The sequence below is a fragment of the Pinus tabuliformis genome, chromosome 7, assembly GCF_031772625.1.
Source record: "Pinus tabuliformis cultivar Carrire ecotype Pingquan chromosome 7, CPIR1, whole genome shotgun sequence".
Classification (NCBI taxonomy): Eukaryota; Viridiplantae; Streptophyta; class Pinopsida; order Pinales; family Pinaceae; genus Pinus; species Pinus tabuliformis.
Window position 1 is genome coordinate 690,732,909 of NC_142293.1, and position 144,179 is coordinate 690,877,087.

The window sequence follows — 144,179 nt, forward strand, 5'->3', positions numbered from 1 at the left end:
AAGAGAAGAAAAGAGGGAAAGCGAAAAATAAGACGGAGCAACCTAGGTAGGAAACCCCGAAACCTCAACCTGAGGACGGCGCTAAACGCAAACCCAAATATCCTTGTCTTATTTGCGATGAAAATCACTTTACCAAGGATTTCCCGAGGCGGTCTGAAATTAGTCGTTTATTAAAAGGCACCTTTGGGACTCCTGCGGTGCTCAAGGAGCCCTTTCCCACCCAACACACTCAAAAAACTCAAATGGTGGCTGACCCTACTCAGCCTCCCTCTTCCTTTGGTTCTCAAGTGTTTATGGCTGGTACAATACCCATTAATATCAGTACTCGAACGAAGGATTATTCGTCATCTGCCGGGAAGGAGCCTGAGGTTCCCCCAAGTGCTCCCCCGTTCAGTTCAGGTCCGCTCCACATTGAGAGACCTACCACTGAAACGCCTCTTTGACCCCCTCCAAAAGGAGTACTCCGGAAATCCTCGTATAATCCGAATGCTCGTGCTGCACAGCACTACAACATCATTGAGGACTTAGCACAGACTCTGTTAGCTATGTCTGCTTTAGAGGTTCTCCAGAGTTGCCCTTCGCAGAGGAAGTCCATGCTATCTGCCATTGGGGGCATAGACCCGGCCGATTCGGATTTAATAACTTTTGATTTAGAACACCACACTCAAAGACTGCCTCCCCAAATCGCCTTCCTCATACAGGTAATTATTGATTCCAAGACGATTCATCGTACGGTTATTGATGAAGGTGCCTCAACTTGCATCATGTCTGTTGCCTGTTGGAAAGCTATTGGATCTCCGACGTTGAGCCAATCTCCCACTACCTTGGAAGCTTTTGATGGAAGAGCGTCTCGTCCTTACGGTATACTCCAACGTTTACCAATCTCTTTGGAAGGGAAAACGGTCGAGATGGAAGTTGAAGTCGTTGATGCTACTCTAACCTACAACCTCCTTCTCGGACGTAGCTGGATATATGCAATGCAAGCTGTTGCTTCATCTTTCTTCCGAATCATCCATTTTCCTCATCAAGGGAAGATCGTTACCGTTGACCAGCTCTCCTTTTTTTCTTCTTCTTCCGAAGGCACCATCCCGTTCGTGGACCATACTTCCAAATTACCTAAGACTCTGGGAGCTGGACTTTTCAAAGATCCTGATCTTATGGGTGTTTTTCCACTCCCTCCTATAAATGTCGCCTCTGTCAATATGATCGCTACTGGCTCTGATTCGTGGCTCGTGCCCCCTACAGACCAAGTAGATTCCTGGGGCGACCAGATGTCGTTGAGTCCCACCGAGTTTAATTATGTTGAATTCATTGCTGCCTCGGCTCCCTCCTCTACGCTTACTCCATCCTTAGGACTTCTAGATAAGGCTTCTTCGGATTCTCTAGGAGAAATATTCCTCTCCGACGAAGCTATTATTGAGACTATGTCTCTGGAGGAACCTCCCTGGTATAGTTCTCACCATCGTTCCCCATTTCTCCCTGCCTCGCAGCATTTCCTGACATGCCTCGAACGGTTTGCTCCTTGTCTATCATCACAAATCCTTCAAACGCCTATTCAAATTGATCAGGTTTTTTCTGAAGGAAATATGGCAAACATTACACGAACCCAACCCCTCGACATCTCTGTTAAACCCGGGATAGTCGAGCATCTTCATATCGGAGTCACTTGTACTCCAGAGGAGATTCAACTTTATTCCGAACTTTTTCGCGAATTTCGTGATGTTTTCGCATGGTCCTATGAAGAAATGCCTGGCATTGATTCTAGCATAGTGATGCATGAAATAATCACGTACCCAGATGCTAAGCCTGTGCGTCAACGTCTACGCCCTGTACATCCTAGGAAGGCTGAGGCGATTAAGGCCGAAGTAGAAAAGCTTCTTAACGCCGGTTTTATTTACCCTATTCCTCTTACAGATTGGGTCTCTAACATTGTCCCTGTAACTAAAAAACAAGGTACAATCCGGGTTTGTGTTGATTACCGTGATATAAACAAAGCCTATCCTAAAGATAATTTTCCCACACCATTCATTGATCAGATCATTGACGAGTGTGCCGGCAGTGAAATGTATTCTTTTATGGACGGTTTCTCCGGTTATAACCAGATCAATATTGCTCCTGTTGATCAACACAAAACGACCTTTATTTGCCCATGGGGGACTTTTGCCTATAAGAAGCTCCCTTTCGTTCTTAAAAATGCCGGTGCTACCTTGCAACGCGCAATGTCTTATGCATTTCATGACATTCGGCATATTGTGCAACCTTATCTGGATGATCTTCCTCCTCATTCAGCTAAACGTGAGGACCACCCTAAACACCTTCGCGAAATCTTTCTTCGCTATCGGTACTACCGCATCCGGCTAAATCCCCACAAATGTGTCTTCTGCGTTGAATCTGGCAGACTTCTTGGTTTTATCGTTTCCAGAGAAGGCATCCGTTTGGATCCCCTTAAAGTTGAAGCTATCGTCAATCTCCCTCCCCCAAATTCTTTGCATCAGTTACAAAGTTTGCAGGGGAAAGCCAATTTTTTACGCCGTTTTGTTCCCAACTATGCCGAAGTAGCTAAAGGTTTTACGCGATTACTGAAGCGTGATATCCCTTTCCATTGGGATGCCACAGCTCAGGAATCTTTTGAACGTCTCAAGAGTTTACTTGTTTCTGCTCCATTGCTTCGTCCTCCGGATTATTATCGCGACTACACCTTGTATCTAGCTGCCGCCGATACCACTATCGGCATGGTTCTTGTCCAAACTGATGATGATAACACTGAACATGTTATTTACTATCTCAGCCGCAACCTGTTAGACACGGAAACTCGATATGCTTATATCGAAAAGTTGGCACTAGCCGCAGTTTGTGCTGTACAACGTTTCCGTCATTATATTCTTTTGCGTACTACTACTGTGATTTCTGATTGCAACCCCATGACGTATATATTGTCACGCCAGTTACTAGGGGGCAAATACTCAAAGTGGATTGTTATCCTCCAAGAGTTTGACTTGGAATTTACCACTGCCAAGTCTAAGAAATCCCTTGTGTTCGCTGAGTTAATTTGCTCTTTGCCATCTTCTTCCTCAACCTCGCCTGCAGAAGACCAAATACCAGATGAAACCCTGTTCCTCATTAGCACCCTCGATCCATGGTACGGAGATATAATCACATATCTGCAAACGTCCTCCTTCCGTCCGGGTGTGTCTAAAGACGCTCGGCGGAGGATTTGTCATCAATCTCAACCCTACCGTATCATTGGAGATACATTATATCGTCTTGGTGCAGACTCCATTCTCCACCGTTGTCTTACTCTAGATGAAGCTGAACGCGTTCTAAATGACTGCCACTCTGGCGCTTGTGGTGGACATATGTCCGGATATGCTACAGCCCAAAAAATCCTTCGTGCTGGCTATTTTTGGCCCTCTATTTTCAAGGATTCCATCCTTGCCGTACGTTCTTGTCATGAGTGCCAGATATACCAATGGAAAATGTGAGCGCCTTCTGCTCCGCTGCACCCTGTGGTTTCTGTCGGTCCCTTTGAAAAATGGGGAATTGATTATATGACCTGTAACCCTCGCTCGGCCAGGGGGCATGGGTTTGTCATCGTTGCCGTCGACTACTTTACTAAATGGGCCGAGGCGATGCCTACATTAACTGAAGACAGTCACACTGCGGCGCAATTTTTATTCAATCATGTTATTTCACGATTCGGCGTCCCTCAAGCCATTGTCACTGATCACGAAAAGCATTTCCGTAATCATATGATGTCGGAATTAACAACCCAGCTAGGCTTGCAACATGATAGTTCAAATCCATACTACCCTCAGTCCAATGGTCAAGTTGAAGCTGTCAATAAAATCTTGGTCAGAATGCTTCAACGTATCGTTGGTGTGCATAAATCTAACTGGCATTTGATGTTATTCCCTGCCTTATGGGCTTACCGAACCTCCGTGAAGGATGCCACTGGTTTCACTCCATTTCAACTAGTTTATGGACTAGAGGCTACCCTTCCAATTGAATGTGAAATCCCTTCATTGAAATTAGCCATCGAACTGCTTCCCAACACTACCCTGTTAGAAGAACGCCTTCTTTACCTAGAACGGTTAGATGAGACTCGTCGCTTGGCCTCTTTGGCCATCGAAACACAAAAGAAGCGAGTCAAGACTCATTTCGATTAGACCGTCCATCCGCGTTCTTTCGTTGAGGGAGACTTGGTCCTACTCTATGATCAAGCGAAAGATAAGCTAGGCGCAGGAAAACTCGAGTCTATGTGGCTAGGCCCTTATATTGTCAAGAGAGTCCTGCAGAAAGGGGCCTACGAGCTGATTGATTATGAAGGAAACCCTCTTGGGAAGCCCCGAAATGGGCTTTACTTGAAAAAGTACTATGCGTGATGCTGGTACATTTTATTATGTACATACATGTACTTTGGTGTGTTGTGTGTCGGTTTTCGAGACATAGCTGCCACTTATTGTGTTTTTCGCTTCTTATGTAGATGCCGGATGCACCTTATGTTGGTTTCGCTGATAGTGCCTACCGCAGTACCCGCAGTTTGTCTTCTGCGGCATGGGTAATCTACAATCCTCATAACGAGCTAATAGATTGCCAAGGTGTGTGTTTAGGCCATACTACTAACAATGTTGCCGAATACTGTGCTGTAATCGAGTTACTTGCTAGAGCAATTAATTTCGATATTCACGCATTGATAGTAAACCTGGACTCTCAACTTGTTGTTCACCAACTCAACGGGCAATATTCTGTCAGAAACCATCGTATACTAAGGTTGTATTTACGTGTAAGGTTGTTAGAAAGGCATTTTGATTTTATTACATATCAACATGTTCCGAGACAATTAAACACATTATCTGATGCATTGGCCAATCATGTATTAGATAGACATCTGCATAATTTGTAATTAAAACATTATGTAAGCAAGCACATGAAAACACAATAATGAACCATGAACATATGTATATATATATACGTGAGTGTCAAAATGTTTGCGCCCCGCGCATTACATAATCCAAAAAATAATACATGTCCAAAACTCATACAGCCGTCGACAACATGTCTCTCAAAAACGTGCAAAAAATGAAACCTAGGCGTCTAATCACGGTGATGCTCATGATAGCATGTCACCGCCCGCACCACACGTCTCAACAGACGATGGACGCGAGTAGACACTCCCACCGTATGCCTCTGGTACACTCTAGGCACGTCCGCCAGTCTGCCATAATCTGGGATCCCTCGAGTAAGCGCCTCAAGGTTCTGCACCAGGTCATCATCGTCACCCTCTGCCTGAGGGTCCGCTGCAGGTTGTACTCTCCGTACGTTGTGAGGCAAGTCAGTTGGTCGTTCTGCACCAACGTCTGCATACATATATAGGTGCTGTAAGAAACAGACATGAATTATAAAAACTTGAATATGTTAAAATATTGAAAACATAAAAGGTCTTTACCTAGCTCCTCGTCCCAGTCCTCTCCCTCAGGCAACGGGAGGTCTGGATCTCCAGTAAAATCAGTGCCCGCATAGGGCCAGTCCTCCACGACGATCAACTGGTGTTGGAGCCAAATGAAGAACTCGGGCCTCCAGGACATCTGCTGGCCCCCACCTCCTCTGGGCATAAGTGGTGCCCATTGAGCCAATCTCGGCTCCCGTGGCACTGGATCTGCCACTATACCTCCTGGGATCCGGAATATCGGTAGCCGCTCCAGAAAAAATGATACTATGATGGATCCATATCCGAACTGTTTATTGCCATCACGCTTACATTTGGTAAGTTGCCTCTTTATATTTGTTGTTACTGTTGTGGCCCAATCAAATAATGTAGGGTGTAGGCACTCAGTTGCCAGCAGCAAGTGATTCTTGCTGGCCTCGTGGGGTGCCTGTACCCCAACCGTCCGAGTGATAGTGAATAGTACCACTCGTAGCACCAAATCTAGGATAGTGACAATGTCCACCTTGGCACTATTGGATCCAAAATGGGCCCCAGGACAAACTCTGGCCATTACCTCCCCCATATTTTCCCCAGAAGGTCTACTACCGGTCAAGATGGGCCGTGCACCCCGCCGAGATAGTCCAGTAATGAAATAAACATCAGAGACATCCAACTCCAATGTCTGGTCTTTCAGGTGGAATACCTGATCCTCAATATCCCAGGCATCCACAATAAACCTTAGTAACTCGGGCTGTGCACGTAGATATGAGGTAAGGAAGAATTTTTTCAAACCACAATCTCGCAAAGCATCCATGCATGCGTCATCTTCCAATGCCAAAGCATCTATGGCCTCATGTTCCCTTTCTCTCCATTCTATAGCCATTTTGACCAATTCCTGCAACCAAAACACCAAAATGTCATCATAAGATCAATGATGAAACCAAAAATCAAAGAAAATTGCAGTTTCAACGGTCAAAATTATGTGAAAATTGGTTCGCGCAATTGGCGCAACTGTTTTACAAACAGTCGCGAAAATGGCGCGACCGCTTTTAGAAAAACAGCCCATTGGCGCGAACCCGCGTGGGAAACTCGCGCCAATGGGCACAACCCTATTTTTTGCAATACCCCTTGCAGAGGATCATTCTGTGGATGGAAAACTGAAAGAATGGAATAAAAATGAAGCTAAGGATGAGGCTTCTTACCTGTTTCAAACGGCGGCTCGAATGGTCTCCTGGATTGGTCGCAATCAGCAGTTGAAATTTGCACCCAAAACCCTCCAACGGTAAACTCACAAGGTAAAAAGTGAAAAGTAATTTTATTTTTTACTATTTCACTATTTATAACTTCTTTTGACTTAAAAAACACATTAAAATCATATTTTTGTGAATATCTTTATGTCAAAGTAGGATTTTACGCTGCTTTTGTGTGTTGACAGGGATTAGTGCCACTCGAGCAACATAATGAACTTTTTTTTCGGTTTTTCGAGCTCGGTAAAACACGAGAAAAGGTTACTTCAAGGTCTGCTTTCAGCTCTTTCCTGACCATTTAAAGAGGAAAAGATTGCCGAGTCGCTCCTCTTGACTCGTTAAATGGTGATAAGGGGCGGTCGTTTTAAGTTCTTTTTGTCGACCGTTAAAACATAAAAAGATTACCGGGTTTTTGTCGTTTCAAACTCGTTAGTGGTTACAAAACGACGTGGTTTTGACCGCTTTTTCAGGTCGAAGTCACTAATCATGAAAAGTACTCCTCGATTGTAATGATCGAGCGGTTCTTTCGAGTATTATTTTATACTTTTTCGGGCCCGAGAGACACAACTTTACGAAAAAGGACATCCCTGGAGTTTACTTTTCTGCTGTCTTTTCAAACTCTCTAAACATGAAAAGACGTCAAGTTCTTCCTTTGTCAGACTCGTTAAAACTTAATGACATTAGATTTTATCACAATACAAGCATATGCTATCCCCATCAAGCTTGTTAAAAATAACTGGGGTACTCGCCAGAAATGGCGGGGGGGAAAAGAAAATTTTGAACCATAATTATTACTGTAAAGGCAGTATGTCGCTCTTGAACATGGCACGTTTTGTTTTCGTGTCCGGGGTGGGGATATTTCATCTCATATCTTTCACTTGCTTCCATGGATTTGGGTACCCTATTTGACCTCTCATTCATTCATTGCCTCGTCATCATGACCTTTGATACATTGATGTCAAATACTGCCAATTCCGTTAATGTGCCGCCGATATGTTCAAGAGAAGTTGACCTCTGAAAAAACAACCTCCTTCTGATAGTTCGCACAATCTTGATTCACAACTTCATCTCTCTGTCTCGTGTCGATGATGTGGGAAACATTATGGCCCACCTTCGATCAAGGTCACTCCCTGTCGACTTCAACTCATTATCCAGGGAATTGATCTAGAGACTCCTTTCCGATGCCTTGGAGCCTGCATGCCTCAATGGCAGGTTCTTCGTGTTCGACGTGAGGTTTTCATCATTGGCCTCTGATCGAATGATTCTACGGGTGTTCGACTTCAGATCATTGATTCACACGCCGTAGATTGTACCTATAGTACCTTGAGGGCCATTGTCATTATTGGTGGTACCTCTCGCGTCTGTTAACAGTTTCCATTATTGACTGGTAATCAGGCGATGTTCATGCATGTTCGACTTCAGCTCATATATTCACATGCTTGGACTTGTACTCTTGTTCAGGTCGAGATGGAGAGCAAGACCCTAGATTGTGTCTGTTGTAATCCAGGCGTGATTCTTGATACTTGACTCATTCACTGGATGGCTGCGACCATACCTGAGTCAAATCATTGATCCTAACCAGATGGCTGCGTCCATACTATGGATCCAGATTATTTATGTACTCTCTTATGTATGGCTGCGACCATACCATGTACATCATGTAATTGAACTATCAGTCATGTCTCTTAATACAGCTCCTCGGCGGCAGTAACTATATGTGCTCTTGTGTGCTCTTACGTGTGTTCTTGTAAAGAATTTCACCCCTCTCCACCTCTCGGACTTCATGCTTTAGGGGGCATCTGTTACACAGTAATTTGTCACCATCCCTGTTACTCCTCTTGTCGTACCTTAGAGGACTCATTCCGGGAGTTATAAGAAGTGACAAAGGCTAAAAACACTTGCATTATGTTCCCCTGAGTATGTACTCCATGTTCCCTGAAGACACCTTCTGCAGATCATCCCTAAAAAGTGCTCTTTTTCCATTGGCGCAAGTCCACAATATCTTACCCACGCCAATGATGGAAATCCTCAAAAGGGGGCGCGACCATTGGCGCTCTGTCTTAGAGCAACAGTCGCGCCAACCAAATTTAGTCGTGCTTTTTGCCTTAATGGACGTCCGACTGTTGTTTCCTTCATTACATGGAGCTTTTCTGAGGATAGAAAATCAGTCTTTTGTCGAGCTTTATCCATCTTTATGGCTTTTGCTAATCCGCGAAAGGTGTCCAGGTTCATTGCATCCTCCTCCCTTCTCCATCTATATAAGCTTGTCATTATGCATTGGACAAGCTAGAGTGTTGGTGTTAGTGTTATGCTAGTGATTTGGTGATTGAGTTATAGTAGTGATGATTATTGGTCATGGAGTGTTAGATGTTGAGTTCTTGGAGGAATGCTAGTGAGTGCTAGAGAGGTTATGTTGCCGAGAGGAGATGCATGTCAAGACACATATAGTTATTCGCCCAGCCAGGAGAAGGGTCGACGTCAGAACAATGGTTGTAACTTTTCCTGTTTATTAATTGATGAGCGACTGCTATTATAGTTCCAATCTCATTATCTGTCATGGTGATATGTTGATTTATTTCCTTTCTGACTGAAATATAGTTGTGCCTTGGTAGTTTATATGTTGGTATCTGTCTCTTCCTTTGCATGTGCAGGTGTTCGTTTATGATCTGTTGGAGCAAGGGACCGAGGATATCAACTCTACTTCAATCATAGCATTGGACTCCAGGTTAGTCTTCTTGATTCACCTTTGATGCATAACTAGGAACTTGCGTAGCAGCGTGGTTTGTTTGTGGCTAGTTCTGTGATAGGCTAGTGGGATCGCCTCTGTCCGCAGAGGGAATTTACCTTACCAACACCATGGGTGAATGAATACCATGGGTGGATGTCACTTACAATAACATGAGTAAATTTCATGGGTGGATAAATACCATGGGTGGATGAATACCATTTTTGGATGCCACTTATAATACCATGGGTAAATTCCATGGGTGGATGCCATTTTCCATCTAGATCATTCCTCCCTCCTTAAGAAGAAATGCTCCCAATTGCGTGAAGTTACCTCCTCATAAGACTTTGTTGAATATGAAGAAGTACTAAAGAGAAGGTTTTTGTGTGGTTAACCCATAACTGTGATGAATGAAGATCTGAGGATAGAGATACCCTGAAATTCTTGTGACCAAATGTGATATTGACAGTGTGTGGCCTAGAAAATGGACTTCAATAAAGTGTGGGTTTGTGGATGACCCATAACCATGACAAAAAAATATCTAAGGATAGAGATACCCTATAATGCTTGTGACCAACTGTGATACTAATAGTGTGCGGCCTAGGAAATGGACTTTGATGATAAGGATGTTGTGCGGTTGACCCATAACCATGATGTTGACTATTGATGAAGTAGTAGGTGCCTACATAACTTGGGTTGGGAGGGCACATCTCCAAAGAACCCAAGTCGGATGCTGCTATGCTGAAAATGATGAATGTGAAGCAGGTTCTTATTAAAGCGGGGTGGGAGGGCATGTTTCCAAATGGAAACTGCTCTGAATGTTGCTCCAGATTTAAAATGGAAATAACTCAATCAATATAAATTAGAATAGTTATTATAACCTATTTTTGGAAATAGAATGACCATTCTGCATCTACCCATGTGATTGAAATCCCTACCTGGACACTCTAGAAACTCATATCCACGCTTCAACTATCTTGTCATCACAAAAGTTCTGAAAAAAAATAGTTGATTTTAAATCAATGATATCTCCCTCATCCGAAATCTTATTCGACCAATTTTTTCGTTTGAAATTGGGTAATTTTTCAAGAGGAGCTCAGATATACAATCCTGTTTCTAAAATTCTACACAAAAACAACAAAAGTAATAGGAGAGCCTCTATCCATGAATTGCAGTAAGAAAAATTTATGCAACATATCTTATTTTAAATCAACAATATCTTGCTCATTCAGATTTTGATTCAGCAATTTTTTTTATTTTTTTTTTTAATTTGTGTATTTTTTTGCAAGGAATCCAGATATGTTATTTAGTTTTATAAAATTTTCACCAAACATTCAATATATGATCATCAAACTCGCTGCCTAAAATAATTCATGCAAAAAAATGAAAAAAGTAAAATTATTCCCACTTTGCCCAAGAAAGTGCTCTATGGAAGTCATAACATGTGCCTGAAGTTTGTTGAATATAGATGCAAAAATTTGAAACTGAAATATGCATCAAACCCTCATTCCCATGGAATCATAACCTGGCTCTGATACCATTGATCTGGATCTTGAGGGGAGGCCCCCAAGATCTAAAAATTTGAAATACCAGAAGAAAAGAGGAGAACATAGTAAGAAAAACCACAAAGAAACTTTTTTTTATTAAAATAGAGAATAAATGTAAAATCTACATTGTGATGGACAATCTGTCATTTTAGAAAATGGGGTTTGTTACTTATAGCCCTTTTTTTGTTACAATACCATAGGTAAATTCCATGGGTGGGTAAATACCATAGGTGAATGAATACCATGGGTTGATGTCACTTACAATACCATGGGTGAATGAATACCATGGGTGGATGCCACTTACAATACCATGGGTAAATTCCATGGGTGGATAAAAACCATGGGTGGATGAATACCATTGTTGGATGCCACTTACAATACCATGGGTAAATTCCATGGGTAGATGAATACCATGGGTGGATGCCATTTTCCATCTAGATCAAGAGGATATTATTTGTTGAAGGTATATTGATGTACTTTCATTTATATGATTAATACAAGTCAATGTTCCTTCCCCTTATATCAGATTTGTAATAATTTATATGTGTGATTTCTAGATGTTTTTAGATGATGATCTTCTGCAGAATATCACTTGTCATCTTTGTTTGGTTGTTCTTGCATGTAGGCTTTGGATCAGGAGTGGATGAAAGATATCACTTGATTGGAGTGCAAGGGTTCTCCATCAAACTCAAAACCCTTCACCAACCTGCGAGGAGGCAAGGTACTTGCTCATACTTTGTAGAATTAGAATTTGCATTGAAGTTGCATGCATGGCCTTCTGGATTTGGGATTGATATTAGATTGTCTTAGCCATTCTCTTTTACTGTCTAGTGATCTCAATCAATAATGATGTACCGAAGCAATAGCTCTTTGTATAATTAAATGTAACAACATTCCCTAGCTTGTTATGAGAGTGATATTCTCTGACTTGTAAATTGTAGGGTAAGGCATGCCATCTTGTCTGGCAAGATTGCAGACTCTCTATTCCCACTGTTCTAAAGGTGTCTTCAACGTGAAGAATGGCTTTCTCCTGGGTAGAAATGTATTTGGGTGCTAAATTGGCATCATTGGAGATGAGAGTATGATTTCTAATGATAGCCTTAGGGCTCACTAGCTCTGCTGTGATATACAAGGGTTCCTTCTCCTCATTTGTCACTACCTTTTTCACCTCCTTAGCCCTTGCCTCCTCATGAGTCAACCAAGATGCTAAAGCCACTAGCTTCATGTATCCTAATAGTGAATTGGGATACCAAAAATTCAGATCTATGAAAGTGAAATTATGCATATAGAATTCAACTAACTTTTCCCTGTCTTCCATACTATTTTGGCTACAAAACACAATAAACTACATGTAGTCCTGAAAAGGTAGAGACCGATATTGTGCTAGAGTTTTTATTTGGAACTGCAACCACTATTATTTGAGGAAGAGAGCATAATATTTTAACGTTTTCCTATATTGCAGGGCTTTCATAGAGAGACTTTCCATGGTGGAAAGTTGTGTTTCTTTCTCCTGCAGCCTCTCTCTCAACCTTGTGTTTTCTTCCTGTAGCTTCTCCTTCATAATAGACTCCCTCAATCTCAAATCACTTAATTCCTTACCCATTTCAATGAATTTCTCCTCCATGAGGCCCACATCTTCCACATTCTTGGATTTGGAAATTTTCATCCACTTGTGGGTTCTGCCTCTCTCTCTCTAACTCATAGAGGAGTGGGATTGCAAAATTTTCAGGGATAATCTTCCTCCAATAAATGTGTAGTAGGACCTCAATATAGGTTGGGGGTCAGGCTCTTAGATCTCTTTTAGGTGTTCTCCAATTGAAATTGAGGTGGTTTCTTCCTTTTGTAGATCTTTTTTGTGCTCCTGTAGTTTACCATGTTCTTCCTATGGCAGACTCTGCCCCCCCCTGTAGCAAACCCTGTCTCTCCTGTAGCAAACCATGTATCTCCTATAGCTTCTCTTCTTCTACTTTCTCAAAGGAATATTGTGACCTTGGGTTTTTTAAGGTCACTGACCTAGTGGTGGGTCTACCCACAGATGCTACAAGTGACTTGGTTTTGGTTTTAGGAGTGACCTCCTCAATATTTCCTTCACTCAGTCCTATTTCTTCCTTTTTACTTGGTGATTCATCAATAATGATAGGGATCTTTGTAGGAGCTTGTGTTTTCCCTTGTCTAATTTTGGTGCTCTTCCTAGTTCTAAAATATATGGGACCTTGTCTTGAATTCTTCCTCTTGGGCTTGATAGGAGTTTCTAATGAAGCCAATGTTGCAACTACTTCTTGTTTAGTATTCCCTAGAAATAGAATTGTTTGATGTGGTTGTTCGTCTACTTCTTGGCATTTAGAAGTCTCCTCTACTTTCTTCTCCTCCTCTTCTCCTTTAATTTTTTCTTCTCCTTCCTTTATCTTTGCTGCCTCTTTTTCCTCTGTTTTTCTCTCCTCTTCTTCTATTTTTGTTGCCTCTTCCTCCTCTGTTTTTTCTCCTTCTTCTTCTTCTATGTTACCCTCTTTACCTCCAATACTAGAGGTTGTTGTCTCTCCAGGTGTGATGGCTTGGGTTTCTATGGAAGTCTCCCTATCCATGTCTACAAATTTAGTCCATAGGATAGAGATCATCAAGTGGCTCAAAGCATCTATCACTGTTAACTTGATGAGACCATGGTGAGATAAGTGTTGATGATTTCCTTCCCTCATCTTTTGAATCATATCTGTGATTTACTGTAGGAAGAAATGGGGAACACTAAGCCTTTGAGGGAGAGGTAATTTTTCCTTGAATCTCAGCTCATAGAGCAATCTGAAGTGGTAGGCATAAACCACACTCAATCTCCCTTCAAAATATATATACTTGAGGATATGGTAAGATATCTCACCCCAACGGTAAGGTATACTTTCTCTTTTTACTCCATTCTTATGTTCTACAAGCTTCTCCTTTAAAACAAAGAATTTTTTCCTAGCTGTGACACTCACTGCCTTTTCTTCTTTTCTCCACCTAATTCCTAGGGGTAAGGTGCTCACTCTTCTTATGGTTTCATGACCAGGCCAATCCTATGAAAATAGTAGTGGCAATGGGGAACACTAAGCCTTTGAGGGAGAGGTAATTTTTCCTTGAATCTTAGCTCATAGAGCAATCTAAAGTGGTAGGCATAAACCACACTCAATCTCCCATCCAAATATATATACTTGAGGATATGGTAAGATATCTCATCCCAATGGTAAGGTATACTTTCTCTTTTTACTCCATTATTATGTTCTACAGGCTTCTCCTTTAAAATCAAGAAGTTTTTCCTAGTTGTGACACTCACTGCCTTTTCTTCTTTTCTCCACCTAATTCCTAGGGGTAAGGTGCTCACTCTTCTTATGGTTTCATGACCGAGAGAGATGGCCAACCCTCTGAAAATAGTAGTGGCAATTTCTTCCTCTCGGGAATGTAATTCCATGGAAAATTCATGAGAAAGATCATCATCATACCCCTTTAACAACTCAAAGAAACCCAACCATTGGTGTCTTCTAAAGATTTCCACTACAAGAGGGTGTTGGTGAATCCTCTTGGTGTCTAAGGGTTCTCTTCTGTTAAATCCTCCCCCCATTTCTTCTACTATTCCTCCTTGGTGCTATTTAGGTGTCAAATTCAAAACAATTTTAAACAATCTTAGTGGTGAAACAATGTTAAGTTTCTTGCTAGTAGAGAGGGAGAAGGGTGCTCAAATTGATATCAACCAAATGAATTTTCTCTTATTTTAACCACATCAATTTTTGAAAAGACCTCCTACTGCTCGACTGGTTGTTACAGGATTTTAATTTCAAGCAAATTTCTCATGCAAATGGATGTAGAAACAGGGAAGGAGGGTGTCACTTACTTCTTGTCAAAACAATTATGTGTGTAAATGATTGTTTTGAGATGATTTCGAGCCACTGTGGCTCCTTTTTCACATTCCAAATCCTCTTTTCACTCTTCGCATCCCTCTTGTAGCACTTGCAGGCCTTCTTATAGCTTCCTCCTGTAGGACTTGTAGACATGATTTGAAACTTCTCAGTGGCACCGTAGGTGGTCTGATATAATAGCTTGTCCTTCCTCTACCTATTTTTGGAATGAGTGATGGTGCAAATGAAGTCGAGCCTAGTACATAATATCCTCTTTGGGTTAAAATATTAGAGCGCTCTAGTGACATGGAATTAACACAAGTTTCCTCTTTTGGATTGTTGTCCCCACTCCTTGTAATCATTTCTCTCTCCTCGTGATTATCACCCCACTCTTCAAGGACACCACCTCATTTTGAGTTGACATCTCCACGTTGCATGGGTGACTTAACTCAAACTTAATTTTACTAGCTGAGGGTGGCCAAGTTCACTGGCCACCTCTAGCCTATTAAAACACCTCTCTCGACCATTACACATTTTAGTCATTTTATGCATAGGGAAGAGGTGAGGGTTTCCATACCTGAGCCTACTTGTGGATCAAATTGCTGCAAATGGTTGCATGTTGGAGCTAGGCCATATAACATTATGATCAAGGGAGTTGACTCTTTGACTTGTTTCATGTGCATGTCTTCATACTTGATGATACCTTGACTGTTGACTTTGTTGTGTGTGTGTAGGTGCCTCTCTAATGTCCAAGCTGTTGTTTTTGGTGGAAAGCCTTCCTGAGGATGATGTGTCCCTTCTTGGTTGCAAAAAAGGCTCCATCATGCCTTCTGGTGGTGGAAAACAAATATCAGTGACTTCTGTTGTGACTGCACAGGCTGCTATAGGAGGAGTTTTCTTCCTGTAGCAGTCTTTTGATCCTCCCTTGAAGTATTCAGTTTGCATGATGGTGTTGAGGGAGATGATGACAAGCCATGAGGATAGGGTTAGAGTCGTGAGGAAGTGATTCAAACATTTGAGGAATAGAAAATGGTGGCTTTTGTGTTTTTTTAGAGGTGGGACTCAGTGGAAACTTTGAGAAAGTTTTGGTGAAATGGAGTGGATGAGTGATGAATGGATGATGAGTAAATCATTGGAGGAACATTTTTATCATTTCCTAGAGGAATCATGGTATTTTGTATTGTTATCCTCATTGGATCCCCCTCCTGTATGTAGGTTTTAACCCCGTACAGAAATTACCTGCATAAGAATTCTAAAACATAGAAAATAAACAATGCGAGAGCATAACACATCAAACACATATACACAAAGATTTTCCCATGGATCCCAAAATCGGGACTACCAAAATGATTTTTAATTATGTTCCTTTCAATGTTACAATACATATTTACACATGCTGAAGCATCCAATACCATGGACTAAAAACCATCGTGTCCAAAACCATGGACTCAAAAACATCGCATCCAAAACCATGTGTGAAAAACATGCACAAAACCATAGGTAGGTCCTCCCAACCTAATATAGGTTCAGGGTTACCTTCACCCCTCAAACCCCTTATGACTCCCCCCACTACATAATCGGTGCAATGAAGGGGGGCCTCCGCCCCCCTTCTAACCCCCTGATTAACTACATGGGCTAGTCGTGCAAAGAATATAACACAACCCAACATTCTCCCACTTGTTGTTTTCTTTCCACAGGGGGCCACAAGAGAGCTTAGTCATTTATCTAACCCTGCAATGCCCATTATTTCTCTACACCAAGAGAACTTCTTAGAGCTCACAGATTTTGTCAATGCATCTGCAGTATTCTTCAAAGTGTCCACTTTTACCAGCAACACCTTTTTTTCTTCTATCATATCCCTCACAAAGTGATACTGAACATCATTGTGCTTTGTGCAAAGATTCCATTTCATCAACCATGGCCTCTTTCTATAGTTTTCCATCCTCTGAATCTATTGCTTCCTTCACAATTCTAGGATCATCATCAGTTACAACATATAAAGCAAAATTTGAACAGAAAGTAGATGGACTATACCTTTCTGGCTACCTTCTTTCTTGAACTGATCTTCTCACAGCCAGAGTTTATGGCTCTTCATCTTCTGATTCCTCCTCTACTGTAGAGTTTGATTCTTCCTCCTTTATCTCAAACTCTATCTTATCAGGTTCCTTTGGTTTGACTTCATGTTTAATAACATCTTTTACCTCTCTGAACACCACATCTTGGTTGTACACAACCTTCCTTGTTACTGGGTTCCAAAGATTATAACCATTTAAACCATCCTTATACCCAATAAAGATGCACTTTTCAGATTTACTATCCAACTTGATTCGTTTCTCCTTTGGAACATGTACATATGCATCACATCCAAATAACCTCAGATGTGAAAGAGAGGGTATCTTACCAGCCCATACCTCATGTGGAGTCTTATCCTCCAACACTGATGAAGGTGATCTGTTGGCCAGGTAACATGTTGTCTCCATCGCCTCTTCCCAGAATTCCTATCCTAACCTGGCACCACTGAGCATGTTTCTTGCCCTTTCCATCAAAGTGTTGTTCATTCTTTCTGCAACTCCATTTTGCTCAGGTGTGTATGGAGTAGTCTTATGCCATTCTATACCACACTTCTTACAGAATTCTTCAAATTCCTTACTACAAAACTCTCCACCATTATCTGTCCTCAGCACCTTTATCTTCTTCTCTGTCTAGTTTTCCACCAGAGCCTTAAATTCTTTAAACCTATCAAAGACTTCATATTTCTTAAGGAAATATATCCATGTATTCCTTGAGAATTCATCTATAAATGATACATAGTACACAGACTTACCCAGTGATGGAACCTTCACGGGTCCAAACACATCACTGTGCACAAGCAATATTCTTCAAACTGTCCACCTTTACCAGCAAAACCTTTTTGTCTTCTATCATATCCCTCACAAAGTGATATTGAACATCAATGTGCTTTGTCTTTGAATGATATACAGGGTTCTTTGCCAAGAAAATTGCACTTTGGCTGTCACAGTCTATCCTTATAGCTCCCTGTACTAACCCCATACTTCAACACAATCTCTGCAACCAATCTGCTTCCTTGCTTGCATGAGTGGCTTCCATGTATTCTACCTCTTTAGTTGATAGTGCCACTATAGATTGTTTCTTACTCATCCAACTGACTGCACCTCAGAATAGGTTAAACACATACCCACTTGTAGATCTTCTCTGATCCAAATCTCTAGCCCAGTTTGCATCAAAAAATCCATGAATATCCAACACTCTATCCAATCTTGGTCTTCCTTGGTAGCACAAACCATAATCACTAGTTGCCATGCAAATACCTGAAAACCTGCTTCACTGCTATCCAGTGCTCCTTCCTTGGTTTTGACATAAACCTGCTCAATACTCCCACTGCATGTGCAATGCCTGGTCTAGTACAGACCATTGCATACATCAAGCTACTGACTGCACTTGCATACAAAACATGAGAAATGTCCTCTTCCTCTTCTTGTGTCGGGACATTATTCAGCAGATAACCTCACACCTACAAGAATAGGAACCTTCACCGGTTTACTATCCTGCATATTAAACCTCTGCAGTATTGTCTCGGCATACTTCCTCTGGTTTAACCAGAGCTTCCTCTTTGCCCCATCTCTTTTAATTTCCATGCCCAAAATAGAGTTTGCAGCACCAAGATCTTTCATGTCGAATTTGGAGCACAATTGGGTCTTCAAATCCCGGATAATTTCTTTGTCATTTCCAACCAACAACATATCGTCCACATACAAGACTAGATAAATAACACGGTCACCAATTAATTTACACAATGGTCTGCTTTGCTTCTGGTGAAGCCAAGTCCCCGTATAAATGTATCAAAGCTCTGATACCAAATGTAGGTTTTAACCCTGTATAGAAATTACCTACATACGAATTCTAAAACACAGAAAATAAACAATGAGAGAACATAACACATAAAACACATATACATGGACATTTTCACCTTAATCCCAAAACTGGGACTACCAGCTTTATTTTTCATTATGTTCCTTTCAATGTTACAATACATATTTATACATGTCGAAGCATCCAATACCATGGACTGAAAACCATCGTGTCCAAAAACATGGACCGAAAAACATCACATCCAAAACCATGTGCGAAAAACATGCACAAAACCATAGTTAGGTCTGCCCAACCTAATATAGGGTCCAAAACCAAATTTTCTGGGGCGCTTCCCCGGACCCGATAAAGTGAGGTTACCTGCACCCCTCAAACCCCCTGTGACTCCCCCCACTATGCAATCAATGCAACGAAGGGAGGGCTCTGCCCCCCTTCTAACCCCTTGGTTAACTACGTGGGCTAGTCATGGAAAGAATATAATACAACCCAACACTGTAGCTTCACAAGCCCCTCTTGTAGCATTACAGGACCTCCTGTAACATTACAGGACCTCTTGTAGCAATACAGGTACTTCCTGTAGCACCCTAGTGAGGAGGTGAAATTCAAATTTCTTGCTGATTGGATGGTGGATATGAGTGGAGAGTATGGAGATGAGGTGTATGGATGGAAGGATGGATGAGAGCCTATAGGTTTTTTCCTATAGCCATGAAATCTTCCATTGTGTGCAATCCTAAAAAATAAGAGAAAGGAATGGTGTGAGCTTTTTCCTTATGTTACCTTTTTTTTTTCTTTTTTCTTTTTGAGACAAACAAGTTGCCTTTGTGGAGGTTTTCAACCTGCATGCCTACCCTAGGTGCCTCAAAGGATTTGTTTCATGTAGATATCTTTATTTTTTTCTCCTCCTTTTTTCTCCTGGGCTTCCTCAAATAATTTTTCAACGCTAGAGTTGGACTTAGATGCCTCATATAGGTTCTCATCTAGGCCTTTTTATTATTTCATTATTTTTATTTTTCAAATTTCTAAGAATGTTGTGGACTGAAAGCTACGAAACTCCCAATCACATTTAATTCTATGCTGACAGAACTGATAAATTCTTCCTTGAATAGAGGTATTCTATATATCTTCAACCTATAACTATTTACAAGTAATGGAAGTCTTCCTCATCAATGGTTCTGATATGGACATATCCATTTTCATGACACTTTTCTACTAGGTATGGACCCAACCATATTGTCATTAGCTTCCCTTTGAATATTTAAACCTAGAATCATATAATAGGGACCAATCTCCTTCTTGAAAATTATTTTCCCTGATATGATTTTCATGCCAGACCTTTATTTGTAGTTGTATGACTTCAGTGTGTAGGAGATCTTGCATCCTGAACTCATCTAAGCCATTAAGTTGGAGCAACCTTTCTTGTTGTGTTGTAGTGAAGTCTAAGTCCAACTGAGTTTCCATCCTCAAAGTGTTATATTCAAACTCAATAGAAATAAAATCCTTCTTCCCATAAACCAAGTCATATGGAGTGAACCCAGTGGTGGTTTTCCAAGTGGTGTTGTAGGCCCAAGTGGCCTCTACTAGTCTTTCTGCCCAATATTTCCTATTGCTGCTAACAACCTTGGTGAGGATGCTCTCCAATTCTCTATTTGTGACCTCTACTTGCCCATTTTATTGAGGGTGATAGGCAATGGATGTCTTGTTCTTGATATGGTGTTTCCTCGTGAGATATTCAATCATATTTGATGTGAATTATGCTCCATGATCGACGATTACCTCCATTGGATAACCAAAATTGTATAAGATTTTTTCTCTAAAACCTCAACCGCTTTCTGCTCAATTTTTGTTTTGACTACCTTTGTCTCAGCCCACTTTGTCAAGTAATTAGTTCTCACAATGATGTACCTCTTCTATACTAAAGGTGGATCAATTGGCCCAATGAAATCCATTTCCCACTTGTCAAATGGCTCTAGGGCCACTTGAGTTTGTAGGGGCATTTCATCCCTGGGTGTAGGTTTTCCCATCCTTTGTCACTGATCACACCTAGTGGTGTATCACCTTACATCTTGATGTAAAGTTGGCCAATAGTAACCAACCTGTAAAACTTTAAAGGTTGTCCTTTTGGTAGAAAAATGATCCCCACAAGATCCATTCTGAGATTCTGAGAGGATGTCAAAGACCTCTTATTCTCTTACAAATATCCTCAAGATATGATCTAGTCCAAATATGAAAATATTTCCCCCAATCCAAGTGAAAGGAGAGTTTTTCCTTACAATATTGATTTTCTCTCTTTATGATAGATTAGGAGGGAACCTCCTAGCAACTAAGTAGTTGACTATGTAAGCAATCGAAGGAGAAAGCACCGATATGGAAAATAAGTGTTCATCTGTAAGTTGATTATCCACCATATCCTCATTACCTGTAGGCAAGGTTAGCTAGGAAAAAAATAGCAAACACATTTTCTTTCTCTAGATTTTCAATAATATTAAAATCCAACAATTGTAACAATAGCAACCATCTAATTATCTTGGAATCGACATCAGGCTTATTCATAAAATATTTAATGGTTGCATGATCAGTATGAACAAATTTTTGATACCCAGTGATATAGTGCTTGAATTTGTTTAAAGAATGTACTACAACTAAGATTCGTTTTTTCAGTGGTTGTTGTGAAGGAAAATCCCCTTTGTGGACAGAGGCAATCTCTCTAGCTCAATGAGTGGGTCTAGCAACAAACTAAACAAACTAACATACATTTTCCTAGATTATGTTTAACAAATGCATAAAGAGAGTAACCTAGCTCGCTCTGATTCTAATCACTCAATCCTTTGGGGATGAATTTCATTCCTTCTCTTCCAAGCTTGATCCTTACTTGTTCTTCACGCTTGAGTACCCACAAGAAAGATCAAAGAGCAATACAAGGTACAAGAGAATATATCACATACATCAAATATAAATTACTTAATAGATCAAGGAGTATTAAGCTAAAAGCATAAACATTTACACAATTTTGGAAAGTGAACATAAGATGTATATATTAATAAGTTGAAAAGGGAAGCATACAACCTATGCCTTGATGTTGGAGACCTACTTTTGGTGTGTTGAAGAATCTAGGGCTAACGAAGATTAATGAGATTCTTCTAGTCATGATAACTATTTGTGAGGTTCTTTTGACTTTGCCTTATTAGTACAATATTTCCTTACTATTAGAGTGTATTTTATTAGTTCATCAAATATATATCAAAAACAAAAGAGACGAGAACACACAATGTTGGCTTTCTGCCAGGGCCAAAACCTCTCACTCTTTGCGAGGAAAACCCGCACAAAATTCTTCTTATAGAGATTCCATGTGACGAATACCAAGATCATGACCCTTGATCTATTACGCCACCCCAATAACAAGACACCAATCCTCTCCTTTTTCACTCCAAAAATCATCATCATTGTTACACCACTGAGGCCGTCATTCGTGCATCATAGAAATCTTCATTACTGTTGCACCGTCATTGCTGCAACTTCATTGTGGTATTCATGAACGAGATCTTCGTATTAAGACATGTGTATGAGGGTTGCAATACCATATTTGTACCTTCAACAAGATCATAATATTGTGACTATATTTCCATCAAGGTTGATGAGCCACAATATTGAAGCAAGGATGCTGCAACTCCTAGGATGCCAAACTTTACTTTATCAACCCCAGATTTGTACAAACTTGGAGGTGACAGTGTTATATGCACAACAGATGCAACGGTCAACTATTTTCACTTCTCAACTGGGGCGATAGACCACTAGAAGGAGGTTAACTACTCATAGTGAATGTAAATTTATCTTTGATGCAGAAAGTAAATGCTTGCCTATTTTAAGGAAATGAAAGTGTTGAATAGAAAGTTCTATGAAATGACATGAAATTACCTAGCTAAGAATTAACACACATTACTTTGCAGAAGAGACCTAATTTAACCATGCATTCTATCATCTACCTATCTGGACAAAGTAGACATGGAAATTATCCCAACATTGTTATGACTGATGTATGCATGCACTAGCTAAATATTGCAGAAAATAGTCTTTTGGTTTTCAATTTAAATATGTAAGTTCTAAGCTAAACAAGTTGATATTTTGCAGGGGAGGAGGAAAACTGGTCCAAAAAGGAATTGAGGGTTATGGAGGTCAAGTTGAAGGTGTACACTAGGCTTTGATCATCATTTATGCCAAAAATGGTCTAAAACAGGCTACTACAAGGTTTCCTATAGTTGTTATAGGATTTCCTGTAATTACGACAGGATGTCCCGATTTACTACAAGAAACTTAGCTAAAAGTTGTAGGAAGGTACGAAAGGTGAAAGGAAGTGTTGGGAATATGTTTGATGGTGGAATAAGGTATGGGGAAGGTTCACACTTCCCAAGGATCAGCTCAACCCTTCAAGGTGGTTGGATTTGCTCAATGTGCATGTCCACAGTGGTTACAAAACAAAAATCTAAATTAGTGGTTGGTAGGATTGGAAGAGGGGTGGAGAAGACTTAGATGAGGCTGGTAGAATGAGTTCCTCCCTACTGATTGACAAATCCTGCAACAACGCATATTCTTTTCTTCATTCATACACCACTTTATGTAAATGTGGAAATGATGAGTTGAATTTGAGAAACTGATTTATTGATAACTAATGGCTTAAATCTATGGAATGGAATGCCTTCTAATCTACAACAAACTCAAGAAACAAAAATGAAAATTGTAAATGCTTCTAAGAAATCATAATCTATGTAATAACCAAAAGATAAATATATTTTTGGGTCTATGAGACTGGGGCCCTCAAACCATGATCCCGTTAGGGATATGAGGATGAGGCCACTGTCACCATATTTTTTGAAGTATTTTATTTCACTACTATAACACTGACCTACTTCTCCAACTAATGGAAGAAAAGCTAACCAATCATTCAAAGAATTGTAAATTAAACAAAGCAGAGATAACTTCAACAACTAGTCTATGACTCTAATCTTAGAACACATGTACAGAAATAAGAACCTATGTTGCTAGGGTTGGGCCCTAACCAAAGAGTGTTATAGATCCATTTGGGCACATCACTTCCATCATTCAGATCAATACTTTTAGGGCTCATAAAACCCTAATTCAGTTGCCCTAGACAACTCAACACTTTGAATGCCTCCTTCCCTGAGAGTTTCTTGGCCTAAAGCCCTCCATAAATGCCTTATTGAGGGACCAGCGCAGCCTTGGTCAGAGGTAAGTGTGATTCAGTGTAGGTACGCCCATGTCAAGGTTCTTTCCAAATCACTTAGGCCCACTTTGACCTGCGCAAGGCGAGATTGAGTGAAATCGACATAGGGTTCTGGGAATATTCTTATCTTCTAGAGCCTTCTAGAATATTCCCACACTTATCATCTCCTATGAGCTTGAAATTGGATAAGGAATAAGTTAAGTAACCTCCTATACTCTCATCCCTTCCTCCATGGAAACTAACTCTAAGTTTGGAAGGCCATTCAATACCCTCATTTATGACCGAACCTCCTCCATTTTCCTATAAATTGAGCGCTCATCTAAGTGATCTGGGGCTGCACGTTGAGAATTTGTAAGGAGATACTGTGGGTGTGAGGTTTGAGATTGTAAGAAAGTATTGTTATGATGCAGAGTGTTGTGCTATTGAAGTGATGTTGTTTGGAACCCAAGATGGAAGAGTGACAATGGATCGGACTTCATGGTTGTAATTCTTCCTTCTACTTAATAAAGTTGTTTACACATTTTCCCATATTCTTGTCTTTGATTGTGATGATTATATGTGTAAATTATTTCGATTCCACTTGTTTATAGTAGATAGATCTCTTTCTTTCATTGGTTTTTGTCCTCTATTTATGATTGTAGGTACTTGTCGAGTGGATTAAGTTCAAGAAGGAGCGACAAGAGCCATCCAAAGGAGATAAAGGGAAAGCAAAAGATAACAAGTAGGTCCCTTGTCTTATTTATCTTCTATAGAAAAAGTTTAAGCACTTTCAATCTGTTGTTCCAGGTGTAGTTACCAACCTAGGGAAATTGTGTTTATCCGTAGACGCAAAATTTCACATAACAAATTGGCAACTCCGCTGGGGAGTGATCATCATTCTGGGTAGTTTAACTTCATCCTAGTACACCCTAGTAGACTTTACTTGCTTCCATTGATCTTGTTTCAGCCTTTTTGAAGTGTTTTCTAGTAAAAATTATGCTTGCAAGCCCCTAGGATGGCCTCTCTGGCACCGGCTCAGGTATGGTCAAGAGACAGAGCATTGTAGAGCATCCTTGGCTTGAGGATAGTGCTCTGAAGCAGAATATCTCTCATTCAAGGTTGTGTTGATCCTCCTTAGGTCAAAAAATCCCTTCCTTGACTTGATTTTTCCCAAATTTCCTTCTGTTTCTGCTTGTTGAATGATCAATGATTGTTGTACTTCTGAAATCAATTTTTGATTCCTCTCTTAATGATAATTTGGCCTTGATTGTTTAGTGTTTCTTAAATTATTTCTTTATCATTATCAATTCATTGTCAAAGTTAGTTTATAATCGATTAATCTTTGTTTAAAAGAAAGTGTCATAAAAGTTTTCATTTCTTTTGAAATGGAACTGTCGTAAAGTCTTCATTCTTGAAAAAATATTGATTTATTGTATGTGCATTAGTTTCCTTTTGTTCATCACAACATTAAGGGAATTGAAAAGAAACATTTGCATTGTTCACTGAAAAATTTTGTGTGTGCTCATAGGAATAGTTTAGGGAAATTTCATTAGATGTGTTATTTGTTCTTTGATTAAAAGAATCTGATTGCTCTATCCCTACTAGATAAGGTTTTCATTGTTCAAATTGAATGAAAATGATGCTTATCATATTAGTTGCATTCTAGGAATTTCAAATACATCACGTGGTGAAACTTGAAAGGCAAATTCTTAATCAAGATCAACTTAAAATTAACGTCAATTAACCTAATGGAGCATTTTCACCTAACGCAAAACATTTAGAGGTTCTACGCTAGAGACGTGTTCCAGTGTTGTAAAACATAGTAGTTGTTGTCGCTAACTTGTTTGCGATACATTCCAAGTGTGATACCTCATTCTCTGTACGTGAGTATATCGTAGCTTGTCCATGTACCTTCGGGTATATAGGGTGGTGTTACAGTACGTAGAGTATATAGGAATGCTCTCACTGTGCGGTTTCATATTAGACAACGCTAATACAGATTGGGCCTCCACGTACTTTCAGGTATATATGGGACGACAACACTAAGTTGTTATCCATCCTTAGGTAAACGAGTCAGCCGCCTTGTACACTATGATACACTGAACATAGCATTCAGTGAGATTGTCGTACTTCTAAGTGTGCTGGGAGGTATTTTGCAGTTCACAGTTGCTTGGTAAACCTTTTTCCTAGCTTACCCCTTTTTGTTTATTCCTTTTTTTGTAATAAAATCAGTTAGCAATCGTGGAGTAAAATCAACCCTTACACCATCGTTCATGGAGAGAAGCGAGTAAACCACCTTTACCACCCAAATCTACACCTATCCAGTCGAAGCGGTCTCATTTGAATGGATCCAGTACTTCACAATCTTATGGTTCTTCATCTGATTTACCAGAAACACCTATACCGGTAAGTACTATGACCCCAGTTACTCATATGGTTACTGGTACATCTTTTACTGAAGTGGAATCTCCACAATTACCTGAGGAAACTAGAACTGAATCTAGTGAAACAATAACCCAAGTTGTTCAACAACAAGTTGATTCTCAACTTGAAGTTATTCAGCAAGAAATTCTTCTGAACCTAAATCTGTTCAACCAGAAGTTGATCCTAAACTTATCATCGTTCAACCAGAAGTTGTTCAAGAAGCCCAACCTGAACTTGTTCTTTTACCAGAACACTTGGATCTAGAGATTGAACAATCAAAAGTTGTTAGCATACTAGAATAAGATCGACCGATACATCCTTAGACATCTATTACTATCAAGCCTTCCTCTTTACCTCAGGAACAAATACTGAAAACCTATTACGGACCTGACGGTGAAATTCTTCCACCTGGTTTGATTTTGTAGAAGAGGAACTTGAGGTAGAATCACCCAAAACTCCATTCCATTTTGGAACTGGACTATATTTGTATCCTTATACTCCTCATTTTATTGCTCCTTTTGATCTTGATTACTTTCAGACACCCATTGATTCATTAGGAAATTTATTTGGCCATTTGACTATGGCAAAGTCAAAATCCCAAAATATACCATCTATTATGGCTACGGTAGAATATTCTGTCACAACCTCTTTGATGTTTACTACGACACCTGAGTCACACTTGTATGATGTTCCGTCCATCCCATCGGGTTACCAATCTTTATCGGGAACCCACTTAGGTGTTGCTTCTAGCCCTTGGTCTTCACCAATGTCCTCTACTGGAATTTTATCTGGTTCTTCATTAACGGATACTGAACAACTAGACCCATCAAGTCAATATCAAGCTGGTTCATCTGGTTACCATCCTATGTATCTGCTTTACAATGGACTACCCCCATATAGAGAGCAATATGCACATTCTCCTTATCCTCCATTTTCTGGGGGGAAACCATATGTCAGTATGCCATCGTCTTTAGGTCAGCCTGGAATGATTGTCTGTCAATGGCAGCCAACAATGCATGTTCAACCTAGGCTTGTGTATCCATCACAACCTATGCAATCTGTCTCATCCATACATACAATGCCTGTTGTTACAGCTTTACCACAATCACAAGCTCAGATTGTTGTATCTCAACCTATGCAAGCTGGTCCTTCAACCTCAGACCCCTAAGTTTCAGGTTTACAGATTCAACCTTCTCAGGCAGTTTTACAACAACCACTTGTGCTTGGAGTCCAACAACCTCAGGCCAGTTTACCTTTTACTGGAATGACTCAGACTTACACTGGTTTAGTGTATTCACAACCTCTTCAAGCTTATTTTGGAGGGCAACAATCGTTAAATCAACAACCATTGTATCAACAACAACAACAATTGCTTCAACAACCTTTGCAGCCCTAATATCAACATCAGTAATTCTAGCAATACCAACCTCAACCTGGACTTGGTCAACAAGCCTATGCTAGGTTTGGTTAGCAACAAGTTTACCCAGGTCTTGGTCAACAAGCTTATGCTGGGTTTGGACAAAAAAAAATGTATCATGGTGCTCAACAACAGCCTCCCACCAGATTCGCTCAGCAAACTTACCCTTATCAAGGTTTCCAGTAGCAAATGCCTTATGCTGGTATGCAAAGGCCTATTGCCTAGGAAATTCCATCTTACTTTGGATATGCTCAACCTAACCTCAATAGACAGTTGCCTTTCATTGCAACACTTGAATTACTAGATCTAAATCAGCTCGCCAATGACCCAATTCTTTATGCACCTTGGTGGTCGATGATTCCTCATAAATTACCTTCCGATATTTCGAAATTCAATGGAAGCCCTGGAGAAGACTCGTCCAACCATGTCATGACTTTTCATTTATGGTGTTCATCAAACTCCTTGAATGATGATTCAGTTAGACTACGTCTTTTCCATACAACGCTTACTCGTCCAGCTGCGAAGTGGTACATCAAGTTACCACAAGCTTCTTTTGATAACTTCATTACCTCAGCTACCATGATTTTAACACATTCCCAGTTACCCATATGATATGAATCTAGAATGGAACTATTAACCAACTTTAAAAAGACTACTGCTACTCATATCTCTAATCGTATTGATGAGTGTCGTCGTCGTCATCGAATGGTTAAAACTTATGTTCCTGATCAACTTTTAGCTAAGTGGTTTATAAAATCCTTGTTGCCATCTATTATCGAGGATGTGGCAAAAGGTGGAGTTGTCACTAAAGAGCAAGTAATTGCTTTCGCTCAATATTTGGAATTGATTTATACATAGTCTGACATGCTCTATGACAAGATCCTGAATGCACCCCGACCAATTTTCATTGCTCCTCCACCACCATCGAGAAAGGACTCTCATGTCGGTGATGGTCTGATTACTCCTTTGAGCACACAAATGGTAGGTAGACCATCTAGTCAAACACTTTCCATTTCCAATCAAACTACAAATGCACTTGATACCACTCTTGCTTCCGAAATCAATGTCGTGTCATATGACAAGGGAAAGAAAGAAAAGCAACCAGGAGGCAAGAAGAAGGGGAAAAACAAGAAGAAACAAAATAATTCCCCTCAAGAGAAATCATCTAATTCCTCTCCTTCAACTAGGAAACCTCATTATGCATGTTTGATCTGTAATGATGAGAATTTTACGCAAGATTTTCCTCACTGCTAATAAGTCTCAAAGCTTCTTAAGACTTTTGGTACATCCGCGATATTGACTGATTATTTTCCAAAACCAAAGACAAATATGGTTGCTACAGACCATGCTTCCACTTCCCAAGTGCTTATGCTATCCGCCTCTAAGCCTAAATTGAAGTTTTGGTGTCAACAGGAAGTAAAGATTATGGAAACCAACCGTCGTTGTCGAATAACCAGGCTGATCAACCTAATCCTTTGACTTCAACTTCGTCTAAACCTATTCCACTGCCTATTGCACTAGAGTTAACAATACAAATACCTAAGGGAGTTGTACATAAATCAACATTTAACCCTCGAGCTCGAGCTGCATAGAACTATAACATAGTAGAAGATTTGGCTCAGTCACCTTATGTTATGCCGATGCTCGAGGTGCTTCAAAATTATCCCTCCCAAAAGCAAGATTTGTTGTCAACAATTGGTGGAATTGATCCAACTGATTCCAATCTTGTGGTTTTCAACCATGCGAGTTATATGCCACAGTTACCAATGCAATTAGCATTCCTGATTCAAGTAAATTCCTTGAATAAAATTATTCACCAAACCAATATTGACGAGGGGGAATCTACCTGTATTATGTTTATGAATTGCTGGAAAACACTTGGCTCACCGCTTTTGTCACATTCACCAACAACATTAAAATATTTTGACGGTCGTACATATACGCCTTGTGGAATATTGAGTAATCTGCAAATCAAACTAGGAGGCAAAATAGTAACTGTTGAAGTTGATGTTGTTGACAAACCCCTTGACTACAACATTTTGCTAGGAAGATTATGAGTTTATGGTATGGTTGTTGTGGTTTCTACAGACTTTCGTACGATTGCATTCCCTCATAAGAGTGGAATCACAGTTATCGACCAACTCGCCTTCTTCGCCTCTAGTTCACAGGCTACTGGAAGCATTCTATTAGTATATGGACCCCCGCTATCTCTTCAAAACATTGGTGTAGGTCTCTTCAAGGATCCTTCTCTAATGGGTAATTTTTCACTACCGTCACCATCAAACTTGGCAGAAGTGGCAAAAGTTGAGACTTGCAACATGATATATTCCACTTCATCTGACTTAAGGAAGATTACCAATAGTTTTGAAGTTGATAGTAATAATGAAATCATGTCGCTAAGCCCCATTGAGCTTTCATAGCAATCAATCTTTCTGGCTTGCGTGACAAACCCAAATCCATATTCACCAATTGTATGGGTAGATCGTTCATTAGAATATGGTACTTCCTTTGATCCTTTTTCATGTATATTTTCTACTGATGAAGGAATCATCCAATCAATGATGATGGAAGAAAAACCATTGGAATATTATCATCATCGTTCCCATCTTCTAGATCACATATAATATTTTTCAAATGAACTTAATCACCCTTCACTTGTTGATTTCTTTTCGAATTCTGTTTTCATAGATATAGTAGATTCCGAGCGAAACCTGTCAAATATAGAAGAAACAATTTCTATCAATATTTCAACCAAACCTATAGTTTTAGAAAACATTCATATTGGAAAATCTTGTTCTCCATTAGAACTTGATATTTACCATGCTCTCTTTCGTGAATTATAAAATATATTTTCATGGTCATATGAGGAGATGCCAAGAATTGACTCTAGTATAGTTGAACATGAAATCAAAATGTATCCTGATGTCAAACTAGTGCAACAATGCCTCTATCCTATTCATCCAAAGAAGTTTGTTGCCATTAAAATATAAGTTGAAAAACTTTTTCATGTTGGTTTCATATACCCTGTTCCTCTTACTGATTAGGTTTCCCATATTTTTCTTGTCATGAAGAAACAAGGGACAATACGAGTGTCCGTCAATTACAGGGATGTTAATCAGGCTTGTCCAAAAGACAATTATCCCACTCCCTTTATCAACCAGATTATTGATGAATGTGCCGGATGTGAAATATTCTAATTCATGGATGGTTTTTCTGGACATAATCAGATCAATATCTGCCAAGAGGACCAATCTAAAACAACTTTTATTTGTCCATGGGGCACATTCGCTTATAGGAAACTCCCTTTTGGTTTGAAGAACGTAGGGGAAACTTTTAAGAGGGTGATGAATTATGCCTTCCATGACATAAAACATATTGTTCAACCATACCTTGACGATTTACCTGCTCATTCACGAAAGCAGATTGATCACCCGCAGCATTTAAGAGCTATATTTTTACGGTGCCGACACTACAAAATACAACTCAATCCACAAAAATGTGTGTTTTGTGTTGGTTTTGGTCATTTTCTTGGATTCATAGTGTCTAAGGAAGGAATTCAACTCGGCCCAATTAAGGTTCAAGAAATTCTTGATTTTCCTCCATCTTCAAATCTACTTCAGTTACGGAGACTCCAAGGGAAGGCTAACTTTTTGAGGAGGTTCATTCCCAATTATGTTGAAATGGCTAAAGGATTTACTCATCTATTGAAAAATGGGATACCCTTCCATTGGGATCAGGTAATGCAAGCGTCCTTTGATGCTCTTGAAGATACCTTGACTAGAGCCTCATTAATGTATTCCCTGAATTATCAAAAAGGCTACTTCCCGTATCTCGCCACTACAGATACAACTATTGGAATGGTTTTGATCCAAGAGGAAGATGGGATTGAACATACAATATATTATTTGAGCCACAATCTAAATGATATAGAAGTTAAGTACTCTTATGTCAAAAATATAGCTTTGGCTGTTGTTCAAGCGATGCAAAGATTTCGCCACTATATCTTGCTCTGAAAGACCACTGTCATTTCAGATTGCGACCCTATGACATATTTTATCACGTCAATTGTTGGGGGGCAAATACTCAAAATGGATCATCATTTTGTAGGAATTTTATTTGGAATTCATCAAATCCAAATCAAAGAAATATCTAGTCTTCGTCGAGCTTCTTTGTGACCTTCCCTCGAATACAATTGATGCAAAATCTGAACCATCAATTCTAGATGAGTCTCTGTTCCTGATTTCGTCATCTAACCCTTCATATGCAGATATACTGATTTATCTCTGGACCAAAAATTTCTAGCCCGATACCTCTCGCTCGCAACAACGACATATCTGATATTAAGCCAAATATTATCTTATCGTTCGCGACACTCTTTACCATCGTGGTATTGATACGATTTTACGAAGGTGCCTCGCTTATGAGGAAGCTGAGAAAGTTTTGAATGATTGCCATTCAGGTGCTTCTGGTGGACACTTATCTGGTTATGCTACCACGCAGAGAATTCTCTGTGATGATTACTTCTGGCCTACCATATTCAAAGATTACATTATTGTTGTCAGAAGCTATCATGCATGCTAGATCTATGACCGTAAAGCTAGATTACCACCTACACCACCGCATCTTGTCGTCGCTATTGGACCATTCGTAAAATGGGGCATTGCCTTCATGAAATGTAACCCGACCTCGGCTAGGGTGCATGGGTACATTATAGTCATCATTGACTATTTCACAAAATGGGCCAAGGCGATGCCTACATTAAACAACAATGGCAAGATGACTGCACTTTTCTTTTTCAACCACGTGGTTGCCCAGTTTGGTGTACCACAAGCTATAGTTACAGATCATGGGTCACATTTTCGAAATCACATGATGACTGAGTTAATTGCCAAGTTAGGAATTTCACATGACAATTCTACTCCTTATTATCTACAAGCTAATGGACAAGTTGAGGCCATCAACAAAGTCCTTAAGAAAATTATTCAAAGAATGATAGGGGTTCATAAACAAAATTGGCATTTAATCATGTACTCTGCTTTGTAGGCATATCAAACCTTTGTTAGGAATGCAACTAGATTCACACCCTTCCAATTGGTGTATGGTTTGGAGGCAATCTTGTCGATACAATGTGAAATGTAATCTCTTAAACTTGCAATTGACCTGTTACCCGATACTTCTAATGAAGAAGCGCATTTCTTAGAACTCATCCATATGGATGAAACCCGTAGTGAAGCTGCATTGGCTAACGAAGCACATAAGAAACGAATCAAGTCACGATATGACAAAAATGTCAAGCCTCGCATTTTCTCGGAAGGAAACCTTGTCTTGCTTTATGATCAGGAAGTTGATAAACTAGGAGCAGGCAAATTTGAACCACTATGGATGGGTCCTTACATTTTCAAGCATGTTTTGGCAAAAGGTGCCTACGAGTTGGTGGATTATGATGGAATTCCATTATCGCAGCCCCAAAATAGGTTGTACCTCAAACGTTACTATGCTTAATTAAATGTAGTAAAATCACTGTATATATGCTTTAATTGCATGTTGTGTGTCAGTGTGTCTTTTATATTTTTATGTGGTTAAGTAATCCACTTTGCATTTGTTGCAGATGTCATAATCTTTGAAACCATTTGTTGGTTATGTCGATGGTGCTAGTAGTAGTAAGCAGAACCTATCTTCTGTAGTATGGGCCATTTTCACTCCAAGTGGTGATTTAGTGAGTTTGCAAGGGATTTGTATCGGTCGTTCTACGAACAATATTGTTGAGTATAGAACGTTGATCAAACTTTTCTCTTATGCCATTTCACTTGGCATTCATCGAATCATTGTTAGGCTAGACTCACAACTCATTGTACTACAACTAACAAACGTTTATACCATTCAAAACCCAAAAATTCTTCATATGTTCCTTAGAGTTTGTATTTTGGAAAGACATTTTGAGTACATTCAATATCAACATACTTCCAGACACTTTAACACATTAACTAATTCATTAGTGAACTATTTGTTAAACAAACAATTGCGACACATGTAAAAGTAAATTTTCAATTCACATCATTAGTTGAATAGGATTGAACATAACCATATATAAAGCTCTAAAAGTAAAAATAGATAGATGTTTTAAAAGTTTCTAAAAAATTTGTGTCCAAGACATGTTTGATCATCTGACCTAAAAACTCAAAATGCATGCAAAAATCATCCTAAGCAGACCTAGTGATTCTCATGATAACATGTCATAGCCTGAGCTATCATGCGCAAGAGCCGCATCCAATGGCCAGGAACACCAGTAGTATGGCACTACAACCTCATAGGTAACTCCTTCATCCGGATATCCAGAATACCGAGAGTTAACCCCTCTACATGATCCTACAACTCTGCCAGTGTCTCGGTCAAATCCAAATCCTGGAGAACTGCCCTCCCGACATTTCTCTGCGCTGGTCCACCTACCTCCTGTTGGTGTCTCATAGGTTGAACAGTACCAACATATGTATGAATGAGAACGATTTTAGTTTAGTCTTGGAAACATCAAAACAAAAAAACATGTAGAAACTTAAAAATCAAAAAACATTTGGTCAAAAACAATTTACCTATAGCACCCCATTGAGCGCCCACTGTGTTAGCGCTCGAATCTACCTTAGGCTGAGGAAGGCAAAACTCAAGGCAACATCAAACCAAGCTCAGCCTCGTAGCTAGCCCTACGAGGATAGGAGAGGGCTCTCTCCAGGTCTATCTCGGCAAAAGGTCTTCAAAAGGGCTGAGATGACTCAAAATTAATACGGATTTTAGGCTAGTAAAGAGATTGGAAAGTTTGATTTAGATTTTTTGGGTTTTTTGTTGGAGAAACAGGAAGAAACAATTTTGGGTCTGGGGTAAGGCCAGATCTTTGTAGAATTCGAGTTGGGGCGAGGAAGGCAGTAGTCTTGATGCCTTTGATCAGGTGTATGGATGGATCAGAACGACAAGGAGCTGAAGAGGGCAAGGGAGAACATGGATCCTCTCCAAACTAGTGAAAACATGTAAAACTAAACAAATTTAAAGGCAGAGCACTGTAAACAATGGATTCAACCTCATTTACTCATTCATTTAGTTTCAGAAGCATAAGAAGGGAATGTCATACATTAAACATGAATAAAATTACAATAAACTGAGAGATAACACCATCAAGAACTGAAAGCCACAAGAATCCCAACAGGTGCTGCAAAACCTCTGATCTTTCCTTAGCCAAAATATGAAAAATATGTACAATAGTGTGCCAAAATCTTCCCAAGAGTCCAACCCTTGCTACTGACTGAAAATTTGCATATATAGATCAAGCCAACCCATTCCCTAACCTCTAGGGGTTGAGCTCCTCCTTGTAGGAGCAGTTTGAACAAATTCTAAACATGGAGCAAGAATCTAGGTGACCAAAACAACCTGCCTCTAAAAAGAAGGAAACTGATTCATTACGTTAAATTTTTGCTATTTTGTGAATGAATCATCTAGAATATGGTAAATAAGTGCCAAGTTTACATCATGTACATCAAATTATATCAATCTGGATCAAAAATCACATCAAGAAGTGAAACTGGTGAAAACTGGCCGAATTCCTGAGCTGGAAAGTGAAAAATTGACCAAAATCTGTATGCGTAGTGCCCTTGAGCCATAGGCGTAGCACGACTTTCAACCTATTTTTGGGGCAATTCCTGGCATCCAAATTGGGCTCATGATAGCTCGTTGGAAAGCCCTGGATGTTGGCTATCTAACCCAAGTGGAATTTTTCAATTTGGAGCTCATTTGCCCCTCCAAAACTTCATTCTCCCAAAAGTACTTCCTGCTAGTGCAAAAGGTGGCAGAAAGGTGGTTTTCATGGTGTTTTTGGCCCTTTTGATCATCCAGAACTTGATGAAATGCTTCGGAAATACTTGAGCATGCATAAATTACCATGAAAAACCCAAAAATATAAAGTTTTCCTCCAGCAAGTGTCCCAATCATAAGCGAGCGCGTCGACGCGCTACTCGTATAGCTGAAAAATCTGTTTTTAGGCCAAAATATTTCAAAATGACAAAAATTTCTCTGAATTTGCTTAAATTCAAAGCGAAGACCCTCCATCATGTATCATGCCTAGCCAATGAAGCCTTGGCCAAAATCCAGAGTGGATCAGGTGTTTCACGGCGCTTCAGTGTCCTCCTGGTGTATGCAGTTCAGTGGTGCAATCTCTGTCTTGGTTGTATGATGTGTTGTTGTCAGTCATGGTGTTGCAATGTGTATGTTCAGCTTGTTGAAAATGAGAAATGAGACCTTGGTGTCTTTGTCTCCAATCACCAAATGCGTGCCAAAGGGGAATGAGGGATTGAGAACACCTATAAGTGAGATAGGAATGGGATATGGTGATGAGAGGTAGTTTTTAAGGATAGGAGTGAAATGAAATGGCAACATATCAATGAGAAGGAAACATGATAGTGACAGTAGTGATGGAATACAAAGAAAATTTTGACAAATGGCAAGAATTTAGCACCAACACAATCTTCAAACTTTATGCATAACCCTAGGAGCAGATTTGGTATAAGGTAGGGTTTGATGTTCACCATATCAAACACTTGTTTTCTTCACATTCAAAACACCATAAAAAATCCACGAATCACTGAGCAGGCATAAATAACTTGTAGACAAATGAAGTGGTTTGATGAGAATTTGGGTGATGAACTATTGTTTTCCAACCTTGGGGCTATATGCGTAGCGCGCCACATAGTGAATTTTGTAGGAGGCTTTTGGAGGCCTTCCCAGTGTCAAAATTAGGCGTGTGATAGCTCATTGGAAAGGGATTTGAGTATACTTTCCAACCCAAGTGGAATTTTTCAATTTGGAGTTCATTTAAGTTGTCAGAAATCAAATCTCCCAACACTACTTCCAGCAGGTGCATCAATTCTCCTGAGGCAACGGTATTCTTGACATTTCTCAAAAAAAATTATACCTATGTAAAAAGTGAAGGATTTGTTTCTTCCTTGGTATGTTTTGAACAATAACCTCTCTCCATTTTCCAAAATTCATCTTCTATTGCTCTGAAACATCATTTGAGTGAAACCTATCCCGATGTGTGAAATAAGGGATTTTGTCAAAATGAAGCGAAATGAAGGGGATAAGGGGCTTCTAAATTCTTGGGGAAATTTTTGGGAGTAGGGAGGGATGTTAGGAAGCACGGGAAAGTGGAATCCTAGAGATCGAGTGAGGGGAAGGGGTCCAAAAGGGCGAAACACATGCCTAGCCTAGAAAATTGCCAAGTTGTGGCAAGAAACTAGGGTTTGTGGAAAAATGAGGAATTTGGGGAATCTTAGTGATGGGAAGTGTTTAATAAGGTACATTAATGATAGGGGGAGGTGTATGAACATCATGATACAAATTTTTTTGATGATTTGACAATCCAAGAGAAATTACCTCCAAAACCCTAGGAGAGGGAAATGGACCTTACCAAGGCACAACTGAAGCATGAATAAGTTGTAAAAAGACGCAATGGAACTTGACATGATGATGACAACCCTCTGAATGATGATACACTCAGCTGAATGATGACATGGACTGCCATTTGGACAACTTTGAAAAGAGTGAAAACAAACCCTAGACCTAATGCCTAGTGACCAAATTTTGCTTGAAGACTCTTTGAAATGACAAAATTGACCTTGACACCTTAAAATCACTTTGTAAGAGCATGTTTGATCACTAGAGGATGGCTGCAAAGACTGAAACTAACACACTGGTAAACTCAACTCTAGATCTCCACTAAAATCCACCCTTGCGTATGGATGTTCCTCGATGACAATGTGTTTTCGATCAAGCCAACTAAAGAATGCAGTACAAAATGCAATCGATGACTAACTAGCATGTCGAGCCATCAATTCGACCCACCTTTGCATCCGTGGATCTTTAGGACCAGCTATACGGAGTGTTACATGCTGAGGTTGCATCCATGGAATTCTCTCTAAGATAAAAGCAATTAAGAGCGATCCATAGCTAAAATTCTTGGTCTTACTGCTCTTTACCTTTTCTAGTTGTTCTTTCAGTGAAGAAAGTACTGCCTCACACCAGTTGAATAAAGTTGGCTCAAGACACTCAAGTGCATACTGCATGTATGATTTGTTCGCCAGATGAAGTGTCACATTGCCTGCCAACTTTGTGATAGTGAATAGGATTGTTCTCAAAGGAAAACCACGAATATCTTTGATGATTATCTTTCTGCCTTTTCTAGGCTAAGTACCCGGTTGATAGAATTGTCGAACATAGTCCCTCACTGATTCCCCTCCATGGGAAAAACCTGAAAGAGAAATGGGGGCACCACGTCTCAACAACCATGTAAGAAATTAAACATCATCGATCATAATAGGGACCACGTTTTCCCTTCTATGAAAAGCCTGATCTGTTAGATCCCATGCATGAACTAGGAACTGCAATAGTTCTGATTGTTGCCTCATCTAGGACAACCAAAATTATTTGAGCAACCCACAAATTTTTAGGGCCTCAACTATAACCAGATCATTTAGGGAAACCATGTCTTGTTCTTCATCTTCTCTTTCTCTCCAAGTAATAGATGCTCTGATATGATAAAATCCTGAAATCAAACCATAAGCTTAGTTAGGATCCATTTCATGCAAAAAAATAGAGAAATTTTAGGCCAAATAGGTGAAACAAGTTTGTGAAACTCGCCCAGCGCAGCCCAAGCAATGAAATAGTGTGTTGCAGTGTAGCTACCCTTCTGTCTGGGTGCTCCCCAGTGCATCTTTTGACATGGAAGGTTCCATTGATCCCAGGGCGAAATATCCTAACCACAGGGGCCCTAAAAACCATAAAAACTTGCATGAAACTGTAAAAGAATGACATGAAAAGAAAGAGGAGAGGTAGATCTCCTACCTGGTCTATACGGCATGAGAAATGATCCACAAAATATCTCACAATCAGCTGTTGAAGATCAAGGTAAAAAACAGGGTCAGAGCACAAACAAAATGGTGAAAATAACATGGTAAATTCTTTTTTTTTTGTTTATTTCATGATCATTTAATGAGTAAAATTTAGTATTTACCTATTTTTACCAATGAAACAGGTATGTTTAATCCATTTAGTGTTTCTTTGGACAAATTTACAGCTGACTTACAAAATTTGATGTGCACGATTGTGAATTGTACTTTGACCACAGAGCATACTTTTATCTCTTTTTCGAGCTTTGTTAAACATCGAAAAGGGAACCCCCTTGGAGTCCTCTTTAAGCTCTTTTTAGACTCTCGAAATATGAAAAGATCGCTAAGTGCTTGTCCTTTTCAGCTCGTTAACGGACTGGAAACGACATCTACTCAGTATAACTTTAACCCTTTTCTGGACTGATATAGATTATTTACGAAAAAAGAATACATTGATCGAACATGGTCAATAGGTTCTCTCTCATATTGTTTTATGCATTTTTGGACTTGAGAGAAAAATTTACGAAAAATAACTTGTGGAGTTTTCTTTTGATCCCTTTTCAAACTCTCTAAACATGAAAAGGACCAAGTTATCATTGTTGTTAAACTCGTTAAAACCATCAAATAGCGACAAACTTGTCCATAATGACAAGACCGAGTTTCACCTTCGCTAGACTCATTAAAACATCACATAGCGATGGATTCACCTGAAGGGTGGAATTATACAACACACATATGTTATCCTCCTCAATATTGATAAAAATAAAGAGGTATTGGTCATAAATGACTGGGGAAAATGGGAAAAGGGGTAAACCACTTTATGGAAGCAGCTCGCTCTTGAATATGACACTTTCACTTCATCACTGTGACTACATGTGTTGGGTTATCTACTTAATGGTCATCATACCTTGGTCTATCATCCCATCCATTACTTTGATTTTGGTTCAATGTTGCCAATTCATTTAGTGTCGCCGACATGTTTAAGAGAAGTCACTCAGTTAAATTCATCCTTTGCAATGCTCGTAAACCTTCATTTTCATGACCGCCATTCCTGAACCTTGTGTCGTCAGTCACATTCCATCTCCAAAAATCATTGCACTCGTTTCATGTCACTGATGTGGGATACATCAAGGCCCTCCTTCGACGAGTCACTTCTTGTCGACATCAACACATTATCCAAGAGGTTGACTTAGAAACACCCTTCCAGTACCTTGAGGCTTTCATGCATCAATGGCAAGTTTCTCACTTCCAGCGATAGGTTGACATCACTGGCCTTCAACTGAGATACTTTGTATGGTGTTCGACATCAAAATATATATTCACACCATACAGAATGTACTGCAATACCTTGAGGATCATTATCATTATTGATGATTTCTCTTGTGTATGTTAACGGCTTACATCATTGGCTAGTAATCAGACGGTGTATTCCCATGTTTGACTTCATATCACATATTCACATGGTTGGACTCGTACTTGAGTGAACAATTGAACAAGATAGAAGACCTTGAATCTAGTTTCATCCATCCGAGCTACGATTTCAGGAAAGTACCAAATCATCCATACAATGGCTTTACACTAATAGTCATCCCGTCATGGGTCTATATTTATAGACGACTATCTATGTACATGTTATGAAAGTTTATATGTTGATCATGGGTATTTCTTCCCTCAACAATTCATGAGAAAAGATCAAAATATCATGATATTATATATTGTAACTGATGCAGATCACCATCCACTTCGGAACCTCCTCATCACATCGTAAAGCATATCACTCGACATTAACATTTTTTACTTCATGCTTTAGGGGGAAGCTATTACAGATCCATTTGGGCACATCTATCCCATCATTTAGATCAATACTTTTAGGGTTCATCAAACCCTAATTAAGTTGCTACATGCCCTAGACAATTCAACACTTCGAATGCCTCCTTCCCTATGAGTTTCTTGGCCTGAAGCCCTCCAGAAATTCCTTCTTAAGGGACCAATGCAGCCTTGGTTAGGGGTAAGTGTGCTTCAGTGTAGGTAGGCCCATGTCAAGGTGCTTTCCAAAGCACTTAGGCCCACTTTGACCTGCGCTGGGCGAGATTGAGTGAAATCCACATAGGGCTCTGGGAATATTCTTATCTTCTGGAGCCTTCTAGAAGATTCCCACACTTATCATCTCCTATGAGCTCAAAATTGGATAAGGAATGAGTTAAGTAACCTCCTATCATCTCATCCCTTCCTCCATGGAAACTAACTCTAAGTTTGGAACGCCATTCAATACCCTCATTTATGACCAAACCTCCTTAATTTTCCTATAAATTGAGCACTCATCTAAGTGGTCAAGGGCTGGACTTTGAGAATTTGTAAGGAGATACTGTTGGTGTGAGGTTTGAGATTGTAAGCAATTATTGTTATGCTTTTAGAGTGTTGTGCTTTTGATGTGATGTTGGTTGGAACCTAAGCTGGAAGAGTGACAATGGGTCAGACTTCATGGTTGTAATTATTCCTTCTACTTAATAAAGTTGTTTGCACCTTTTCCCATATTCTTGTCTTTATGTGTGATGATTATATGTGTAAATGCTTTCAATTCCATTTTCTTATAGTAGATATATCTCTTGCTTTGATTTCCTTTTGTCCTCTTTTTATGATTACAGGTACTTGCCAAGTGGATTAAGTTCGAGAAGGAGCGACAGGAGACATCCGAAGGAGACAAAGAGAAAGTGAAAGATAACAAGTAGGTCCCTTGTCTTATTTATCTTCTATAGAAAAAGGTTAAGCACTTTAAATATGTCGTTCTAGGTGTAGCTACCCACCTAGGCAAATTGTGTTTATCCATAGATGCAAAATTCCACATAACAAAGAGCTTCAACCCTCTAAGTCAACTCAGTGTTGGATCAAATAAACCCTTTTGATTATCATCAAAATGTCAAAAACAACATGAGAATAACAATCACAATATCTTAGCTTGAAATTTCCTCTCGGAAAAAATAAAAAGTCGAATCCTAATGAGGCCCCGGGACTTCTTATTTATACAATGAAAGCTACAACAAATTCCTTAAAATTAGGGAGGCTTGGCTCCCAAACTTGAGATTGACGTGTCTTCAACTATCACTGGCTTGGCTACCAATGAACTTTGTGGGCTTGGTTGCTTCTAAATCCGAGCTGATGATATCTGGTGTGTGAATATTTGATCGATTGAGGAGTTAAAGAGGGAGACCCAATCTCCTAAAATTCTTGTTGCTTGTCTACTTCGAGTTCTTGCACTTAAATTAGCCCAAAAATGCTCCAAATCCTACAATTAATGCATATTAGGCCACATAACATAACACCTCACCTTTACCCTTCTCACTAAGAAACATATAATAAAATATGTAAAGAAATGTGAGAAAAGTTGATTTTAATAAGCTAGACAGTGGCATTAAAGCCCATATAATTTACCTATTTATGAGCCTCATCATCGCCCCCTACTGAAATTGTTGCTCATCCTTTGAGAAACTTAGTCTATTTCCATATCTTCCATAGCTCTTATGGCCTCTCTAACATCCCAAGCCTCTGTTAATGGAGTTTCCTCTTGTTGATAAAATCCTGCATGTTTCTCTATTTCCTCCCACTGCTTTCTTTCCTCTTCCTTCTCTCTACCTTCTATCATACCCAATAGCAAGGGTGGACTGAGTTTCAAACCAATCCAATTGATTTTGAGTCTCTACAATGCATTCTTATATAGTGGGGTCCTTTCTAGTGCATCTCTCATCCTCTCAGGGGAATGATACTCCTTGATCCTTAGGTTGTATGGTAGGGTGATCCATCTCCTTTGGCATGCTTGTTGGATTTCATTCCCTAGCAATCTCAAGGTGCTCTCAAAATGTGTGATTTCTTGCTCTTTTGTAGCTAGGAATATTGGTGCAAGTTGGGGACCATTGGTGATGTTGTTGTGGGTGCTAATGACAACCATTGAATTTATCTGATCTGCTCTAATGTAAAGGGGCTCCCTCTCTTCTCTTTCCAGCACCCTCTTCACCTCCTTAGCCCTGGATTCCTCATGACTCATCCATGATGCAAAGGCCATTAGTTGTAGGTCCCCCAACTTTGCATTGGGGTCCCACACATTCAAGTTTGTTAAGGGCAAGTTGTGCAAGTAGAATTCATATATTGTTATGGCTCTGGTTCCACTTGTTATAGCTCTGATCTTAAAGTATATGAAGATAATACCAATATATCCAATAACTGTAAACAAACACAAAATATAGAAATTCTTCGCATTATTCATATCAAACCCTTAAGGTAGGGAAACACCATACATTCACTCCTTAAGGAAGGAGAACACTCCACAAGCCATATGCCTATTCATACAATAATCCTTGACATCTCTCAATGTGGAGTCTCTAGCCTCTATATAGGCCTCATACATACGATACCATGGGTCATTACCATGGTTCCCTCAATACCATCTATCTAATACCATGGGCCCATTACATTATTACTAACTACTCATGGTCCCTTACCTAATACGGGTTAACCACCTTATTTATTACCATCGCCCATCCCATTATTACATTATTCCCTTGGGTACCTCCCTTTGTACCCCATATTATCGCCCTAAGTATATTACATATATCTTGGCATTATCCTCTAGGGTGCTCTTGTCACATAGTTTAATGAACTGCCTATAGTCTTGGAAAGTCATAGTCCCTTGTTGTGCTAGTGTCTTGATCTAAAATTTCAAACATTGATCTTTGAGGTACACAACATATGATTTTGGTGGCATCCTATATTGGAGTGCCTCCATGGAGAGGCTTTCCATGGTGGAAAATTGGCCCTCATTTTCCTATAATTTTGATCCAGGTGGATGTTGGTCGCCACCCACCTATCCCACTTGGACCCCCACAACTGTCTCTTTTAGTTTTTCAGTTCCTTAATTGTAGCACAACTTACTATTTTTAGTAGTTTTTTCAGGTTTCTGAACTTCGGAAGTCGTTTTGAGGCCCTAAATGACGTCTTTTGGGAAATCTGGGAGCAACATGGGTCATGGACCGATGTTTCTCTTCCCAAAGTTATATTCCTTGGATATATCATTCTAACGAGCTATTGTGCGCATCAAACAGAGATCGTATGCCAAAGTTACGACCCCGGAAGTTGATGTACCAATTTACCCAAACGGGGCCCATGGTTTGGCATTTCATCTTCTAGGGTTAGGTTTTTGGATGTTTAGGGTTTTCTATTGTTTCTCAACAATAAATAGGCCTTCGAGCCTCATTGTAACACATTTCAGAGGTATGTAGCCGCCACATCTCTTCTCAAAGATAAGCTACCATCGCCCTAGTTGGTTTCTTTCCATTGTTGTTTGTAAGCATATTTCAATATTTTACATTAATGAAATGAAGTATTATTTCCACTGCATCTTTGTGTTTATGGTTATCTCTGTAATTTGTTGCTTTCCTATTTAAGTCCAGATCAAACTTCTTCCTTAGCCATGTGTTTTCTGCCTCTAGTTGAGATCTCATAATTTGTTCCATGTCTCTTATCTTACTCAACTCTATGCCTATCTCTTATAGTTTCTCTTCCATATGGCCCACATCCTCTACCTTCTTTGATTTGGAAATTTTCATCCAACGATGTGTCCTCCCTCTCTCTTTCTCAAGCTCAAAGAAGAGAGGGATGGAAAATTTATGTGGTATTACTCTGCCTCCCTCAATGAATTTGTAATAAGAGCTTAGATTGGGTTGTGGGTTAGGATCCTACAGCTCTTGAAAATCTCCCTCAGATGTCTTTGGAGAAGTTTCCCCCTCCTGCACTTTTGTTTCTTCTTCCTTGCCTTCTCTTTCTCCCTATTGTCCTCCCTGTAGCTTTTTCTATGTTTCCTGTAGTGCTAACAAAGTTTCCTGTAGGACTATCTGAGGATCTTGTATAAGGATTTTTCCTTTCTAAAATGGGGTCAAAGGTGCCTTATCTTTCTTTCTTGATTCTAACCTGGTGACAAACCTCTTAACATAGGTGATGGGAGACTTTGGAGAAGCTTGTTTTGATGTGCCCTCTTCACCTTTTATTTCCAAGGAAAACACACTACAAAAAATAGAGCAAACTCTATCAAAAGCCACCTCCCAAACTCCAGTGCCCCAAGAGAAGTAGAAATAAAGACAAAGGGAAGAAATATCTTCACTAGTTACAGAAATTAGTGCCAAGGAATTCATTATTTAACAGAAAATGTAGAACATTGACCCTAAAATAGTAACCATTTAGCTTGAAAAAGAGCAGGAAACCATTGTCATGATTGGTACACAGGTCTCAACAGGGTCAGAGGATATTTTCTCTACAACTCCATCCTCCTCGACCTCATAGGATCCTTCAGAATTAGTATAGTCAACAGAATTGGGAGATAATCAAGATGAACCAAACATCTTCAATAAATTTATGAAAATCAAGAATAAGAATGAATCACTCAAGGCCGACCATATGCTCGGTCTTGGAAACAAATATCTACTTCCCAGCATAGAATATTAACAAGATTTGACAATGAGCAAGGAATAATGCAGATGGAATTTTTACAAGCTCAAGTGCCATTCCCAAAGTCCCCTTCGGATTACAAGAAAACTATTTTTTCATTTGATGCAAGGAAGATACATCCTGTAGATCAAATGGATATGCATAGAATGTATGGAGAAATGATTTTCTCCACCATGACTAACACTACTATGAAAACTTCAAATTTAAGGACATCACTCAACAATGTCCAATCACAGTTAAAGCTGCAGAAAATGTTCTCATTAGCAAAAGACAAAAAAGTCAAATCATTGGAGGACTTAGTCATCAAACTGGGTTATGATCCTAGTGATGTCAAAGCAGTGGAAGAAATTTTAAAGAAAAAGAATTTTGATATAGCATCACTTAGAAAGCAGTTGAAATTACCATCTATAGACAATCCACAAGCAAAAGAGATAGAAGAAAATGAGCAGGATAAAGAAGACATGCTCAAACTCATCATTAAGAAAAATGTACAGATTAAGGAGATGCTAGAGCAAATAGAAGAGTTACTGAAATAAAAAGAAGATGTTGCAAAATTAGCTATGAATATAGTAACATCTATACCGATTTCTATTGCAGAGACAATCGATGATTCTACATCAGATAAAGTGACCTGAATAAACTCATGCAGGACCTGTCTCTTCAGAGACAAGATAATGATAAGCTAAAGAATAAATTGAAGAATCTGGAAGAACAGAAGTTGAAAATTGACAACTTCTATGTAGCTAAGTTGCAAAAATCTCACCAGCTTGCCCAGAAGATTGAAAGATTGGAAAATGAGTCATTGATGGCTTAGACTTTGGCACAGGCCAGGGAAAATGTTTGGCTGGAAATTAGTCAAGCCATGACTGATATTTGGCCATCCATTCAGATCATTTTTGAACAAGAAGAGTTGATAGAAAGATATAAGACAACAATAGAACATGTTAGAGATGCCCTAGGACACAAACCAGGTGAGGCCATAGCCATGATTAAAGTATTGAATTCAAAGACCAGATCAGAATTAGAACAGATTCATATCACATACAGAATGGAGACTGTTATGAAACCATCTAAGAAAAACATAGAAAATATAGATCAACGCCTTAGAATTCAGCCTCTTCGAGGGGGAAACCTCCTTTACATTACACAAATGAACAATTCTTGGAAGATACAAATGACAAGACCTCCTTTCTATATATAGGAGTTTAAGGGGACATAATATAATTAGAGCCGACATAAAAATAATAATGTAAGGGCACAATAATAACAATAGTGGGCTTCTATGGGGCACAATAATAACAATATGGGGACTATATGGGTACAACAATATAATAAGGGGTTACACTAGTAGTATAGGGGCCTAACATGCCCCTCTCCTTCAAAAAGTGTTGTCCTCAATGCTTGAGTAGTTCTTGATGCTTCTATATAAAATTCTTATCCTCCCATGTGGAATATTCAGCAGGTAAGTTCTTCCACTTGATGAGATACTCTGAAATTGATCAATTTTGTAACTGTCGGGTTCTTGTTTCTGTGACTGCTCCGGGTTCCAATATAATTTTTCATTCCTCTTCAAGTTTTGGCAATATTATTTGAATTGGGATATTCTGCAACTTTTGAATGAGTATCCACACTTCTTTGTCCTTCTTCCATTCATCCCTTGCTTCGTTTATCCAATCTAGTTGGATAATAGAAATAGCACAAAACAATGCTTCCACATCCTCATCCTTTCTTGAGAGTGCATCTGCAACAAAAATTTTCTTCCCTTTTTCTGTAGATGATGTCAAAGTCACAATCCAACATATTTGTGACCCATTTTTTCTGTTCTTCTAAAGATAATATTTGTTCTAAAAAATATTTAAGACCATCATGATTCGATTTTACCTTGAAGTGTCTTCCCATTGGGTAAGGTTGTCATTTCTTAAGTGCATGTAGTATTGCCAACATTTCCTTCTCATAAATAGCTTGCTTGAGATGTATCTGTAAAAATACCAAATCACCTACATTAAAACGTTTTTCACTGCGATGTTGCTCTACTTGTTGTTACATTCAATTCTGCACCAAAGTGGCATTATCCTTTAAAAGTTGGACAACTTGTTGTTTATGCTCGATGTGATCTTTCACTACTTGAACCTTTTTCTTCTTGATATGTCCTTCTATCTTGATAGTTTGAGGAGTGGTAATTTCTTCCAATGCTTTACAAGATATGGTCGGATTCATTTCTTGATGCTCAATGTGATCTTTCACTTCTTGAACATTTTTCTTCTTGATATGTCCTTCTATCTTGATAGTTTGAGGAGTGGTAATTCTAATCAATGCATTACAAGACATGGTTGGATTCATTTCTTCTTTCTCAATGTGATCTTTCACTTCATGAACCTTTTTCTTCTTGATATGTCCTTCTATCTTGAGAGTTTAAGGAGTGGTAATTCTTGCCAATGCTTTACAAGATATGGTCGGATTCATTTCTTCTTTCTCTGGGGTTCGTTCCTGGTGTATATCCTCTTCTTTTGATGTTTCTTGATCCTTTTCTTCCTCCTCTTCATAATCTATGTAAAATAATTTCTTCTCAACACACTTATGACCTTTTGTGCATTTTCTATCACAATTGTAACAAAGCCCTTTTTCTCTTTTTTCTTCCAATTGTTGTGGTGTAACCCTTGTAGGTTGTGGAAGGCTAGGAGAAACAACACTTCCATCTTTATAGTTGTGAGGGGTAGACTTCCTTGTTGCCATAATTTTGCTTTCCACTTTGTAACAAATCCCTTTTGCTCTTTATTCTTCCAATTCCAATTGTTGTGGTGTTGCTCTAAAGATGGTGTTGCTCTAAAGAAGGTGTTGCTCTTTGTATCCTCATAATGTGCTATAATTTCCTCCGTGAAAATTGACGATGTAACAAGTGGTTTACGAGAACAAAGCCCTTCATACCATAAAAATTGATCTTATTCTAAATATGAAGATGAAATACATACCTTTTGTAACAGTGGTACACCATGTAGATCAAAATATTTCTCCATATGTAGTATCCAATTTACCGGATCCTTGCCATCAAACTTCCTCATCTTGCTTTTTCTTGATTTTAGGAGCTCGATCTTGAAATGACTATAAATCTGTCCTTTCAGATCTTTAAGTTCTAAAATTTTGGTCTGTAATTTCTCTTTGTGTCCTCCTTCTAACACTGCAAGTCTGGTCAAGATTTGATTCTCCAATGAAGGGTTATTCCAAATCTCCCACGATCACCTAAGTATAGACTAGTTCAGTAGAGCGAACTTGTACGACGTTCTGCAGGTCACTGTTTCCACCTTAGGTTCTGAAAATCATACCAAAAAAACTACAATCTGTCCTCTTTCTGTAACTTCTTACGAAATTCAATCTGATGCTCAGAGCCAAAGTTATGACGATTTTCCCAAGGTGACCTATTTGAAATGCAATTCGGGGGTCTGTAAAAACCCTAACTTCTTCAGAATCCAGATTATATCTCCAACGATATTGCGCGACAGGATCTAAAATTTGGATTCGAGGTTCAAATAGATGCCTTCTCAAATGGGTTTTTTTATTAGCTTCTAAAACTTCATAGTGAAAGCGTTATAGCGAAAATTCCATGATGACCTATTTTAGATGAAATTATGGAGCTTGAAAAAACTCTAACTTCCTTAGATCATATATCCTAAAATAAGGCGAGAGAAGAACTGAAATTTGGACCTAAGGTTCAGTGAGATTTTTTCTCAAATTGGTTTATTTTTTAGCTTTTGAAACGTCACCGAAAAAATGTTATAGCGAAAATTCCATAATCACCTGTTTGGAGCAACGAAACCCTAGAATCCAAAGCTCTGATACAAAATGTTAAGAAACCAGCTCACAAAAATATAGAATAGATAGATCAACAACTTATAATTCAACCTCTTCAAGGGGGAAACTTCCTTTAGATTACACAAATGAATAATTCTTGGATGATACAAATGACAAGAACTCCTTTTTATATATAGAAGCCTAAGGGGTCATAATATAATCAGAGCCGACATAACAATAATAATGTAAGGGCACAATAATAACAATATGGGAACTACATGGGTACAACAATATAATAAGTGGGTTGTACTAATAATAATAAGGGGTTACACTAGTAGTATAGGGGCCTAACAGAGACTATATTGCAGATTAAGAAAGTATGGAAGAAAAGAAACTTGATGACCCAATTGGAAACCAAAACTCTGACTCTTGAAAATGTTGTCCAGATATTTCACACCAAGTTCAATTTATTGAACCAGAGAGGACTATTAGAATTAGTACCACCAGATGATAGATTGATCAAATTAGAGGATTATTGTCAGAAACTTTATATTATCGCTTGTTATAGACATTTTTGTGCCTTACAGCTCTAAGCATGAAATGTCCATAAACCAAGGGATCCTAAGTCCCTAAAAGTGTTGTTCCAGCCCCTAAAGGAACAAGGTCAACAAATTACAGCTTCTCCCAGAATTTCTCCACCAGAAACTGCTCAGAATCAGTCAAATCAGGATCATTTCAGCTGCTCCACTAGCTAGCTGTGTTGTATAGCACCCAAGTACACTAGCTAGGTGCATTGCAATGCACCTAAATGCACTACCAGGGTGCGTTGAGCGGGAAATGACAAATGGCAGTGTCATTCCGCAAGGTGGACAAACAATGGAAGCTTCCAGAATCTTCCCCAATGACACTTGCCTCACTGAGTTCGACCAAGGATGAGTAAGAGGCTCTCAGTCTCCAAATGGAAGCAAGAACTGACAGAGAGAAGACACTAGTCAGATCATAAGCTGACTCATCCTCTTTGCATACATCTATATATGGATCCCTCATCCTAGAGATCCAGAGGCTGGAATTTTGTACATTGCAGAGAATTGTTGTTGGTTTTAAGATAGATATCAGAGTATTGGGTGATTTATGCTTTGTTGGAGGTGAAGAGGGGACTTCTATGCTGGGAGGTTAATGCTGGATCAGGAATCATCGGTTGTAACTCCTCTTGGACCTTCTTGTTATATCAATAAAACTATTTTAGTTTCTCCTACATGCTCGTGTATCATTGATGTTCGTTACATTTGTATGTTTAGCTTAAATCTGATCCTAAGCTATTTATGAATATAAATCCATGTCTTTGTGTAGTTTTCTTCTTCTGTGATCTTACAGGAACTTGGTGAAGCTGGGCAAGTAAGGGAGCAGGTAGCTGGAAGCTGTCAAAGAGAAGAGAGATTGGATCAAAGGACTAGCACAAGACACAAGTTGGTTCATCCTATTCCTCTTCGTTTATAGTTCATAAAGAAGAATACGAAAGTAGTTTTCCCTGTTTGTTTCTAAGGTCACTGTCACACCTTAGTGGGATAGGGTTGTTCTGAATAGACACTTTTCCCGTTAACAAAATGGTGACTCCGCTGGGGATCGTGTCTAGTTAGTTTGTTTGTGTTTCTCTTGTTGTTTGTTTCATAAACTTAGAAGTAGCAATGGAACTGCATTTGCCATTAACAAATGCAAAGTAGACATCTGCTACTTCAATCCATTCACTGGATCTGTTTATGATCTGAACAGCTGATTCACAAATGATCTGATTGCCCTTTGTGATAGCTCTTAGGCCTTCTTTAAATCTACCCTCTGATTGTGCATTACTGATTGCTTTTACTCGGCCAAAAACCATAGATTATACTGCAAACCGTGACCCAGAACCCGGATAGAATTCTCGTTTCTGCCCCAGCGCAGGCTCTGTGAAGAGATTCTGCATTTCAACGCAGTTCCCGAGAGGGCTACCTGCGCTGCAATCCAATTTCTCTGTGTAACAGGTGCGCTGATCAGCCTAGCCTTGTGCAGCTGAGGTTCTCTGCTTCATTTTTTCAGTTTTGTCTCTGATTTTTGCAGCTTGTGATCAGTGTATGTGTCTGTTTAAAAACCCCTTTTCTTTGCCTTAATTCTGCCTCCTTTGTACAAAAATACTATAGATGTTTTTGTGTTTTTGTTACATCATTTACAATTTTCCATTGAAAAAGTAGAATAGTCATACTATCGTCCTTTGATTTAGATCTGTCGTAAGTGTCGATTTTGATCATAGGAGAAAGTTTATTTGCTGTTGACAGTCAATTATGCTTTTACTTTTTCCTTTGGTTTGAATTTGTGACTTTCTAGTGTCGAAACGAGTATCTATTTCAAAATCATAAAGTGTCGTAATCATCTCTACCTTTTGATTTCAAAAAGAAGCTTGTTTGTGTTTCTCACTTGAAAGCAAATTCAAATTTGTACATCAACTTTCTTTTTAGGCATCAATATTAAGAAATTGAAAAACAAATACATGCACATGTGCATTTGCATTTTGACAGTCTGTTTGGCTTGATGTAGGAAAAGTGCATTTACAGTGTGCTCTTTGCTCTTTGAGAAAATATTGTGTCTTTCTTTTCCCCTTGTAGCTAGGATTTTCATTGCTGAAAAGAGATAAAAGTTTGCTTATCATCTTTAGATTGCATTTTAGGAATTACATCTACATCTCGTGGTGAACCCAAAAGGCAAACTTCATAAGAAAGATCAACTTAAAATAAATTGAATGAATCTAACAACGCTTTGGAACTTAACGCACAACATTTAGAGGTCTAGGCTAGAGACGTATTCCAGCATCGTAAATCCTGGTAACTTTTGTCCTCACTGATGGTTGGGTGATTCCTCCACTTTGAGACGATAAGTGCCAGTACGGACTTGTGCTCCCACGTACCGTCGAGTATATATTGGGAGACCCCTATAGGCTTAAATCCTTTTATCCATAGGAAGCCGTGTCATCCGCCCTACTGATCGCAATGCACCGAACACAGCATTCGGGAAGATTGACTGCCGTACCGTAAAAAGTATTCTGCAGTTTTGCGATCGGTTTGGTACTCCATCTACCTAGATCTCCATAGCAGTCCCTTTTGTTCCTTTTAAGACTCCTTAACGGAAAAGGTCCATCTGAGCACTTGTCACTTCAGGCTCATTAAAAATCGAAGGAGACTAGAGTCATATTTTGTTTTTTCTCGACTCTTAAAAATTGAAAAAACAAGTTGTGTCAAAGCATCTAAAAATTTATTTTAAACGGAATATTCATACCCTTTTCCTACGTTGATCTTAGGTTGAGAAAATGGATTCTACCAACAAAGGAATTCCCCTTGGTGGAAATCCTAGTCCCTTCTCCTCTTGGGGAGATGTTGGTGCACCCCATATGGCCACATTGTCGCTTCCAGGACTGACAATTGGCTTGCCAGTATGGCTCTTCTCAACCAATGTCGTTCAGAACACCACTATTCCTGAACAATTGAATCAGCAATTAGACGAGTCCAGAGTTTCCCACCAACCTTCTACTTTCTCTAATTCTTCCTCTCCTCCTTCCTCTTCGCTTGATGGGGCTGGAAAAGCCAAAAGTCAAGTTCCTAAGGAGAAGAAGGGGAAGAAGAAGAAAGAGAAGAATAAGAAGGAGCCAAAGGCGAATGGGGGAAAACGAGTGTCGTCTAACGAAAATCCACACACTGCACCGACCATGCCTAAATCACCATGTATCATTTGCAAAGGAGACCACTTTCACAGAGATTGTCCTTGCATCCCTCGGATACTAAGGGACTGGTCTCCTCGTTTGCACAATCCGTTGTCATCAATGTTGGAAATAATACTGAGAGGGGGGGGGTGAATCAGTATTATCATATCAATAAAACTTTTTCAATTTCATACTAAGAAACATATACGCTACTTCAGTTAAGTGAACCCGCGTGTACACGCTGCTGTGTCTAAAGAAACTAATGTATATTCAGAAATCTTATGATTCAGTTAGCTTATCTTCAGTAAATGCATCAGAACATTATTAACCATATTAACAGTAAACAGGTGCAGTATAACAGAACAGATCATCACACAAAAGCCACACACATGAACACCAAGATATAAGGTGGAAACCCAATGTGGGTGAAAACCACCTGCTGTAAGTCGTCTCTACCTTTTTTTTTAATCAGAAACTTCAGTTTACAATATTTTGTATTGGTGCAGCCTTATACCAGTACGCAGGCTACAACCTGCAGAAGGCTACAACCTTCTCTCGTTTTCCAGACTCTCCTGGAAGGGAGCTCCAACCCCCTTTGCTCTTGTACTAGCTAAGATACTAGTACGTAGGTGCTGGCCTACAATCTTCTTTCCTTCAGGTACCATTTTTCATCAATTTTTCAGACTGGATACTCCTGAAGCACAACATTACTATCTGAAGACCACGATTCATTCACTTTTCATAACAGATCATTGAAGCACAAAACAACCAATACTAGCATCATCAATCTTTGAATCACTGAACCACTGAAACCCTGTCAACACCCAGTCACCAGAACACAGAGCAGACTACAGAACTCTGCAATAACAGTCAGACCCAACTGCAACCCAAAAATTAAGCTTCAAAAGATATACGCTACTTCAATGAAACAAACCCGTGTATACACGCGCTTTTACCAAAGCCAACATGCGTACAGATCTAAAAGTATTTTCTTAAAACTTCGCAGCTGTACCAGACATCAGTCATACCCAGAACATAACATTGTGTCAGTATGCAGATCTAAAAATACGCATAATCAACCATATAAATATAGTTCATTTCAAACAATTTGATCCCGATATATCCTTAGATCTAGTCTTCCATCAACCGGTGTGTTCTCTCCTTAGCTCAGATCAAGCAATGTATCATCAACCCAGAACCTGCATACTAGATCTCTTTCTTCATTAGATATTCAAGACTTTTTCGATACAATTGCCTAATGATCTTCTTCTCCTTATATAGCCTTAGGCCCTCCTCAATACCACGGTCCAAAACCATAGTAATAGAATACCATCAACTTCAAAACTCGGGATCAACATGACTGTCGAGATACCTTGGTCCAAAAACATAGGCTCAAGTACCGAGGACTAACTACCACGGACCAAAAGAAAGCTTCTCGACATGTACGCTCTTTTCTGTTCATGAAACTGCATGTATACGCGCCTTCGTATATAGCGAGACTACGTATCCGCGACTTAGTATATATCGTACCAGCGTGTATACGCAACTTGGGCTTGATGAACCTGCGTATATGAAATTTCTCTTCATTCTTGTAGTCTGGACTGAGATCTGTCTTCAAAGAGAGTTGCCATCAAGGACAACACCTGTACCGTAGCGCTACACCTGTGCCAACATTCCAACAATCTCCCCCTTTGGACTTGAAGGCAACCCCAAGATCCTTAGAATCATTCTCCCCCTTTGTCATCAAGGGCAAAGGGCTGTGCTCCCCCTGAGTACATGATGATATCTCTGCTCTGCTGTGCTGAACATGCTCCCCCTGACTGTAGGCAAGATTTGTAAAAGATGTTCTTCAAAAAGGAACCCAGACTTATACATCATAAAGGACCTTCCTATCACCAAAAGACTCAATATATACATCCATACTCCAAACCAAGAGGGGATACATCAGAAATTTACATATAACAACCAATTACATTACATCATTCATCCCAGGCATAGTGGGGAAACCAACATAGGCCGTTACATGACCTTGACACCATAGAAGAGATATCACAAAAGAGATACATGACATAGAGACGAAAAATCTGGACCAAGACTTATTAAAGTCACCAGCAGCATCTGATAATCATCTTTTAGATTAGCAACCAAGATTTCCTTCTGTGCTCCTTCTCCTGAAACCAACAATAGTTGTGAACTAGAACCAAAAGCATCTAAATGCCAACAATGCTTTATTAGACTTTAAGCTACTCCCCCTGAAACTGTGCCTGCTGCTCCCCCTGAAACTGTGCCTGAAGGACTCTGGCATACCCATCTCAGACCTTCTTCAACCAGAATCTGCCCTTGTTGTTCAGAACTCCATATACGTGACTTCACCTGCATAAATCTGCGTATGTACACGGATATCCCTTACACAACTCGCGTATACCAACTTTTTTTTAGAACAGACAAGCTTCAACAGCAGGATGAAGCATCAACTACTCCCATCTTTTGTCTGAGATATTCAAAAGTATCCCTGGGCAGTGGTTTTGTGAGAATATCAGCAACTTGTTCTTTAGAAGAAACATACTCCAACTTGACCTTTTGTTCAAGCACTTGTTCCCGGAGGAAGTGATACTTGATTGGTATGTGCTTGGTCTTTGAATGCATGACTGGATTCTTTGAAATGTTGATTGCACTTGTATTATCACATAAGATAGAGACTGGTGGAGTGCAAGTGATTTGAAAATCCTGCAAGGTCTGCATCATCCAAAGAAGTTGTGTGCAACAAGATGCCGCGGCCACATATTCTGCTTCAGCTGTGGATAAACCAATCGAACTCTGTTTCTTGCTGAACCAAGATACTAATCTAGAACCCATGAAGAAAGCACCACCACTTGTGCTTTTCCTGTCATCCACACTTCCGGCCCAATCTGCATCTGTGTAAGCATGAAGAGTGAGATCTGTATCTCTAGGATACCATAAGCCATAGTTTTGAGTCCCTTGAAGATACTTGAAGATTCTTTTGACTGCCTGAAGATGAGTTTCCTTTGGGTTGGTTTGAAATCTTCCAACAATTCCTACTGCATGCATAATATCTAGTCGGGTACCTGTCAAATAAAGCAAACTCCCAATCATGGATCTATAAGTTGGTTGATGAACTGCTACTGATTCATCATTTGCACTGAGGCTGCATCCTGTAACCATGGGGGTACAAAATGGATTTGAATCTTCCATGCCATACTTCTTCAAGATCTGCTTGAGGTACTTGGTTTGAGACAAGAAAATACCTCCTTCATTTTGTTGGATTTGCAATCCAAGAAAGTATGTCAATTCTCCAAGTAATGACATTTCAAATTCTTTCTGCATAACCAAGGCAAAGTTTTGACTCATAGCCTCTTCATTGCTGCCAAAGATAATATCATCTACATACACAACAAGTATTAGCAATTTGTTATTTTCAACTTTTATATAGAGATTGCTATCTGCTGATCCTTTTGAAAAACCTTGTTGGTGAAGATATTTGTCCAACCGATAGTACCAAGCCCTTGGAGCTTGTTTGAGACCATAGAGAGCCTTTTTCAATCTGCATACAAGGTTTGGATCATTCCCAAGAATGAAACCATCTGGCTGCTCAATATATACTTCTTCTTCTAAGTCTCCATTCAGAAAGGCTGATTTCACGTCCATTTGAAATACTTTGAAGTTTTGAAAGCTTGAGAGAGCAAGGAACATTCGGATTGCCTCAAGTCTTGCAACAGGAGCAAAGGTCTCTTCAAAATCTATTCCTTCTTGCTGCGCATACCCTTTACAAACAAGTCTGGCCTTGTTTCTAATTACTTCTCCATTTTCATTCAATTTATTTTTGAAGACCCATTTTGTCCCTATGACATTCTTATCTTTTGGTCTAGGAACCAATTCCCAAGTGTTGTTCTTTTTTATCTGCTCAAGTTCTTCATCCATTGCTTTGATCCAACATTCATCTTTGCATGCCTCTTTCACATTTTGTGGTTCAGTGGAAGAAATTAATGCCAAGTAGCTTGAAGCTTCTGCAATTGTTCTTCTTGTTTGTACTCCTGCTTCTTTCTGCCCCACAATCTGAGATTCTGGATGATTCTTCTGAACATATCTGGATGGAGTCTTCTCTTCTATTCTTGTCTGCTCCTCTGGTTCTTCTTGAGGTTCTTCTTCTTCTTCATCATTCTGTCTTTGAGGGTAGCATTCATCTTCTTCGATGTCTTCATGATGAACTTGCCTAGGAATGTATCCCTTCTCATCAACCACAACATCAATGCTGTCAACAATTCTGCCAAGTCTTTTATTGTAGCACTTGTATGCTTTGCTATGTGGAGAATAACCAAGAAGAATGCTTTCATCTGCTCTAGGTTCAAGTTTGCCAAGTTGCTCATCAGTATTCTTAATATAACATTTGCTCCCAAAGATTTTGAAGTGTATCACCGAAGGAGTCTCACCACACCAGAGCTCATGAGGGGTTTGAGTGTTGTTTACTCAGACATTTGTTTTGTTGAGAATAATAATCGCAGCATGTGCAGCTTCACCCCAGAAATTTGTGGGAGTCCTTGATTCATCAAGCATAGCACGAGCCATTGGTTGGACTGTTTTGTTCATTCTTTCCACAACTCCATTTTGTTGAGGAGTTCTAGATGTAGAGAATTCTCTTCTTATCCCATGTTCTTCATAGAAATCGAAAAATTCATTCGAGGTAAACTCCCCACCTCTGTCAGATCTGAGGCACTTAATTTTGTGTCCTGATTCATTTTCAACCAAGGCTTTGAAGGATTTGAATTTTTCGAATGCTTCATCTTTGTGCTTCATAAGTCCTAACCAGACAAACCTGGAGAAATCGTCAATGAATAATATCAAATATTCTTCTCCTCGAGGTGTTCTTTTTCTAAATGGACCACATGTATCTGTATGTACTAGCTCAAGAGGCATGCTAGTTGATCCTTCCTTCTCAGGAAAATTAGTTCTGGTTTGCTTTCCAAACTGACATGATTTGCATATGGTGTTGTCTGGAATTTTGATATCTGGAAGATCACGAACAGCCTGATATCTGCATGCTTTCCTTATTTGTGAAAAACTTAGATGCCCCAGCCTCCAATGCCATAGCTAGTGTTCATCATCCTTGCTCAAATAGCATTGTTGTTGTCTTTCTTCAAATATGTATAGATTATTTGGAGTCCTTCTTCCTTTGATCACTATTTCACCTGTATCAAGATCACGAACACAACATCCATTTGATCTAAATATTACCTTTGTTCCTTGATCGCACATCTGACTGACACTCAGAAGATTATGCTTCAATCCATCAACATACAAAACATTTCCAGCTTTGACCTTCTCTTTCAACAGAGCAACGCCTTTTCCTTTTATGGCTGCAGAGATATCGTTTCCAAAAGAAACTTTCTTTCCCTTTTCTAATGCGGTATACGATTCAAGTTTTTCTGTGTCCCCTGTCATATGCTTCGAACATCCGCTGTCAATGTACCATAGACTTTCTTGACCTTCTGCATAAAAGGCTATCCCACATCTTTCTGGTTGCGGTTCCTTTATTTTCCATGTTCTGACATTTGAGGATTGTTCCTTCTGAGTTGTTTTCCTGAACCTGCTCCTGCATTCAGAGTCTTCATGACCAAAGTTATTACAAATAGAGCATTCAACTTCATTTTCAAGAACCGAAAAGTTGTTATAAGTCCTTTTCATGGTTCCAGTCATAATTCTTTGCTTTTGAGCTTCTCTAGTCATGATTGTCTTGTAGGCAACACATTGAGCTGCTTTGTGACCGAAGTTATGGCAAGAAAAACATTGGCCATTAAAGAAACTTCTGCGATAATCAGATCTATCATCCAACCGATTTTACCTTCTATTGACATCCATTCTTGGGAAAGATTTTACCTATGGCTGATTGTAGCTTCTGTTTGTCCTTAAGGCAGCTTGTCCCGAATTTCTTGATAGTCTTTATTTGTTCTTGAGGTAAACTGTCCTTGATTCACCTGATGACTTTTATTTGGCCTTTGCTCGCTCCTCCTTGCTGCATCAAGATAACTTTTAGAGGTAGAAGCTTGAGATGTTTCTCCATTATATCCCAGACCTGTCTTGATCAGAGGAGAACGCTGCACATTGATAATCTCATCCAAGGTTTCAGATCCTTTAACAAATTTAAGATTAATCGCTTTTGTTTTCTCAATCTCCTTTCTAAGACAAACAATCTCACATTCCAATTTTTCAAGATGTTTTTCCTTTTTAGCCAGTTGACATTGTAGAGAATCAATAATAGCACTTTTCTCTTCTAAGCAAACTTTGAGATTATTCATTTCTTCACAAAAGCCTTCTACATCTATAGCATCCATGTAGTCATCATCTTCAAAAGCCATTAAAAGTTTATATCTATTACCTTGTTCATATTCATCACTATTTGAAAGACCATCACTATCTTCATGAGTGTAATAGCTTTTCTTCTTTTCATTATGTTTCTTGTTCCATTTAACAGGTTCCTTTCCCTTGTCATTCTTATCTTTGTGAGGACATTTGGCAGCATAATGACCTACTCTTCCACAAGAAAAGCATTTAAAAGGTAACTTACCTCTGAACCTTCCAGAACCCCTTTGAAGATTTCTGACAAAATTCGATTCTTCTTCTTCATCTTCTGGCACGTGACTTGCTTCATAATAATCTTCTTTGCCTGAAGCCTTGAAAGCAGCTTCTCTTCTGTCTGATGGACCTCCCTTTCTCATTTCATAAGCAGTTAGAATTCCGTGAAGCTGAGACATAGTAAGAGTTCGTAGATTTTCCTTTTCTTCTATTGCAGACACTTTAGATTCAAATTTGGGGGACAATGATCTTAGAACCTTTTCAACCACAATAGCCTCTTTTATTTCTTCACCCAAGTTTTTCATGCAATTAACAATCTCATCCACCCTAAGGAAATAGTTAGCCACACTTTCATCATTATACATTTTGAGAGTCACATACTTAATCATGAGAGTTTGAAGTTTAGCACGCTTTACCTGTTCGTCTCCTTCATAGCTCGTGACAATTTTGTCCCATATTTCTTTTGCGGATTTATAGTGCATTACCTTCATGAATTCCGATTGGGATATACATCCCAATAGAGTATTGACTGCTTTTGCATTTGTTTCATATTTCTTTTTCTCGGCCGAATCTGTAGGAGTAACTGAAGGAAAAGTGTAGCCTTTCTCTACTATGTCCCAAACTTTTGTACCAAGAGATTGAAGATAGGTAGTAACTCTTACCTTCCAATAATTGAAGTTTGTCCCATCAAAAACCGTTGGCCTGATTGATGCTTATTTCTCGTAGTTGCTCATGATGAACGATCTACCTTCAAGCGATCAAGTTTCTCTGAAGGACCTGCTCTGATACCAATTGTTGGAAATAATACTGAGAGGGGGGGGTGAATCAGTATTATCAGATCAATAAAACTTTTTCAATTTCATACTCAGAAACATATATGATACTTCAGTTAAGTGAACCCGCGTGTACACGCTGCTGTGTCTAAAGAAACTAGCGTATATTCAGAAATCTTATGATTCAGTTAGCTTATCTTCAGTAAATGCATCAGAACATTATTAACCATATTAACAGTAAACAGGTGCAGTATAACAGAACAGATCATCACACAAAAGCCACACACATGAACACCAAGATATAAGGTGGAAACCCAATGTGGGTGAAAACCACCTGCTGCAAGTCATCTCTATCTTTTTTTTTAATCAGAAACTTCAGTTTACAATCTTTTGTACTGGTGCAGCCTTATACCAGTACGCAGGCTACAACCTGCAGAAGGCTACAACCTTCTCTCGTTTTCCAGACTCTCCTGGAAGGGAGCTCCAACCCCCTTTGCTCTTGTACTAGCTAAGATACTAGTACGTAGGTGCTGGCCTACAATCTTCTTTCCTTCAGGTACCACTTTTCATCAATTTTCAGACTGGATACTCCTGAAGCACAACATTACAATCTGAAGACCACGATTCATTCACTTTTCATAACAAATCATTGAAGCACAAAACAACCAATACTAGCATCATCAATCTTTGAATCACTGAACCACTGAAACCCTGTCAACACCCAGTCACCAGAACACAGAGCAGACTACAGAACTCTGCAATAACAGTCAGACCCAACTGCAACCCAAAAATTAAGCTTCAAAAGATATACGCTACTTCAATGAAACAAACCCGCGTATACACGCGCTTTTACCGAAGCCAACATGCGTACAGATCTAAAAGTATTTTCTTAAAACTTCGCAGCTGTACCAGACATCAGTCATACCCAGAACATAACATTGCGTCAGTATGCAGATCTCAAAAATACGCATAATCAACCATATAAAGATAGTTCATTTCAAACAATTTGATCCCGATCTATCCTTAGATCTAGTCTTCCATCAACCGGTGTGTTCTCTCCTTAGCTCAGATCAAGCAATGTATCATCAACCTAGAACCTGCATACTAGATCTCTTTCTTCATTAGATATTCAATACTTTTTCGATACAATTGCCTAATGATCTTCTTCTCCTTATATAGCCTTAGGCCCTTCTAGAATAAGATTCTCTTGTCAAAGTTATGTGAGTTGGCGGACGTCGTCTCTCACCTTTGTTTATCTCGGTAGACATCGCCGAAGAAGTGTTTTGTTTACGCCGTAAATAGAACAATCTTTGGGTAACCTGTAAGAGGTAGTACCCTTCCTGATAAAACGAATGTTTTGTCAGCTCGAATAAAGGGTGACCCTTCCTGATAAAACGAATGTTTTGTCAGCTCGAATAGAGGGATACCTCGAAACTCTGTTTTATACCTGGGGGCATGCAAAACTTTTGGAGTGCAAGCAAAGGGTGGCTATTTTTTTTATTTTTAATTTTTAGGACCTCTAACCCTTTAAACTCGTAGGATTAGTCGTCACCTAACTTGCATAAAGAAAGGATGTGGGGCAAAAATATAAAAATTGCCATTTTTATATGAGACATTCTTATCATATGACTGGATTAATTGAGCAGTTTTAGCACATAGTTCAAGCTCGTTAAAAAATAAACATAAGGCATGAGCAAATGTTTCCACCCGTGTTTAAGCTCGTTAAAAAATGAACTATTCCCTGGTAAATAACCACCGTGAATGTAGCATTTCAGCCACTAAAGCCTTGGTCGTGTTTGCACCGTCACCTCCACTTTTCCATTGGCCGATCATTCACCTCCATTTGATTGTTTACCCATTCTGAGGAACAGCTTCGAAGAGTGATTTCACTAGCCATCCTTGTGACACTGCCGTGATTGGAAAATTCCAAGCCTTACTTGGAATCAGTTGCTACCCATTTTATCACTCGTTCCTCAAAAGACGAGTCTTCTTTAAGCTCTTTTCAACTGACTCGTAAAATATGAAAAGATTGCCGAGTTTTGGCCTTCCAGCTCGTTAAAGCAACCGGAAGTGCTATCCCTCCTCTAGATTTTAATCTTTTTGGACATGAGGGATTATTGCACAAAAAGATCGAGCGCTTATTTTGTTCGGCTCGTTAAAACTATCGAAAATTCATCCCTTCTATATTGTTTTATACTTTTTCGGACTTAAGGGATTAGATGACGAAAAAGGAATTTTGGAGTTACCTTTACGTACCTTTTCAGACTCTCTAAAAATGAAAAGGACCGAGTTATCTTTGTCGTTAAACTCGTTAAAAAGATTAATAGCGACAAACTTGTCTTTAGACGAGAACGAGTTTCACTATCGCTAGGCTCGTTAAAACATAGCGATGGGTTTTCCCGAAGGGAAAATTATAGAACAAGCATATGTTATCCTCCTCAAGCTTGACAAAAATAAAGAGGTACTAGTCAGCAATGACTGGGGAAAAATTGGGAAGAAAACTCAAAGAATCTTTATTGGTAGCAAGTCGCTCTTGAACATGACACTTCCACTTCGTGCCTGAGTCGGGTTGGGTTGTTTCATTCACCGGTCACATCACCATGGTCTCGCCATACCATCCACTTTTAGGGTAAATGCTACCAATCCATCACATAAGTGTCGCCGACATGTTCAAGAGAAGTCATCCAGAGAAGTCACCTGTGTCCCATCCACTACCATACATTATACTTCATTCTTTCATGACCGCCATCCTGAACCGTATATCATCATATTGTTTTCACCTCCATCAAAATCATTTTCTCCGTTCCGTGTCATTGATGTGGGATTCATTAAGGTCCTCCTTTGACGGATCACTTCTTGTCGACACCAGCTCATTATCCAAGAAGTTGATCTAGGAACACCCCATTCAGTACTTTGAAGCTTGCATGCCTCAATGGCAAGTTTCTCACTTCCGGTGACAGGTATACATCAATGACCTTCGACCGAAAGATTTTGCGTGGTGTTCGACGCCAAGTCCTTTATTCACACCATGTGAATTGTACTGCAGTACCTTGAGGGTCATCATCATTATCGGTGATTCCTCTCGCGCTTGTAAACAGTTTACATCATTGACTGGTAATCAAGCGATGTCTTTCCATGTTCGACTTCAAAACATTTCTCACATGGATCGACTTGTACTTCGAGTGAAGAACGGACGAGATTGAAGACCCCGGATCTAGTTTCATCCATCTGGGTTGCGATATATATTCAGGAAAATAAAGAGATTGAAATGTACAGCATTGCAGCACAGATAATCATCCTACCAAAAGGATGATGGCTCTATCAGAATCATCAGTCTACCATCAGACGATTGTCTGTCCTATGTACATGAAAATGAATTTATAAGGCTAAGCATGGGAATGCCCGCCTCAGCTAGATCATGAAAAATAGTATGAAGATAATGTATTGTATTGTATCTTATTACAGGTCTCCTCCCAGCATTGAAAGAACTTCGGATCCTCCTAATAAAGCATTTCACCCGATAAACGGCCTCATACTTTAGGGGGCAACTGTTATAGACATTTTTGTGCCTTACAGCTCTAAGCATGAAATGTCCATAAACCAAGGGATCCTAAGTCCCTAAAAGTGTTGTTCCAGCCCCTAAAGGAACAAGGTCAACAAATTACAGCTTCTCCCAGAAGTTCTCCACTAGAAACTGCTCAGAATCAGTCAAATCGGGATCATTTCAGCTGCTCCACTAGCTAGCTGCGTTGCATAGCACCCAAGACACTAGCTAGGTGTGTTGCAATGCACCTAAATGCACTACCATGGTGCGTTGAGCGGGAAATGACAAATGGCAGTGTCATTCCGCGAGGTGGACAGACAATGGAAGCTTCCAGAATCTTCCCCAATGACACTTGCCTCACTGAGTTTGACCAAGGATGAGTAAGAGGCTCTTAGTCTCCAAGTGGAAGCAAGAACTGACAGAGAGAAGACACTAGTCAGATCATAAGCTGACTCATCCTCTTTGCATACATCTATATATGGATCCCTCATCCCAGAGATCCAGAGGCTGGAATTTTGTACATTGCAGAGAATTGCTGTTGGTTTTAAGATAGATATCAGAGTATTGGGTGATTTATGCTTTGTTGGAGGTGAAGAGGGGACTTCTATGCTGGGAGGTTGGTGCTAGATCAGGAATCATCGGTTGTAACTCCTCCTGGACCTTCTTGTTATATCAATAAAACTATTTGAGTTTCTCCTACATGCTCGTGTATCATTGATGTTCGTTACATTTGTATGTTTAGCTTAAATCTGATCCTAAGCTATTTATGAATATAAATCCATGTCTTTGTGTAGTTTTCTTCTTCTGGGATCTTACAGGAACTTGGTGAAGCTGGGCAAGTAAGGGAGCAGGTAGCTGGAAGCTGTCAAAGAGAAGAGAGATTGGATCAAAGGACTAGCGCAAGACACAGGTTGGTTCATCCTATTCCTCTTCGTTTATAGTTCATAAAGAAGAATACGAAAGTAGTTTTCCCTGTTTGTTTCTAAGGTCACTATCACACCTTAGTTGGATAGGGTCGTTCTGAATAGACACTTTTCCCGTTAACAAAATGGCGACTCCGCTGGGGATCGTGTCTAGTTAGTTTTTTTGCGTTTCTCTTGTTGTTTGTTTCATAAACTTAGAAGTAGGAATCGAACTGCATTTGCCATTAACAAATGCAAAGTAGACATCTGCTACTTCAATCCATTCACTGGATCTGTTTATGATCTGAATAGCTGATTCACAAATGATCTGATTGCCCTTTGCGATAGCTCTTAGGCCTTCTTTAAATCTACCCTCTGATTATGCATTACTGATTGCTTTTACTCGGCCAAAAACCATAGATTAAACTGCAAACCGTGACCCAGAAGCCGGATAGAATTCTAGTTTCTGCCCCAGCGCAGGCTCTGTGAAGAGATTCTGCATTTCAACGCAATTCCCGAGAGGGCTACCTGCTGCAATTCAGTTTCTCTGTGTAACAGGTGCGCTGATCAGCCTAGCCTTGTGCATCTGAGGTTCTTTGCTTCATTTTTTCAGTTTTGTCTCTGATTTTTGCAGCCTGTGATCAGTGTATGTGTCTGTTTAAAAACCCCTTTTCTTTGCCTTAATTCCGCCTCCTTTGTACAAAAATACTGTAGATGTTTTTGTGTGTTTGTTACATCATTTACAGTTTTCCATTGAAAAAGTAGAATAGTCATACTATCGTCCTTTGATTTAGATCTGTTGTAAGTGTCGATTTTGATCATAGGAGAAAGTTTATTTGCTGTTGACAGTCGATTATGCTTTTACTTTTGCCTTTGGTTTGAATTTGTGACTTTCTAGTGTCGAAACGAGTATTTATTTCAAAATCATAAAGTGTCGTAATCATCTCTACCTTTTGATTTCGAAAAGAAGCTTGTTTGTGTTTCTCACTTGAAAGCAAATTCAAATTTGTACATCAACTTTCTTTTTAGGCATCAATATTAAGAAAGTGAAAAACAAATACATGCACATGTGCATTTGCATATTGACAGTCTGTTTGGCTTGATTTAGGAAAAGTGCATTTACAGTGTGCTCTTTGCTCTTTGAGAAAAGATTGTGTCTTTCTTTTCCCCTTGTAGCTAGGATTTTCATTTCTGAAAAGAGATAAAAGTTTGCTTATCATATTTAGATTGCATTTTAGGAATTACATCTACATCTCGTGGTGAACCCAAAAGGCAAACTTCATAAGAAAGATCAACTTAAAATAAATTGAATGAATGTAACAACGCTTTGGAACTTAACGCACAACATTTAGAGGTCTAGGCTAGAGAAGTATTCCGGTGTCGTAAAGCCTGGTAATTGTTGTCCTCACTGATGGTTGGGTGATTCCTCCACTTTGACATGGTAAGTGCCAGTACGGACTTGTGCTCCCACGTACTGTCGAGTATATATTGGGAGACCCCTATAGGCTTAAATCCTTTTATCCATAGGAAGCCGTGTCGGCCGCCCTACTGATCGCAATGCACCGAACACAACATTCGGGAAGATTGACTGCCGTACTGTAAAAAGTATTCTGCAGTTTTGCGATCGGTTTGGTACTCCCTCTACCTAGATCTCCAGAGCAGTCCCTTTCATTCCTTTTCAGACTCCTTAACGTAAAAGGTCCATCTGAGCACTTGTCACTTTAGGCTCATTAAAAATCGAAGGAGACTGGAGCCATATTTTGTTTTTTCTCGACTCTTAAAAATTGAAAAAACAAGTTGTGTCAAAGCGTCTAAAAATTTATTTTAAACGGAATATTCATACCCTTTTCCTACGTTGATCTTAGGTTGAGAAAATGGAGTCTACCAACCAAGGAATTCCCCTTGGTGGAAATCCTAGTCCCTTCTCCTCTTGGGGAGATGTTGGTGCACCCCATATGGCCACATTGTCGCTTCCAGGACTGACAATTGGCTTGCCGGTATGGCTCTTCTCAACCAATGTCGTTCAGAACACCACTATTCCTGAACAATCGAATCAGCAATTAGACGAGTCCAGAGTTTCCCACCAACCTTCTACTTCCTCTAATTCTTCCTCTCCTCCTTCCTCTTCGCTTGATGGGGCTGGCAAAGCCAAAAGTCAAGTTCCTAAGGAGAAGAAGGAGAAGAAGAAGAAAGAGAAGAAGAAGAAGGAGCCAAAGGCGAATGGGGGAAAACGAGTGTCGTCTAATGAAAATCCACACACTGCACCGACCAGGCCTAAATCGCCATGTATCATTTGCAAAGGAGACCACTTTCACAGAGATTGTCCTTGCATCCCTCGGATACTAAGGGACTGGTCTCCTCGTTTGCACAATCCGGTGTCATCAACCTCTGATGATCATGTTGAAATCACACCGTCAACTAGCGAAAGTGAAGCCCCAGGACAAAAAGGAAAGCTATATTTCCTTGTAAACTGTGCGAAGGCAATCATGCCATCCATCGTTGTCCCTTCTTAGATGAAGCGAAAAGAGTTTTGGATGATCTTCCAGTTTCACCGTTACGACTTCCTCCTGGATATAAAAAACTCTTTCCGAGTCCGTCGCTAGTTGAGAATCCAGCTAGCCCGCTCAAGTGGTCGGCTGAAGCGCCTATCATTGAAGATAAACCAACTGAATCCATACCAGACGAAATTCAAAAGGTCGAGGCGGCAGTTGACCCAGTCTTGCCTTCAGAGGTTTTATCTTCGAATGATACAGTCACTGAAGAGAAAAAGGATGACACCGTCCAAATTCTCTTCATCAACACAGACTCCGACGAACATGGGGGCAATCTACCCATTCCCTTACCACAGGAGGGAAGTTCGTCAGAGCCATACCCGACCGTCTACTCGGTCCCACCTCCAAGCAACCTAGTTGTCTCCTTTGACTGGAATCAACTAGGCAGACCCCGTTTACCAGCAAGAATACCATTCCAAATTATCGTCCAAATATATAGAATGGTCATGGCTGGTACCATCATAGATGAGGGGGCTTCTGTGAATATCCTTTCCTCTATTGCTTGGAAAGCGCTTGGTTCGCCATCACTGTTGCCTGAGATGAGAAATCTGACAGGCTTTGATAAAGGAACCAGTCGACCTTTAGGGATTCTTCCCGATGTGCCCATAACATTGAGAAGGAAGACAGTTCAAATGAACGTAATGGTTGTTCAAGGACCCTTGGATTATAACCTACTCCTTGGAAGAGACTATATTTATTGCATGGGAGCCATCGTCTCCTCACTCTTTAGAGTAATGTGTTTTCCGCACGAAGGAAGAGTGGTCAAGCTCGTGGACCAGCTTTCATTTCCTGGATCACGCATAGCAAATAGTCATATACCATCCCTAAATGGTCTCTTCACGCAAGAAATGTCTCAATCTCCAGTCCGTCCTCCCGATGAGCGCGAGTAATTCGGAGGGATATGACTGAAACCCAAGGGGCATGCATCCTGGTCTGCTTCGGTAGGAAAACTTCGGGTATAGGGTAGGTTTCCGCGGAAGAATATGACTAGTCTGTACCCCATCCATCGGTGGAAGAGGGGTTATTCTAGAATAAGATTCTCTTGTCAAAGTTATGTGAGTTGGCAGACGTCATCACTCACCTTTGTTTATCTCGGTAGACATCGCCGAAGAAGTGTTTTGTTTACGCCGTAAATAGAACAATCTTTGGGTAACCTGTAAGAGGTAGTACCCTTCCTGATAAAATGAATGTTTTGTCAGCTCGAATAAAGGGTGACCCTTCCTGATAAAACGAATGTTTTGTCAGCTCGAATAGAGGGAGACCTCGAAACTCTGTTTTATACCTGGGGGCATGCAAACCTTTTGGAGTGCAAGAAAAGGGCGGCTATTTATTTTTTTTTTTAATTTTTAGGACCTCTAACACTTTAAACTCGTAGGATTAGTTGTCACCTAACTTGCATAGAGAAAGTATGTGGGAAAAAATCTAAAAATTGCCATTTTTATATGAGACATTCTTATCATATGACTGGATTAATCGAGCAGTTTTAGCACATAGTTCAAGCTCGTTAAAAAATAAAAATAAGACATGAGCAAATGTTTCCACCCGCGTTTAAGCTCGTTAAAAAATGAACTATTCCCCGGTAAATAACCACCGTGAATGTAGCATTTCAGCCATTAAAGCCTTGGTCGTGTTTGCACCGTCACCTCCACTTTTCCATTGGCCGATCATTCACCTCCATTTGATTGTTTACCCATTTTGAGGAACAGCTGCGAAGATTGATTTCACTAGCCATCCTTGTGACACTACCGTGATTGGAAAATTCCAAGCCTTACTTGGAATCAGCTACTACCCATTTTATCACTCGTTCCTCAAAAGACGAGTCTTCTTTAAGCTCTTTTCAACTGACTCGTAAAATATGAAAAGATTGCCGAGTTTTGGCCTTCCAACTCGTTAAAGCGATCGGAAGTGCTATCCCTCCTCTAGATTTTAATCTTTTTGGACCTGAGGGATTATTGCAAAAAAATATCGAGCACTTGTTTTGTTTGGCTCGTTAAAACTATCGAAAATTCATTGCTTCTATATTGTTTTATACTTTTTCGGACTTAAGGGATTAGATGACGAAAAAGGAATTTTGGAGTTACCTTTACATACCTTTTCAGACTCTCTAAAAATTAAAAGGACCGAGTTATCTTTGTCGTTAAACTCGTTAAAAAGATCAATAGCGACAAACTTGTCTTTAGACGAGAACGAGTTTCACTATCGCTAGGCTCGTTAAAACATAGTGATGGGTTTGCCCAAAGGGAAAATTATAGAACAAGCATATGTTATCCTCCTCAAGCTTGACAAAAATAAATAGGTACTGGTCAGCAATGACTGGGGAAAAATTGGGAAGAAAACTCAAAGAATCTTTATTGGTAGCAAGTCGCTCTTGAACATGACACTTCCACTTCGTGCCTGAGTCGGGTTGGGTTGTTTCATTCATCGGTCACATCACCATGGTCTCGCCATACCATCCACTTTTGGGGTAAATGCTACCAATCCATCACATAAGTGTCGCCGACATGTTCAAGAGAAGTCATCTAGAGAAGTCACCTGTGTCCCATCCACTACCATACATTATACTTCATTCTTTCATGACCGCCATCCTGAACCATGTATCATCAGATTGTTTTCACCTCCATCAAAATAATTTGCTCCGTTCCGTGTCATTGATGTGGGATTCATTAAGGCCCTCCTTTGACGGATCGCTTCTTGTCAACACCAGCTCATTATCCAAGAAGTTGATCTAGGAACACCCCATTCAGTACTTTGAAGCTTGCATGCCTCAATGGCAAGTTTCTCACTTCCAGTGACAGGTATACATCAATGACCTTCGACCGAAAGATTTTGCGTGGTGTTCGACGCCAAGTCCTTTATTCACACCACGTGAATTGTACTGCAGTACCTTGAGGGTCATCATCATTATCGGTGATTCCTCTTGCACTTGTTAACAGTTTGCATCATTGACTGGTAATCAAGCGATGTCTTTCCATGTTCGACTTCAAAACATTTCTCACATGGATCGACTTGTACTTCGAGTGAAGAACGGACGAGATTGAAGACCCCGGATCTAGTTTCATCCATCCGAGCTGCGATATATATTTAGGAAAATAAAGACATTGAAATGTACAGCATTGCAGCACAGATAATCATCCTACCAAAAGGATGATGGCCCTATCAGAATCATCAGTCTACCATCAGACGATTGTCTATCCTATGTACATGAAAATGAATTTATAAAGCTAAGCTTGGGAATGCCCGCCTCAGCTAGATCATGAAAAATAGTATGAAGATAATGTATTGTATTGTATCTTATTACAGGTCTCCTCCCAGCATTGAAAGAACTTTGGATCCTCCTAATAAAGCATTTCACCCGATAAACGGCCTCATACTTTAGGGGGCAACTGTTATAGACATTTTTGTGCCTTACAGCTCTAAGCATGAAATGTCCATAAACCAAGGGATCCTAAGTCCCTAAAAGTGTTGTTCCAGCCCCTAAAGGAACAAGGTCAACAAATTACAGCTTCTCCCAGAAGTTCTCCGCTAGAAACTGCTCAGAATCAGTCAAATCAGGATCATTTCAGCTGCTCCACTAGCTAGCTGCGTTGCATAGCACCCAAGTACACTAGCTAGGTGCGTTGCAACACACCTAAATGCACTACCAGGGTGCGTTGAGAAGGAAGTGACAAATGGCAGTGTCATTCCGCGAGGTGGACAGCCAATGGAAGCTTCCAGAATCTTCCCCAATGACACTTGCCTCACTGAGTTCGACCAAGGATGAGTAAGAGGCTCTCAGTCTCCAAGTGGAAGCAAGAACTGACAGAGAGAAGACACTAATCAGATCATAAGCTGACTCATCCTCTTTGCATACATCTATATATGGATCCCTCATCCCAGAGATCCAGAGGCTGGAATTTTGTACATTGCAGAGAATTGTTGTTGGTTTTAAGATAGATATCAGAGTATTGGGTGATTTATGCTTTGTTGGAGGTGAAGAGGGGACTTCTATGCTGGGAGGTTGATGCTAGATCAGAAATCATTGGTTGTAACTCCTCCTGGACCTTCTTGTTATATCAATAAAACTATTTGAGTTTCTCCTACATGCTCGTGTATCATTGATGTTCGTTACATTTGTATGTTTAGCTTAAATCTGATCCTAAGCTATTTATGAATATAAATCCATGTCTTTGTGTAGTTTTCTTCTTCTGTGATCTTACAGGAACTTGGTGAAGTTGGGCAAGTAAGGGAGCAGGTAGCTGGAAGCTGTCAAAGAGAAGAGAGATTGGATCAAAGGACTAGCGCAAGACATAGGTTGGTTCATCCTATTCCTCTTCGTTTATAGTTCATAAAGAAGAATACGAAAGTAGTTTTCCCTGTTTGTTTCTAATGTCACTGTCACACCTTAGTGGGTTAGGGTCATTCTGAATAGACACTTTTCCCGTTAACATCGCTACACATAAATCCAAATTTGAAGGTATCAAGGGACATATCACAGGGAAATGTTTCTTAGAAGCTTTGGATTTTGATTTAACTATCAAACATGAAATCAAACACATCTTCCTCAATAAGACAACCTTTGAGAAGCATACTAAAGTTGATGAAGTGTATAGAAATTCACTCAATCTCTATCCCTAGTGATGAAAGATGGGATCAATTGTGTGACATTATTGAGTGAAATATTTTCATCTCCAACAAAAAAACAACAACGCAACACATTTTGAGGCCAGATCATCAACAATTTCCTCAAACTTAGTACCAACAGTTCCAACAGTTAGAAGATTCCTAAATTTTTGTACTACTTTTGTAATTAGTTGTTAGATATTTTTAGGATCCTATCTTGATATTGTGAATCAAGATATTTTGTAAAATTTTCTATAAGTACTTCATAATTTGAATTATGAAGGGTTGGGGTTAGTTGTGAAGAAAGGATTTATATTCTAAAGAAGCTCACAGAGTTACCTTTGATCATATCTCAGTAATACTCAAGAATTACAGGATTCTTGTGTCAATTTCATTGGTGAAGTGCATCTCTCTCTGTTGAATGTTTACATTGTTTTTCACATATGTTTCTATAATCCAAATTATTCTAAGAACAATACGAACATAATTTGTTTAAAAGTACACTTTGTATCTGACATATGAATAATTTCCATGTTTTCTTCTGAAAATTAAAACAAATATATTAATTTATCTATTTATTAATTGGATTTCTTTATCTTTTTTAGCTCTTTCACATCATAAATATTAAAGGATTTAATGAAGTTGCCTACCCTACCTTGTAAGTTTAGACTGTAAACTCTATGTTTGATCAACCTAAATTTGTGACTCCATTTCCCAATGGCCTAATTCCACTATCTCAACCAAGCAATACATAAAACACAAACCTAAACATGATAAATAGCCTAATATCATCAATAAAACAAAGCTAAATCATATAGAGAGATCCCTCTCTGAAACTGGAAGGGCTGGATTCCCAGTTTCCAAAGTGGTTCTAATGTTACCTTTGTGATTTACTCTACAAAATCAAAAATTACGGAGTGATAACATCCTTGAAACCATACTGGGGACTCGAACATATTTTTATTTAAAATTTCATTTCCCTGGTTCAAAAACTTTATTTCATCACATTTAAGAGTTATTTTATGAGAAATAAATGTTTTTGAGGTTGTAAGTTTTGTACATACTACAATTGTGTGTCAAATACTATATAGATCTAGCTCCTAAAATAATTCATACTAGAGCTCATCCAGATCCAAATCCTCCCAATATCCTAGATAATCCTAAGAAATTGATAAGGAGGAAAAGCTTGACCGAAAGTCAAGGGAGTAACAATCCTTTTCCAAGATCCAATTCCTTTCCAGTAATTTGGTTACCATACAAGACATTCAATTTGATCTACCCTTTGAACTCAGTTTGTTTAGAACCAAGTCTAAAATCTTTGTAGCTGAAACTGTCATTGATGAGTCAGTATTAAATTCATACATATTTGAACATCGGGTTGTAGACTAGGATCTTGACAAACAATCTCTCCAGCAGTTTGGAAAATTAGAAGACTTAGTGACAAACCTATATCAGGATATCCACAAAGTCTACATTCAGCAATTAGTTGAACTTACATCCCTATCATTTGTTATTTCTTCTCCCATCACACAATCTCTACATCCGATTACCATTATTTCCACCTCCTCAATAATTTCCACTACCTCTCCATTAATATCACCAATTATAATACAAATTGTCATAATCCCTTCCACATCTACACATCACATTGTTTCATCTATTTTTCCTCCCCATATACCAATCATGGTAGCCAGATATGCTCCCTTGGTTTTACCTGCCCAATTAGATAACATGCCTCAAGACTATCAAAGAAGGGTTCCTCATTTTAATGGCACTGGAGCCCTCACTACACAACAACGTGTAGATAAAATGAATGACTTCTTTGACCTCTAGGAGGCTGATAAAGATGATGTGAAGATGTGTTTGTTTGCCCAAAGCCTTAATGGAGAGGTAAGAAAATGGTTTAAAACTTTAATAGCAGCTACCATTAATGATCTTTCTACCTTTCATCGGTATTTCCTCAATATATGGGAAACAAAAAAGAATCCCCTCCAAGTTTTAAATGAATATAAAAATATAAAAGGAGGGCCTAATGAAACTGTTGAAGAATATTGTGATAGGTTTAATCAAGTTTATAATGCCATTCTAGCTTCTATAAAGCCTCCACCGAGGTTAACTCTCATCCATTTCCTTGAAGGGATTGATGTTGACATGGCCTACAAATTAAGAGAAAGAGACTCTACACACTTGAAGAAATGCAAAGTAATGCAGTCAAAGTATAGGCTAATTTATTAGTCAAAAAATTCAAGCTTAAAATTGAAAGAAGGGCTACCATCAAGGAGGAACCTTCCTCCTCTTCATCAGACTTAAAAATAGACAATCTAATCAAAACCATGGAAATAATGACGGAGAGGATGAAAATGGTTGATAGAACCCCTCCTAGGGATAAACAAATGAATTATTAAAATAGAAATCAGAATCATAGAAGAAATCCACATATAATAAAACAAAGGCAACAGAGAGGCCCTAATGATCATCAACTTAGGCCCCCTTTTTAGGAAAAATATGTCAAAGAAGAAGTGGGAATAGAAGAATTTTCATAGGAAAACCAAATCAATTTTTTTAGGGAGACAAAAATTAATCATATATTTTTTACTAAAGAAGAGCAAGATCAATTTATGCTTTCACAACCAGAAAAAATTCCTTTTAGAGCCTGAAGAATACAAACAGGGATATCAGAATGCCATAATGGAAGTACATGGGCAACAAAACCTTAGGAGTAGAAAAACCATTGATGCTCCTCCTAGGAAAATTTCTGATACTCCTTCCAAAAAGACTGTTGATAATCAACCAAACAAAACTCAGACTGATATCCCTTCTTCTAGTCAAGCTAAAGATGTTCCTTCCTATTACAGATCCATTTGGGTACATCACTCCCATCATTTAGATCAGTATTATTGGGGCTCATCAAACCCTAATTCAATTGCTACATGCCCTAGACAAGTCATCACTTTGAATCCCTCCTTCCCTGAGAGTTTCTTGGCCTGAAGCCCTCCAGAAATGCCTCCTTGAGGAATCATCAAAGCCTTGGTTAGGGTTAAGTGCACTTTATTGCAGGTAGGCCCATGTTAGGGTGCTTTCCAGAGCACTTAAGCCCACTTTGACCTGTGTTGGGCGAGATTGAGTGAAATCATCACAGGGTTCTAGTAATATTCTTATCTTTTGGAGCCATCTAGAATATTCCCACACTTATCATCTCCTATGAGCTCGAAATTGGATAGGGAATGAGTTAAGTAACCTCTTATCCTCTCATCCCTTCCTCCATGGAAACTAACTCTAAGTTTGGAAGGCCATTCAATACCCTCATTTATGACCAAACCACCATCATTTTCCTATAAATTGAAAAATCATCTAAGTGATCAGGGGCTAGACTTTGAGAATTTATAAGGAGATAATCTTGGTGTAAGGTTTGAGATTGTAAGCAAGTATTGTTAGGCTGCCGAAGTGTTGTGATTTTAATGTGATGTTGGTTGGAACCCAAGATGGAAGAGTGACAATGGATCGGACTTCATGGTTGTAATTCTTCCTTCTACTTAATAAATTTGTTTACACCTTTTCCCATTCTTATCTTTATGTGTGATGATTATATGTGTAAATCCTTGCGATTCCATTTGCTTATAGTAGATAGATCTCTTGCTTTGATTAGTGTTTGTCCTCTGTTTATGATTACGGGTACTTATCAAGCGGATTAAGTTCGAGAACAAGCAACGGGAGCCAAACAAAGGACACAATGGGAAAGAAAAAGATAACAAGTAGGTACATTTTCTTATTTATATTCTATAGGAAAAGGTTAAGCACTTTAAATCTATTGTTTTAGGTGTAGCTACCCACCTAGGGAAATTGTGTTTATCCGTAGATGCAAAATTCCACATAACAAATTGGCAACTCCATTGGGGAACAATCATCGTTCAGGGTAGTTTACCTTCATCCTAGTACATGCTAGTAGACTTTACTTGCTTCCATTGATCTTGTTTAAGCCTTTTTGAAGTGTTTTTTGGTGAAAATTGTGCTTGAAATCCCCTAGGATGGCCTCTCTGGCACCATCACAGGTCTGGCCAAGAGACAGAGCACTACAGATCACCCTTGGCTTAAGGACAGTGCTCTGAAGCACATTGTCTCCAATTCAACGTTGTGATGATCCTCCTTAGGTCAAAAATCCCTCTTTTGACTTGATTTTTCCCAAATTGCCTTTTGTTTCTGCTTGTTGAATGATCAATGATGTTTGTCTCTCTGAAATAATTTTCTGTTTCCTTTACTAGCCCTACTTTGGCCTTGATTGTTTAGTGATTCTTAAATGATTTATTTACCACTATCAATTCGTTTTCAAAGTTAGTTTATAGTCTATTAATCTTTGTTCAAAAGAAAGTGTTGTAAAATTCTTCATTTCTTTCTAAACGGAACCGTCGTAAAGTCTTTGTTCTCGCAAAAAGATGGATTGATTTTATGTGCATTAGTTTCCTTTTTATTCATCACAAAATTAAGGGAATTGAAAAGAAAAACTTGCATTGTGGATTAAAAGAGTTTTTGTGTTCTCATAGGAATAGTTTAGTGAAATTACATTAGATGTGTTCTTTATTCTTTGATTACAAGAATCTAATTGTTCTATCCCTACTAGCTAAGGTTTTCATTGTTCAAATTGAATGAAAAGGATTCTTATCATATTAGTTGCATTCTAGGAATTGAAAAATACATCACGTGGTGAACCTTGAAAGGCAAATTCTTAATCAAGATCAACTTAAAATTAACATCAATTAACCTAATGGAGCATTGTCACTAACGCATAACATTTAGAGGTCTAGGATAGAGACGTGTTCGGGCATCATTAAACATAGCAATTGTCGCTAACTTGTCTGCAATACAATCCCAATGTGATACCTCATTCCACGTACGTGAGTATATTGTAGCTCATCCACGTACCTTCAGGTATATAGGGCGGTGTTACAATACATAAAGTATAAAGGAATGCTCTCGGTGTGAAATTTCACATTAGACAATGCTAACACGGATTGGGCCTCCACATACTTTTGGGTATATATGGGAGGAGTACATTAGGTTGCTATCCATCCTTAGGTAACCGAGTCGGCCGCCTTGTACACTGTGATACACTGAACACAACATTCAGGGAGACTGCTTGCCCGTACTTCTCGATTCACCGAGAGGTATTCTGCAGTTCACAATTGCTTGGTAATCCTTTTGCCTAGATTATCCCTCTTTTGTTTTGTTATGTTATTTTGATTAAAATAAAATTAATTGACCGAGGATAACATCATCCACACTCACTCTTTAGTTGATCTCAAGTTGAGACATATGGAAACAACTCCGGAGTCCACCGATTAAGAAATTCCTTTTGATGGGAATCCTAGTCCTTTTCCTCCTTTCAGAAATATTGGTGCTCCTTATATGGCTACATTGTCCCTTCTGGGATTTACCATTGGCTTTCCAGTATGGTTTTTTTCAACCTCCTTGGTTCAAAATTTCATGATTTCTCTGCATTCGAGTACTCCTCCAATTGGACAAAATCAACCTCCAGTTGATCCTAAAGTTGACCCTTTGCCTTCATCCTCTTAGCCTGGTGAAAGTATTCATGCTAGTAACCAGGTGGCTAAGAAGAAGAAGAAGAAGAAGAAGAAAATTTAGCAAGGGGACAACCAAGCAACCATTTCTTTGAATGCAACTTCTATGAGAAACTATCTTATAAGCCTCACAATGTTCGATATCCATGCGAACTTTGTACGGGAGTCCATATTCTTTGAAATTGTCCTGATATTCCTAAAATCTTAGAAGAATGGTCTTATCGTTCACATCGCCCTGTGTCATCAACTTCTGGATATCATGCTGGTGACACACCATCAACTAGTGGTAATAAAGTTCATGGACAAAAGGGTAAAGTTAAGTTTCCCTATAGGTTATGTGAAGGAAATCACCCAATTCACCTTTTTCCCTATCTAGATGAAGCCCAAAAAGTGTTGGATAACCGTCCTGCTTCTCCACAGCTACTCCCATCTGGTTACAAGAGACTCTCCCTTAATCCTTCACTAGTTGATAAAGTGATTGACCTAAATCAACCATCATTCAAACCCACTCTCTCTGAATGTGAATCCCATGAGTCTATACCTAACCCATCATAGGTCGAGGAAACAGTTGACCTGATTTCAACTTCAGTTAATCGTACCTTTCCCGTAGAGAGTGAATATGATACCACTCAGGTTGTTCTTGTTTCTTCAGATTCCAGTGTGCTTGGGGGCAATCCTCCTGTTCCATCAAGATAGGAGGAAAATCCTCCCATTCTCATAAATCAACGGGTTAATTCTCCCGTACTTACGGTACCCTCTCCAAGTAGTCTGGTCACTTCCTTTGATTGGAATCAACTGATAGGATGTCATCTTCCTTCTTATGTGCCTTTCCAGATCATAGTACAAGTTTTTAATATGATTGTACCTGGCACTATTATAGATGAAGGTGCATCTGTGATTATCCTTTCCTCCACTTCTTGCAAGCACTCGGTTCGCCGCCACTTGTGTCTATTACCCAGAATCTGTTGGCTTTTAACATAGGAACCAATCAACCATTAGGGATCCTTCCTCAGTTTCCTATTACTTTGGGAGGAAAATTTGTTTATCTCAATGTGATGGTAGTCCCAAGCCCTTTAGATTACAATTTACTTCTTGGGTGCGACAATGTTTATGACATTGGAGCTATCGTTTCAACACTCTTTCGAGTGATGTGTTTCCCACATGAAGGTAGAATTGTCACCGTTAACCAGCTTTCATTTCCCGATCCAAATATGGCTTCTAGTCAACCATCATCCCTAAATGGTCCTTTTCTCCCAATGGTATCTTCCCCGCCATGGGTCAATTATGTGGCAACCCATTCCATGCCTACATCAACTAACGATCAATTCTGTGATGTTGTGCATTATGTATAGGGGTCATTAGAACCAGATCTCTCTAATGGATTCCTTGCTACGAATCCCTTCCAGAGTATTGTTCTCCCATTTGATGAGAACCTATTGGAATTCATGACCTCTTATAGGTCGTGATCAAGGAATATGAGGATAGTTATTTTACTGTGTCAACCTCATTAAAAAAATGAAGCAGGCCTTTGAGCATAGTTCATTGTCTTGTGTCAACCTCGTTAAAAATTTGAAAAAAGGAATATGAACATAGTTCCTTGTCTTGTGTCAAGATCATTAAAAAATGAAACAAGGAATATGAGGATAGTTCTTTTACTGTGTCAACCTCATTAAAAAATGAAACAGGTCCCAGAGCAGAGTTCCTTGTCTTGTGTCAAGCTCGTTAAAAAATGAAACAAGGAATTAGAGCAGAGTTCTTTGTCTTGTGTCAAGCTCATTAAAAAATGAAACAAGGAATCTGAGCAGAATTTCTTGTCTTGTGTCAGCCTTATTAAAAAATGAAACAAGGCCCCCTTGAGTGAAGTTCCAATTAGAGTCTTTGATTAGATCTCATAAAATCCCAGTTGAGTCTTTCACTTGATCTCGTATATGAACCTTCATTCCATTCACCTCATAGCCACGAGTAGTCTACTTGGGTGAATTAAATGAAGCTTGGGGGGCATGCACCTAGAATCGAGTCATCATGTTGGGGGCATGTAAACCAATCTCAAGCATAGTTTCTTCGTTTCCAGCTTATGTAAATATGAAATTGAATCCAAGCATAGTTTTTTGTTTCAAGCTTGTGTAAACATAAAACTGAATCCAAGCATAGTTCCCTATGGTTCAAGCTTGTGTAAAAATGAACCCATCTCCATTTTAACCCTCATGATATCCATTCTATCAACCTCTTCCATCTGATGAGCCTTGGTTTTTCTCCTTCCATCATCACTATTTGCTTGGATGATCATACACTTTAACTTGGTTTTTTTACCCTTTTTGAGGAATAGTTGTAATGAGTGGTCTTATTACCCAGCCTCTTCACGTAAATCAACATGTTTTTAGCTCCAACATCACCGGAATGAGTCGATATCCTAGATACCACTCGTTACTCAAAGTGGAGTCCTCCTTAAGCTCTTTCCATACTCTAGAAATATGAAAAGATTGTCAAGCTCTTCTCCTTTTTAGCTCGTTAATGATTTGGAAATGACATCTACTCAGTATAAGTTTAACCCTTTTCCGGACCGAGATAGATTATTTACGAAAAAGGAATACATTGATCGAACATGGTCAATAGGTTCTCTCTTGTATTTTTTTATGCTTTTTCAAACTTGAGAGACAAATATATGAAAAATAACTTGTGGAGTTTTCTTTTTGTCCCTTTTCAAACTCTCTAGACATGAAAATGATTGAGTTATCTGATTCGGATTTAAACAGGAACGCAACAAATTACGGAGATAACCATATACACAAAGATGCAGCGGAAATAATACTTCATTTCATTAATGGAAAATACTGAAATATGCTTACAAACAGAAATGGCAATAAACTAGCTAGGGCGATGGTAGCTTATCTCTGAGAAGAGATGTGATGGCTACATGCCTCTGAACTGTGTTACAATGAGGCTCGAAGGCCTATTTATTGTTGAGAAGCAATGGAAAAACCCTTAACATTCCAAAACCTAACCCTAGGAGATGAAACGCCAAACTATGGGCCCCGTTTGGGGGTAAGTTGGTACATCAACTTCCCGGGGTCGTAACTTTGGCATATGATCTCCGTTTGACGCGTACAATAGCTCATTAGAAAGATCTATCCGAGCACTATCATTGTTGGAACGATGGGCTTGTGTTGCCCCCGGATTCCCCAAAAAACGTCGTTTAGGGCCTCAAAACGGCTCCGGAAGTTCAGGACCCGAAAAACTGCTAAAAATAGTAAGTTGTGCTACAATTAAGGAAACTGAAAATGCTGAGAAAGACAATGGTGGGGGTCCAGGTGGACTTGGCAGGTGGCCACCAATATCCACCTGGATCATTCCTCCCCCCTTAGGAAGCAATGGTCCCCATTGCGTTGAGCTCCTCCATGAGATGAGGAAACTTCTGCTGAACTTGTTCCCTGGTGAGCCACTTGCCCTGCTGAAGGAGTTGGCCCGCTTTGACAACTCGATACAGTTGGATATTCTGTTGGCGAGTGTTCTTGATCTGTGTGTCCATGATCCGATCAGTTGCAGCTTGTTCCATGCAATCTGGATTTAATTCTGTGGGTTTGAGCTGTTCTGCAATGTCGGATGTGTCTAGCAATGGTGGAAAGTATGGCCGAAGGCGGTCCACATTAAATACTGGGTGCAGGCCAAGGAATGGGGGAATGCTGAGCTCAAATGCATTGTCTCCCATAGCCTTAGTAACGGTGTAAGGACCATATCGGAGTGGTCTCAATTTCCGATAGGCTCCAGTAAGGCGTTCCTTTTGCAAATGCAACCAGACTTTGTTGCCCACCTGAAACTTGTGTGGCACCCGATGTTGAGTGCTAAGTGAACTATTCAAAAATCATGAGAAATTAGTCAGTTACGACTACCTCTCATGGAAATGGTCATACGTTTGAATGACTTACTTAACGCAGTTGAATCCCAAAAATGATATCTAATATAATGCACTGCGTAAATCCCCCATACTTAAATTCAAAAAGAGTCAAGGGATCTCTACTTGAATGGTTCATGAGGCACAATACTTGCTAAGGTTTTGCAAATGGGGTAGCAAGCTAAGTGGGCTTGATTGTGGGGAAAAACTCCACAGTTAAGTGCGCTTGAGCCAGAGGAGTTCTGGGATGGGTGACCTCCTGGGAAGTCCTGGTTACCGGGTGCAAGCCCCGGAAGTGATGATTGATGCTATGTGATTCGTTTTCCACATTTCACTAGTTTCAATCCCACTTCTTCACCCCTGTGAGCATCACCCGATGCAATGAGTGCTAAGTGAACTATTCAAAAATCATGAGAAATTAGTCAGTTACGACTACCTCTCATGGAAATGGTCATACGTTTGAATGACTTACTTAACGCAGTTGAATCCCAAAAGTTGATCATGTCGCTGCTTGTACTTGGCATTTGATTTCTCAAGAATGTCATGGACCTGCTGGCGAATATGTTGGATGCGCTCAATGAAGCTGGTGGCCTTATCTGTTTCGGACTGGACATGAGCTGAATTCATGTGAGTAGCTGCAAGTGGCATGGCCACATCAATGGGGCATAGTGGCTGGAATCCCAAACCCACCTGAAAAGGGCTATGGCCAGTGGAGCTGTGAAGAGCTCGGTTGTAGCTGTGCTGAACGTAGGGGAGGCTCTCGTCCCATGTGCGTGGATGCTTTGAGTTATACATGCGCAGAATGTGCACAATCATCCTATTGACAACCTCTGTCTGGCCATCAGTTTGAGGATGGAAGGCTGTGGACTTCGTGAGTTTGGTGTCCAGCATTGACCAGAGACTGGACCAAAAGGTGCTGAGAAACCGACTATCCCGATCTGAGATGATAGACTGTGGGATCGCAAAGTGCACCCACACTCGTTCAAAGAAGAGTTTAGCAGTGGCTTCTGCTGTGATATTCTTCTTGCAGGCCATCATAATGGCCATCTTTGAGAACCTGTCGATGACCACAAAAACACAGTCATTTCCATGCTTAGTGGAAGGAAGGCCTGACATGTAATCCATGGAGATGGATTCCCAAGGTCGACTAGGTTAGGCAACGGGGTATAGAGGCCTTACTTCTTAATGGTCAGTTTGGCAATGGCATAGGCAGTACATGATCGGATGTACTTCCCAACATCCTGTCGAAGATTCGGCCAATAGAAATAGTTTTGCAGTATTGCCACTGTTTTCTCGTCCCCGAAATGCCTAGCAGCCCGACTGTAGTGTGCTTCCCAAATCATCTTGGCACGCTCGCTTGAAGGAACACAAAGGTGACCGAGGTGGCATAATAGGGCATCCTGGAGGTGAAAATCTGCAACCTGCCGACCCTCCAAGAGTGTCTGGTATGTGTGGCCGAATTCTGGGTCGCTTTTGTAGAGAAGTGGCCAATCAGAAGTCTCGTGCCTGCAAGAGTTGAGCACGGTGGTTAGCGCCATGATCGGTGGTCGACTGAGGAAATCTGCAACATTATTGGTGCTGCCCTTTTTATACTTGATATTCAAGTGAAACTGTTGCAGGTATGTAGACCACTTCTGATGGCGATCATTCTGCAATTTCCCTTGGGTCTGTATGAACTGCAGAGGTCGGTGGTCTGTGTGGATGACCGTTTCCTTCCCCAAAATGTAATGCTTCCATTGTCGGCAGGCCTGTACAATGGAATACATCTCTTTATCATAAGTGGGGTACTTCCGGACTGTGTCTGAAAGTGTTTCACTGTGATATGCCACTGGATGTCCATGTTGAGTAAGGACTGCCCCAATAGCATAGTCAGAGGCATCTGTCTCGACCTCAAATGGTTGTTGTAAATCTGGTAACGCGAGCACTGGTGCCGTGCAGAGGTGATCCTTCAACTCCCTGAATGCCTTCTGTTGAGATTCAAACCAAAAGAATTTTGCTTTCGCCCCGCCCTTGGTGACTTGACTCAAGGGCCAAGAAATATGAGAAAATCCCAACACAAACCTGCGGTAGAAGTTGGCAAGACCTAGAAAGCTGCGGAGCTCTGTTAGAGTGGTTGGAGAGGGCCAATCCCGAATGACTTGGACCTTGGCTAGATCGACATGAACCCCCTGTTCATCAATGATGTATCCCAGATACTGAACCTCGGTCATGCCAAAAGTGCATTTCTCCAAATTGGCACATAGCTTGTGTTGCCGCAGTGTTTGGAGAACCTGTCGGATGTGGTGGAGGTGCTCTTCCCAACTCTGGCTGAAGATCAGAATGTCATCCAAGTATACTACTATAAAGGAGTTGGTGAATGGCCGCAAGATGTCATCCATTAGCCTCATAAAGGTTGCAGGAGCATTCGTCAATCCGAAAGGCATGACCAACCATTCGAAGAGGCCCTCCTTGGATTTGAAGGCAGTCTTCCACACATCTGAGGGTTCAATTGGTACCTGGTGATATCCTGACTTCAGATCGATCTTGCTGAAATATTTCGCCCCCTTTAGTTGGTCTAGGAGGTCATCAATCCGCGGGATCGGGTACCTATTACGGACAGTGATCTTGTTCAGCGCCCGATAGTCAATACAGAGTCTCCACGTCCCATCCTTCTTCTGTACCAACACTATCGGGCTCCCACAGGGCGAAGAACTCGGACGGATGTGACCTTTCTGCAGGAGCTCCTGAATCTGCCTCTTGATTTCATTGTTCTCCAGAACGGAGCGCCGATAAATTGGTCCATTGGGTAGCGGCGCACCTGGGGTCAGATCGATGGAGTGCTTGACTTGACAGTGCAGAGGAACCCCTGCCGGGGAGGTGAAGATGTCTTCGTACTCCTCCACAATCTTGTCCATCTGTAGCTGCCGTGCAGAGGGACCCCGTTTGGAGGCCGCGACCACTGTCTTCTTCTTCCCTTGAGGGCGTATCATCAGGAAAACAAATTTCCTGGTTTTGGAAATGATCTTACTGCATTGTTTTGCAGTAATCAAAGAGATGGCGGCAGGTGGTGCTACCTCTGGTATCCTGAACAACTTATTTCCCAATGTAATAATAACAGCACGGGGCCTTGATTCATACACAGCATGTCACTTCCACAAATATGGTTGTCCTAGTAATACATCACAAACTTCAAGGGGAGCAATGTCACACAATACCTCATCCGTGAAGGGCTTGATGTTGTATGGAAGGCGACACTGCTGGCTCACGCGAAGATCTCGCCCTTGGTGAAGCCACCCAATGGTGTATGGTTGTGGATGTGCTGTGGTCGGTAAGCCCAACCGCTTCACGACCTCTGCCGAAATGAGGTTCTTTTGACTCCCGCTATCAACAATGAACTGTATCGGGGAGCCCTTTACCCACATCTGGGAGTGGAAGAGACGCTCCTCCTCCTCTGGATCTTCGGGTTCATTTTTCTGGATCTTTGCGGTAGCAACAGTGGCGCTGGGATCCGCATCAATGATCTGCTTCCCTTTTTCATACCCCTTATCGGGTTCTGACTCAGAGTCGGAACATGCATCTGATTCTGAAACCTTTAGCTCAGCCACCAGTGACTGCTTGGCCCGACACTCACTTGTGTTGTGAGTGGAGCTCTTATGGAACTCGCACCATTTTCTAGTGTCCTTTCTCGGCTTCGCGGTGTTGCTCTTTGCTTGCAGCTTCCGCTGGTTATCTTGGGCTGTCCCGCCTTGGCTTTGTCCTTTGTTCTGTGGTTTAGGGGCACCTTTCCCCTGCTTTGGATTCGCAGATCCAAAGTCTCGCTTCTTTTGTTTAAACTTCTGCTCGACCTTGACGGCATACCAGTATGCTGCGCCGAGCGAGGGGATGTTTAGGAACTATATTTCTTCCTGGATGTACTTGTGCAGGCAGCCACGGTATTTGAGTATCAAATGTTGCTCCGAATCCTTGATACCCAACTTTGTGCGAAGGGTATGGAAAAGATTGGTGAACTCCAGCACGTCTTGGTCCCTTCCCTGCCGCAGCGTGGTCCACTTATGTATTCATCCTCATAGCTTCCGACAGGGTAGTACTGCTCCTTGATGGCATCCCGGAACGAATCCCAGGTGGGTGCGGCTGAAAATAGTGAGCCAGTACTTTCATCCTTCTGCTCGCAGTAGGTTTCCCACCAGTCCTTGACATGGGGGGCTGCTTTGAGAAGAGAAAAAACAATCTTTTCCCGACTCGAAAATTCATGAACAGAAAAATAACCCTCTAGCAGATTTAACCATTTATCTACGGCATCGGCGTCTATCTGACCCTCAAATATGGGGATTTAAAAATTAACTTGCACCTTAAAGGGTGTGGCGTTTCCAGAGGAGCTGCTCGAAGCCGATGCGCCGCTTCTGGGTAGCCGCTGAAGGATCTGCACAAAGCTGTCCATCATCGCGTTCCGTTGTCGCTCGAGCGCTTCTTCGAGCAAGATTTTGATGGGATCTCCTGCCCCCTCGTCTTTCTTCTCGTCCGCCATGGGAGGCCGTCGGGATTTGCGAGGCTGGTCTTGCAAAGGTTCAACCAGTTCAAGCCCTAACTCCTTATATCCCGACCTTGTTGGGGACATGCAAAGAAAAACAGAGAAAAAGCAGACCGCTCTGATACCACTGATCTGGATTTAAACAGGAATGCAACAAATTACAGAGATAACCATATACATAAAGATGCAGCGGAAATAATACTTCATTTCATTAATGGAAAATACTGAAATATGCTTACAAACAGAAATGGCAATAAACTAGCTAGGGCGATGGTAGCTTATCTCTGAGAAGAGATGTGATGGCTACATGCCTCTGAACTGTGTTACAATGAGGCTCGAAGGCCTATTTATTGTTGAGAAGCAATGGAAAAACCCTTAACATTCCAAAACCTAACCCTAGGAGATGAAACGCCAAACTGTGGGCCCCGTTTGGGGGTAAGTTGGTACATCAACTTCCCGGGGTCGTAACTTTGGCATATGATCTCCGTTTGACACGTACAATAGCTCATTAGAAAGATCTATCCGAGCACTATCATTGTTGGAACGAGCAACACCAATCCATTCCATGGACTCGTGTTGCCCCCGGATTCCCCAAAAAATGTCGTTTAGGGCCTCAAAACGGCTCCGGAAGTTCATGACCCGAAAAACTGCTAAAAATAGTAAGTTGTGCTACAATTAAGGAAACTGAAAATGTTGAGAAAGACAATGGTGGGGGTCCAGGTGGACTTGGTAGGTGGCCACCAATATCCACCTGGATCATTATCATTATCGTTAGACTCATTAAAACATCAAATAGCGACAAACTTGTCCATCATGACAAGATGGAGTTTCACCTTCGTTAGACTCATTAAAACACCACATAACGATAGATTCACCGGAAGGGTGGAATTATATAACAAGCATACGTTATCCTCCTCAAGCTTGATAAAAATAAAGAGGTATTGGTCAGCAATGACTGGGGAAAATGGGAAAAGGGGTAAACCACTTTATGGCAGCAGGTCATTCTTGAACATGACACTTCCACTTCATCACTGTGACTATTTGGGTTGGGTTATCTGCTTGATGATCATCATACCTTGGTCTATCATACCATCCATCACTTTGGTTTTGGGTCAATGTTTCCAATCCATTCAGTGTCGCCGACATGTTCAAGAGAAGTCACTAAGTTTAAATTCATCCTTTGCAATACTCATAAACCTTCATTTTCATGACTGCCATTCCTGAACCTTGCATCGTCAGCTACATTCCATCTCCAAAAATCATTACACTCATTTCGTGTCGTTGATGTGGGATACATCAAGGACCTCCTATGACGAGTCGCTTCTTGTCGACGTCAGCACATTATCCAAGAAGTTTACTTAGAAACACCCTTCCAATACCTTGAGGCTTGCATACATCAATGGTAGGTTTCTCGCTTCCAGCGATAGGTTGACATCACGGGCCTTTGACCGAAAGACTTTGTATGGTGTTGAAAATCAAAACATCCATTCACACCATGCAGAATGTACTACAATACCTTGAGGATTATTATCATTATCAGTGATTTGTCTCGTGTCTGTTAACAGCTTACATCATTGGCTGGTAATATGACGTTGTCTTCCCATGTTCGACTTCAGATCACATATTCACATGGTTAGACTCATACTTGAGTGAACGATTGAACGGGATAGAAGACCCTAGATCTAGTTTCATCCATTTGGGCTACAATTTCAAGAAATGTACCAAATCATCCGTACAATGGCTTTACATTGATGGTCATCCGATCATGGGTCTATATCTGTAGACGGTTATCTATGTACTTGTAATGAAAGTTTATATCTTGAGCAAGGGTATGCCTTCCCTCGGTGATTCATGAGAAAAAATCAAAATATCATGATAAAATGTATTGTAACTGATGCAGGTCACCAACCACTTCGGAACCTCCTCATCACATCGTAAAGCATATCACTTGACATTAACATTTTCAAATTCATGCTTTAGGGGTCAGATGTTACAGATCCATTTGGGCACATCACTCCATCATTCAGATCAATATTATTGGGGCTCATCAAACCCTAATTCAATTGCTACATGACCTAGACAATTCATCACTTTGAATGCCTCCTTCCCTGAGAGTTTCTTGGCCTGAAGCCCTCCAGAAATACCTCCTTGAGGTACCAGCGAAGCCTTGGTCAAGGGTAAGTACACTTCAGTGTAGGTAGGCCCATGTCAGGGTGCTTTACAAAGAACTTAGGCCCACTTTGACCCATGCTGGACGAGATTGAGTGAAATCATCATAGGGTTCTGGGAATATTCTTATCTTCTGGAGCCATCTAGAAGATTCCCACACTTATAATCTCCTATGAGCTCAAAATTGGAGAGGGAATGAGTTAAGTAACCTCCTATCCTCTCATCCCTTCCTCCATGGAAACTAAATCTAATTTTGGAAGGCCATTCAATACCCTCATTTATGACCAAACCACCATCATTTTCCAATAAATTGAGCACTTATCTAAGTGATCAAGGGCTGGACTTTGAGAATTTATAAGGAGATACTATTTTTGTGAGGTTTGATATTGTAAGAAAGTATTTTTATGCTGTCGGAGTGTTGTGCTTTTGATGTGATGTTGGTTGGAACCCAAGCTGGAAGAGTGACAATGGATCAGACTTCATGGTTGTAATTATTCCTTCTACTTAATAAACCTATTTACACCTTTTCCCATATTCTTGTCTTTATGTGTGATGATTATATGTGTAAATGATTTTGATTCCATTTGCTTATAGTAGATAGATATCTTGCTCTTATTGGTTTTTGTCCTCTGTTTACGATTTCAGGTACTTGTCGAGCGGATTAAGTTCAAGAAGGAGCGATGGGAGCCAAACAAAGGAGACAAAGCGAAAGCAAAATATAACAAGTAGGTCCCTTGTCTTATTTGTGTTCTATAGGAAAAGGTTAAGCGCTTTAAATTTGTTGTTCTAGGTGTAGCTACCCACCTAGGGAAATTGTGTTTATCCGTAGATGCAAAATTCCACATAACACTTCCTCTAGTCAATCCAAAGAAGATACACAAAGAGAAAACCTTAAGAAACAGGGTTAGAAACTCAAGGCAATAGAGAAGCCACAAACCTCTTTTAGCATAGAAAATAAATTGGCAAAGGTTAAAATTTCAATCCCCCTCACTGAATTGATGAATAAGAATGTGTATAGGACACAAGTAATGAAAGCCTTAAAGGTAGGAGAAGGAATAGATATTGTAAACCTTGTTGATGACAAGCCTGAACTATTGTTTGGTCTAGAGGTAGAAGGTAAACCCCAAGATGGAAATGTTCCCCCTTTCTATTTCAATCTCAATATCCTGGATAAAATCCTTCACAATGCCATGCTTGACTCTAGTGCCTCACACAATTTAATGCCCCGAGCCATAATGGAGAAATTGAATCTTGACATTACTAGGCCATATAAAGACTTGTATTCTTTTGATTCCAGCAAGGTAAGGTGCCTTGGTCTCATTAAAGACCTTTGTGTCACCCTAGCTCAAATTCTCGCCAGAAGCATAGTCATGAATATTTTAGTGGCAGACATGCCCCTAAAATATGGAATTCTTCTTTCTAGATCATGGGGGGCGAAACTATAAGGCACATTGAAAATGGATATGAGTTATGCTACCATACCTATTTTTGGTGATCTTAGGATACTTTACAGAGAAAACCTAATGAAATACATGGCTAGCAATCAATATAGACAAAACAACCATCCCTTGTATTAAGTTCATTCAGACCTAGACTCTTTTATCTTGTATAATGATGGAGGTATAGAAGGAAAACTCCCTAACCTAGAAACTGATTTGTGTGAGATAGAAGAAAACAAAACAGACATGGTAAAATTGGATGAAGATAATGAGCCTTTATGGAACATGGATTTTGATGGGGTTGTAAGAAAAAAAGGATCAAGAGCAAGTGTATGGGTTTTCAATTCACAAACTAGAAAGTTGAAGGAAATTCATATAAACTAAACTTCCAATGTAGCAATAATATAGTTGAGTATGAAGCCTTAATCCTAGGATTGCAAATTTTCAAAAAATTGGGTGCTAATGTAATTTTAGTTCATGGATATTCCGGACTCATAATTAAAAAAAATCAAAGGACAATATGCAGCTAAACATCCAAGGTTTAGGGCTTAGAGGGATGTTGTTCTAGATTTCCTTGAACGTTTTGTTGAGTATGAGTTATTTTTAGTTCCAAGAGGTCAAAACATTATAGATGATGGTCTAGCTACTTCAGCTCGTACTTGTAAAATTCCTTATTGCCCTAGTCACTAGTATACAATTGAAGTTAAAAGCATACCAGTTGTCCTAGATAACATCAGGTACTAGCAAGTTTTTGGTAATGATGAACATATTGAAATTTTTTTGCAATCAAAGGATGAATTTGAGTGTGCCAATATAGACATAGATTGTGATGTAGATAATAATGTACATAAAATAATGAATAAAGTAGAATTGAATGAATTGGATAAAGATCAAGAAGAGTCATAAATTTTTCAATTGAAGGATAATGTTTTGCCTAGAGGGTTAGTTCCCTTGGAAGAATTATTTGATTTTAATGATGTGGCTAAAAAACCTAAAATAGAACCTACTAGAGCCGATGTGGAAGAATGTAACATAGGAACCAAAGAAAAGCCTAAAATAGTTAAATTGTCCAAATCTTTGCCTTCAGCTGAAAAGTAGAAGTATATAGAGATTTTCAAAGAATTCATAGATGTATTTTCCTGGAGTTATGAGGATTTAAAGTCATATGACACCAGAATTATACAACATAAAATTCCTATAAAAGAGGACCATAAACCTTTTAAACAAAAACTCATAAGGATCAACCCAATGCTTTTTCCCCTAGTTGAGAAAGAAGTTAAGAAACTATATGATGCCAAAATCATTGTACCCCTACAGTTTTCAAAATGGGTATCAAACTTAGTTCCTACTAGGAAAAAGACTGGGGAGATTAGACTATGTGTTGATTTTAGAAATCTCAATAAATCTTCTCTGAAAGACAACTATCCTCTGCCCAAAATGGACCACATCCTGCAAAAGGTAGTTGGATCAACAAGAATTTCTTTATTAGATGGATTTTCTGGTTATAACCAAGTTCTAGTACATCCTGATGACCAAGAGAAAACAACATTTACAACACCTTGGGGCACTTTCATGTATGTGAAAATGCCTTTTGGTCTGATGAATGTTGGGGCTACATTCCAAAGAGCAATGGATTTTTCCTTTGCAGATGAATTAGGTAGGTTTATAGTCATTTATTTAGATGATATCATTGTCTTCTCAAAGATATATGAGGAACATTTGCTCCATTTAAGGATAATTTTCAAAAAATGTAGAAATTTTTGTATCTCTCTTAACCCTAAGAAAACATTATTTGGTTTATAAGAGGGAAAAATGCTAGGACAAATGATTTCAAAGGATGGTATAAAAATTGACCCTAGCAGAGTGGAAGAAATATTGAAAATAGATCCCCCCTAGGAAAAAGAATGAGGTCCAATCCTTTATTGGAAAAATAAACTTCCTTCAGAGATATATACCAAATTTGGCTGAAATCCTAAAAGCAATAACAGACATGTTAAAGAAGGATATTGAAGTTAAATGGCATGATTATGCAAAGTATTCTTTTGCTAAGGTCAAGAAATATTTAACAACTGCACCTATTTTAATAAGTCCAAATTTTACTAAAGATTTAATTGTATTATCTTTTGCATTTGATCATACAATAATAGTTGTGTTGTTGCAAAAGAATGTTGAAGGACATGAACAACCAATTTCCTTTTTCAATAGAGCATTGAGAGATGCATCACTGAAATACAACATCATGGAAAAACAGGCATTTGCATTGGTTAAGGAAATCAAGGATTTCAGGGTTTATATTTTTCACTCACATATTATTTCTTTTGTCCCTAGTGTAGTTTTCAAGGACATACTCACACAAGCAGATCCATATGGTAGAAGGGGAAAATGGATTGCCACCATTATGGAATATGATATTGAAATTAGACCAACAAATCTTATCAAGGGTCAAGGGTTAGAAAAACTCATGATAGAGTCCAATTGTAATGTGTTAGACATCAATTTTATTACAGAATTAGATGAACAAGAAGGGAAGGCAACTCCATCGATCTCAGAAGTTTTCAGCACATCACCATGGTATGTTGATATAATTTTTGTTTTACAAAACTTATATGCTCCTCCTAGTTTAACTAAAACCAAGGCAAGGTTCCTTAAAATGAAATATTTGAAATTCTGCATTATTGACAATAATTTATATTGGAAAGATGTTGGAGGAATGTTACTAAAGTGTTTGTTGAAAGATGAATCAGACAGGGTCCTAGAGGAATTTCATCAGGGAGATTGTGGTGGCCATCTATATTGGAAATCTACAGCCAATAAAATCCTTAGATATGGTTTTTACTGGCCAACCCTGTTCTCTGATGTACATAATAAGGTCACCTCTTGTCATCAATTACAAATATTTGAGGGTAAAAGAAAGCTACTACCTCTACCTTTGAAACCAATTTCAGTAGAATTCCCTTTTCAACAATGGGGTTTAGACTTCATAGGTGAAATTCACCCTAGTTCCTTAGGTCAACACAAATGGATTTTGACTGCAACAGACTATTTTACTAAATGGATAGAAGCCATTCCCACTAGACAAGCCACTGACTCTGTTATCATCCAATTTCTAGAAGGAAATATACTATCTATGTTTGGCTGCTGTCACAAAATCATAACTGACAATGTTACTACTTTCAAGTCCAAAAAGATGATATATTTATGTAACAAATATCAGATCAGGTTAGGGCACTCTACTGCTTATTACCCTTAGGGGAATGGGTTAGTTGAGTCCTCAAACAAAATTTTGGTTAAAATTATTAAGAAATTATTGTTGGAGAACAAAAATTCATGGCACAAAAGATTAATCAATGCATTATGGACAGACAAAGTTACTTCCAAGAAATCCATTGGAATGCCACCATTCCAGATAGTGTATGGGACAGAGCTTTTTTTCCCAACTTCTTTGGTAATTCCAGTGTTAAAATGTCTACAAGAAGCTCAGGTGGAGACCAATGACATGCAAAGAAGGATCAACCAGACTATTCAGTTACAACAATCAAGAGAAGAAGTCTATCATAAAACTCAAGTCATTCAAGAAAACATTAAGAAGATTTATGATAAAAGGACAAAGGAAAATGATTTTCAACTCAATGATCTTGTTTTGAAATGGGATTCCAGAAATGAAGATAAAGGGAAACATGGCAAGTTTGACAACTTATGGAAAGGGCCTTTTAAGATTGAAGCTTTCAGGGGCAACAATGCATTTCTGTTAATCAATTTGAATGGAGAAGAGATGCCAGGTGGACCAGTAAATGGAAGGCATCTTAAGCATTATTTCCCATCAAAGTAAGACAATTCATTCATCACCATTGTAAAATACCATTTTACTTTTATATTTCAAGAGTGCAGGTGACTATTAGTAGAAGTTGAAGTTGTCATTGAAGGCCCTGAGCTTCTATTTGATGTGTTACCATAGATATGGATAAAATACATGTGAAATAGTTCAGTTGGAATATTTTTGCAACATGCCCAATGGACCAAGGCTACTAAATCTATGGTGTTCTTGGCACCTCACAAGGAGGATGCCATCCCCATTGGAGCCACTGTTAGGGTCCTATATTTCATAGGAGGAGTTGTTTTTACCTGATGATTTTATATTTGAAAAATGTAAATAATGTTTCATGTTTGAAATTTATTTCCAAAATATAAATATATATATATATATATATATATATATAGAGAGAGAGAGAGAGAGAGAGAGATAAATAAAAAATAGAATAAAGAAAGAAATGAAAGGAAAGAAAAGAAAATACAAAAAAAAGAAAAGACAAGACAAAAGAAAAATATATGAAAAATGTCCCCCTAGGTGAGAAAGTCCAAATGCCACCAGAAAAAGCAGAAAATACATGAAGACCTTCATTTAGAAATGTTTGTATATAAGTGTGCAGCTTGTTTAAATGCCACTTAGAAATAAATGATTCATTTAATCATACTCGCTAATCATGATTAAACTTGATCCAATAGGTTAGGTTAGGGAAATAAATCAACCATCTAGCTTAATCTTGGTTGAAATGGTTAGTTAGATTAGAGAAAAGTTAGCCAAACTGTCTAAACTTGGCTAAAGTTGGATTAAGTATTTCAATAAAATTTCATATTATTTTGAATAGGAAAAATAAAATAAAAGTATTGCAAATCAAAATGCGCCTTTAGAATAGGCTATTCATGCTTAGGATAAGTAATTAGGTTTAGAGTAATTAATTGTGTTATTTAATCACGATTAAAAATATGTAATAATATGTCTTGGCGCTAATGCTTGGGTTTTTTTATAAAGTCATAAAATGAAAAAAAAATAAAAAAAATCATTATGTGATATATCAGGCACACGATTCAACGACCACAATCTACCCCACCCGAATCAACGACGGGGAATCGTTATTAGCCCCCCTGTTAGAAAATTATATATTAAAGAGCAATGCAACACATAAAATATAGTGCAGAAATATAAACACATAAAACAAGAGAGACATAGATATATGTGGTTCACCCAATTTGGGCTATGTCCACGGAGAAACAACCAGTCCTTCCTTTTATATTATCCAGCAAAATGATGAGACACAACCTACAACAGATCCATTGTAATTCCGTCTTCGCTCTCACACAATCTCCTCTCTCTCTCTCACTCAAAATACAGATCTACATAGACACAATACAATTCCCTCATATATAGCAAGGGGTTGCCTTCTAGGGCAAAAAGTCCTAAATTAAATATAACTTCTACCGTCAGATCTCTGCCTAATGAATGGCCCAGATTGACTACGAAATTACAACATTTTACAAGGCATTTTTACATCTATTTTTAGCTTCGGGGGCACTGCCCCTAATCCCCTGCTGGGGGAGCTCCAAATAATCATCAGCGCCCCCCCAACAGTGCACATTTATAGGCGGCATTGCCGCCACATTACGAACAGGGGTCCAATATGGCGATACCTTCGAATAAAGAAGATAATTAGGCTCCACACCCAACACCCCCAACCCATTCTGTTGTTGTTGGTTGGCAGGGGGGAGGGCGTCTGAAGAGTGGTAATTCAATCCCCGGGCCCCACACTACATGGTGGCCATTGGTGACTTTTCACCCCCTCGAAAGCTACCTTTCTCTCCTCAACTCCTGCCAACGGTTAGCCACGTCAACTCCCGTATCCTACCCTTCACTCCCATCGTCATGCCACCTGTCTCTCCCTCATTCACCTACCAACCTATCAGTTACACCATAATCCCATTACACTCTCCCATTAAGATTAACCGTTAATCATTTATTTCTCTAATTCACCCATTCTGTAACAGATCTATGCACAACAGCCACCAATCTGATTGTTATAAATAGAACTCGTTGTTAGTGTCAGTCTTGTTTGCCTGTCACCGGTGATAAAATGTGCTTTTACCAAGTCTGTCAGGAGTCTCAAGGTCAAATTTTATCATGTCACTAGGTTTTCAGAGTAAAATTTGGTCACTAGCTAGTCTGTCTAGGAAGGTCTTCATTCTTTTGGAAAAATCACACATGTTGGTCACCTACCTCACTCAAATGAAGGAATCATAGTAAAAAGGATGTTTACATTATATCAGTCATCATCATTAACATTCCACTCAGTCTCATGTCTTCATTAAGTCATTAGGGTTTCAAGGTCCACCCTCATCATGTGTAAATCCAACATTAAATGAGTTGTGACAACTAGATCGTTGGCATAAGTTTCATGAATTTTCATAATTTCTTCATGGTTGAAATATCAAAGGTTATAGAAGAAGAAGTCTCACTGTTCAAAAGTTAAAAAGCAACTCAGGTTTTAGCTCTCCAAAGTGGTTCAGTTTTAAAGCTGAAAAATCAGTTTTTGAAAAGGTATGTGGAGCCCATTTCTATTCAAAAGGGAATCATACTTGCCTATAAAAACCCAAAAGGTCCCAAACTCATTTCATTTGCCTTCTATTCTCCTTTATTCATCAAGCTCTCCCCTCCATTGGCAAAAAACACGGGTTTCTAGGCAAATTGGTCAAAAATTGGTGGTGTTGTGCTTCCAGAGACTAAGTTGCACTTCTAAGGCCAGTGTTGTGCTTCTAGACATTGTGTTGCACTTTAGCATTGTGCTTCCAGACACTGCACTGCACTTGTGCTAGAGCAACTCGAAACCTTTCAAAACTCACTCAAATTCAATTTTGGAGCTTCCAATCTAGTTTTTTTTTAATCTAAGCTTGTCCACAAGTAAGTATAATAATTTTCTTACATTTTTCCTTTATCAAGATGAATTCAAATGCAAGTTCTCTTCATCTAGGGTTTTAGGTTAAATTTTCATGTTGCAAGCTAGGGTAACTGATGGTTTGTCTAGTTTTGATATTGTAAACATGTAATTATTCCACCTCACACCTCTGTACATGTTTAAAATAAAATTTGATTCACTAAACAACCTATAAATCATCAAATTTTCTTACCTTTAACTAAACCCTATCTCATACCTAGTAGTTTGAGAAGATTTCCTAGAAGCTCCGTTTTTCAATTTCTCATAAGCCTTCGTTTCCCTCATTTTACTTGATTTAAGCTTCATGAGTTTCTTGCAGTCCATATTCATCTCCTTAAAATTTCCCTACCATAATTTCCATTCCTCAAACCCCTCATTTCATCTTTTCACTCATTCCTCACTGTTTTTTCCATTTTCCTGCTTCTAGGGTTTCTATAATCATGGAGGGAGATTCTTTACCAGAGAAGAAAAAAACACCATAAATGAGGCAAAATACTCAGATATGAGCCTACCAACTGCAATGAAATCAACTCATCACCCTTCATCAAGCAGTGTTTTGAAGATGTAAATTGTCTAGAGTATTGCAAAAGGGTATGTGAAGTAGGCTTTCATGAACTGTCAGCAGATTGGATTGCCACTCATTTGAAAGGGGAAAGGGACATCATAGTAGGGGTTGAGTTTACATTTTCAGTGGCTGCCATTTCACTTGTTACAAGGATACCTAATCATGGAGAATATTGGTTTAAGGGTATGAATTTAGATCTTGAACATTACAGGTCTTTAATGAAAACACCCTACAGGGAGGCCCATACACACATACTCCCATTTAGGTACCTGTTGGAGAATTATGCTCCATTAATGAAGATTGTTATGAAGTTTTTCACCTATGAGGGAAGGTTTTCTAGATTGTATGCATATCACGTCTAGCTTCTAATGCACTTCACAACTTGAAAACCTCTTAACATGTGTAATTATCTATGTAGAAGCCTTTTCAAAATGTCTGAGAAGGTACAGGTGAAAAACAAAGAACACTACCCTAGTATTTTTTATCATAGCTTGATAAAGACTGTAGTTCACCATCAGCTTGCAGAGAAGCATAGAAACAGCTTTGAAATGGCATGAGACTAATGTTTCACTTTAGCATCAAAACATACCAACACAGAAGATGGAGGTAGGATCATCAAGCCAATCAATGGAGGTTCCTAAGGCACCTATACCTGAGGTGACTAGAATGTATCATAGAGGAAAAAGGTTTGTGTTTACTTCTCATGTTGAGAAAAGGGCCAAGCCTTCTACATCGGAAAAACAGGGATTTCATGTACAGGATGAACACTTGATTGAGCATGAATTCAAATTGGTGGACTTGGAAACAAAAAATGAGCCTTCAAACATGCAGCAAATCATCAAAGAGAAATATTCTCATATCAGAGAACTCATGGACAACATGGCAAGAGCAAGGTATGTTATCTCATTCCTTGAACAAAGCTAGACAACTCATCATGGAGAAAGAGAAAACTAAATTGTTGCAGCAAACATGCAAAGGCAAAGAATTTTTGGAGCCTAGTGAACCTAAGGAAATTGAAAAACAAGGCATGAAGAAGAGGCCAAGGACCAAGGGACTCAAGAAGGCATTGAAGGAGGAGAAAGAACACATTTTGCTAGATGAAGACCTAGACATGGAAGACATAATTACCTTAGGGATCAATGAGGATAGAGAGTATTGGCTAGATAAGGTCAATGACCACTTGGAAAATATTCTTCACAAATCCAACAGAGATAACCAACTACTAAGGCACGTGGCACATCACTATCAAACCAGGAACATGATAAGTAACATCAAGCTCAAATAGTTGGAAAACAAGCTCAAGGAAACTCTAAAAGACAAAAATGAGAGGGATAACTTAGAGATGCTTGATGAAGCATCCATAAGGGCTTGAAATACATCATTTTGCAGCTCATGACCAATTTTGAAGCAATTTTGAGCATTTTTTATTTTTTGGTTATTTTGGTGCCAAATTCAGAAAATTGGCTAGTCACATAAGCGTAGTGCCGCTTTTTACTTGGGCATCTAAATGACAAATGTCTATAGTTTTGGAATGCTCATGGAATCCTATCAAAACCCATTTCATCATATTTCTCAGAGAGGGCCTAAATTTTGAGAAAAAGGAGAAAAAGTGGTCAAAAACCAACATTCTGCCCCTCTTTTTGACAGGCGTTGCACTTCTGGAGACATCTTGGGAGAATGAATTTTCGAAGGCCTTCCCATGTGTCATTTTAAAAAATTCAAGGTGTTCTAGAAACTATATAGAAACAGATATTTGACCGTTCATTCATATCTCAATTTGGACCTCAGGAAGTCACCTTAATATGGTCTAAAATTTGTCATTGTGCTTCTGCAAATTTCTGAGTTTTTATTTTAAATTTCACTGTGTAATTTCCTAGTTTTCAGTTTGACTTGGTCAAAGTCAAAAATCTCGGTATAATTGAAGTAGTTTGAGGTTATATGATGTAATCATGAAATAAATATACATAATAGGTTTTTTTATGGTTTATTAGGCCTCATTAATGAAGCAAAATCCAAAACAAAGTCTAAAAGAAGTGTTTGTATTTGACCTTCTCACTCTCACCTGTTGGTTGAGAGAATCTTGGAAACAGTTCCACCACCTAGGAATTTGACTCCTGAAGGTGGGGAAGTGGTTCAATTGATTCTATATGTATCATTTCTCATTCAGAGAGAGGGTTTGGACCTGTGTGGAGAAGGCTTGTATCTTATGTTCTCTTCAGCTAATACAGGAGTAGTTGCAACTATATTTCAGGAACTCTAGTTCAGTGAGTCTATGGTGTTGTTTCCTTTTTCTATCAATTTCTAATGGATAAATCATCTCTATTTACATGATTTATCTTCTTCCTATGAATTTCCTTGTATTTATATAGACATAAATCTTGAATTTAAGAATTGTTTATGTGGAATTCATACTTGTGTTTCTTTTCTTCTAAACTTAATGAATTCATGATTTTACATGCTCATTAGGTTCTCTTAAGCTCACAAATCTATACTACATTTACAAACACTCTAAGTGCACCATAACATATTGATATCTAGATCCTATTTATATTTGTCTCCACATACTTGAGCCCTGACCTAATTACATGTTCTAAACCCTAGTCTAGCAAACCTAAAAAACCTAAATTTACAAATACTCAGAACAAAACTTGTTTCTTTACATATATTCATTGACAAATCCTTTGATATATCCCTCTCTATTTCAATAGGGCTAGCTACTGAGCTAAAAGTGGTTCGAGGTTACCTCTTTTGATCTCCTCCTCAACCTAGGAAATTGTAGGGGATAACATTTTAGCGCCGTTGTTAGGGATTGAACCTGGGTCACCACGTGATAGGCCTGAATACTCACGACTATACTGCAACGGCTGATAAATCATTCCTGGGAGTTATTTTAGAGCTTTCAAGAAAACTGGTCCTATAGTTTACAACTTCCAGTACCTAAAGATAGTCTGATTTTACAAATTTCATCAAATTTAAGGTAGAAGAAAAAATAGGGTCCTAAAAGACATACTAGGTCAAATCCTGACCCAAATCCACCTTTCATTGTTGAAGACCCAGAAAAACTGCTCAGAAAACTCAAGCTACCTATCTCTAAAAGTGGAGTTCAAAAATAAAAAGGACAACTTCTTTGCCTAAAAATTTATTTGCTTTTGAGCAACTTCCTTTTGATATTCAGTTAGAATTGTCTCTTTCAAGGTCAAAATCTGAGCATTGCATTTCTGAAGTGATATCTGAACCTCTTCAATTTGAATCTCATTCCCATTCTTCAGATCTCTATCTGCTAGAGTTGATCATGAGTTGTGGTTGAATTTTGACAAACTTCAAAGTCTTGTTGCCCAGCTCCAAATCACTATTGAAAAAACCTATATCCAATATCATCTTGAATACTTAACTTCTATTTCATCCTCTACTACATCTCCAAATACATCTACTACATCTCCAAATACCTCAGCTACATCATCCCTTCTTCCACCACCTCCATTAGTGTCATCATCTTTACTTACACAACCCATTGTAGTACCTCCACCACCTCCAGTAATCATGGCACGATTTGCACCTCTTATGCTACCTTCTAAACTTGCTGCTCTACCTCAGAACTATGGTCAAAGAATCCCTCTATTTGATGGAAGCTCAGAAATCACATCCAAACATCATGTTGATAAATTGATAGATTTTATCGCTCTGGAAGAAATTGATGAAGATGATGCTAAGATGAGAATAATAGCTCATAGTTTTTCCGAAGATGCGAAGAAATGATTTCGCAATTTGGCTGCTAATTCTATCAATAATTCTCAAAGACTAATATAATTTTTCTTAGCACATTGGCAAGAAAAGAAAAATCCACTACAGATTTTGGCTGAGTACAATTCTATGAAAAGGAATCAAAATGAGACAGTCCAAGAGTTCACAGCAAGATTCAATATGGTATACAATTCTATTCCTGATGATATGAAGCCTCCACCTGGTCTATCACTTCTCCATTATCCTGATGCTTTTGACCCATACATGGCATATCATCTTAGGGAGAGAGATCCTGCAACTCTTGAAGAAATGCAACGAAATGCAGTAAGTGTCGAAGCTAATCTGCTCATCAAGAAATCTAAATCAAAGCCTGAGAGGACTGAGAAGAAAGTTGTTTTAAATAAGAACCCTCATCATCTTCATATGTAAATCTTGACACTCTGATCAAAACCATGGAAATAATGATGGATAGAATGTCCATAATAGATCGACAAGCGGAGCCTTTAGTAAGGAATCCAAACTTTCATGGCCAGCAACAACAACAATTCAGAAATAGACAAAAAGAGAAGTGAAATCAAGATACTCAAGGACAACAGCGAGCTCCATTTCAGCAAAATTATACCGAAGGGCAGGAAGAATATGAGGAAGAGATTGTAGAAGCAAATAATTTCTTTGAAGAAGATGAGATACCCACCTTTTTAACAGAAGAAGATTAGTTCTCTAAAGAGTCTTATATACCAATTGATTAGCGACTTGTACTTGCAAGTTATTATCTATGGGCTGTGCAAATTGAAGAATACCAAAGAGGATATCAGAATTCTCTTAGTCATTTGCAAAAAAATACAACTTGAGGAATAGAAATGTACCAGAAGAGGCAAAATGCATAGAAAGACACACAAAGCAAAGAAGCAGCTCCTGCAAATCAGAATAAAGAAAAAGAGATTGTCATACTGAGTTGGGATAAAACCAATGAGGCCTCTACCAGAAATGTGAGAAAAGATAAGGACTTTCAAAGTGAAAGTCATGAGAATGAATCTCAAGCTAAAAGGTAGATTGAAAAGAAGGACATTGCTGCAAAAGAGGTAGAAAAGAAATATAATTTATTTAGTTTGGAAAATGAAATTTAGAAGTTGAAAGTTTCAATTCCTCTCACTAAATTAGTGAAGAATGATAAGTATAAGTTTTTGATTGCAAAAATGCTTAAGGTTGACCAAATGTCAGATACAGTAAATGTGGTTGATGATGAGCCAGCAATTTGTTTTGGTCCAGCCTTAGAAGGAAGTCCTAAAGATAGTGAAATCCCACCTTTTTATCTTATTCTCAAACTTCATGACTTTATCCTCCATAAATCCATGCTAGACTCTGGTGCCTCACATAATCTTATGCCCAAAGTCATCATGGAAAAACTAGGACTGAGTATCACCCGACCTTATCATGACCTCTACTCTTTTGATTCGGGTAGAGTGAAATGTATTGGCCTCATTAAAGATTTAGTAGTGTCCTTGGACCAAATTCCCGCGAAGAATGTGCTGATGGATGTAGTGGTCACTAATATTCCTCCTCGGTTTGGTATTTTTCTTTTAAGGGCTTGGGGAGAAAAACTAAAAGGCACTCTACAACTTCACTTTTCATATGCTACTATCCCAATATTTGGGCAACTCAGAAAAATCTATCGGGAAAAGAAGATGAAATTCATGATCAATAGTAAGGAAAAACCAATAAATCACCCTATACATGCTATGCATACTGATCTTAATTCTTTCATTTTGTATAGTGATAAGAATTCAGTTGATGATGAAATTCAACTTGTAGAAATTTCAAAAGGTTCAAATGTTATAACTAATGTGCATAAAGTTATGATTTTTGAAGGGAAAGAGATGAATGAAGAGTGTTTGCAGCCAATAAACCCTCTTGAAAAGATTGTTGAGATAATGTAGAAAATAGAGTGTCTTGAGACAGCCAGCCATCCTCCAAAAGATCAAATAGTTCAGCCTTCAGAAATTCTTTTTCCAAATGAAGAAAATGGTCTTTTGACCATGGAGTTTGATGGTGCATTGGGAAAAGAAGGAGCTAGGATTGGTGTTTGGATCCATGGTCCATTACATCAGTCATGTAAAATTCCACGCAATGTAAGAATGAGTTCTTACAAGTTAGCTTTTGATTGCTCAAACAATGAGGCGGAGTATGAGGCATTGATTGTTGGCTTCAAGATTCTGAAGAAGTTGGGAGCAAAGAAAAATTTTGTTTACGGTGACTTCAAGTTGGTAATCAAAAAAGTAAAATAGGAATACCAGGCCAAGAATCCAAGAATGAGATCTTATCACAATGTTGTACTTGACATCCTCAATACTTTTGTAGAATATACTTTGTCTCTTATTCCTAGAACTCAGAATGTTATAGCTGACTCTCTTCCTACTGCAGATAGTATGGTGAAGATTCCCATTCACTCCAATTAGAATTATTATATCCATGTTAAACACCGCCCAGCTGTTCCCGATAATATGAGATTTTGGAAAGTGTTTTTGGATGAAAAACAAATCAACAATTTTCTGCAAATGGAAGGTGAATTCCAGAATTCCCACATTGATGATACATCCAATATGAATGATTTAGAGATTCAATCAACTGATATTGAAATATTGTAGCTAAAGGAAAACAACATTCCAAGAGGCCTTGTACCTTTGGAAGAGTTTTTTTATCGTGATGATGTTTCCAAAAATCCCACCATGGTCCCCACAGAGAAAGGTGTTGAAGATGTAAACATTGGTGCAACTGAAAATCCTAAGATGGTCAAAATATCAAAGTCCTTATCTCCTGAAATCAAAAGTAAGTACATAGCTTTAATGACCGAATTTTCTGATGTATTTTTCTTGTTAGTATTCAGATCTGCAGGTTTATGACAAGAATATCATTCAGCACACCATTCCGGTCAAGCCTGATCAAAATCCATTTCACCAAAAACTAAGAAGGATTAATCCTAAGCTGCTACCATCAATTGAAAAAGAGGTAAATAGGCTTTATAAGTCTGTTATCATCAATGGTGGTCGGAAGAACACCTAGGGTTTTGAACAATGGAACCAGGTGGAAGTAGGGGTAGGACAGCCTGCAGGTGGAGGCCACGAGGCCTGGACAAAGACAGGGACGAGTACGGAGGGAAGATGGCTGGAAGTAGCTTGAGAAAGGATGTCACGGAAGGGCCCGAGAAAGCCGACAGCTGGGACAGGATGACGGTCGAGCCCTTGGCTGAAACCGGGGAAAATACATGCACAGTGTATGAGGGAAAAGATGGGCACTAAACCAGAATTAAAAAAATAGTTTACAAGCACAACCGCGCCCAGTCTACAACTCACAAATGGAGGGAGGTTGATCAACAGAGAAAATTATGGCCAGCATAGCCCATCGGGAAGAGGATGGGCTATTCGAACGACACTATTGATCTGGACCCTGAACCTGGTAATATCCTTTTGGCCTAGGGTCTGGAAGTTACTGATTAAAATATTGAATGGTAAACTTGGCCAGATGGAAGCCTAGGGAAAGAATCGCATGATTCGGAGGGGGTCTGGGAACTGAAGGATACTCTAGGGCGACTGAAGGGAAATCTAGGCTTACCCTTCCTAAGCAGTCGGAAGGAATTCCCTCTCATTCAAGAGTCACAGACTCAAGGCAATTCGGAAAAAGCGGCAGCTAAAAATACACATGTAAGTACATCAAACCCCCACCCCCTTAGCCTATTTTTCTCCAGAGGGTTAGAAGATGTTGTAATAAGCTACGGGTTAGGGATCTCAAAAAGGAACAGCTCCGAGTTGCAACCAGGAACGGCACCCCTACAATCCATGAAACCCCATAACCCACATAGTCGCAGGCAAACTAAACAAAAAAATTTAACTCCAGGGTCAGGGGTTGTGGGGATCCTGAATCGTGAAGACGGGTTGGGAGAAGAAGGGACGATAACGAAGCGGGGACTAAAGCAAGGGGAGGAGGTAACACTCAGGGGGACTATGGCCAATAGTGAAAAGCGACAAGCAGAAGGTAGCGACAAGGACGGAAAAGATCTCACCCAGGAGGAGAGGAGAACGAATGAGATCCATCGAGAAGCAGCAGATGTGGAAATAGTCATTCCAAACAGGGAGGAGGGGCCACAGCAAAGGCAGAAGGGGGAGAAGAGGAAAAAACCAAAACTAATCAAAAGAAAAGAATCGGTTTCAAACCTGATTCTGGGGACAAATGTATTAATAGACAAAGCCATGGAAGTCACGGATCTGAAACTGGTTGGAAGGGCAAGGGGAAAAAATACTCGGCAAAATTCATTCAATAATGAGCTACCCAATAATGGAAGGGAGGCCCAGATTCAGCCTTCCAGGTGTCGACGCTTGCAAAGGGTTGCTTTATGGTTAAATTTGTAAACAAGAAGCAGCGGATTGGGTACTAGACAAGAACTGGTCCTTTGGAAGGACACCAATCTTATTCAAATGTTGGAACCCCCTATTTGACGCCCGAGAGGGAAAGAACCGATGAGCTACTAGTCTGGGTCTGCCTACCAAGGCTCCCACCTTTCCTCTAGGTCGAATCTGTCTTCAGATCCATCGAGAATCATCTAGGGAAGTACATGGAAACAGACATGCCTTCCTCCAAACCAAGGATATGGGGATGGCTCGCATCTTGGTCAGCCTTACTCCCCAGGTAGGACTGGCTGAAGAAATACAGCTACAATACAAGGATTTCAAATCTCTACAACAACTTGACTATGAACACTTGCCATTCCAATGCCACAGGTGTCACATATATTGACACTTGGCAAAAGAATGCCCAATGGCCCACAGACGTAGAGGAAAGAATAAGAAGGCCAGGATAGGGGGAACAACAGTGGAATCTCTCATAACCATGCCAGAAGAGGGAAACAAGGAGGAATAGCTGATGGACCTAGACATGGAGGGACCCTGGAAGAATGCAGGGGAGGGAATAGAATATTAGTAGTAGGATACCCAGGATCAGGAGCCTCTCATCCAGCTCAAAGGGACGGAAATGATCCAGGACTCTCAAGCTCACATGGAAAGAAGTCAATCAATCTCCAAAGAGGGTATCGATCTAGCACTAAATCCACCTTCTTTCTATCCAGCGCATCTTTGAATATAAATGAATCAATGCCTAGTCCCTCCAAGCATCAAAACATGGTAGCTCCTTTGCTTCTTTTAGAAACCATGCAAATGGAAAGTGTAATTACTTCCATCCCCAACTTAGATCCGAATCGTGAATATGCCCCTTCCAGTTATGAGGCCCTAAGAGAGGATCCCATCCCTGCCTCCAATCCTTATAACCTTAGACCCCGTGAGAGAAAACCTCCCTCATGGGGAACCTTGGAGGTAGTAGGAGGCATTGACATGCAATCCTCCCAGCTAGAAGAAAGGAAAACAAGAGGGCGAAAATCAAACTTATCTAAGGCTCAACTAAGAGCCAAGATAGACATTGTGGATGGCAAACAAATGTCCATTTCTGGGGTGCTTAGAGCAGCAAACCCCCTGTCGGAGGTTATCAAATGATCATTCTCTCCTGGAATTGCAGATGGTTAGCCAACAACCCAAAAAAGCTGGCCTTAAATGAAGTAATCAGGAACCACAATCCGGATATGCTTCTCCTTCAAGAAACCTTGGGAGTCGGAGAAGAGGTCTCTAAAACATTATCAAAAATTCTGCCAACCTGGATCATCTAGTTTTTGGACGCAAAAGGACACTCTGAGGGCCTAGCCTTGGCTTACAAGCAAGAGAAGTTCAAAGGACTAAATTCCTGGGGGATGGATCAGGTGATAGGAACAAAAGTTTACTCCCAAGAACTCTGCACCTCTCTACTGATAGTAAACGTTTATGGACCCTACCAGGGAAGAGCCCACTTCTGGAAGACCCTACTCTCCAAGTCTTCTATGAACAGCCCCAATCTGGTTACCGGTCGAGACTTAAACTTCTCCATAGGCTCTTCTGAAACTTGGGGTCCCTTAGCCAGACAAGATCAATTGTCAGATTTTTTCACCAACCTCTTCAGAGACAACAAATTACTGTACATTAACTTCCTGAAGAACAAACCTACCTGGAGGAATAAAAGAGTAGGGGAAGGCTGTGTAGCAATAAGACTGGACTGATTCCTCCTCTGGGAGGAAACTGCTGCCAAAATACCAGTCTTTCACTAGTGGGTTGGGGAAGGTGGGAATTCGGATCATATGCCAATCCTGCTTGAACTATCCAAGCCCCCCAAAAAACCAACTGCCCCCTTCAAATTCAACCCTGCTTGGCTTCAAGAGGACTCTTTCAATTCCCTCTTTAAATCCACTTCGAGATTAGCCAGCTCTAGTGAGTCAGACAATAAAGCCTTCCTCTTTATGGAGAATTTGAATCACCTTTAAAAAGCCACGATGAACTAGGCCAAGGAAAAGAAGCTATAAAAAGATGAAGAACTCATCTAAATAGAAAGGAATCTCCACTAGCTTGAAAGCCCTGAAGTTGATGGGTATGAATCCCAGGAGAAAAATGAAATAATCATGCATCAAGAAGGCAAAAGGAATAAAATCCTCTTGGCAAGAGAAGAGCAATGGCGATTGAAAATTAGATCCATTTGGCAAAAGGCAAGGGATGAAAATACCAAATTTTTCCAAAACTATGCTAGAGGAAGGAAGAACATAAACACCATTTGGCATCTAAAAGAAGAAGGAGGCAGTGAGGCTCGATCTTTCCAGGATCTCTCCCAGATGGGCACAAGACACTTTCAGAACCTTTTCTCTAACCAAGGTGAAATCTCTTTGGCAGAAGTGATCAAAACAGCTCAGACTTTCCCTTGTTATGTGGAAGAAGAGGACTCATAGGAACTGATGCGAGAAAACACCAGGGGGAGGTGGGAATAGTAAAATAAATTCCAAAAGACAAGAGTCCTGGCCCAGAAGACTGGACAATGAAGGTGTTCCAACATTTCTTCGAGCAGTTAAGGCAAGATCTAACCGAAGTGGTTGAATAATCTAGAGGGAAAGGAGTAATCTACCCACCCTTCAACTCAACCTTTATAGCCCTCATTCCGAAAAAAGAAGATCCTTCCTCCTTTGAGGACTTCCAACCGATCTCCCTCTACAACTGTATCTACAAAATAATAGCAAAGGTGATAGCTTTCTGGGTTAAACCAATCCTATCCAGGCACATGTCAAGGGAACAGTTCATCTTTCTGAATGGAAGGAAGATCCACGAAGCTATTGGAGTTGCCCAGAAACCATCCACAGTATCATTAAAAAAAAATCAAAGGAGTAGTAGTGAAAATTGACTTATCTAAAGCATTTGACGGGGTCAGCTAGATGTACATTCGGATGCTTCCCACGCACCTAGGATTCCACATAGAATTCATAAACTAGGTAATGGGATGTTTAACCAGTGTAAGCTTTGTTATTCTCATTAACAGAGTAGCCACCTCTTTCTTCCAAATTCAAAGAGGACTCTGCCAGGGATGTCCCCTCTCGCCCCTCCTCTTCCTACTAACAGTGGAAGGACTAAGCCAACTGATCAATGATGCCCAAAGGAAAGGCACTATTCTAGGGCTAGAAGTGGCAACCAATCTGAAAATAACCCATATCCTATTCGTGGATGACATCCTACTTTTCACTTCAGGAAGAAGATCTGAAACTCTGGAACTGAAAAGGCTACTACATTTATTTTTAAAAGGAATAGGCCTTCAAATAAATAGTGCTAAATCTCAACTTCTGTTGGAAGGATTCAATAGGCTCGAAGTGGCCCAAATCAAAGAGGACTTTCCCTTCAAGGATCAGAAGCTCCAAGACTGCTTCAAATATCTTGGGTTTCATCTAAAATCCTACTCGTATAGGAAGCAGGACTAGCATTGGCTAATATCAAAAATAGAAACAAGAGTCACCCATTGGAGCTTCAAATGGCTATCTAGGGCTAGCAGACTGACACTAATCAAATCAGTCATCCTGGCTATCCCGATCTACCGGGCTACACTAACCTGGGTCCCGAAAGGGATTCTAGAGAAAATCAAAAGAGTCTGTAGCAAATTCTTATGGGCAGGTTCAAAGGAAGATTTGGTACTCCCATGGGTGGCCTAGGAGAAGGTGGCAAGGCCAAAGGAGTGGGGAGGATGGGGCATCAAAGACCTAACAGAATTCGGATTAGTGCTTGCAGCAAAATTGGGATGGAGGCTCATCAAATCGGAGAACCTCTGGACAACAGTGGTAAAAAGGAAATATATCGACCCAATTCCGTTAGAAGATTGGATTAGAAGTCCATCCAAAAAGAAAGGCAGTGCATCAGTGGTATGGAAAGCAACATTGGAAGGCTTTAAGATCATAGAACAAGGCCTATCCTAGCAGGTTGGAAATGGTGAACAAGTCCACCTAGGGAAGGACCCTTGGGTTGGATGCAATGAATATTTCAGATTATCTCAGGAACTCACCATCCACCTCAACTTTAGAGGCATTAATAATCTTAGCCAGATAGAAAACCATGGGCATTCCTCCATTTGGGGCCAAGCATGGCTCTCAGGATTGGACCTAAATCTTACCCCCCAATGGACAAGGGAATGGAATACGTTCACCTCGGAGTTGCCTCGTTCAAATGTTAGACTAAGAGATAGACCAAATCAATTAGTTTGGGCCCATGCAGAGATAGGGAAATACTCCCCAAAACAAGGATACAAATTCTTAATGACAAAGAAAGGTTGGGGGATACAGGACTAGTGGGTAAACTCAATCTAGAAACTGCAATGTCCGGCAAAAACCCGAATTTTCTTCTGGTGTATCCTAAAGAAGAAAGTTCTAACCTAGGACACCCTTAAGAAAAGATTCAAATCAGGACTAGGAAGATGTTCCCTTTGCAAAGTAGACTCTGAAACAATTTTGCATATCTTTACAGACTGCTCCTTCTCTAAAGCAGTTTGGAAAACGGTAGGCGACCTGATACAAAAAAGGGTTGTATTGAACGAGCAGTTGAATGCAACAGCCTGGAAATCATGGTGGACCCAATATCCTGAAGGTAACTTGAGGAACCTGCCCCTTATCATCTCCGGGGGATTATGGATCGCAAGGAACAAAAGCATCTTTCTAGACCATACCCCATTGGTGGAAAGCATTGCTATTGGAAGTGCATCTATCTTCACAAGTATCCTTGAATCCACACACGAGGAGCTTCCCCACTCGATCATAGAAGAGAATATCAGGGAAGGGATTCCATGGGCATACTTTGATGGGGCCTCCAGCCATGAAAATAAATGCGGAGCAGGGCTGATCATCCACCTAAACCCCCATAGAAGCCTCAAAGCCTTAGTAGGCTTAGGGAATGGAACCAACAATTTTGCCGAGTTGACAGCCCTAAAACTCCTCCTTTGCTGGCTCATTCACCTAGGCATATCCATGATTTAGATCTTCGGGGACTCATTAAAAATTATCAAATGGTTCAATGGATCAATCAGATGTCAAAATTACATGTTATCGGCATGTTTAGACGAAACCATGCACTTAAAATCTCACTTTAACATCATCTCTCTATGTCATATATACAGGGAATGCGATGATGCTACAGACCAGCTTTCTAAAGAGGGTCTGCAAAAAAATATGGGCAGTTGGCGAATAGAGTTCAAAGAGATGGACAAGATCCATGTGTCGAATTGTCCACCATATGCACAAAACTTCTCACGCTGACACCACAGCCAGGGCTCTGACACCTTTCCCTTTTGTTGTTTTGTTTTTTGTTTTCTTTAAGTTCAGAACAGTCACTACAAACATTCATAAAACTTCTCAAAAAAATTCAAAACTACAAAATAACATAGCTGACTCATTATTGTTTGGGTTGTTTCCCCTTCTGAGGAGACCCAAGAATGCTTCAACCAAAGCAGGAAACTCTACAAACTGGAAACAATGTTTGTGTTTTTTGGTTAAGATGCATGAGGACTGATCATTCAATAGGGGCTTCTCCACTTTATGGAGACCTCGATCACACAACTGATCAGTGAACCAGAATCAGAACTTCAAGATGGCAGGAGGGGGTATCCCTCTCGCAAAATCTCAGCAACTCTATGACTAAAAATCATATAGTCACCTGAATTATTACAACATATACAATGTAACTTTTTGTCTTGCAATGGAAAGTTTGATTTTTTCTCGAAAAAAGAAAAAGTCTAGTATCATAGTTCCTCTTTTATTTTCTGAATAGATGTATAATCTAGTGCTAGTAAGAAACAAGACTGGGGAGATTCGTCTTTGCATTGATTTCAAAAATTTAAACAAAGTGTCCCTGAAAGATAATTATCCCCTGCCAAAGATGGATCATATACTTCAGAACATAGTTTGGTCTTCCAGGATGTCATTACTAGATGGATATTCCAAGTACAATCAAATTTTGGTGCATAAAGATGATCAACTGAAAACAACCTTCACAACACCATGGGGTACACTCATGTACACCAAGATGCCATTTGGATTAAAGAATGCAGGAGCCACTTTTCAGTGGGCTATGGACATAGCTTTCGCTAATGAAAAAGATGTTTTTCTGGCTATATATTTAGATGATCTCACAGTTTTTTCCAAGTTTGATGAAGATCATTTACATCATTTGAGAATTTCTTTTCAAAAATACAGAAAATTTGATATTTCACTCAACCCAAAGAAGATCATATTCGCCATGGAAGAAGGTAAGCTACCTGGACACGTTATATCCAAGGATGGCATTCGCATTGAGCTTGCGAGAGTTCAAGCCATTCAGCAATTAGATTTCCTAAGGAACAAGAAAGAAATTCAGTCTTTTAATGGGAAAATATTTTTTTTGAGAAGATTCATCCCCAACCTCACTAAACATGAAGAGATGACATACATGTTGAAGAAGGATAGCGAGGTAAAATGATATTTAGAGGCTAAGAAATTTTCCCATGCAGTCGAATTTGCAATATCTACTGCTCTTATTCTGATTAGCCCAGATTATACTTCAGCTTTTATCATTTTTCATTTGCCTATGAGCATACATTAGTAGCAGTCATAATGCAAAAGAAATATCAGAAAAATGAGCAACCTATAGCATTCTTCAGTCGCACAATAAGAAATACAGCACTAAGATACAACATAATTGAGAAGTAGGCTTTGGCATTGGTGAAAGCTCTCAAATATTTCCGAGTTTATATTTTGCATTCTCACAACATTGCTTATGTTCCCACAGAAGCTGTAAAAGAAATTCTTGTGCAAACAAATCCTGAAGGCAGAAGGGGAAAATGGATTATAGCCATGTTGGAGTATGACTTGGAGATAAAGTCCACAAATCTCATCAAGGGACAAGGTTTGGCTAAGCTTATGGCTGAATCTAATCTACATGCACTAGACATCAATTTTATTGCAGCATTTTCTAAAGAAGAAGAAGACTCATACTTACAGGTATCCCATATGTTCATTTCATCTCCATGGTATTTCAACATTGTTTATACCTTGTAGCATTTAAATCCTCCACCGGAAGTTCCCAAAGGTAAAACTAGATCTTTACAGTTGAAAGCTTCAAAGTATTGTGTTATTGATGGTGTTTTATATTGGAAAGACCCTGGTGGTGTGTTGGTGAACTGTTTGATAGAAATGAAGCAAAGAATGTGATGAAAGATTTTCACAAAGGAGACTGGCGTGGCCATCACTTCAAGGAAACTACAACAAATAAGATCTTAAGGGTTGGTTTCTATTGGCCCACTCTTTTTTCTGATGTATATAAAACAATGATGAGTTGTCTTGAATGTGAGATTTTGCAAGGAAAAATAAAACTTTTGCCTTTACCCTTGCAGCCCATTTCAATCATAGGTACTTTCCAGCAGTGGGTTCTTGACTTCATTGGAGAGATTCGTCCTTCATCATCAGCACAACACAAATGGATCTTGACAACCACGAACTACGTTACAAAATGGATTGAGGCAATCCCAACTAGGGAAGATACTGATCATATTATCATTCAATTTATTGAATCTAATATCTTGTCTAGATTTAGCTGCCCGCAAAGAATAATAACTGATAATGTTGATGCCTTCAGGTCAAAAAGGATGGTAGATTTCTGTGCTAAGTACCATATTGTATTGGGACATTCCATTGTTTATCATCCACAAGGGAATGGTCCAACCAAATCTTCCAACAAATATTTAATCAACATCATCAAAAAAGTTGTAGAAGCGAACAAGAAGAACTCACACAAAAAGCTTATTAATGATTTATCGGCGGACAAAGTCAGTACTCAGAAATCAATAGGTATGTCTCCTTTTCAGTTGGTGTATCGGATTGACACTATTTTTCCTTCATCTGTTGTTGTCCCGATCATGAAAATTCTGCAGGAATTGGAAAACGAAACCAATGATATGAAAAGAAGGATAAACCAGATGATCCATCTACAGTAGAATAGAGAAGAAGTTTTTTTCTAAACACCTCTAAACTTCAAGAAAGAATAAAAAAGATCTATGATCTCAAGAAAAAGGAAGACAATTTCAATTTGGGAGATGTGGTTCTTCGTTGGCATGCAAGAAATGAGTAAAAGGAAAACATGGAAAATTTGAAAAGCTGTGGAAGGGACCCTACAGAATTTCAGATTTCAGAGGGAAGAATGCTTTTCTATTGGAGCAAATGAATGGAGAAAATTATTCAAGAGGAGCAATCAATGGTAGGCTTCTCAAGCACTACCATTCTTTGAAACAATTTCTGCAAATTCTCACCGCCATTGTACATATCGATCTATTTTTTATGTTCCAATATCTAAGTGGCTATCATAGGAGTTTGAAGCATGAGGAGAAGGCCATAAGGCTTCTTTGATCGGTTTCTACTTTTATTTTACTTTTATAGTCTTGTCATGTCAAAAAGTCAGTAAATTTTCAGTCACAATTTAGTTTTCTACATTTTGACTCCATTGCCCAATGAATAAGGCTCCTTGGTCTATGGTGTTCTTGACACCTCCAAGGAGCTGTCATCTCCAGCTAGAGCCAATGTTAGTGTCATTATTGTTTGCCTATCACTAGTGATCAAATATGATTTTACCAAGTCTGTCAGGAGTCTCAAGGTCAAATTTTATCATCTCACTCGGTTTTCAGAGTAAAATTTGGTCACTGGCTAGTTTGTCTAGGAATGTCTTCATTCTTTTGAAAAAATCACACATGCTGGTCGCCTACCTCACTCAGATGAAGGAATCATAATAAAAAGGATGTTTTCATTATATTAGTCCTCATCATTAACATTCCACTCAGTCTCATGTCTTCATTAAGTCATTAGGGTTTCAAGGTCCATCCTTTTCATGCGTAAATCCAGCATTAAATGAGTTATGACAAGTAGCTCTTTGCCATAAGTTTGATGAATTTTCACAAGTACTTCATGGCTAAAATCTCAAAGGTTCTAGAAGAAGAAGTCTCATTGTTCAAAAGGTAAAAAGCAACTCAAGTTTCATCTCTCCAAAGTGGCTCAGTTTTAAAGGTGAAAAATCATTTTTTGAAAAGGTATGTGGGGCCCATTTCTATTCAAAAGGGAATCATACTTTCCTATAAAAACCCAAAAGGTCCCAAACTCATTTCATTTGCCTTTTATTATCCTTCATTCATCGATATCTCCCCTCCATTGGAAAAAAAAAACACGGGTTTCTAGGGAAATTTTGTCAAAAATTTGTGGCACTACGCTTCCAGACACTGCACCGCGATTCAGAGGATGGCGCTGCGCTTCTTGACATTGCATTGCACTTCTAGACACTGCGCTGCACTTGTACCAGAGTAGCCTAAAACCTTTCAAAACTCACTAAAATTCAATTTTGGAGCTTGCAATCTAATTTTTTGCTAATCTAAGCCTGTCCACAAGTATAACAGTTTGCTTACCTTTTTCCTTTAACAAGATGAATTCAAATGCAAGTTCTCTTCATCTACAGTTGAGGTGAAATTTTCATGCTGCAAACTAGGGTAATTGATGGTTTTTCTAGTTTTGATATTTTAAGCATGTAATTATTCCGCCTCACACCTTTGTACATAGTTAAAATACACTTTGATTCACTAAGCAACCTATAAATCATAAAATTTCCTTACCTTTAACTAAACCCTAGCTCATACCTAGCAATTTGAGCAGATTTCCTAGAAGCTCTATTTTTCAATTTCTCATAAGAATTCCTTTCCCTCATTTTACTTCATTTAAGCTTCATGACTTTCTTGCAGTCCTTATTCATCTCCTAAAAATTTCCCTACCATCATTTCCTTTCCTCAAACCCCTCATTTCATCTTTTCACTCATTCCTCATTGTTTTTTCCATTTTCCTGCTTCTAGGATTTCTATGATCATGGAGGGAGATTATTCACCAGAGAAGAAAAACACCATAAAGGAGGAAAAATCCTCATATATGAGCCTACCAACTACAATGAAATCAACTCATCACCCTTCATTAAGCAGTGTTCTGAAGATGTAAATTGTCTAGAGTATTGAAAAAGGGTATGTGAAGTAGGTTTTCATGAACTGTCAACAGATTAGATTGCCACTCATTTGAAAGGGGAAAGGGACATCATAGTAGGGGTTGAGTTTAAATTTTCAGTGGCTACCATTTCAATTTTTACAAGGATACCTAATCATGGAGAATCTTGTTTTAGAGGTATGAATTTCGATCTTGAACATTACAGGTCTTTAATGAAAACACCCTACAGGGAGGCCCATACACATATCATCCCATTTAGGTACCTGTTGGAGAATTATGCTCCATTAATGAAGATTGTTATGAAGTTTTTCACCTCTGAGGGAAGGTTTTCTAGATTGTATGCATATCACATCCAACTTCTAATGCACTTCACAACTCAAAAACGTCTTAACATGTGTAATTATCTATGTAGAAGCCTTGTCAAAATGTCTGAGAAGGTACAGGTGAAAAACAAAGAACACTACCCTAGTCTTTTTCATCATAGCTTGATAAAGACTGTAGTTCTCCATCAGCTTGCAGAGAAGAACATGACATGGGATTCTTTCATAGAAACAACTTTGAATTGGCATGAGAATAATGTTTCACTTGAGCATCAAAACATACCAACACAGTAGATGGAGGTAGGATCATCAAGCCAATCAATGAAGGTTCCTAAGGCACCTAGACCTGAGGTGACTAGAGTGTATCAAAGTGGGAAAATATTTGTGTTTACTTCTCATGTTGAGAAAAGGGCCAAGCCTTATACATCAACAAAACAGGGATTGCATGTACATGATGAACACTTGATGGAGCATGAATTTCAATTGGTGGACTTGGAAATAATAAAGGAGCCTTCAAACATGCAACAGATCATCAAAGAGAAAGATTCTCAGATCAGAGAACTCATGGACAACATGGAAAGAGAAAGGTTTTTTATCTCATTCCTTGAACAAGAAAACGGTCAGCTCAAAGCTAGATAACTCATCATGGAGAAAGAGAAAACTAAATTGTTGCAACAAGCAGGCAAAGACAAAGTAGTTTTAGAGCCTAGTGAACTTGAGGAAACTGAAAAATGAGGCAGGAAAAAGAGGCCAAGGACCAAGGTACTAAAGAAGGCATTGAAGGAGGAGAAAGAACACATTTTTCTAGATGAAGACCTAGACATGGACGATAGAATTTCCTTAGAGATCAATGAGGATAGAGAGTATTGGTTAGATAAGGTCAATGACCACTTGGAAAAGATTCTTGACAAAGCCAACAGAGATAACCAACTACTAAGGCACATGGCACATCACTATCAAACCAGGAACATGATATGTAACATCAAGCTCAAATAGTTGGAAAACAATCTAAAGGAAACCCTAAAAGACAAAAATGAGAGGGATAACTTAGATTTGCTTGTTGAAGCATCCATGAGGGCTTGACATACATCATTTTGCAGCTCATGACAAATGGTTTGTAGTTTTGGAAAGCTCATGGCATCCTCGCAAAACCCATTTCATCAGATTTCTCATAGAGGGCCTAAAGGCATAGAAAAAGGGAGAAAAGGGGGTCAAAAACCAGCATTCTGCCCCTCTTTTTGACAGGTGCTACGCTTCGGAATAAAACTTGGGATAATGAATTTTTGAAGGCCTGCCCATGGGTCATTTTCAAAAATTCAAGTTGTCATGGAGACTAGACAGGAAAATATACTTGACCATTCTTTCAGATCTCAATTTTGACCTCAAGAAGGCACTGTAAAGTGGGCTCAAAGTTGGAATTACGCTTCTGCAAATTTCTGAGTTTTTATTTTAAATTTCATTGTGTAATTTCCTAGTTTTCAGTTTGACTTGGTCAAAGCCAAAACTCATGATGTAATTGAAGTAGTTCAAGGTTAAATGATGTAATAATGAAATAAATAGATACGATAGGTTGTTTTTATGGTTTATTAGGCCTCATTAAGGAAGCAAAATAAAAAACAAAGTCTAAAAGAAGTGTTTGTATTTGACCTTCTCACTCTCACTAAGTTGTTGAGAGAATCTTGGAAACAATTCCACCACCTAGGAATTTGACTCCTGACAGTGGGGAAGTGGTTCAATTTAGTCTATATGTATCATTTCTCATTCAGAGAGAGTGGTTGGAATTTTGTGGAGAAGGCTTGTATCTTATGTTCTCTTCAGCTAATACAAGAGCAATTGCAGCTATATTTCAGGAACTCAAGTTCAGTGAGTCCATGGTGTTGCTTCCTTTTTCTATCAGTTTCTAATGGATAATCATCTCTCTTTACATGTTTTATCTTCTTCCTATGAATTTCCTTGCAGTTATATAGACATAAATCTTGAATTTAAGCTTTGTTTATGTGGAATTCATACTTGTGCTTCTTTTTTTCTAAAGCTAATGAATTTGTGCTTTTACATCCTCATTAGGTTCTCTTAAGCTCACAAATCTATAATACATTACCAAACACTCTAAGTGCACCATAACATACTGATATCTAGCTCCTATTTATGCTTGTCTCTGCATACTTGAACCTTGACCTAATTACCTGTTTTAAACCCTAGTCCAACAAACCTAACCTAAATTCACAAATACTCAGAACAAACTTATATATATGCCCTAAAACTTGTTTCTTTACATATATTCATTAACAAATCCTTTGAGAGATCCCTCTCTAGTTCAGTAGGGCTAGCTATTGAGCTGAAAGTGGTTCGAGGTTACCTCTTTCAATCTCCTCCTTATCCTAGGAAATTGTAGGGGATAACATCTGGTAACCCCGTGTGGTCCTTCTTTGCATTATTTCTTGTTTAATTTATAGGTATTCATCTCTTATATTATATCTCGCAGCCACCATGAGTGCCCATTATTTTCTACAACTCAGGGCCAAGTTACCCAGCTAGGTAGTGTTCTAATCATGTCTTTGCCCTCCCTTTTGTCTCCCAAAAGTTTTCAGACATGGCACCCAAGGGAAAGGGGAAATATTCCAATCCCAAACCAAATGATGAAAACCCTATGTCCTCTGCCACCTCGGACCTCGACCATTTACCCCTAGCTGACCAATATTACAAAATTGTTGATACTAAGTGTGAATTTGACTTGTTCAAATTACACCACTAGTTGAAGAAAACTTATATGGACCACGGGGATGACATCAATCTCTGGGAATCCCTATTTCCCATGTTCATGTTTCCACAAGTCCACCATTTTCCTGATTTCATCATCTGGTGTCAAGCTAAATATAATCTAGTTTAGAGAACCATTGTGGCCTAGAATGGAGACATTCTGGTCACTATTTCACTAAAAACCATAAACCAAATGTTATTAATTCCTAAAAATGATTCTCTCAGTCATTTTTCTGCAGCTTCCCTAATGGATCTGTATCATAAACTCACTTTCCCTCAGAGAGCACAAATCTTTGAGATTTTCCTCCTAGAGGATGCTCAACTTCCCAAGAAAAGTCCCCCTATCTAGCTTCCATGTTCCTAGAAAAAACTAAACAGATCATCTCTTTAGTGTCTTGCCTTTTAGGGTACCAGTCAAACCAATGGGTGGATGAGCCTATTCTAGGCTTTCTTTCCATTTTTTCTAAGGAGCATAAGCAAACTTTCATGTTTAATTTCAGTCACTTTTTGGCTGATAATATGCATGAACAATTGATGAATATCACTACCGAAGGCATGTTCAAGTATCCATCTGTATTAGTTTATATGTTCCTTTTTCAACAAGGTGACAAATTTCCAATAACATTGCAAAAGCAAGATGATCAAGGAGTCAGTCAGTCAGTAATAGAGTGGACCTCATTAGTGAGGAGAAATTCAATGGAGTTCAATTTTACATATTTCATAGACAAGTTTATTCATACAGCTGCAGGGATTCTCAACAATCAGATTGAGCCAAGGATCAATCCAAAAATTAAGAGGATTTTGCACCTAAGTGAGAAGACCAAAACTGGAGACTGGTATCTATACTAGAGCTATATAGAAATAAGGGTATATGGGTGTGAACTACCCCCATATAAGCTACCCAAATATGTTCCAATGAGGATATTTTCTCTGGAATATATTAGGCAAATGATTAACATGGATGAACTCCACTTTGTTTCAAGTAAAAGAAAATCACAGTTCAAAATTAAGTCACAAGTGGGACCTTTTATATGTAATAGCAGAGCAGCAAGGAATGAGGTAGATTCAATCCTCAAACAAATGAATTTCCACCTAAGTTTTACCTGGTCATATGACCCCTTCAGTATAATTTCTAATTTAAGGGTGGAGCACAAAACCACACCTTATAATCATACCCCCAAACCAAAGATCAAGAAATTCATGAATCAAGACCAGTGGGAGGAAAACACACTACAAGAAGCAAAGGACCAGACTCTATCGATAGCCACCTCTCAAAATACAGTGCCCAAGAGAAGAAGAAAAAATACCAAGGGAAGAAATATCTTCACCAGTTACAGAAATCAGTGCCAAGGAATTCATTATTTATCAGAAAAGGCAGAATACTAACCCTAAAACAGTCACCATTCAGCATGAAGAAGGGCAGGAAACCATTTTCATGATTGGTACATAGGTCTCAATAGGGTTAGAGGATATTTTCTCTACAACTCCATCCTCCTCGACCTCACAGGATCCTTCAAAATTAGTACAATCAACAAAATTGGGAGATAATCAAGATGAGCCAAACATCTTCAATAAATTTCTGAAAATCAAGCAGAAGAATGAATCACTCAAGGCCGACACATATGCTCAGTTTTGGAAACAAACCTCTACTTCCCAGCATAGACTATTAACAACATTTGACAGTGAGCAAGGAAGAATGCAGATGGCATTTTTACAAGCTCAAGTGCCATTCCCAAAGTCCCCTTCAGATTACAAGAAGACTATTTTTTCATTTGATGCAAAGCAGATACATCCTATAGATCAAATGGATATGCATAGATAGTCTGGAGAAATGATTTTCTCCACCATGACCAACACTGCTATGACAACTTCAAAGTTAAGGACATCACTCAGCAATGTCCAATCACAGTTAAAGCTGGAGAAAATATCCTCATTAGCAAAATACAACAAATCAAATCATTAGAGGACCTAGTCATTAAATTGGGTTGTTGGAGAGGCAAATCCCCTCTACGGATAGAGGCGATCCCTACTAGCCCAGAATGGTCTAGCAACAATCAGTAAATGCTACTATGCAAGTTCCTAATTGCAATTAAACAAGAGGCAGAGAACACCTACTTGGATTCCAGCGTTGTTGTTTGATGAAGAGATGCCACCTTCGCTCCTTCGCTCTGGCTGGTCACGATCCTCCGCGATCTCCGCGAATAGACACCTGCACACACGAAGAGGAAACAAACACAAGTGTGAAATCTAATAAAGGCAACCATACATCAGTCAGAAAGGATGTAATTCACATTTAACCATTGCATAGACAAATGAGAATGGAACCATAACAGTAGTCATCTATTATTAATCAATAATCAGAGAAAGATACAACCATTGTTCTGACGCTGAGTCCTTCTCAAGAGGGTCCAGCCAACAAATCTCATAAGCATTCACCCAAGAGGTAGATCTCCCAAGTCAAGCAACTCTCTCTCACACAAAACTCTAAGACTTCACAACCTTTCTCTAGCTCTGTAGCAATCCACACTTTATCACACCAACTACCTACTAGCAGCAGCACACAAAAACACTATGAATTCCTTGATGTCAAAAACTATTCCCAAAAACTAGCTGCTCATGGCAATGGTAGAGGTTTATATGAGAGAAGGAGTCTCCATGAAGGGTGGAAGGATAAGCTTATCCCCAAGAAAGGTGGCCCATATGACGAACAGACATGCCATGGAAGGGAGGGCGATACTCACAAGGCCAACAACCAGGTCTGGAGACATCTGGAAGGTTGGCTGTTAGAACAAATTCGCCCAAACAGGATCAGCGCGGATTATAACAGGACTGGCACGCTGACGTCGCACCTCAATAACTGAGAAGGCCATGTTAGCGCGACTCAATACAAAGGCAAGACGCGCTGGCTCATGAAATTCGATCAGCGCGGAAAACAGGTGTACTTCCGCGTTGGCAGCGCATTTGGTCTGTTATGGAGTGCCCATCAGCGCGGTTATTTGGACAAAAGTCACGCTGATAGCAAAAACTTTGGCAAAGTGGGTTATTTTGCCAATTCAGAGAGCATGGGCTTGATTATTTGGAAACCCAGACACAGTAGAGAGACTGACAGGGAGACAGTGACAAATTACTGCGTAACAGATTGCCCCCTAAAGCGTGAGACCCGAGAGAGTGGGAGGGGTGAAATGCTTTAGAAAACTCGCTGAACTGGAACACCACCAGGAAGGACCGAATATCTCTGATAATCAAGTACATGCAGTCTAGGCATGGTCGCAGCCATCCGAAAGACATGCGAAAAGGTCTGTGGAATGGACGCAGCCACCCAGCTAAAGAGACCAGAATAATGATAAGGTATGGTCGCAGCCATCCATGAAGACTCAGGTATGGGTGCAGCCATCCATCAATGAGTCATGTAATGATCATGCACAAAATCGCAACCTGGACCATAACAAACAGAGATCCAGGGTCTTGCGCTCCGTCCCGACCCGAACAAAGTACAAGTCCAAGCATGTGAATACATGAGCCGAAGTCGAACATGCATGAACATCGTCTGATTACCAGTCAATGATGAAAACTGTTAACAGACGTGAGAGGTACCACTAGTAATGACAATGGTCCTCAAGGTACTATAGGCACAATCTGCAGCGTGTGAATCAATGAGCTGGTGTCGAACACCCGCAGAATCATTTGATCGGAGGCCAGTGATGAAAACCTTGCGTCGAACACGAAGAACCTGCCATTGAGGCATGCAGGCTCTAAGGCACCTGAAGGGAGTCTCTAAGTCACCGTCCTGGATAATGAGCTGAAGTCGACAGGAAGTGACCTTGATCGAAGGTGGGCCATAATGTTTCCCACATCATCGACACGAGACAGAGGTAAAATGATTTGCGTGAGATAGCAGATGAGGTTGTATCATTGCAGAGGTCAACTTCTCTTGAACATATCGGCGGCACGACAGTGGATTTGGCAGTATTTGACATCAAAGGAGCAGAGGGTATGATGACGAGGCAGTGAGCAAACGAGAGGTCAAATAGGATAACCCACACCCACGGAGGCCAATCGTGAAACAAAATGAGAAATCCCCACCCGACACGAATGCAGACCAGTGCCATGTTCAAGAGCGACATACTGCCGACACGACAATTACAGTTCCATTTTCCCCACCATTTCTGGCAGGTACCCCGATTATTTTTGGATGGCAAGCTTGACGGGGATAGCATATGCTTGGAGAGTGTCATCTCGACAATGTCCGATGTCATTAAGTTTTAACGAGTCTGACAAAGGAAGAACTCGGCGCCTTTTCATGTTCATAGAGTTTGAAAAGACAGCGGAAAAGGAAACTCCAGGGGGGTCCTTTTTCGTAGAGTTGTGTCTCTCGAGCCCGAAAAAGTATAAAACAATACCCGAAAGAACCGCCCGACCATTACGATCGAGGAGTACTTTTCGTAAATAGTAACTTCGACCCAAAAAAGTAAAAAAGCGGTCGGAAGTACGTCGTTTGGGACCAATAACGAGTGCGAAACGACAAACACTCGGCAATCCTTTTAGTTTAAACGGTCGAAAAAAGAGCTTTAAAAGCGACCGCCTCTCGTTCTTTTTAACGAGTTGAGAGGGAGACTCGGCTATCTTTTCGTCTTTAAACGGTCGGAAAAGAGCTGAAAGCAGACCTCCATTTTTATTCTCTTTAACGAGTCAAAAAGGAAAAAATACTCGGCAATCTTTTCATATTTTACGAGTCAGAAAAGAGCTTAAAGGCGACTCGTCCTAGAGGAACGAGTGGTATAAAGGGTAGCAACTGGTTCCGGCAATGGTGGAACTGCTCAAAACATGTAATGGTCAAGAGGCTGGCTAATAAAACCACTCATCGCTGCGGTTCCTCAGGAAAGGATAAACAACCAAGTGAGAGCATATGATCGGCCAAAGAGATGGTGGCGATGGAATGAAAACAACCAAGGCTCATCTAGCAGAATTCAGTGGATAAAAATGGCAATCACAAGATGTAAATCGGGTATGGGTTCATTTTTACACAAGCTTGAACCATGGAGAACTTTGCTTGGATTCGGTTTCATGTTTACACAAGCTTGAAACGAAAAACTATGCTTGTTATAAGTTCGCATGCCCCCAGCATAATGACGCAAATCGAGGTACATGCCCCCCAAGCTTCATTGCATTCAACAAAGTGGATGGAATGAAGGTTCACTCTCGAGATCGATGAAAGACTCGACTTGTATTTTACGAGATCTTAATCAAAAGACTCGATTTGGAAAGGGAGGTGTTTCATTTTTTAATGAGGTTGACACAGTAAAAGAACTATCCTCATAACCCTTGTTTCATGTTTTAACGAGCTTGACACAAGATCAGGAACTATGCTCGAACACCTAGTTGCATTTTTTAAGGAGCTTGACATAGGAAAGCGAACTATGCTCCGACCAGACCCAGTTTCATTTTTTAAGGAGCTTGACACCGGAAAAGAACTATGCTCCAACCAGACCTAGTTTCATTTTTTAAGGAGCTTGACACCGGAAAAGAACTATGCTCCATCCAGACTTCATCATAATGAACGGGAAGTGGAGGCCCCCAAGAAAGTGGCTCCGGAGGGAAGGCCGACATCTTGGAAATCAGGACTTAATGCCCCCAGGACACTATGCACGATGGTGTCATCACTGGGTACGGGCACGGGGGAGGTGGCCACGTAGTTGATTTGCGGCGAGGCAGATGCAACTTGCGGATGAAAGCCAGGAGGGAAGGACGAGTGCGCCGGAGGGGCTTGTTGATGAACGAACGATAATTGATCGAACGTCACGATTCTTCCATCGTGTGGAAAACAAACCACACGGAAAAGTGAAGAAACAAGGGCTCCCATGGCATACACATAATCACGACCAAGGAGAAGACTGAAGTCTAAATAACCTTGGGTAACTAAGATGTCTATATAGATAGTCTTGCCCCCCAAAGTAATAGGAAACTTTGGAAGGATCCCTAATGGCTGACTCGTTCCTCCGTCAAACGCGGTGAGATGCGGTGCGACAGGTACACGCGATGGGGAACCCAAAGCTCGCCAGGTAGTAACGGGCATGAGACTAACCGATGCTCCTTCGTCTAACACAGTGTCGGGCAGCGCCTTATTGCAAGCATAGGCGGTGACCCAGAAAGGCACATGGGACGGAAGGGGAGGGGCAGTCAAACGACTCCAATCAAAGGAGATGACCGAACTACTTGGTGGGGGAACTATATGGTTGCCCCCCTGCTCGGGAAGAACCGAATCTGAATTCTCCAGAGAGGTTGCAATAGGAGAACCTTCATCAAGCTCAGGAGAATCTGATGAGACAAGAAGAACATGGGAATTTTTCTCTTCCGAAACAGGGTGGTCGACAGGAGGTGGACTCCAGTTAACACTCTTTCCGACCAATGGTTGGTCTGGAACAGGCTGGACACAGCCAGGTTCGGGAAGACGGGCCTGGACAAGAGAAAAATGTGAACCAATCTCATTGTTGGGAGGCGAATGATCTGCAGCTGCAGAAAGACATTGATATCCAACGGGGAGTTTGGGTGAAGGAGCTGGGAGACTTTCCAAAACAGTGGAGGCTTTATCCATGAGTGGACAAAGGTGAAGGGGATGATTGCCTTCACAAAGTCTACAGGGAATTCGAATCTTCCCTTTTCCCTTGCCATTCTCAATTGATGAGGTAGCGTCGCCGTGAGACTCATTGAACGATGAGGGGTGGGCCGGATCACGAGACCATACTTCTAAGATCCTGGGAATTCCAGGACAATCACGAAGAAGATGGTCCTCCTTGCATAATCGACAAGGAAACTTAACCTTCCGCGGAGGAGTGAAAGGGGGCCCGACTTCAGGTGTACTCGAGGGAGTAACAGTCGTACTTGCAGCCTCTCCCTTAGGGGACTTCTTCTTCTTGGTCTTCTTCTTCTTCTTCTTAGCCACCTGGTTACTCGAAACGAGGTCTTCACCAGGCGAAGTAGAAGATGAGGACGTAGAAGTAGGCGTCGAAGGGGAGAGGTCCACCTTAGGATCAACATGATGTTGTTCAGGTGGAGGGACTGATGGACTAACAACCGACACGGTAGGGACCAAAGAGGTCGAAAACAACCAGACATGCAACCCAAAAGTTAACCCTGGTAGGGACAACGTTGCCATATACAGAGCACCAACATTCCCAAGAGGAGGGAAATGCCCAAGATTCCCGTCAGGAGGGGAGCTTGGGTTGGTGAACCCTGGAAAATTTGCCATTGAGAAATAAAACGAAACCTACTCAAGCTAACGCACACAAAATCTAACCAGGTAATGTTATCGTGGCCAAATAAATTTTTAAGACACTGGAACTAAACTTGACCTTTTCATGTTTCAAGAGTCGAGAAAAGGACGAAAAGATGACTCCAGTCTCCTTCGAATGTTTAATGAGCACGAAGTGACAAGACGCTCAGAGGCACCTTTTCATTTAGGGAGTCCGAAAAGGATCAAAAGTGACTACTCTGGAGACTCTAGGTATAGGGTTTACTAGGCGACCCGTAAAACTGCTTATACACCTTAGCAATCGTATGAGAGCCAAGGACTTTTCGTACTACAGTCAATCTTCCCGAATGCTATGTTCGGTGCGTTACGGTTCACAAGGCGGCAGACTCGGCTTCCTATGGATAAAGGATAAAAGCCTAGTGGGGTCTCCCTATATACGCGACGGTACGTGGGAGCACAATCCGTGTTAGACCACTATCGAGTCACAGAAGGAGGAATCACCCAACCATAATGTGAAACAACAGTGACTATGTTTAAAGACGTCGGAACACGTCTCTAGCCTAGACCTCTAGATATTTGCATTAAGTTCCAATGCGTTTTAAGATTTATTCAGTTTATTTTATGGTTGATCTTGAATTAAGTTTCGATTTCAGGTCCTACCGTGTGTTCTCTCACAATTACTTAGATGCAAACTACATGCCAAAGAATACCATTTCGTTCGATGAATTCTAGCTATGAGAAGGTTAAGAGTTTTCGATCAAACAAAATGAACGCAAGCAATCAAACAATCTAATGCAGCTAAAGGCAAGGAAACAAAACTTTTCTTTTGAGAATGCACATCAACGAAATGTTCTTTTCCTTTTCAATTATTGAATACAAAGATACTAGTTTGAATTTTTTTTCAATGGCACAAAGCACCTAAAATGAATTTTGAGGAACAGGAACACCAAGCAAAAAAGGATAAAATCACTTAATGAAAGCACACAAAGTTCCCAAAACACCAAAACAGTTTCTCCAAATCAAAGGGAAAACAAAGGCTTGTACGAGCTATGTGATCTAAGCCCAACAAGGCAAAAAGGAATTCAAGCAAGAAGGAAGCAAGTGTGAACTGATCGATCCAAACAATCGTAATCTATGCTTGGTAGTGAAGAAATCGAATCAACATAAAAAAGCGGTTGAATAATCAACACTAAAAATCAACCAGAAACAAGCAGTGAAAAAGCCTCAAGCAAATCAATAAGAGGGTTGTGGATGAACCTTGAATAGACAGGTAACCCAAGCAAATGGTTTCTCGATGAAACTTCTAAAGGGCTAGGTCACATGGTCTAAAAACACAAGACTCACTCGAATGAAATCAAAGAGAGAGCGTCCCTTAACCAAAAGCAATCAAAACAAGCTAATGAGGGACAAGAAACAACAGGGGATAAGAAAGATTGGTGAATTCAGGAGATAAAGTTATAAAAACAACTTTTCAGGAGTCAGCGCAAGTTTTACACTGAGAACCCGAGATGATCAAGGGTCAGCGCAACTTTTACACAGACCACCCGCGCTGTCAGCGCGACTTTTGTCCAAAAAACCGAGCTGATCTCAGAAAAACACAGTCGTCGCGGGAATTAAGCTAGAAACCCAAGGTCAGCGCGGGTAGAAAGCTAGCAAGTGGCGCTGACATCGCGACTATACACGTCTTTTCCGCGCTGATCCAATTTTCCAAGATCGTCGCGACTGTTAGGCGTATTTACGCGATGAACAGGATGTTGCAAAAGGGTGAGCACGATGTCAGCGCGACTGTTAAAATTAAATCCGCGATGGAGCTCAAAAATAGTGACAGGCAAATCAAAACTCCCAAATCAAAACAGCCAATCTTTCAATCAAACAGGGGCATTGTAGTGGTTCTAGCTAGGGTACTAGACTAGACTCTATATTTAATATCGACCGAGGTGCGTAAGCTTAGAGGCGTGGTCTAAAATATATAGACATAAAGAATTACCGCCCAGGTGATTATGAGGTAAATTGCAAGGCTTCTTTACGGAAGACCGTGATATGCAGCCTATCCTTCACACACCTAGATTGCCCTACTGATGTACTTGACTACAATGCTGGTTATGAAATGCATCTATCAAAGCAACCCATGAATCTAAGTCCTGTGTATGACTGTGGCAATGATTCTAACCTCCTTACAGAGGTATCACTCAGAAAACCTTTGCTTGGTAAACACACACAGCATGCAAGATATTTACACTATTAAACTATATAAAAAGAGCATAAATGATCTATAAACTGAAACAAAGTTTATGAGCAGGCATCTATAAGTCGCACAAGGACCAAATCCCTTACAAGATTCTCGTTCTAGATCTTAATGCTGACCATTCAACATAACAATAAACCCTTCAGATGCGCACACCATATACATGTAATGAAACTCAAAACATAAAGGAATCAAAAGCTTATATGACTGCAACCCGTATGCTATGTGAATCAACAATTATGTAAATCGAAACTATGATGCAACCTGTGTGATACATAAATCGAATTCAATACAACGCTGTGCAAACATACAAATCGAATCTAATACAACGCTGTGCAAATATATAAGGACTGAAATGTAACAAAACGAAGAGCAGTATACCAAACGAAGAACGCAGGGCCCGTCCACGCCTAAGGGTATACTGACTACCACCGTTCAGCAATCAACCAATGCAAAAGAGTATACACACGTTGTGACTGTAAATGGTTCTGTGTATTAACTAAAACTCTGTTCCGAGCAAATGTTTCAACAACTGATTAACCTTCAAAACATTGAACTAACTGTATTTACTCATGCGTACATACAACCATGTCATCGATGCAGTGAATGTACATAGTGCTGTTGCCACGTTTATTACATAGCTTTTCAAAATGTTTCCATACCATAAGTTTCAAAAAGAACAAAAATCAAAATGAAAATAGAATGATGTTGTTGCTGCTTTTATGCGCCAGAGTACCCTGCTTTGACTGAAGTTGACCGCATGCATAGGAGGCTCGATTTGGATGGGAGATAGGTGTTTGTCCATCCTTGGACATTCCAATTTTCGCCCATGCTTTTCGTTCTCGTTCATCCGCTGCGCCACATGTCAAACGGTAAACTCATTACAGGTTGTGGGTACTTCCTGTAGTCATGTCATCAAAAACCTCTAATTCTGGAACATAAAACCCCTAAATTAATTTCTATGCAATTTAATAACTATAGAACAATTAATAATCAATATTCAAGGATTTTGAGGGAAATATGATGAAAATGTATGGAGAAATGATATGTTTTTGGGAAGGAAAAAGGGTCTCAAGATGATACCAACATCTCTCCCCGACTTAAGGACTTAGCATGTCCTCATGCTACCCCAGAAGTACTCCCCTTGAACTATGTGCCTACATGGATCTCTGCTGCCTTGAGCAAGGTATCTACATTCTTCTTCACCTGGTGATCCTTCTGTCCCTTGAGTTCCTGCTTTAACTTTTTATATTTCTCTTTAAGAGCCTTCTTCTGGTTGTACCACTTAGTGGCCCAGTTGGAAATCTCAGATTGCTCAGTCTCTAACTCACTGATTCTTTCCTTGAGCTTTTCATTTGTCTTCTGTGTTTCTTTGCTTTGTGCCCTGAGCATTTCATTTTCTCTTTTAATAACCTTTTCCAACATGTTAGCTTCCATGAGCTCTTCTTTCAATTCCTCAATTTGCTTTTCTAACTTCTTCTGTCTTTTGGTAGGAGGTGGTGAACATTTCTCCTGTTGGTTATGGCTTTCCACCTCTATGTCAACTTCTGGTGCTGGTGGTGAATGATCACCACTTTCAACATCCAAATGGGCAGGGGCATGAGATTCAAATTGGTCTTCTTGCAGTTGAGTTTTTGGTGTCCTTCTTGATCTTCGGGAGTAGTTGGTGAAGATTTTGTCTTTCTCAGCCCTCTTGACATCCTCTTTTTGCATGTTTCTGGTCCTTATGCTTCCCTCAGGTTGAGGTGCTCTACTGGCCTTGGACACTGGAATTTCCTCATCTATGTCCTTCATAAACCCAGAATCTTCTTGCACTTCTTCTTTTTCCTCCTCATCTCTGATTTGGTTGATAGTTAAGAATTCTTTCCATGGCTTCCCTCGCTTCTGCAACTCATGTTCAATGAGGATTTTAATCAGGCCAAAATGGTACAGGCTTTTATCCTCATTCCCTTTTTGTTTCTAGATAGTTTTGGCCATCTTTGTTAAACTTTGCAGCAGCAAATATGGCACACTGATTACACATTGTTTCTTTAAATGGAGGAGTAGCTTGATGTGATAGAGATAAACAATGATGTATCTACCTTCACATGTTATAAGCTTTTGGATAATGTAAACCATTTCATCCCAAGGATGAACTAACCAGCTTCTTGGAACTCCCTTTTTCCAGTTTACTGAGGAAACTCTAGACCTGGACATGAACTGTGTCCATGATTTCTCCTTGAATTGTTTAGTTTTAAAGTACTTTTCTCCTTCAGGACTAATTCCAATGGCCCGAGCTATAGTATCCTCTGAGATTCTGAAGGAGAAGTTGCCTATTAGGGCCTTTTCTCCATTAAAGGTAAAGGCAAATTGTTTTGTGACTTCTTCATTACTCCCATGGAATTTTTCCAGAAAAGGTAACCACTGTGCTTCTTGAAGAATCTCAATGCAATCGTTATGGTATTGTGAGCTATCAAATGTACTGGGTTCGACCCTATTAGTCATGGTGATGGCAGAGGGTTATGCCTCGAACCCTTCTTTGTCTATGCTCTTTAAAATTTAAACACAGAGATGTCAAGTCGGTTACCTGGTATATATATAGCTTCCTTCAGTCTTTAATTATGGTGCTTAGCTGGTCGATATGACTACTGTGGGTGTTAGAAGTAGAATGGTGATGCTTCCCTTTTCGGCGCTCACCGGTTTCACTGTGCAAACCAACCCTGAACAGTGATATTCTCCTCTGTGCTCCTTGTTCAAATTTTCACTTTGTAACCCCACTCAAATGGTAACAATCTCCTCGGCATTCCTTGCTTCACTCTTTTACTTTGTAACTCTACCCGAATGATGACAATCTCCTCGCGTTCCTTGCTTCAAACTTTCACTTTGTAAGTTATGGGAACCGAGGATGTGAAATACCCTGTACTCGCCTTACAATGTAATCATACAATTTAAAAACAGAGGGTTGTACGCTTGTATGCATGTTAGCATAAGAACGCTGAGAGCGTACCCATAGTGCTGAGCTATAATGCTGGGTGGCAATGCTGGGTGGCGAGGTTATGATTCGGGTGTGCGTGTGATGTAAAACATATAGGCCGCTTGTTATGATTCGAATGTATGGAGTAAAGAATATATATAGGCCGCTTCTATCTCATCCTTTATATTTTTTAAAACAAACACACAGCTCACCACGTGCCCTTTTCAATTATATTCAGTCATGTAGAGAATGTTGGTATGCCTAGAGGGTATATGACATGGTGAATGTGTTGGTGATGGGTGTTAGGGATAGGTGGATGTAGGGAAATGATGAAACTTGGTGAGATAAAGGGTGATAAGTGGATGTATGAAGGTGTCCTTGAAATTAATTACAACAGCTTATAGTCACCAAAATTACATTAAAAACTAATCTAGGAAATTAAATGTCCAAGAACAGAAATACATTACTCTCTTGTTGATCATTTGACATGCTGAGTTGCTAATCCTTTTGACTGTTCTTTTTGACAGGTCCTCTAAGGGAGGTTGAATACACAGGTCCTTTGAGAAAAGTTTTGAAGATGTAGCAGGTCCCTTTGAAAAGTTTGAATGTACAGGTCCCTTCTTGAAGACTGAAAATGTAATAGGTCCCTTGGAAAACTGAAGATACAGGTCCCTTGAGAAAACTGAAGATGCAATAGATCCCTTAAGAAGATTTGAAGATACAGGTCCCTTGAGAAAGCTGTAACAGGTCCCTTAAAAAAAACTGAAGATGTTCATGCAGCTCTTTGTATTGTTACAGGTTCACTGAGCTTGCAATTTGCTGGAGTGTTGGTGCCAAATCCTTGTAAAGCTTGGTGGAAGTCTGTTGAAGTAACCCTTGGTGTCAAATTTTATTTTTTTTAACAGGTCCCAACTGAAGGTTTTAAACAGGTCCCATTGCACTGATGGTGTTGATAGCATAGGTGTCTGAACAAAACAGGTCCCCCTGCAAACTATTTATAACCAGGTCCCTCTGAAAATCATGACAGAACAGCTTATTTGTTAAAGTCTAGAATGCTGGTAACAAGCTGCTGTTGGAAATTTACAGTGAAATATAGAATAAGAAATCTGAAGAATTTACAAGGGAGAGATAAAAGTAACAGAACAGATGTCTCCCTCTCCCCGACTGAAAGTTTGACTTGTCCTCAAGTCATGATGCAACTGAGAAATGAAACAATGAACAACAGAAATAGAATTCATACCCGCCAATAAATTGGTTTTCAGGTAGGAATTCGGGGTTAGATTGTGCCAGATACTGGTTTTCACATCTAACCCATTATTATTTTTTTGAGTTTTTGTTTTATTTAATTTTTTTTTTTTCTTTTTTTTTTTTTTCTTCTTGATTTTGAAATTGAAAGAAAATGAAACTAAGGCAGTGATACTGCAGCTGAGGGCTGCAGTACCTCAACCTCTTCTTGCTGAGATAGTGTATGGAGAAAATCTTGCTTGCTGATGGGCTTGTTGTACAGCTTCAGGCGATGACCATTGACTGTGAAAGAATGACCTTTGCCATCAATAGTTTGGAGTTTTACTGAACCATTGTCATAAGCCTGAACAATTTCATAAGGGCCCATCCAATGGGTGGTGAACTTAGCTTTATGATCCTTGAATTTTGAATCAAAAAGCAGAGCCCAGTCACCTTCTTTGAAGTGCTTCTTCTTAATGTGTGAATCATGCCATTGCTTCCTGTGCTTTTGCATGAGGGTGGTGGTTTGTTCTGCTTGTTGTCTCATCTCATCCAGCTGGTTCAACTGCTGGATTCTCTCTTTCTGTGCTTGATCCAAATCAATTAGTAAATCTGCAGCTAATTTAAAAGTGTGAATTTGGAACTCAATAGGAAGCATGACATCCTTATCGTACACCAACTGGTATGGTGTAAATCCGGTGGTATCTTTCCAAGTAATCCGGTAAGCCCAGAGTGCCTCTTTGAGCTTTTCCTCCCAGTTTTTGCGGTTCATTGCAACAGTTTTGGTAATGATCCCCTCCAAAGTCTTGTTGGTTGATTCCACCTGCCCATTGGCCTGTGGATGGTAGGGGTACTTTTCCTATGCTTTATCTGGTACTTTTCTGTGATGTCCTTCATGAGCTTTGAGGTGAATTGGGTACCTTGATCAGTGACAATTTCTCTTGGCACTCCATACCTCACAAAGATCTCCTCAAAAAGGAAATTGACTACTGTGTGTTCGGTTGCTCTTACTAGTGCTTTCGCTTCTGCCCACTTTGTGACATAATCAGTACACACTAAGATGTACTTCTTACCATTAGAGGCTGGGTTGATCGGTCCTATGAAGTCCAGAGCCCACTTATCAAATGGTTCTAAGTTAACTTGGGGCTGAAGGGGCATTTGATCGGTAGCTATGGGTCTGCCCATCCTTTGGCAGCTGTCACAACTCTTTACATACTTCTTGGCATCCTTGAAAATGGATGGCCAATAGTATCCAAGAGTAAGAACTTTGAAGGCTGTCCGCTTCGCTGCAAAATGCCCACCACACGGTTCATCATGGCAAGATTTTAAAATGTCAATTACCTCATCATTTCGGACACATCTCCTAATGATCATATCAAAACCAGTGTAAAAGAGATCGCCATTAAGCCAAGAATATCTAACACTTTGTTTGATCAGTCTTTTCCTTTCCTTTGCAGTGAAATGTGGAGGTGTCCTACCTGTAGACAAGTAATTAGCTAAATCAGCAAACCAAGGAGTTACTATGGAAATTGCGAATAAGTGCTCATCCGGAAAAGAGTCCTCAACAGGAACAATCTCACCTAGATTTTGCAGTCTAGAGAGGAAATCTGCCACCTGGTTTTCTTTGCCTGGTCTATCTAACACTGTGATGTTAAATTCCTGCAGCAATAGTAACCATCTGGTAACTCTGCCACTAGTTATTGGTTTATTCATGAGATGTCGAATGGCAGAGTGATCAGTATGTACAAAGACTTCATAACCAGTTATGTAATGGCGAAATTTATTCACAGCATAAATGATGGCAAGTGTTTCCTTTTCTGTAACTGTATAGTTTAGCTCAGCAGGTGTGAGATTTTTACTAATGAAATAAATTGCATATGTACAAGATTCTTCTTTTTGGCCTAAGCATGCACCTATGGCAGTGTCAGATGCATCGGTAAAAATATGAAATGGTAAACTCCAATTAGGCCCTCTCAGGACTGGTGCAGTAGATAGTTTCTTCTTAAGTTGTTCAAATGCATGCTGGCAGTTCTCAGTCCAATTGAAAAATACATCTTTGGCAAGAAGTTTAAACAAAGGTAAGGCTATCTTGCTAAAATGTTCAATGAATCTGCGGTAATAGCTAGCATACCCGAGAAAACTTCTTACCTCTCTCTGGTTCTGTGGAATAGGCAAATCGGCAATAATCTGTATCTTGGCTGGGTCAACCTGGATGCCTTGAAAAGAGATATAATGGCCCAACACTGTCCCTTCATTTAGCATCATGAAGCACTTTTCGTTGCTGAGGGACAGGTTAGCTTCAATACACCTTTTCAAAACTCTTTCTAGATTTTCTAATGCATGTTCAAAAGAATTGCCATATACTGAAAAATCATCCATATACACTTCAACACAATCATGAATCAAATCAGCAAAGATAGCTAACACAGCTCGCTGAAATGTAGCTGGAGCGTTACAAATTCCAAATGGAAAAACATTGTAGGCATAGGTGCCCCATGGACAGGTGAAGGTTGTTTTTTCCTGGTCTTCAGAGGCAATCCGGATCTGGTTGTAGCCACTGAAACCGTCAAGAAAGGAAAATGATGATTTGCCGGCTAGGGTGTCTAACACTTGGTCAATGAATGGCAGTGGGAAGTAGTCTTTGAGCGTGGCTTTGTTTAGCTGTCTGTAGTCAACACAGATACGCCACTTGCCATTCTTCTTAGGCACAATAACCAATGGGGATACCCACTGACTGTCAGAAATAGGATATATAAAGTTGACTCTTAAAAGTTTTTGCAACTCCTCTCTGACAATGTCTTGGATCATGGGGTTCATTCTTCTTTGTGGTTGCCTCACCGATTTAATGGTGTTGTCAGTGTAAATGTGGTGAGTGCATGTGTCGGGGTGAATCCCATGCATGTCAGTGTAATCCCATGCAAAGGCTTTTTGGTACTTCGTCAAGAGTCTAATCAATTTTTCTTGTTGAGATGAGTCAAGGTGGTTGCCTATGTTCAAAGTTTTGCCCGGACTGATCTCTATGACTTGACTCTGAGTATTGGTGATGGATTGAACTGGAAAGATGTCATGAAATGTAGATTGCAAGGAGTGGATAGTGCATGTTTCTTGAAAGTTTTGAGCTAGAAGTACATCTGCAGCATTATATTTTTCATTTCTCAAGTTTTCAGATATATCAGGCTGTGAGAGAAATAATTCTACCAAATCAGTATTATCTTCATGGAAATCATAGATCTGGTCAATGCTAAAAACAGATTGTACCTCCTCTTTGTCATTAAATTTGTCATCAAGCCACAAGTTATGTGTTACTGCAGGTGATTGTGCCGATGGATAGAGGGTGAGTTGTTTCCTTTCGGTCCCTCTAGAGATAATCATGTTACCTGATCGGCATCCAATAAATGCATCAACAGTCGCTAACCATGGTCTGCCTAGAATGATAGGATGTCCTCCTAGATTGGATTTGGGTTGAAGGACTAGGAAATCCATCGGATACTCCCAAGAGTCCATTGAAACAATGATATCTTCCAAAATCCCCTCAGGAATGACTTTGGACCTATCAGCTAGTTCAAGAACAATTGTGGTATGTTGCAAATTCACAAGCTGGAGTGTTCTCATAGTTTCAAGGGTCATGACATTGATTGCAGCTCCAAGATCTATCAAAGTGTTTGGGATCCGTATATTGTTAATGATGGTGGTTACTTTTGGAATGCCTGGATCAACATACTTCTCCATGGAGATGGTATTGGTCATAAGGCCTGCTAAATTTCCTAAAACATGAATGGTCTGAGGATCAATCCTCTTTCTAGCAGGTTTCTTGAGACACATGTCTTTGATGGCTTTGGTGTAAATAGGAATGTCCTTTATAGCTTGCAGAAAAGGGATTTTTATGTAGACATTTTTAAGTTCATCCAAGACATCAAATTGTGGTGGAGGCAATGGTGGTTTTACGTGAACCAAACGGTCCAGAAAAGGTGGTTGCAGTGATTGCATCTGTTTGTCCTTGGTTTCACTGCTTGGTTTTGTTTGAGTGGTCATTTCATTTTCTTTTTCTAAGTTTTCTTCTTGTTGATCTGTTATTAGATAATTCTTTTGGAGCACCCTACCAGACCTCAGATTAATGTTTTGCAAAGGCAGTGTGGAGTAGGAGGTTCCTTCCTCTACATTATAAACTGGCCTCTCTGCTCTATTGTTCGGATTTGGGACAGTTTGAGCAGGTATTTGTGTGGGTCTGGGAGGTTGCGGGTTAGTTGGAAATTGAAGTTGTGGTACATTTATTTGTGGAGGAGCAGGTAAGGTCTGTTGAGAAGGTTGGGGCTGATAAACAACCGGCTGAGGGTGCTGCTGATATGACTGTGATTGTGATGGATATGGCTGTTGGTACTGCTGATATGGCTGTGAGTAAGGTGGGTATGATTGAGGATATTGATGGTAGGATTGGGGATACTGTTGAGATGGTCTCCATTGATTTTGTGATTGGTTTCCATGCTGCCATGGCATAGGTATATTCCATGAGTTTTGTGCATACATCTGATCATTCATAGGAAATTGCATATTTTGATTAGGAAACATACCTTGGGGTGCTTGCCTTGGTTGCCATGGTCGCTTTGCACCCATGTAGTACACGTTCTCCATCTCTGTGCTGGCTGCCATGTTACAGTTCTGCACAATTTTAACTTTAGGACAGTTAAACATATCATGATGCTCAGTACAGAAAGCACATACTTGTATATTGTCTAGAGGACAGTCTTTTAATGCATGCTTCTTGCGACACTTGGGGCAGAAAATAGCCATTATATTGTCTTCTTCCTCTTGTTTCTTTTTGGCTTTTAAGGTATCAATTTGGTTTCCTAGAGTACTCAACAAATCTGTTTTGAACTCTTCTAAAAGATTACCAATTTCAGCCCGGGTGACACTAGCAGAGGCAGTTTTTATGACCCTAGATGACAAGGTCCTCTTTCCCATTTTGGCTTTACTTCTTGAATATTTTTCACACAGTTCAGCTATTTCTTCAAAGGGTAGGGCAGAGATATCACCTTTGCCCATTAAGTTGAGATCATCCATGTATTCTTCCCTGATACCTTTCAAAAAGATTGTGCGGACTAGATCAGGAGGCATGGTTCGGTGTTTAGATTTTTGCAAGTTATAGACAAACCGTTCTAGATATTCTTCTAAGGTTTCATCCTCCTGCTGGCTCATTCTAAAGATGTCATCTTTAGAATCTTTGGATATGCAATAAGGCTGATATTTCCTCAGAAATATCCTCCTCATGCCATCCCAATCTACTATGGCATGCTCCCCTAGCCCCATAAACCATTTCAAGGCTGTTGCCTTTAATGTGGCTGGAAACAATCTCAGTCTGTGAGCATCATCAGTATATCCATAAGTTCGACACACAATATCGAACTCGAATAAGAATGAGTCCGGATCCTCTGATGCCATTCCATAGAAATTGGGTAGCACGGATGGGGGTATATTTTTCATTTTTATCTCTTCATCCTCCTGTGGTTCTTGTATAGGGAATTTAAAAGTGGATTCCTCCTCCTCTTGATGGGGAACTGATCCAGATCCCTCCTCAGCCATTCTACTTGGTTTTTTAGTGTCTCTTGGTGGAAAAGAGAGAAAGGAAAATTGTTTGGTAATGGTGCTACTTTTCCCTTGTGTAGAAGAGTTAGGAAAGGGTGGATGTTGTGATTTATGTGCAAACAGAGTTTCCCTCTCAGCAAGAGTAATGTGCTGTCCTGAATAAAATTTCTCAGCTATTGTTTGAATATCCTCCTCAGTTGGTGTTGTTTTCCCTGGAGAGTCTGCTCCTGATGATGATGGGTTAGTGTTGAGATGGTGGGGGGTTCTCACAAATCTCCCTTAAGTGTCTCTAAGTCTAGGCATATATGAACATGATTCTAACTGTGTTTTTGGTTGTTTTTGTGTATTGAATTTTTTTTCTTTTTGTTTGAATTCTTCACGTACGCCTCCCCGGCAACGGCGCCAAAATGTAGTGGTTCTAGCTAGGGTACTAGACTAGACTCTATATTTAATATCGATTGAGGTGCGTAAGATTAGAGGTGTGGTCTAAAATATATAGACATAAATAATTACCACCCAGGTGATTATGAGGTAAATTGCAAGGCTTCTTTACGGAAGACCGTGATATGCAGCCTATCCTTCACACACCTAGATTGCCCTACTGATGTACTTGACTACAATGCTGGTTATGAAATGCATCTATCAAAGCAACCCATGAATCTAAGTCCTGTGTATGACTGTGGCAATGATTCTAACCTCCTTACAGAGGTATCACTCAGAAAACCTTTGCTTGGTAAACACACACAGCATGCAAGATATTTACACTATTAAACTATATAAAAAGAGCATAAATGATCTATAAACTGAAACAGAGTTTATGAGCATGCATCTATAAGTCGCACAAGGACCAAATCCCTTACAAGATTCTCGTTCCAGATCTTAATGCTGACCATTCAACATAACAATAAACCCTTCAGATGCGCACACCATATACATGTAATGAAACTCAAAACATAAAGGAATCGAAAGCTTATATGACTGCAACCCGTATGCTATGTGAATCAACAGTTATGTAAATCGAAACTATGATGCAACCTGTGTGATACATAAATCGAATTCAATACAACGCTGTGCAAACATACAAATCGAATCTAATACAACGCTGTGCAAATATATAAGGACTGAAATGTAACAAAACGAAGAGCAGTATACCAAACGAAGAACGCAGGGCCCGTCCGCGCCTAAGGGTATACTGACTACCACCGTTCAGCAATCAACCAATGCAAAAGAGTATACACACGTTGTGACTGTAAATGGTTCTGTGTATTAACTAAAACTCTGTTCCGAGCAAATGTTTCAACAACTGATTAACCTTCAAAACATTGAACTAACTGTATTTACACATGCGTACATACAGCCATGTCATCGATGCAGTGAATGTACATAGTGCTGTTGCCGCGTTTATTACATAGCTTTTTCAAAATGTTTCCATACCATAAGTTTCAAAAAGAACAAAAATCAAAATGAAAATAGAATGATGTTGTTGCTACTTTTATGCGCCAGAGTACCCTGCTTTGACTGAAGTTGACCGCATGCATAGGAGGCTCGATTTGGATGGGAGATAGGTGTTTGTCCATCCTTGGACATTCCAATTTTCTCCCATGCTTTTCGTTCTCGCTCATCCGCTGTGCCACATGTCAAACGGTAAACTCATTACAGGTTGTGGGTACTTCCTGTAGTCATGTCATCAAAAACCTCTAATTCTGGAACATAAAACCCCCAAATTAATTTCTATGCAATTTAATAACTATAGAACAATTAATAATCAATATTCAAGGATTTTGAGGGAAATATGATGAAAATGTATGGAGAAATGATATGTTTTTGGGAAGGAAAAAGGGTCTCAGGATGATACCAACAGGCATTTCCCAGATCAACCCAGGAAACGCAAAAGACTGATAATTAATCCCCAAAATTTCAAAAGAGACCAACAATCAAACTCAAGACAAAGATGAACAAAAAGGACAAGGGCTGGCTCCCCAGCGGAGTCGCCAAATTGTTGGAGAGGTAAATCCCCTCTACGGATAGAGGCGATCCCTACTAGCCCAGAATGGGTCTAGCAACAATCAGTCAATGCTACTATGCAAGTTCCTAATTGCAATTAAACAAGAGGCAGAGAACACCTACTTGGATTCCAGCGTTGTTGTTTGATGAAGAGATGCCACCTTCGCTCCTTCGCTCTGGCTGGTCACGATCCTCCGCGATCTCCGCGAATAGACACCTGCACACACAAAGAGGAAACAAACACAAGTGTGAAATCTAATAAAGGCCACCATACATCAGTCAGAAAGGATGTAATTCACATTTAACCATTGCATAGACAAATGAGAATGGAACCATAACAGTAGTCATCTATTATTAATCAATAATCAGAGAAAGATACAACCATTGTTCTGACGCTGAGTCCTTCTCAAGAGGGTCCAGCCAGCAAATCTCATAAGCATTCACCCAAGAGGTAGATCTCCCAAGTCAAGCAACTCTCTCTCACACAAAACTCTAAGACTTCACAACCTTTCTCTAGCTCTCTAGCAATCCACACTTTATCACACCAACTACCTACTAGCAGCAGCACACAAAAACACTATGAATTCCTTGATGTCAAAAACTATTCCCAAAAACTAGCTGCTCATGGCAATGGTAGAGGTTTATATAAGAGAAGGAGTCTCCATGAAGGGTGGAAGGATAAGCTTATCCCCAAGAAAGGTGGCCCATACGACGAACAAACATGCCATAGAAGGGAGGGCGATACTCACAAGGCCAACAACCAGGTCTGGAGTCATCTGGAAGGTTGGCTGTTAGAACAAATTCATCCAAACAGGATCAGCGCGGATTATAACAGGACCGGTGCGCTGACGTTGCACCTCAATAACTGAGAAGGCCATGTCAGCGCGACTCAATACAAAGGCAAGGCGCGCTGGCTCATGAAATTCGATCAGCGCGGAAAACAGGTGTACTTCCGCGCTGGCAGCGCATTTGGTCTGTTATGGAGTGCCCATCAGCGCGGTTATTTGGACAAAAGTCGCGCTGATAGCAAAAACTTTGGCAAAGTGGGTTATTTGGCCAATTCAGAGAGCATGGGCTTGATTATTTGGAAACCCAGACACAATAGAGAGACTAACAGGGAGACAGTGACAAATTACTGCGTAACATGGGTTATGATCCCATTGATTACAAATAAGTGGAAGAAAATATGAAGAAAAATAATTCAGATATAGAAGCACTTGGAAAGCAATTGAAATTACCATCTACAAAGGATCCATAAGCAAAAGAGATAGAAGAAAATGAGCAAGATAAAGAAGACATGCTCAAACTCATCATTAAGAAAAATGTACAGATTAAGGAGATGGAAGAGCAAATAGAAAAGTTACTGAACGAAAAATAAGATGTTGCACAATTAGCTAAGACTATAGTCACAACTATACTAATTTCTATTGTAGGGACATCTAAGGATTCTACATCAGCATCAAGTGACCTGAACAAACTCATGCAAGACTTGTCTCTTCAGAGACAAGATAATGATAAGCTAAAGAATAAATTGAAGAATCTGGAAGAAAATAAGTTGAAAATTGACAACTTCTATGTAGATGAGTTAAAAAATCTCACTAGATTTCCCAAAAGATTGAAATATTGGAAAATGAGTCACTGATGGCTCAGACTTTGGCACAAGCCAGGGAAAATGTTTGGCTGGAAATTAGTCAAGCCATGACTGATATTTGGCCATCCATTCAAATCACTTTTGAACAAGAAGAGTTGATAGAAAGATCTAAGACGACAATAGAATAGGTTAGATATGCCTTGTGACGCAAACCAGGTGAGGCCACATCCATAATTAAAGTGTTGAATTCAAGGACCAGATCAGAATTATAACAGTTGCGGATTGGAGATAGGACAAAGACTATCTTGGAGATCAAGAAACAATTATAGAAAAGAAACTTGATGACCCAATTGGAGACCAAAACTCTCACTCTGGTAAATGTTGTCTAAAGATTTCACACCAAGTCCAATTTATTGAACCAGAGAGGATTACCAAGCTTAGTAGTACTAGATGATATATTGATCATCTTGGATGATTACTATCAAAAACTTTATATTATTGCTACAGATAAATCCAAATTTACAGGTATCAACGGACATATCAAATGGAAATCTTTCTCAGAAGCTTTGGAGTTTGATTTAACTATCAAACATGAAATCAAACACATCTTCATCAACAAGCCAACCTTTGAGAAGTATAATGAAGTCGATGAAGTGTATAGAAAGTTACTCAATATTTCTATCCCTAGTGATGAAAGATGGGATCAATTGTGTGACATGATTGAGTGAAGGTTTTTCATCTCCAACAAACAAACAACAAGGCATCACATTTTGAGGCCAAGTCATCAACAATTTTCCTCAAAGTTAATACCAGCATTTCCAGCAGTTAGAAGATTCCTAAATTTTTGTACTACTTTTTAATTAGTTGTTGGATATTTTTAGGATCATATCTTGATATTGTGAATCAAAATATTTTGTAATTTTTTCTATAAGTACTTCACGATTCGAATTATGAAGGGTTGGGATTTGTTGTGTGTTATGAAACCATCTCAAGAAAAGATAGAAAAGATATATCAACGCCTTAGAATTCAGCCTCTTCGAGGGGGAAACCGACTTTACATTACATAAATGAACAATTCTTGGATGATACAATTGAAAAGACCTCCTTTCTATATATAGGAGTCTAAGGGGTCATAACATAATTAGAGCCGACATAACAATAATAATGTAAGGGCACAATAATAACAATAGTGGGCTTCTATGGGGCACAATAGTAACAATATGGGAACTACATGGGTACATCAATATAATAGGTGGGTTGTACTAATAACAATAAGGGGTTACACTAATATTATAGGGGTCTAACATGCCCCTCTCCTTCAAAAAGCGTTGTCCTCAACGCTTGAGTAGTTCTTAATTCTTCTGTACAAAAATTTTGTCCTCCCATGTGGAATCTTCAGTGGGTAAGTTCTTCCACTTGATGAAATACTCTAAAATTGATCGATTTCGTAGCTGTCGAGTTCCTATATCTGTGACTGCTCCAGGTTCCAATATGATTTTTCCTTCCTCTTCAATTTCTGGCAATATTGTTTGAATTTGGATCTTTTTCAACTTTTGAATAAGTGACCATACTTATTCGTCCTTCTTCCATTCATCCCTTGCTTCGTTTATCCAATCTGGTTGGGTAATAGAAATATCACAAAACAATGCTTCCACATCCTCATCCTTGAAGAGTCTTCCCATTCAGTAAGGTCGCCATTTTTTAAGTGCATGTAGTATTTCCAACATTTCCTTCTCATAAATAGCTTGCTTGAGATGTAGCAGTAAAAATACCCAATCACCTACATCAAAACATTTTTCACTACGATGTTGATCCACCCGTTGTTTCATTTGATTTTGCACCAAAGTGGCGTTATCCTTTAAAATTTGGAGAACTTGTTGTTGATGCTCGATGTGATCTTTCACTGCTTGAACCTTTTTCTTCTTGATATGTCCTTCTATCTCTAGAGTTTGAGGAGTCGTAATTTATTCCAATCCTTTACAAGATATGGTCGGATTCATTTCTTGATGCTCGATGTGATCTTTCCCTTCTTGAACATTTTTCTTCTTGAGATGTCCTTCTATATTGATAGTTTGAGGAGTGGTAATTTCGACCAACGAATTACAAGGTATTGTTGGATTCATTTCTTCTTTCTCAATGTGATATTTCACTTCTTGCACAATTTTCTTCTTGATATGTCCTTCTATATTGACAGTTTGAGGAGTGGTAATTCTTGCCAATGCTTTACAAGATATGGTCTGATTCATTTCTTCTTTCTCTTCACAATCTATGTAGAATAATTTCTTCTCAGCACACTTATGACCTTTAGTGTATTTGCTATCACAACTGTAACAAAGCCCTTTTGCTCTTTTTTCTTCCAATTGTTGTGGTGTCAACCTTATAGGTTATGGAAGACTAGGGGCAACAACACTTCCGTCTTTATAGTTGTGAGTGGTATGCTTCCTAGTTGCCATAATTTTGCTTTCCATTTTTCTTGCTAACCTGAATGCCTTCTCTAATGAATCAGGTTCCCAAAGGCGAACATCATGTTGGATATTATCCTTTAAAGACCCTATGAACACATCAATCCTATGCTCCTCTGGAATATCTTTGACCCTTATGTTCAATTTTTGGAACTCCTCAATGTGCTCCATTACTGAACCCTTTTGTTTGAGACTTATCAATTGGCTAAAAAAAGTGTTGCTTTTTTTATCTTCATAATGTGCTATCAATTATTCCGCAAAAATTGCCCAAGTGATAAATTTTTTACTAGAGCAAAGCCATTGATACCATACAAACTGATTTGGTTCCAAATATACAGTTTCCATGCGTACCTTTTGTGTGTTTTGCACATTATTGAGATCGAAGAACTGCTCCATCTGTAATATCCATGTGGCGGGATCCTTGCCATCAAACTTCCTCATATCAATTTTTGGAATATGGTGGGTCTTCGATCCAACATTAGAATCTATGGAATCATGATTAACATTACTTTTTTTCACATCATGAGTTTCCTTTACAACCTTTGCACCCTTAGTAAGTATCTCTTGTAGAAAATTTGTCAAATCTGTCTTCAAATCTGCCATGTCTGTCTTCAAATTTTCCATGTCTTTCATCAAATCTGTCTTCAAATCTATCTTCAAATCGTCCATCTTAGCTTCCACGCCATTTATCTTAGATTCCACGCCATTTATCTTAGATTCCACGCCACTTATCTTAGCTTCTATTAGCTTTTGTGAGCGTGACATTTGTTGCACTTGTTCTTGTAATTTTGATATATCATGTAGCATTTCTTCCTCTTCTTCATGAGTCATGCTAGAGCTTTCAGGTTCCTTACTAGGTGTTTGCATTTTCTTTCCTCGGGGCATCAGTTATCGATAATAATGCTTTACTATGCCCTTTGAATTCCGTTAAACCAAGCTTACACAAAAATTAAAAAAAAAACTACACACCTTTTTTTCACTTTATAGAAGCTTGATATTGAATCTGATATATCTCTGTAATTTTGGATCATCTAGTTCTGAAATTGCGACCTGTATTAGCCTTCTGTGTTCTCTTTCCAATGCCACAAGTCTGGC